At 45.4% G+C, this 144,179-nt stretch overlaps 1 protein-coding gene and 1 pseudogene across 7 annotated transcripts; both read right to left on the bottom strand.

Annotated features, from left to right (window-relative positions):
* Window positions 1-1,308: 1,308 nt before the first annotated feature.
* On the bottom strand, window positions 1,309-118,067 carry NMNAT3 (nicotinamide nucleotide adenylyltransferase 3). Of its 7 annotated transcripts, none has more exons than XM_081827073.1 (5): window positions 117,851-118,064; window positions 67,062-67,210; window positions 15,762-15,945; window positions 10,854-10,936; window positions 1,309-2,404 (listed from the first exon to the last, which is right to left on the bottom strand). In XM_081827073.1, exons 2-5 carry the CDS (start codon window positions 67,168-67,170, stop codon window positions 2,391-2,393), a joined length of 390 nt encoding a protein of 129 aa, XP_081683199.1. In that variant the 5' UTR covers window positions 67,171-67,210; window positions 117,851-118,064; the 3' UTR covers window positions 1,309-2,390. The 7 variants fall into 7 exon arrangements, with proteins under 7 accessions (XP_081683199.1, XP_081683183.1, XP_081683173.1 ...); XM_081827057.1 differs by having other exon boundaries at window positions 2,023-4,341; window positions 67,062-67,207; window positions 117,852-118,056; XM_081827047.1 differs by having other exon boundaries at window positions 2,023-4,341; window positions 117,851-118,056.
* Window positions 59,986-60,891, bottom strand: LOC115936487 (isopentenyl-diphosphate Delta-isomerase 1 pseudogene; annotated as a pseudogene).
* Window positions 118,068-144,179: the final 26,112 nt, after the last annotated feature.

A 144,179-nucleotide genomic window follows, 5' to 3' on the forward strand; every position in this document is an offset into this window, starting at 1 on the left:
TCGTGTATTAACCCAATTACCAAACGTGCCTTACAAGTCTGGAGCACTACTGGTTTAAAATGGGATTTTACATCATTCTGTCCCAAGTGATAGACAGTATCATAAGTGAAAAATTCTTTCCTCAGACTGGGATGCAGAGCTCCTCTTATTTGGCCAGCATCTGCTAGCACGGGAGAACCTTTATTTAAGGCTGGAAATTCTATTTACCCAGGAGGCCAAAACACTGTTTTTCTGTTCTTGCAAAATAAACAAAACACCTTGGCACACTAGATGCAAAGAAGGCCTGAGGGAATGGAAAGGAATGTGAGATCAGGTATGCGGGGCAGTGTCAATGCAATAAATCAGGAGCACAGCCGTGATACATGTTTTCCCTTCTGATACTAAAAAAAGAAGGCTACATGAATCAATGAGACAAAGTAAGAGTCCAGAAATTGAGAGAGATGTGTGTGTGTGCGTGTGTGTATGTGCTTACTTTATTATAAAGTAGGTTGTGTTGTGTTATTTTAGAAGGAGACAATGTAAAGGCTCAGCACTGGTGGGAGCCACATGATACAGCCACGAATCAGAAAGATGAGGGCATCTCCTGCAAGCCTAGTTGGGCCTGGTGTCCTGAACCTATGGGGCGGGGGGACAGGGAGATGCTGGTGTGCCAGGATGCCTACTGTGAGGGGCACACTGCAATAGTGAACCCCTTCCTTAAGGAGTTGATGACGAATCCAGCTCATCATGCTGCTCCTTTTGCCCTCTTCTGCCTCAGGGCCTTTGCATATGTTGTTTATTCTGCCCAAAAGCCCAGCTGCCTCCATCCATCCCCATGTCTTGTGAATTCATCTTTCAGGTCTCAAATCCATCCTCTCTTCCCTGCTCTCTATATTCTGTCATCAGGGAGAATCCCTGGTGTTTTATGGAGTCTATGCTTTGTACAATTTTGAAGTCGACTTTTCAGAAAAGGACTAAAAATCATGAATGTGAAATTAGATACCCACATGATTAGGCGCCCTCCCCCACCCCAAGGTGTTGGAAAGGGCCCAGGCAAGTGAAGGTCTAGGGCTTCAGTTTCATTAACTTGATGGTGAACCTGGGCCTCTGGCTACAGGGCACGCTGTGTGTTGGCCTTCAGAACTCTCATCCTGGTCTGTAATCAGTTGTTTGGTCATGGGAATATTTGATTCCCCTCCGCCTTCCCACCAGACTGTAAGCTTCACGAGAGGAGAGACAGTCTATTTTATTCATCATTATATTCCTAGTGTCGTCTAGTGATTGGTACATGAGAAGTGCACAAAAAATGATTCAAATAGATGAACCCTGAATTTTGAATCACAAAAATTATAATCACAAGACTTCTAGCTTCCACTCCTTGAGTCTCCACTTGTCAGGCTGTGGATGTCAGTATGGAGGGCACAGGACATGCTGAAGCCTCAGCCTGTAAACACACGGGAGAGAAGGCCACTCTGGAGACTGGAGTTGGGGGTGCCTCTGAGTCAAGGGCGTGGCTTCTAATTCCCACCATCAGTAGCGCTGTGTCCCCCAGAATAAACACGACTTCCTGAGTGGTGGGAACACCTCTCAAACTAGTCCTTTGTAAGAGGGTAGTATTCTAAAGCTGCTGTCTGCTCAGTTGCCCTGTTGAGAAATGCAGGAACCCCTCCTCACGTACATACCCCCACCCCCAGCCATATCCTTAAACCAGTGGGTCTCAACCAGGGTGACTATTTTGTGCCCCAGGGGGCATTTGGCAAGGTCCAGGGGGCATTTTTGTTGTTATATTTAGTGGTGGGTACTCCTAGCACCTAATGGAGAGAGGCTGGGGATGCTGTTCAGCATCCTAATTGCACAGGGAAACCCCTCACAGGAAGGGATGATCTGGCCCAGAATGTCAGTATCACTCAAGTTGAGAAACCCTGCTTCAAACCCATAGGATCCCTCACTACCCCCTTTTTCTGGACACTACAGCTGTGTTCTTTCTATACTCCATATAGAACAGTGGGAAAATGTTGCTCAGAGGGTAAGGTGGAAGATATTCACCAGAGTAAACGTGATGCAATCATATATTTCAATCATATAGTCAGCCTATTGAAAGTAAAGCTAATATTTATTGTTAACAGGTACTGTTCTAGGCCTGTACATTGAATGGCTTGGGAATTTTATTAAATTGCAGATTCTGAGTCAGTAGGTCTGGGGTGGAGCCTGAGAGTCTGCATTTCTCTCCAGCTCCTGGGGGACGAAAACACTGCATCCCGCGACCGCGTTTGGGACAGCAAATTTCTTGGCACTTCGGATACATCAGCAAACAAAACAGAGACCCTCTGCCCTTGGAGAATTTCCAGTGTGGCCGGAAGTGAATTGGACCCAAAGAAGGGTGGGCAGACTGAAGGAAGGCATTCAGAGTCTCAGGTGATCAGAGCTAGAAGCGAATTGAGAGACTATCTAGTCAAACCGCTGCATTTCAGAGTTTGAGAAACCGAGACTCGCAGTAGGGAAGGGAGCTGGTCCAAATCACACAGCTTGCTGTGGACAAGGCTGTTTGATTCCTATTCCCCTGCATTATCAAGGTTCTTAGAGACCCCTTGGGGTGCAGAGCGCAGTCAGGGTGGGGAATGGCTAGCAGCATTAGAGGTTGCAGGGGTGGGGGCCTAGGGACCCCCAGTACTCTAGCCCCAGGAAATCCTGATTGCCTACTTTACTCCTGGCTATCAGGGCACCCACAGGAACGCTGGGATATGTTTGGGGAGATAGTAGATTCTTCTGGCTGGCCCTTTGTTTTTCTGCATGACTACATCTGCAGCAAGGACGTACCAGGGTAAAAGTATGGAGAAGTACATTCTGAATGCATTCGGTCATTTGGTGAGCAGGTGTAAAGAGTAAACTCAAACAGAATTAGGCCAATTAAAACCTCTTCTTGAGGAGGAGTGGAATGACAGATCCTGAACACATGTGAAGCTCCTCTTCTCATCCTTTAGGGCCCACCTGAACAGAGCCCTTTGCCCAGAGCTTCAGATTAGAGCACTCTTTGCAGGGTGTTGAAAAGCAGCTGCTTCCTCCACTGCTAGTACCTGGAAATAGAAACTTAAATTCCTGTCAGTTGGATTGGAACAGTAGCCAGTTTCACGGGGTAGCTAAAAAGAAGAGCAACAACTATACATCAGGCATTAAAAATATAACAAAAGGAGAAAAAAGAGACCTTTCATTAGTATTTTTTGATGTCAATTTATTATTTATCCCTTTGCCAATATTCAAACAGGCAGGCGGTCATAAAACATTCAAAAAGATCCTCTAAAACAGCCAAGGCATCTGTTTTACCTCAGTTCCTTTTTAGAAACCTGGAAATCAGGAGCCCTGGCGTTTATAAAAGAAGTGGTGTTAAAGATATCTGCCATATCAAAAATATTGTTTGAGGGGTCACTCCTTAGAAAGATTTTAGTTTAAATGGTATCTACAGCTTAGGCAGGCAGACGGTGGTTCTTGAGGGAAGATTCGATGTAAATCGGCAAAGAGCGGCTTCCAAATTTCTGACTCCTCAATTAGTATTATTTTGTTGGAACAAGGCGTTGACAAAGCCCACTGTTTGGTAATTAGCGTCCTGTCAAGTCTCTCTAATCAAGACCAGCATGCTGCACCTGGTCCTAGTTAGAAAACGCGTGTGGGCAGTTCTGAGCTGACCCTCAGGGGCCCTGCCTGGTGCAGAACTGCCTTCAGTGCGCATGCCCGAGTCACCGGTGACCGAATAAGGAGGGCTCTGCAGCGACAGGTTCTGAAAGCTGTCGTCCAGTTCTAGTGATCTGCCACGCCCTCTTAACTGCTTTGAGATGCAGGCACTTGCTCCTTCTCCCAAAAGAAGCTCTCTCTTCCTGGGACAGAAGACTCCTCTGAAATAAACTCATTGCCTAAAAAAAAAAAGCCTAAGACCTTAACTGCCCTTTGGTCAGGAGGAGCTCTGTGGCGGAGTGGCTGGCTCTCCCTAGTCTGTCTTCCCTTCATTTCTCTGGGAGCTGCTGTCTTTCCAGGAGCTGTCCCTGGTGTAGAGGTTGTGGTCCTTGATGTAGCTGATGACAGCATCTGGGAGCAGGTACTTCACGCTGTGCCCCTGGCTCAGGGCCCGCCTGATGTACGTGGAGCTGAGCTCATTCTGCACGGGCTCCCTGGCCAGGTGAATGTTGTGCCGATACCTCTGCAGGATGGGCGAGCCCGAGATGTATTCCTTTGGGTTGTGACCTGTCCGGCTCACACACACCATGCCAAACTTCTCCACTATCTCCTGGATGTGCGCGTCTTTCCAGAGGTTGGGGGTCTGGAAAGTCTTCAGGACATCTGCCCCGCAGAGGAGCTTCAGCTCGGGCACAGCTGGAAAAACAAGGGTGGAGCCCGACAAGGTTACAGAAGGGTCACGGCCAGTAAAGATAACATCATATTCCGTTATAAAATTGCACAAGATGCTTTTCTGGGAATGTACTGGGAACTCAATGTCTGTGTGTTCATGACTGCAAAAGAAAAAGCATGTAAGCGAATCTGAAGCTACTTCAGGGACATACAGTGGTAAGTAAAAATTTAATCAAGAAATCTTTTGTTTAATATTGGCAAAGTGCCAAGAAACACACAACAGCTTGGGGTTTTTTTGTTTGTTTTTCTCCAGTATTATACCAAAGTCTGTCTGCGGTGGCTGGACCCCCTGGCGGAGTGGTCCAAAGGCGGCTGTGAACCCCGTCTTCTGATAGAAGGTAAAGTTGTAAAATCCCTAGTACCAGCAAGCTGTGGGCCTCAGGCAAGTCACCGCCTTTCTCACAATCTATTTCAGCCCTAACACCTGGTTCTTCTATAAGTAAAATCTCAGCATAAAGGTTCTTTGGATAATCAACAGCTAGTGACCTTTTCATCCGTTTTCAATATAACAAAGCTCTAGAACAACTGATCAATGTGGATAATCCTTTGGCATTTGTTCTAACAGGATGATGGTTGTGATGATAAAAGGATGCCTAACGTTTACTGGGAGCTCAGTGTGAGCAACATCGCTAAGCGCTTTATGGGTTTAATCTCATTTGATCCTCAGAACAATTTCATGAGGTAGGCGTTACTGTTGTGCGGGGTCTGCGGAGCGGTGTGCGGAGCGGGAAATCTGCCTAAGGTCACTGTCGAAGAGGCAGGATTCAAGCCGGCCAGCCAGCCACCGGGTGGGGTATTTGTAACTGCTGGGCTCTGCCGCCTCCTGCTGGCGGGGAATTGTATATGCATCAGAGCCCAGAAGCCCTTCCTGGATTTTCCTGGCACTCTTCAAGGTCCTGTCCCTTTGGAATGGGCTAATCCGGAAAGGAGAAAAAGCAAGTCCATGCTAGAAGCAGCCACTAGGATCTCCGGTCCTTCTGGATGCTGAGTCTAGTTCCAGTAAATGGCAAAGGCTGTGTTCCTACAGCGCTGGCAGCTCTTAGTCACCTTGAAACCTCAGCTGGGAGGGGTTTCAGGGATACCAGCTGCTGGGGAAAGAGCTGATGTAAATGGTCAGTGGAGGCTCCTCTTCTGTGGAAACTTGGAAGGAATCTGGACATGGATCAGAGAGATGAGTTTATAAAGGAGCACCAGACCGGCTGTGGAATGGAAAGTGAGAAACTGGAGGGGTCATGGGGAGGTCTGAATTCAGCCTCAGTCTGGCATGGGCTGCTGTGGGCTGATCCATCCTTCTCTGGGCCTCAGTTTCCCCATCCATTAAACAGTGGGCACTGGACTTGTTTACTGATTTTTGAAGCAGCAGATAAAATTACAGAAACAGACTTTTCAAACACTCTAGCAGCATAATATTGGTATAATGAAATGATATCCAAACATTGATGCATGTATTCATTCATGAATTGTCCATGGTTAAGAACTAGGACTTTAAAGCCAAACACCTTAGATTCAAATCCTGGCTCTGCCATTCAACAGCTGTGTGACCTCAACTTTAAAATGAGCATATTAACCATACTTATCTCCTAGGATTTATTTTATAATTGAATGAGCTTAGGGCGCCTGGGTGGCTCAGTTGGTTAAGTGACTGCCTTCGGCTCAGGTCATGATCCTGGAGTCCTGGGATCGAGTCCCACATCGGGCTCCCTGCTGAGCAGGGAGTCTGCTTCTCCCCCTGACCCTCACCACTCCCATGCTCTCTCTATCTCATTCTCTCTCTCAAATAAATAAATAAAATCTTTTAAAAAAAATAAATAATTGAATGAGCTTATAAGTATAAAGTACTTAGATCAGTGCTCGGAACAGAGTAAGTGTGATAGGTGTTAACTACCATCCATCCATCCATCCACCCATCCACTAACCCATTCATTGACACATCTATTCAACACTTAGGGAGTATTTTTTTTTTTTAAAGATTTTATTTATTTATTTGACAGAGAAAGACACAGCGAGAGAGGGAACACAAACGGGGAGTAGGAGAGGGAGACGCAGACTCCCCGCCGAGCAGGGAGCCCGATGCGGGACTCGATCCAGGGACTCCAGGATCATGACCTGAGCCGAAGGCAGTCGCTTAACCAACTGAGCCACCCAGGCGCCCACACTTAGGGAGTATTTTTAAAGTCAATAAAACTGCGTTTAAAAATTATTCAATAACTCACACTTTTTACTACTTTGGGCTGGTCCCATTGCTCACAACGTATGTGGATTTGGACTGTTTTGCATCTGTAAGGTTCTACTCCAGTATCTTATTTATTCAACCATTGTAATATAGCAAGAAACCAGCTTTTGACCTTTTAAACTAATGGATGATTTTTATGTGCTCTTCCTATGGGGGAGGTTAAACAATGGGCATTTAATTGTAGGGTCTCCTGAGGCCTGGAGCACACCCTCCTCCCATGCCCATGGTCAAAGAACAGAAGATACCCTCTTCCTCTCTCAGTTGATTTTTGTGCAGGCAGTTTCCACACAACGGCTTCAATGTTAGACACTGTTTGATTTATTAACAGTGACAGGAATATAATTCACCGTGAGCTCTTGCCTACAGGGGACAAGTGCTCACACCTTCCCATCCCCCAAATCAAAGGCATGTCTGTGGGGTAATGACTTCTGGCAACACGTGCCTTAGACTCCCACTCTGGGCAGTCCTCAGAGACCATTACATAGCTCTTTCAAATCCATTCACATCACTGCTACAAACTCTTCACACTGGGTACTGACTGTCCAAGTACGTAAGTCTGAGGTGTTGAATAAAGGCTGCCGATCTGATTCGTCTTAACCACGATGTAGTGACATACATCAGATATCCGTGGGCATTTTGGGGGACAGTGTGCTTTCTTGGAATAGCCACAGGCTTTAAAAGCAGAGATTTACATGGCAAGTGAGGGAAGTGCCACTGGGACCTTTTTCTTTGGATGTCCAGTTACCCTAACTCTTTATATCAAGAACACCCAGCCCTGTGGTCAGTCAGCCCTGGGTTCCAGTTTCAGAGCTGCTGGAAGCCTGGCAGGGTTCTAGCAGCCGGGCTGGCTTCCTCTGCTATAAAATGGGGATGACCTCCTGTAGAAGTTCTGGAAATTGAGTGACAGACTGAATGCAATGTGAATTTGTGGCCATGAAGACACACTCAGGAGTGTGAGACTTCTGGGTGAACAGGACACCAGAGCTGAAGCCAGGTATTAAAGGGAGGCCCCCAATTTAACCAGACAAGGCTACCGTGGAACAGATCAGTGCAAGATGGAATCGGGCGGTCGGGGGGGGCTGTGCTTGCTCTGGTTGTGTGGAAAGGGAATCCTCGGAAGGCTGCTGAGCCATGCTCAGCCTCATCAGCTAAGGGCAGGGACCACCTGCACAAAAGACACACACTGTCGAGCTGTTAGAGGACCGACCGAGGCAACATCCATCCCAAAGTGTCACACCCAAGCAGCCTAGAACTGGGCTGTCTGCATGACTGGGTCAGTCCAAGGAGGACCGAAAATCACAGGAGTGATGGGCAAAGCCGGGCTCTGACTGCCAGAACATGCTGAGCTCAGCCCGTAATCTGCAGTCCCAGAGGAGACGAGCGCGCAATGAAATACACAGCACACAAAAAGGTCCTTTACAAATACGTCACTGTAACATACAAGCCACCTGGTCAGAAGCCAGATTTATGCTGAGGAAGAACTCCACCTTCCTCTTAATTGCTCTAGTGTTATTTTTTTCTCTGATTACAAACGTGAAATCTGTGTCAATTATAAAATGTATGGAAAATACATATTTAAGGTAGAAAACAATTCTGCTTTCTACAAAAACTCAATATTTTCATGTATTTTGTTTTCTATTGATTTAGACATGCAAATAGATGTGCAAGTATATTTACATTTTTTTAATATACTTTACATTATATACACAGGATCATATCCTGATTTTCTTCTACTTACCTCATAAGGCTTTCTCCAAAAACCTTTTGTCTCAATTATTCATACTATGTATACAGAATAATTTACTTAAACATTCCCTTATACTTAAACATGGAGGTTGCTTTTATTTTCTGCTTAAAAACTGCTGTGATAGGGGAGCCTGGGTGGCTCAGTCGTTAGGCGTCTGCCTTCGGCTCAGGTCATGATCCCGGGGTCCTGGGATCGAGCCCCGCGTCGGGCTCTCCGCTCGGCGAGAGGCCTGCTTCTCCCTCTCCCACTCCCCCTGCTTGTGTTCCCTCTCTCGCTGTGTCTCTCTCTGTCAAATGAATAAATAAAATCTTTAAAAAAAAAAAAAACTGCTGTGATAAGCATCTTTCTACATAAATCTTTGTCCCAATTTCTAATTATTTCCACAGTCTGATTCCTAGAAGGGAAATATATCAAGCAAAGGACATGAGCATTTTTAAAGCCCCTAATGTATTTTGGTAAATTGAAAAGCCCACTTTTCATTCAACATAAACTCTATTTTAACAGCGACTTTAGGAGAGAACAAGATGAGCAGGACTCAGGGTCTGAATAGCAAGAAAGGGGATAAAGAACAAACTCCCAACATTATAGGGCCAAGCAGAGTAGCCCCTAGAAAGATAAATTTGAAAAGAATGTGGGTGAGCTTTGGCCAAGGGAGGGGAAGAGCCCATCTCCGTGAAAGTAGCTGGTACTAGTTTCACAGGAAGATGGGTCCAACGTGGGCCTAATAGGACAGATAGGTTTTCAAAAGGGGAGTCAAAGGGAAGGGGGAGGAGGGACATCTAGGCAGAGCTGAGGCAGGGATTCTGGAAGCAGGTGCAGAGAGGGGAAGTATGAGAGGCTGGAAGCCTCTGTGTGGCATCCCTCCCACATCACTAGAGGCTCCCTGCCTGTCACTGGAATCTCCAGCATTCCCCAGCAGCAAGGAATGCCCAGTACCTATGTGGTTTCCTGCCTTTGTGCCTTGCCCAGCTGCCCCTCTGCCCAGAAATTGCCCCTAATCCCAGATAAGGTACTCTGATCCTATGAGTCTTGGTAATAGTGTCTCCTCCTCCAGGCAGCCTTTCTAATCCATGCCTGGACTCCCCACCATTCACAGCCTGCCTCTAGCCTTAGGTCGGGGGCCGGGGGAGGGGGGGTGGGGGCAGGCTATCTTTGTTTTCCGCCTGAGTCCAGAGCCCGGCCTGGGAAGGTGATCATCGGTGTCTCTTAACTCTGTAGGAGTAGTTGCTGAGCCAGAGATGCTCCAGAAAGAAGGCAGAGGCTGAGAATGAACGCTGCCTGTGCTCATGACTGGGAGACGGGGGAAGAGAGGCAGACAGACCAGAGGAATACAGTGAACATTGTAAAGCTGATTATATAGGAGATGCTGTAACTCCTCCTTTCTTAGATTCCTACTCTAGTGCAGTCCCCGCAACTGGCTAGAAAGCAAATCCCAGCGTGCCTGTTAAATATCCAGAGTCCCAGGCCCCATTCCCACTTAGAAGGTGTGGGGTGTTGCCTGGGAATTATTATACACCTTACAGGTGATTCTGCCATGAGTGATCCTTTGACCAGCATTTGGGGACTGCTGCATGAAACCTTTAGGGCCTGGTAGCATTTTCGAGTTCTTTCAGAAGAGCGTCTGTGTTCTGGGGGGGGGGGGGGAGACTGTGTTCTAGGGGGCACCAATATGTGTTGAAAAGGGTCCCATGATTAAAAAGTGATAATGGCCACAAGCTAGTTCCCTTTCTTGGAGAGTCACAATGTACATGATCATAGTAAAGGCTCTGAAAAGTCCTGTAGGAAAGGAACCATTTTAGGTTGGTTTACCTGTGACATTCCTGAGCCCTTCTGATCTGGAACTGGTATCCCATCACCCACAGTTGGGAGACCGGCAGTAGGAAACCCCACAGATGGGCCTGCTGGATTTCAGCCAGGCGGGACCAGTGATTCTCAGACCATGTCACATCCTGCCCTTGCATCACCAGGGGCTCCTGTTTATTGGCATGAGGGACCTGTGCACTTGACCCCTAGTACCAGGGCTGCCATTAGAGACGGAAGATACTTCGAAGCCACAACTTATAAGATTCTACCAATACCAGGAGTTGACAACAGGGTAGAAACCCAGGGTTACAAATTGAAAGGACATTCCATATGGAATGAAATTCCCCTAAAAAGAGGTTTCTGTTTGAGGCTCAGAGTGGCATATTTGTACTCAGAAAGGCTCAGGCTTTTAAAAGAACCCAGCATCACTCACCGGTTTATCCTTGTGTAGCCCTGACTGTAATCCCCGTCACAAGCACAAGTCACAAGGGTAGGTAAACCCCTTTGGAGCAGAAAATCCTAAATTAGCAACCAGATTTACAAGGGATGGTGGCGGATTGTTGAATTTGACCTTTCAACCTGGTAAGTGCCACCACCCCCAGGCAGGCCTCAGAATCCTTATCCGTGCTTGGGAGTGGGTCCGGTGAATCCTTGACCTTTCCCCCTCCCAGGGACAAAAGGGTCCGCACCCACCTGTGGGGGCCACGGAGCGAGCCCTGCCGTGGTCCTGGCCTTCCGTCTGGGGCAGAGATCTGAGCAGTTCATTGTGATGATGCCTGCATTGCAAACACACGGGCTCAGGGTGTGTCCGTCCCCCCCAAAGCCACCCGGGGTTCTCAGTTTTCAACTCTCCACCTGCTTTTGTCCATTTTAGGTAGGTAGCTTGTTCCACAAATGTTTGTGGGGGGCCCACTATGTGCTGGGGGCTGGGATGGAAAGCGGATGCGATAGGGTCCTCTTGGCCACCCACTGCCTTCTGTGAGCCTGGGTGGAAGGGGGAAATGAGCATAGTTTTACTTTTTTAACATTTGTCTTTTAATACCTCACTTAAAAAAAAGTTGAGTAGAGATTAAGGACATGGGCTATGAGAATCAGACAGACCTGAGTTCAAAATAAAACCTTTCTTTTGTAAAGCCAGGATAACGCCTACCTTAGGTGAGTGAGCTACTACACAGTGCGTGGCCCACAGCTCACTAGTATTTCAGGACTCCACGGGGTGAGAACCAAGAGTCTGGCTTGGAGCCAGGCTGCCTGGGCTGAATCCTGGCTCCCCCACAGGCCAGCTGGGTGACCCCGGGGTGGGGGGGAGGGGGGCAGTCAACAGGTCTCTGTGCAGATGGTTCAGCACCTGCATCATGAGGAATAGTGATCGTGCGTGCCTCTCAGAGAGGTCACGAGGCCTGAAGGAGTTTGTATGCAAAGTGCACTGAACAGTGGGCAGGACGGAGCAAGTCTCATTTGGTGTTAGCATTTCAGATCTGGTTAGACTTACACCATCTCCGCCTAGCTCTTTTAGCAATCAGTGTGCAAATCAAGACATACCTGATCCAACACAGGTAGTCACGTCTTGTATCAATGCAATCTTCCACCTTCCACCTACTGAACTGTACATTTACAAGAGCTGTGTTTGGGAGGAGGCAGTGCCTGGTAGGAAAAGCAGGTGCTTTGCAGCTAGACTCGGTGGGTTTGAGTTTAGGTTTTCTTGGCTGTATGACCTTGGATGAGTCACTGACACTTTCAGAGCTTCACTGACCTCATCTGTTTATCGGTCATCGTGGAAGCTAATGCCGACCTCCCTGCCGAGCATCGCCAGACCGTGAAAGCGCTTCTATCCTGCCAAATGCTGTGGCCCAGTGCTGATTATCACCGGGCAAAGGCACAGTGTAAAGGTTAAGCTTTAGAATTAGACTGCATGGTTGGAATTCTGCTTCAACTAGTAGCTGTGGAATCTTGGTGGGCTCCTTAAGTAATCTGCCTCCAGTTTCCTCATCTGTAGAATGGGGGATGATGACTGCACCCACCCCTTGAGCACTGAGGATTCATGGAGAGGCTTAGCACTGGCCCATCCACAGAAAGGGCCCAATCAATATTAGCTGTTCTTCTGTGAACTGTGAGCTCGTTTAATTCATCCTTATATTCTTAGTCCTCAGGAACTGCTTACCTTAAGTCAGCTGAATTCAGGAACAATGGAAGGAGTGGACGGATAAATACATTTAAGTCTGGTCCAAAGTCCTTCCTGATGATCTCAGAGACTCAGTCGAGTCTTCTTAGGACCTAGCTGGACTCTGTGTTTCCATTATTGTCTGCTTTGGTTTTGGTAAGCTTCAAGTCTGAGGATTCGCTCCTGAGTTAGTCTGGAATCTCGCATCAGACTGAAGTAGGTGTGAGTCTCACCTCTTACTTTCTAACTGTAGGACTCTGCAGATGTTACTGACCCTTGCAGAGCCTCCATTTCCCCATCTGTAAAATGGGACTAAACCCACCTACTTCTCAGAGTTGCTGAGGTAACTAGATGTTACCTACCTGAAAAAGCCTGGCACAAATAGGTGATCAGTAAAGGTGGTGACTGTCATTTTATTTTACTTACCTTGAAGCTCCTACTTCAAGTTGACCCTACTTTGAATATTAGCTGGCTCTCTGAACTCTGATGTATGAATAATTATTTTCCTCACTGACCTCCACTCGGCCTCTGTGGGGCAGTGGCCATGGCTTCCTCTTGTTGTCTGCCTGAGTGGTGCCCCGGTGTGCCTAGTAGCCCTGGGCCTGAGGGCTGACCCTGGGAATGAGTTCTCTCGTCCTCCGCAGCCCCACAGGTCTCCAGGGATGCCTGGTCAAAGGGTCACTGTGGCAGGAACAAAGTCAGCCCCACTGTGCCCGCCCCCCCGTAGATCACTGGTTTGAAAAGGACCATAAACATGGCTTCAGAGTCAGACCTGGCTCTACCACTCACTTATTTGTTTTGTGACTTTGATGAACTTAGCCTCTCCGAACCTGTTTCTTCATCTGTAAAAGGAGGACAGCATAAGATCATGCTTGCAAAGGGGTACGTGACACGACAGTAGGGATGGTGATGATGATGGACCACATCAAATGGCGTTGTGACTAATGACCTCCCCCCACAGCGTGGGGAGAAGGTGAGCAAAATAAGTTATCAAATGTCCTAAAAGCATGAAGCTGGCCTAGATTTAAAAAAAAAAAAATTAGAGTAAAAATAAGCAACTAATAAGGAGAAAAAGAATCCTCAATGAGCCCTACTGTGAATTTACTTCATAGTGACATTTATCATAGTGACACTGTCTCTATCAGGAAGATATTAAATGGAGCAAAGGGTGGGGTGGATTACTCCCATGCTTCTAAAATCACCTAACTTTACAATTATCAGATTCTCAATCTTAAATGCTTTTGGCAATTTTAGGAAAACATTAGCAATCAAATTTTCTAATTTTTTCTAAATACTGAAAAAATGGAATCACTTATCTGGCAAAACTGTGTTGTCTATTTGTATAATCAGTGGATTTTCAACCTTGGCTGCACAAAATAAATCATTTGGAAACCTTTAAAAAAATACCCATGCCTAGACCCCACCCGCAAATCATAATCTCTGAGGGCAGGTGGCGGGGATGGCGGGGGAGGGAGATGAGCATTTTAAAAGAGCTTCCCATGTGATTCCTACAGCCAGGGCCCACTGGTTTGGATGCATCTTGGTACTAATCATAAACCTGATTCACATACTTTGTGACTGAGGCTGTGGCCTCAATCCCGGCCACGCATTAGAATCACCAGGAGGCCCTTAAAAATTCTGATGCCCCACTCCAGACCAATGACATCCCAGTCTCTGGGATGAGACTCAGGCTTCGGTACTTTTGAAAGCTCCCTAGGTGATTCAGGGTGCAGCCAGGGCTGAGAAGCACTGAACTAAAGCATAGAGGAAAAAAAGAAAAAGAAAGTGTTCAGTAAAATCTTAGCTCACACCTTCATTTTGCAACAGAAGCAGTGACAATATTATGTAGTTCTGTGGTCGGTTCCTTTTTATCCAGGAATGGCTTATCTGTTTTGAGGATAAATTACGGGCCAGTGTTAGGGATGAAGGGAAGGTAGCTAAGGTTATGAAGCCCCTACCATAAACCAGGTATTTTGCCCACATCATCCCATTTAATTCAGGCAGTACCTCAGATTAGTAGGTGGTGTCATCCTCGTTTTATTAGGTGAGGAACTGAGGCTCAGAGAGGCTAACTCACTTACATCAAGTCACTGAGCTAGTAAACTGGGTTCCAAAATCTGGGCCCTAGGCCACACTGCCTCTCACAGGGTGGAGGAGGAAAACGTCTTTGTGACTACATATTAAAGCTAAATGATTTGCTGGATTTGTGTGTCTTCCCCTCTGCTATCCTTGATAGATGAGGGCTGGCTATATTGCTTGTTCTGAAGGGATGATCTAGGTGTAAATTTATTCTTTATATTTAAAAAAAGTGCAAGTATTCTAACAATCATTTCATATTTGCTCTTCTTAATTTGGCGAGAGGCTCTGAAGTAGCACTGAATTGCTGAATGCTTCTAGCTGGTTCTTTCCCAAGAAAAAGGCAAATAATCAGAGCCAAGATATGTAACTAAATGTTTACCTTTACTATGAGAAAAAGGTAAATAGTTTTCAACCAAGTGACTGTGAAGATGAGTAAAAAATGAAAACCTAAATCAATTTATGATGAACAGGCCTGCCAATTATTGGACCTTGTCCCTTGGGTTTCCTGTGCCCTGACAGTCCTACTGCTTCCAAATAGATAAAAGACACAAGCCCCAAGTTTGCAATCCCTTCAGCGGAATAGGCCCCAAGTTAGTGACAGGCAGCCCCACCTCCCCGTCCCCTCTGACCTCCAGGCTGGGCGGGGCTTCCTGCTTCTCCAGCAAACTCCCAGGACCCTTTCCCAGACACAAGTCAGTGACCCACTGCCCCAACATGCAGGGCTCCCAGGGCTTTTAAAAGCCAATTACTTCTCCTGGGTGCTAACAGCAGTTCCAAAAGAAAAAGATCCTGAGCAACTTTCTAGATGTATAGCCTTTTTTTTTTTTCAATTTTACATAAAAGTTGAGATTTATAGAGCCCAGGATTTGTACAATTAGAAAAGATGGCTTATGATGTAGATGCAGTTTTCAACCTAGTCAATGATGTCAATGATAGAAGGTCCCACTTAGTGAATGTCTTAGGAGTTCTAGGACAGGAAAGTTCTTTACATTTAAAAAGTCCTCATTAGGTTTTATTGTCCCCATTTTGCAAGTGAGAAATGTGTCTCAGAGAAGTACATGCCTAGTCTCACAGCTACTAGGTGGTCGCCCTGGAGCCCAAGGAGACAGCCCTCTGAAACAAGATGGGCGTTTCCAGAAAGTGCTTCCCGAAGGGCAGTGGGTTGTGATTGTTTTCACTTAGGCCCTCTTTGAGAGTAGGTCTGTGGGTCTCTCTCCGTCTGAGAGGAAGCACTTCTGGGATTTTGGCTGAGAAAGCCTGGCTGAAGCCCCACTTCATACCTGGTCCCTACTTTCACCCACTGGGCTCTGCAGATGTGTCCCGTGGGCCCTGGTCATCACACAAAAGCATGCCCACTGTACCTCAGCACCTTCACTGTCTCCATCCACTGCACCTGCTCACTCTCCCAGGGGTCCACCCGGACCCAGTCGGACGTCTGCAGGGCCAGCCGGGCCATGGCCACCCGGTGGTGGGCAGCCACGAGGTCTTGCTTCCTGTAGTTGTCGTTGACAGGAGAGATGATACCCCCGATCACCTGGTACATTCCTAGGCAAGGGAGAGCAGTGGTGTGTGGTATGTGCCAACGCTGAGTACCTGGCCGCCTGAATTCAGGCAGGTGCGAAACTCTCTGGGCCTCATCCTGAGTGGGAGCCGACTTGGGCATTCTCTCCTGCTGGGCCAGCTCCCTCAGGCAAGGGTAAATGCTGCCCCAGGGACCACGTGCTTCTCCAGTTGACCCCGAGTCATACTTCTCCTGAGAGCAAAGCTGTGAGGATGTGGCCAGACAAGGTGCCCAGATAGCAGTGTGGACAGTTAGGGTCAGAATATGGTGGAGGCACATCATGACCTCCTCCTGCACAGGACTTAACAGTGGCACTATCATCCTCTAGTCATGTATGGGACAACAGTGACGTGCAGTTTCTTATGCCCAAATAGGGGGTCTTGTGAATCAAAGATGAAGGGATGGGATAGAGCATGGACCAGGTAGGTGGGAGGTGGGAAGGAGATGGGAAGTGGTGGGTCTAGGAGGAATGGGAAGGCCAACGTTGGGAAAGATGTGGGTTGTGCTGGTAAGTGATGCGGTATGGCTCAGGGACTGGAGAATGGAATACTTTAATTCAGAGCTATAGTGACACCGTGGAAGCTACAGAGAAACAACATGGAAAGAGTCTGAACAGGACCCCAAAAGCCTTGGGTAGGGGGCTCCAGCTCCATCACTCCCTAGTGCACCCTCAGCAATTACCAACCTATCTGGAAAAATAAAATATTTAGTCATTTGCACTTCAGTTTTCCTGTATGTGAAATGGGATCATACCTGCTTGGCAGGACCTTGTGCTAAGGAGAGAGATTAGGGAATCCTTATGTAGTGGGATGATATTTTATTTAGGATGTGATATATTTTTTAAAATTGTATTATAAATATAACATGCACATAAAAGAACCCAAAACACATATGGGTTGACAGAGTTATAAAGTATATCCTGCTTTCATCATCACCTAGCTTAAGATACAAGCACTTCGGGCACACCAGATGTTCCTACCACAAGCCTCACTCGGACTTTTATAATATTCATTCTCTTTCCTTTATAGCTTTACCATGTATTTATGTAGCCTTAAAAAAGATTCATTTGCCTTCTGAAACTTTTATAAACGGAATCAGACTGAATATATTCTTTTGTTCAGCCTTTTTCACTTTACATAAATAAAATTCATGTAATCCAACCAGTTTTATTGCTGCATAACCTTCCATTGCAAGATTATATACTAAATAATTGATCTCTTTTACTGTTGATGGACTTGGTTTGAGTCTGGTTTTGGACAATTACAAACTGCGCTGCTATGGACAGCCTTCCGTAAGTCTCCTGTGCACGCACACGCCGGCATGCATTTCTTAGGACACACATCCAAGACTGGACCTGCTGAGTCATAGGGCAGGTGTGTCTGCACCTTTACTAGATAATGCCGGACCGTTTTCCAAAATGGTTGCAGCTCTTTACCCTCCAACCAGCCGTGTAGGAGAGTTTTATTTGCTCTAGGCCATGCCACACGAGGTTATGGTCAGGGTCTTCTCAATCTGAGAGATGTGAAATTATATCTCATTGTTGTTTTAAAGTTCATTTTCCTGCCTACTAGTGAGGCTGAGCATTTATTCACATATATTATTAAGCATTCAGGCTTAAATTTTTTGTGAAGTGCCTGTTCAAATCTTTTCCCCATATTTTGGGTTGTCTGCTTTTTTATCATTGATTCGTAGAGTTCCTTACATATTCTACATGCTAGCCTTTTGTTGGTTGGTTCTATGAGTCATAAATACCCTCTTGTTTTATGGCTTGCCTTATTCTTTTTTTATGGAATCCTTTGAAAATGGAAAAAAAAAAGGAAAACGAAACTTCTTAATTTTAATGTAGTTGGGTTGGGTTGTTAGTTTTTTCCTTTACGGCCAGTGAATTTGTGTTATGAAGACATCTTCCTACATTATCTCATAAAAGGTTTATAGTTTTGTTTTTTCACATTTGGGTCTTTGTGCACGATGTGAATCCTATTAAGTTATTTTTCATTTGGATAGTCAATTATTCCAGCAATGTTTGCCAAAAAGCCCCCGTCCACCCTGCTGCTGTGCTCTGCCACCCGTGTGTTGAACGTCAAGTGTTCACCTGTTTAAGGGGCCTGCTTCTCTGCTGTTCTGTTCTTTGCTCTATTTGCCTGGCCCTGTGCAACATCACACTGCTTGGCTCAATATAGCTTTATTACACATCTTGATATCTGGTTAAGCAAATCCTCCCACCGGGCTCTTCTTCAAGAGTGTCTTGGCAATTCTTGACTTTTTGTATTTTCCATATAAATTTTATTTATTTATTTTATTTTTTATTTATTTATTTTTTTTAAAGATTTTATTTATTTATTCATGAGAGACAGAGAGAGAGACAGAGGCAGAGGGAGAAGCAGGCTCCCCGCGGAGCAGGGAGCCCGATGCGGGACTCGATCCCAGGACCCTGGGATCATGACCTGAGCCGAAGGCAGACGCTTAACCGACTGAGCCACCCAAGCGTCCCTCCATATAAATTTTGGAATGAGCTTGTCAAATTCCACAAATGAAACACCTCTCCTTGCCCCTGCCCCACCCCCCAAAAAACCTGCTGAAATTCGGATAGGAATTGAACTGAATTTGTAATTTAATTTACGGAGAACTCATGTCTTTACAATTTTTAGCCTTCCAATCCACAAGCATGGTATATCTTTCCATTTGTTTAGATCTTCTTAAATATTCCTAAATAAAGTTTTACAGTTTTCTTATAGAGAGCCTAAACATCTTTTCTAAGACTTATTCCCATTCCTCCTATAAGTGGCATTTAAAAAATACTTTTTATCCTGTTTGTTGCTAATATATAGAGATATGATTTAGGCACCCTGGATGCATATCTAGTAACCTTGCTAAACTCTCTTATTCTAGTATCTGTAGTCTTTTGAATCTTCTGTGTCCAAAATATACCATCTGAAAATACTGACAAATTTGCTGTATTTTCAGTCCCTCTGCCTTTTATTTGTTTTTCTTGTTGCACCATTGAAGACCTCTAGCATGATGCCGAATAGAGGTGGTGTTAGCAGGCCTCCTGGCCTTATTGCAACTATCAGAGGAAAAGCTCTTGAGTGTCACTAGTACATACGATGTCTGCTGCAAGTTTTCTGTAGCTAGCCTTTGGCAGTTGTGGCAGAGACTATGCCCTGTGTCCATTAAAACTCCTCCCCCACCCCCGCTTTCTGGGCACACTGGAAGCTAATATATCTGTTCTTCTTGAAATTAGGTTTATGTGATCTCACTGAGCTGTAGTCAACGGGATGTGGGTGAAAGTGATGTACGGCCCATCTAGACTTGGCCATAAAAACTCTCGCTGACCCTCCTACTCTTCTATAGTGAGTCTGAAAGCTATAATTAAGGAGGCAAAGCCATGGGTGGGGCCTACTAGGATTCCTGAGACACAGCTGGGCAGGGAATTGCCCTGTAGCTCTTCAGGATCTACATGGGGTTTATCTGATGAGAGAGAAATGTTCTTTAATGTGCTAAGCTCTTAAAATTGGGGCATTTGTTATGGTAGACTAACCTGGTCTATCCTGACAAATAGGTTACTTTAAGACACATTCCTGGCTATTCCCCGTTTAAGAGCTTTTGTCATAAAGGAATTCAAACGTTTTCTCTGCCAACTCTTGAAATGACGGTGTGATTTTTATGTGATTTTTGACTACTTGCGGGTCAAGGCCCCTGACTAATCATTTGTTGGGGGGCTCCCCCGGGCATCAGATAGATATGTCCTCCTCCAGAGAAGCTTCATGTTTCTGTTTCCCAGGTCCCTGGAGTTATTAAAAGTCATGGATGACCTTAAATGAAGTTGTCGACTTAAGCTTCTTTGACTAATTCAGGCAAGGGGCTGCAAATCTGAGCAAAGGCTGATGTGTGGCCATTTCTTCCTATTGGTATTTCATCCTTGCCTTTTTCTTCTTCGGCTTGCCATAGTACCAAGCCTTTGACTTGTTTCTTTGTTGGCTTGTATGGCCACTGATTCAAAGCTTAAGTGAGCAGTACTGGCAAGTGCCCACGGGGCCATCAGTGGTTCTGATGTTCTAAGAGCCTGCTTACTTACCTCCCTAGTTACAGATGTTTGTCTCTCAGCTGGCCTGAGACATCCCCACTTTTTGGCTTTAACAGTGAGATCTGAAAAATGTTCTACCTACCATTTATTTTTGTTTTTAGTGGGAGAGTTGATCCCAGGAAGGCAGCCTGACACCACCCCCCTCCCCAACATACCCACACCTGCCCGGAAGCTGAGAGTTCTCTGATGCATTTTTCCAGTCCTGGTAAACCTGGCTGCCTTGGGCCCCTCCTTCCTGGAGGTGGAGTCATCCACTGTACCAGGGGGATGACAGAACTAGCTGAGAGTAAGGAAAGAACATTCATCTTTCAACTTCCAGAAACTGGTTCCTAAAACTCATTTCAGAGGAATACTGGTGAAGGTTAGAATCAGGGTTTGTTCAGAAAGATTTATCTAAGTTTTAAAAGTCACCCTAACAAATACCAAGAATCAGAGTCTAGGGAGTGAGAGCACACAGTTTTACTAAAATCCACAGAGTAGTAAGGAGAGAATATGAAAGTGGAAAGGAAAAGCCCCTCTGGGAGCTGGGCTGGGGTGGGTGGAGGAATGAGCAGCAGGCATCAGGAAGAACCTGGTAGGAAAGGTTTGTGGTGACCAAGCGTTTAGACCCAAGTCGAGACCTGCTCCCTACACCCTCTTACCCTTTGGAGACAAAGCCTCGTGTTGTGTTGGGTGAGGGAGGGCAGAGTTAAGAGGCTTAGTTAGTTTTGGGAACCGCAGAGTAGGCGGCTGGTATTTTGCTTCCCACTTGGAATTCTAGGAGGAGACCATCTTGCTCTGGGCCCGCAGAGCATCAGTGCAGTAGAAATGGCAGTGTGGCGTGCACGGGCAGAGAGGCCTTCAGGAAACATCCCCTCCCCTGCCTTAAGCGGGGCATGGTGGACATCCATAGAAATCCCCAAGGCTCTTTGAGAGGAGGAGTGAAAGAGGCTGAGGATGAACAGTCAGCTGGGCTACTTTGGGGGTGGGGTGGGGTGGTGGTCGGTAGGGGGTACAGGGTGTCCAGGGCAAAGCCAGGGACCATGCCGGTGTTAGAACCAGGGAGAGCCCAGGCATGGGCCCAGACAGCAGTGGTGGTGCCTTAGCCAGGAGAGGCTGGGGGCACTTCGGTAGTGGAGGCAGAGAGGATAGAGGCCAGGGCCCAAGACCCAGGGCACGTCTCTCAGCTGGAGGGCATTCAGGGCCAGGTGCCCCCTTTCAGATGCTAGGATAATAGACCACTTATGATGCTTAATTCACTTTTGGGGAAGTAGGCAGCAAAAGATTAACTTGATTAAAAATTGACCTGTAACAGAATGAGTTTAAAATCAGAAGACAGTTACCTTGAAGTGGCAAATTTTTTCACCATTCGTGGAAATGGTGGCTTAAGAGCAAGGTGAGTGTTACAGAAAGCAAAGTAAGTTCTAGTTCTGCATATCTGAGTCCCATATTATGCACGGGATATGATCCTTTTCTTTTCCACTTTAAAAAGAGGGGAGGCTAACTTCTGTGGAGTGCCCACTTTCTTGGGCAATTGACATACATTTAACTTGCACATTAATCTCTGTTTGGAGGGACAGGGTGGGGCACCAGGCAGCCCTCCAGGCAGCTCTGCTAGGCACCTTGGAGACTCAGGTGTCGCCTTTGATGGTTTGGCTCATCTGGACAGGGCAGGTGGTACAAGGAGAAATCAATGCTTTGTTATAGCACCCAGGAGAGGAGAGTCCATAAAAAGAACAATTTGGGCTAAAATTCCTTCTTGCCCTCCAAATGGTCATGAGCTCAAGCCTCTTCCCTTTCGCACAATCCCTGTGTTACCTCTCACATGCCCCCCTTTCTCCCTAGGTAGATGCAGGTCCTTCTCCGGCGGCCCCACTGCTGCCCAGACACACCTCCATTACAGCCATTTATATAGTAAAGATCTGTTTGTCTTTCCCATGAGACTGATAGCTCTCGAAGGACGTGAACCTGACTTTTAATTCTGAGTAACATGACCAGCACGTCTCTTAGTACGAGGCTCTAGTGTCCTTGCTTTGGGGTTACCATAGCAATAGATGACTGTGATTTTAACATAGTGGAGAGAATTCCTTGTTTATCTCCACCCCTGTTCTAATAAAATGGCAATGAAGGAATAAAATACATACGAAATCACAAGGGCAAAAAGAGTGGGAAAGAGACAACAATGGATGGGAAAGGTTAACATAATTTTGGAAGCTGGAGAGCTGATGCACAACGGTTAACAATCAGAGTCTGCAGGCAGCCAAGGAGGTAAGAGGCAAGGTGCCTTGCGTGGCAGAAGCATGGAGTGGGTCAGGAACAGGAGAATGGGGTGCCACAGGGCCCGAACACAGGAGGACCAGTTCAGAGTTTGCCTAAGGAGCCCTGAGATCCAATCACTAACCCATTTTCCCATCCTGGCAGGAGGCTGAATGTCTGCTTTCTGCCGAGGTTGGACCAGAGAGACCTTTGCCTTCCAGATACAGGCACAGGGCAGAGGAGGGAGAAATACCATCCTTACGACAGGAAGATAAAGTCTGGCTTCCAGAAGAGCAGTCCCACTCAGGAGGAGACATCTACAGATCCTCACATTTAGGGGTCTTGGACCCAGGGCCTGATCATATGGCCACAAGGCCCGCCAGCTTCACCCATATACTCAGAGCTTCCTGCCAGCATTTAGGGCCTGATCTGCGAATATGAGCAGACAGTCTAAGAGACAAATTTTAGAAAAGTGCTGACTATGAAAGAGAGACCAAAACCATCAACAGGAGGAAAGGAACTTGGAGGACACAAAGGCAATCGATGCAGACAGCAAAAGGAAATTTCAAAAATCTCCAAATAGTATTGTCAGGAGGATAAGAGATGAGTGGGATGCTCTCAAAGGGGCAGTCAGAAATCAGGAAGAAACTTTTAGAAATTGAAAAATATCCACTCATTCAACAATATTCACCCACTGCCCGTTCCATGTCGGGTACTGTGCTAGGTTCTGGGGACATCCAGGGTGACGAAGCAGACCAATTCCTGTCTTTGTGGAACATTCTGGTGGGTGACGGCGGCAATAAAGTCAGTGGAAGAATTGGAAGATGACTTTGAGGAAATTATACGCCAGTAAGATACAATTAGAGGATTGACCCTGGAGGTCCAACAACTAGGTAACAGAACTCTCTGCAAGAGAACAGAGGGAGAAAAACATCAAAGAAATAATATATTTTCCCAGACTAGAAGGGCATAAGTTTTCAGGACTGAATACCCTCTGAGTGTACTTTGAAGGAAAGAAAGCACACACACTAGCAGACCATCAGAAAACTTCAGACCATCAGATTTAATGAGAAGATTCCAAAAGTTTCTAGAGAGAAAACCAGAGGTCGAACACACAGGACTGGGACGCAGGACAGACCTGGATTTCTCAACAGCAATTCTGGGATCCAGAAGGCAGTGGGGCAAAGCCTTTAAAATGTGAAAGGAAAATTATTTCCAACCTCGAATTCTCTATTCAGCCAAACAACCAAACAGTTAGAACAGGGGTCAGCAAGATTTTCCTATTAAGGGACAGGTAGCAAAGAGTTTAGGCTTTGTGAGTCATGTACAGTCTTTGTCGCATATTCCTTTTTTTTTTTTTTTTTAAACAACCCTTTTAAAACGTAAAACAAGGGAAAAAAAAAAAACCCTACTGTTAGCTCACAGAAAAAAGGAAAACAGACTATGGACCAGAGTTGGCCCATGGGCTGTGGTTTACTGACCTCTGAATTGGAGCGTGCAATAAAGCTGTGTTCATATATGCAAGGTCTCAAAAACTTACCTCCCATAGGTCCTTTCTCAGAAAGATGCAGCAGGATGCGCTCCCCCAAAACAGGAGTAGACCAAGAAAAGTGAAGGCCCAGGATCCAAGAAATCCAAGATCCTGCCACACCAGGAAACAGGCAAAGGGAATCCCCAGGGAAACAGTGAAGGGAAATCTCAGATGAGAGCGCTGCAGCGGCACAGAGAGCTCGCCGTCCAGAAGGAGCCGGAGGACCCCGGCAAGGGTACGAGCAGAATCAAAATGGGACAGATTACATGATGAGTCTATGTATACGAAGATGAGTTTTGAAGATCTTTTGGAAAATTTGGGACTGAATTAGTGATAGGTCTAAGGAACATAAGGAAACAAATAAATGAAGTAATAATTACCTCCAGGAAGAACCAAAGTTTGCACGGGATGCAATGCAATCATAGTGTGCCACACGGCTTAGTTAATGACATTTACGCAGACATAAATGTAAACAATATTACTTCAGCCCAGAGTCAAGAGCCATTCAATTTGGGAGCATGTGGTGGAGGTGAAGTGTGAGGGTAGGGGTGTGAGAGAGCTAAATCTTCCTTTTTCATAATTGGAAGCCAACAGATAATATCTAAATCCGAAAAACCAAGAAACACAGTATAAGCTTATATAAAAATAGACAAATACTAGAGAAAACGGCTGAAAAAGTCAAACACAACTGCTCTAGAACCAGGAATCAGGGGTAGGGAGTTACCATAAGCCTTACAGCAACCTAACTTCTATCGTATATATATCTATAAATACAGAAAATTAGTTTAAAATGAATGCACTTTGTAGAAACATTTCAGTATACTGAAAAGTATAAAGAAATCAAAAATCAACAAAACATATCCAAGAAGTTAATATTGTTTATATTTTGGTTAATTGCCTTTTTCTTCTGTGTTTTTCTTCATATAATGTAAATTCAATTTTTGTATCTTCTTTATTTAGATTCTATCATTAGCATTCTTCTTGGCCATGAGCACTCTTGAAAACACCATTTTTAATGGCTGTATAATAAGATCATATATATATATGTATGTATATATGTGATGTGCTTGAATCAATATATTGTGACCATCTTTGTAGATCTTAGTTGCAATTTTTAGATACACTTTTAAGATAAATTACTAGAAAGGAAAATTACTGGCTTGAACATTTTGGGGGCTTTTGCTACATCTTGCTGAACTGCTTTTCAGAAATTGTGAACAAGGGGAGAGGGCCACCCACATGGAATGAGAGAACCCACCTCACCCCATACTGGCTAGTGCTGGGATTACTCATTTAAAAACATCTTTGCCAATCTGCAGGAACTTTTTGTGGTTTAAAATTTGCCTTTAGGATGATTTGTGTGATTTTAATGACTTATTAGACATTTGTGCTTCTCTGGTTGTGAACCACCTGTTGTTCATAGTCATTGTTCCTTTGTCTTTTTATGTGTATGGACTCTTTTTAACAAATGGTTTGCTGCACTCAGCTGGTGCTCAGCAAGTGTTGCCCTGGTGGGTCTGCTGGCACCGCATAGAGAGGATTCTCCTCCACATCCTGGACCTCGTCCCCAACTCCGGGAATTCGGTCTGGGTCTTCAGTCAACTAAGACTCTCCACATCCTTGTGAAGTAAAGCCTCAACAGGTCCTCTCCGGGATGCTTCCATCATTTCTCTGAGTACTGTGCCTCTGCCCCCCCTTGCTTGCATCAGTTCCTTATCTCCTCTTATAATTTTCGGATCCTTATCTTTTTCTTGAGTTCTGGAAGAATCCCTCGGACTGGTGTTCTCATTCTCTATTCGGTTGCCAGAAATCGCCTCCCTGCAGCTTCGGCTCCACTGAGTGCTAATTTGCCAAAAATGTCTTTCATCCCAAATGCCCTTCCTTCACTGTCCTCAGACTGCTGCTTCTCCTGACACGCTGCTCTTCTGCTGTGCTTGCATTTTTCTCGTGAAGCTCATGGAGGACCAGAAATTCAGTAATTTTATCTTCCTACGTAGAGGGTGTCCCCTTGGCCAGAATCTGTAGGCTGGGATCATCTTTCGAAGGGCAGTTCTTTTCATATGACCTGTTCCTTTTCACGGACTGGTTTGCTGCCTCTGGAAAGGTCTATCTGTCCTATATGGGCTGCTGGGCAGCCCTGTCAGAGTCTGGGTAGGTTCCTGCTTCATTATTTTATTCACAGCAAAAGGATAAAGGCAACATTTAGGTTTACTGTGATTTTTCTTTGCCTCTCAGAAATGCACTTGCTTGTGTAGTGCAAGGAGGGAACTAGAGGTCAAAGGAAACATTGGTGGGGAATTCCCCCCCTTCTAAGGTTTATCTTTAGTATTTTTTTTTTTTTTTAGATTTTATTTATTTATTTGAGAGGGAGAGAGAAAGAGCTATCAAGAGTGCAAGGGCACGGGGAGGGAGAAGCAGACTCCCCGCTGAGCAGGAAGCCTGAGGCGGGGCTCAATCCCAGGACCCTGGGATCATGACCTGAGCTGAAGGCAGACGCTTAACCAACTGAGCATCCGGGCGCTCCTATCTTTAGTATTTTAAGAATACTAAATATATAAGGCAGGCAATTGAAGTGACTTTTTTCTTTAAATACTTAAGGGAAAAAAAATACTTAAAAAGGGACTGTCCCATTTCCTTTTTTAAATACTGTGTCTCCCCCACCACTGATTTTGTGTTTTACTGTATATTACCTTTTTACATAGACTTTGTGTTCCATTGTGCTGTCTAGAGTCAGCATCACTCTCTGTAATCACTTTTGAAAAAATTGTATTTTAATGTCTCATGGAGCTTTCTGAGCACTTGGTTAGTCTTCTAGGTGAACCTTGGGATACTTTTTTTCAAGTTAAATAAAGAAAAATAGCCATGGATATTTTCACTGGAAAGCCCATCAATAACTGACCATTCCCTTGAGGAGCTGCTCATATTTGCATTTAGTGAAGTCTCTCCGCAGAGGGGCAGAGCCGCTCCCTCAGTGTCCTTTACGTTTCTAGTTCAGGTTAGTCCTGGGGACAGGTGTCCTTGGCGGTTTCTCTGGTGGGTGATTTTTTTTCCTCAAATTTTATATAAGATACAGGTTATATGTATTTTTATATGTTATATATTATGTTTTATATAGTATAAACAGTTCATGACATTGTATTACAACTGTTACGTAGAAAACTCTGTATTTTGGTTTGTTTATTTTTAATCTGGACTACCTTACTGAATGGTATTCGTTCTGCCAGGTTTTCAGATGCTTCCCCTGGATTTTCTAGGGACACAGTAATACCACCTGCAAATAATGACAACTGAGTCTCCTATCTATAAGTCTATTTCTTATTTTTGACTGATGCCATTAGAAAGTAATGGTGGTGAGTAGGCATTCTTTTCTATTTCCTTGCTTCTGTGGGAATGCTTCTGAAGTGTTATGCCATTATTATGTCATGCTAGATAAGTATCCTTATAGTTCTAATTTACTAAGAGCTTAAAAAAAAAAATCCCTAAGTAGGTGTTGGATTTTACTGAATGACTTTTAAGTATGTATTGAGATGATGATTTAGGTTCCATAAAAATATATTGTCTTAGTAATGCGATATATTAATAGATATCTTTATGGTATATTGTCCTTGAATACCTGGGATAAATGCTGCCTGGTCATGTTGAATTATTCTTTTATTAGCAATCTGATAACCTACTACTTTATATGGGTATTTTGCATCCCAGATTATATTGTTAAACACCAGCTGTAATGCCACAATATCCTTACCCAATTTTCTTTGTTCTAGAAAACGGCTATGGTAGATTGAATTATTGGTCCTAATTCCTCACTCTGTCATTATAGTATTACACACACCCCTGCCACAGCCTCACAAAGGCAGGATGGACTTCCCCAGCCCTTGACTTTGGGCTTGGCCGTGAGACTTCCTTCGGCCAGTGGCGTATTAGCCTATGTGAAATGAACAAAAACTCAAAACTTGCTTAGTAGGACTTGCAATCCCGTGCCTTTGCCATCTTCAGGAGAAGAATATGTGAGGTAGTCACTCCCCCTTCTATTTCCTAGACCCGGAATTATTTAAATCAACGAGTGAGAATTTGGTAACACGGAAATGGTTTGCCGCACTCAGCTGGTGCTCAGCAACTGTCACCCCCGCCACCCTCTTGCCTGGGGCATCAGCAGAGCCGGGGACTGTGGCAAGGTCGTGTTTTCCCAAGATGGCCACAACATCATCTCCCGGCACGCATGCTCTCTAGAACCCAGCCGCTCCTCCATCGAAAATCTGTGCTCCTCCCCCTTGGACCTGGGTGAGCACTGGTGAATGTTTAACCCAGGGGTAGAAGTGATACTATGTCACTGCTGAGGTGAGGTCCTAAAAATGCCACGCACGCCCACCTTAAGGTCTGGGGACACTTGGTTTGGGAACCCAGGTGCCAGGCTGTGAAAGCCCAAGCTAGCCCATGCAGAGACACTCCCCAGTGAAGCAGTGAAGCCACCTGTCCATGCTACGGTCAACATCCCTGCCAATACCCAGCATCCACTGCCAGATGTGTGCGTGAAGAAGTCTCCAGGTGACTCCTGATCCCAGCTGTCTAGTCACTCCTGGTCTTTGAGGTCTTCCCAACTGAGTCCCCAAATATTGTGAGGGCAGAGACAAACCATTCCCACTGTGCTATGTCCAAATGCCTGAACCACTGAATCTGTGAGTGTAACAAAATGGTCACTTCTACATCACTGAGTTTGGGGTGGTTTGTTATGTAGTAGTAACTGGAACAGGAATGGAGATGCAGGAAAGTGATATCATTTTCCTATAGTTACACTACTAGGAAATGGCAGGATTGGGATCCTGTACTTTTCCTGTTGTACTATACCAGTGACTGACATTGAGGTTCAGAGAGCCCTAAGCCAGCCAGAACTCAGGAGGGTACCACTCGGTAGCTCTACCTCTGTGTGTATGTGGCCCCAGACCAGATCACTCTGGGGTATGACAGAGATCCTACCCCCTCTAGAGCGGACCGTGTCCCCCAGCAGCACTGGGCGTCCATAAAATATTACTGCTACCTAAGATGCCAGCAGCCTCACAAAGCGTGAAGCAAGACTTAATAGCATTCCAAAGTGTAAAAACTTCGTTTATTATCACAGAGAACGCTTTGGCACATTTATCAGCATTTTATTAAGAATTACCATATGTATTTAAAACAAAACTATGCTGGTCCAAACAACTGAGAGAAGCTAGAGGTAATGCTCAGGCCTGGCCGGCTCCTACTGCACCCCTTCCCCTGGCACACTCCACCCCTGCTCAGAGAAGCTCAGTGTCCCTGTGTGCACAGGCACAGTCCAACCCTTACCCCCTTCATGGACCCTTCTGTCCCTTTCCTTCTTTCTTTGGTTGTGCTGGCTGAAAAGCACTCTGGGAAACAGGGCCTTGAAAGGCAAAAGTCTTTTAAGAAATATCAGGAGCAAGTGTTGCAAGGTAAACAAGGAAAGGAAGCCAGAGTGATGATAAGCAGGTTGGAAAAAAAGACCAGGATCCCAACCAAATGGATCTGCATGCTTTTACAAAGAGCTTACTGTGATTAAACTTGGCCTCCAAGCGAAGTCTGGAAAACATGAGGCTGTTGAGGCTTTGAGGCCATTTTGGCCTGCTCTTCTTTATTTTCTTCATCAAGTTCTGTTCTTTGGTTTGTTTCTTCAGCCAGATTGCTCTTAGCTCTCATGGTCCAGATGAACTTGAAACTGCCTCTTTATTGCTCTGCTCTGTGCACTGTTGACCAGAAGCACCCCCCACCTTCAAGGGCCACTAAATGCCCGGATGGAGGCATCCTGGGACAGGGAGACCAGATCCAGGAATTCCGGTTATCCCCGTAGAGCTGCGGTCCTCTGGCGGCGCAGTGGGTGGGCTGCACCAGGGTGGCTCCTGGAAGTGTGACCATCTTCCGTCCCCTTTCGGTGCCTGTGGAGTCTGCGGCTCTCCTGTCTGCCCTCCGTTTCCCTCACTGCTTTCCATGCGAAGTTTTTCTTTACACCAGCACGCTCTTCCTGCACACTGCAAAGCCCCCTCTGGTCTCCAGAAGCCTTCAATGCCTGAGCTTGTCAGCGGGAGCGTTCTCTTTCTTTCGTTCTCAGCGGGAGCGTTCTCTTTCTTTCGTTTCCAAATGTCCTGCCTTCTTTATGTGCAACTTCTTAAAAAACAGGCAAAGTAAACAACAAAGCAGCAATATTTCACAGGGCTTCAACTTCCTTCCTGGTCCTGGAGAGTGGGGCCTTTTTCTTTCCTCTCTCCTGCTCCCTTCATTCTCTACAACTGTTTTCCCCGAGTCCCAGGCGCTCGGTGCCGGTCACCTGCCAGTGCCTTCCATTTATCAGAGCGCTGACAAAGCCTCTGATGGGGTGGCTGGCTCCTTGGGGTCCTCTGTGCTTTCAGAGTATTAGAACCTCTTTTTTTTTTATTATGTTAATCACCATACATTACATTAGTTTTTGATGTAAGGTTCCATGATTCATTATTTGCGTATAACACCCAGTGCTCCATGCAATACGTGCCCTCCTTAATACCCATCACCAGGCTAACCCATCCCCCCAACCCCTCCCCTCTAGAACCCTCAGTTTGTTTCTCAGGGTCCACAGTCTCTCATGGTTCGTCTCCCCCTCCGATTTCCACCCCCTTCATTTTCCCCTTCCTACTTTTTTTTTTTTTTAACATATAATGTATTGTTTCAGAGGTGCAGGTCTGTGATTTATCAGTCTTACACAATTCACAGCGCTCACCATAGCACACACCCTCCTCAGTGTCCGTCACCCAGCCACCCCATCCCTCCCACCCCCCACCACTCCAGGAACCCTCAGTTTGTTTCCTGAGATTAAGAGTCTCTTACGGTTTGCCTCCCTCTCTGTAGAACCTTTTTCTTACATGTGCCTGTTTTCCAACATTTAACTCCTGCCTGTTGATCAGAATGAGTCTTTCAGAGTAGGTACGTTTTTTAAAAAAAGAACTTGCCAGAACTCCCAAATGCTAGCGTCTCAAGGCTCCTCAGAAACTCATTGCTTTCTCTTTGGGGGCCTCGAACAGTATACAGGGGAAAAGAGGCAGTGGGGGGCAGGTTGCAATCAGGCACTTCTGGCTTATTGTGTAGTCTGCTGAAGGAGTCATTGGAAAACTGCACAAAACACTGCTGTGGGCAACCTCCGTATGTGGAATCTCTGTGTGTGCAAAGCAGCCTCATTTCCCATTAATGAATTACTTGTCCTGGGCCATATGCCACAACTGTGCTCTTTTTTTTAAAGATTTCATTTATTTATTTTTGAGAGAGAGAGACAGAGAGAGGGAGAGAGGGAGAAGTGCGAGAGAGAGCATGAGCTGGGGGGGAGGCAGATAGAGAGGGAGAGGCAGACTCCCCACTGAGCAGGGAGCCCGATGCGGGGCTCAATCCCAGAACCTCTGGGCTCATGACCTGAGCCGAAGGCAGACGCTTAACTGACTGAGCCACCCAGACGCCCCTCACACAACAGTGCTCTTAGGACAGGTTTTGTAGTGGCAGGAACTTGAGGGCGAGTAGGCAGAGGCATACCTGAGTGATGAAGACTGCTCTGCTGCTTATGAGCTGTGTGACCTGGGGCAAATTACTTCACCTCTCTTGTTTTCAGTCTCTTTACCTGAATCACATGAGCTTATGTAGGAGACAAAGATCAGTTCAGGGCAAATGTGTGGTGGGAGGGCACACTAGAAATATCCGTCGAGTCTGAATTTCCCCTACCTATCCCCTGTTTTCACTACAAACACCATTTCTCTTCTTCTAAAGGCAAGAGGGAGCCTCGTGCATTTATTTAGCTGGCAGGCTGGCATGCACTTTAAGCCAGGTGGTGCACCAGCCCTGTAAATTCTGAAATAAATACTGTGGGAGCCCTGTCCTCATGGGGGGGTTCAGTCCTGGGGGAGACAGCCAGCCACCATGAGGTGGTCAGGGGAGAGCAGAGGTACACGAGGAGCCCAGAAGAGGCTCTGAACAGGTGGAGCAGATGTTTTGGAGGAAGGGACCTCTAAACTGAGTTATGTATGATGCAGAAGGTATATGGTGACCTAAGAAAGGTAAAATCTTATTAATCAAATCAATTCTTTCTACTCTAACTACACCGAAGAGACTTTTTTAAAAAGTCTTCAGAACAACTGAAGCTGGATGACTCCTTGATTCTGCACTAATATCCTTGCCCATTTCTTGTTACGTTTTAAATTTACCTTCATGGTAATTTATACTCAAGGGAACTGTCCAAGATCTGCTAAGGGATTCAATAAAATAGGTCACGGAGTTAAATGCTGTGGTGAAACACAGGGCTTAATTTTATGGATAAAATATAAATTGCTTGGCTGCCTTTTTGCATTATTCGTGTTAAGACTAACGATTGTTCAGTGAATGGGAAGGGATCGCTGTAAGAGTGAGGAAGCCGTTTTCCTTATTCTATAAGCATACCTGGTGGGGTTGCAGGCTTTGCCCTTGAGGTTAACAGGCACTGCATTAGGGAAGAGACCTGAGTAGCCTGTCAGCCCACCTCCACCAGCAGGGCTGCCCCTCCAGTTGCTACAGGAACAAGGAGCATTTTTCCTAAGATTGACATTAGGGGGAATAGGAGGAAAACAGCATGTTAACACCAGCACTTTTCCTGATATTTCTCAGAGTGAGTCTGCACTGATTGATATCTTTGTTAAAAATGCATCTTCCGGGCTGTACCTGGATCTGCTCTCTGGCAGGGAGGCTTAGGAATTTAGATTCTTCCCAAGCATCCCGGGTGATTGTGATACGCCCCTGGAGATCTGAGGGGCAGCACTGAGCGTAGAGGGACCACTGCCCTTCAGTTACACAGGATCTTTTATTAACCCAGCACTGGGCTCTAAAGAAGGACCGCTTTGCTGTCATGACCAAATGACCTATGAATATGGAATAAAAGGATAAAAGTCAATTGTATCTCAATAAAAAATATCTAGTGACAAAAAGAAGGATTGGGTTTCCTAGGCTGTAAATGTTTTATGGAGTTTAATGCAATTTCATTTTTGAGGTTTGTTTCTAATAATACCCTTCACTTACTTGTTTAATGTATTCATCAGTCAATTCTGATTATGTAAATTGTAGATGATCTTCTTCCATTTGCCATCTAAGACATGATTTAGAGTTGCAAAACTAACCGAAAGCTAACCATTCTCACCAAGCACTAAAAAAATTAGTCCCTCTGGGGGAACATTTTTCCAAAAGTTTTATTTTTCTTTTCATTCCAAGGGTTGTTTAGATTAGTGTTTCTCTAGTTGTTCTGTGTAATGATTTATATGCACCTACCAGCAACCCGCCCCCCCAGAAAAGGGGTTCAGTGGTCAAATAAGCTTTGGAAATACCAGGGTAGACAAAGTGAAAGGTCTTATTGCAGACTGCAGATCCTCTGAGAGCCCCTAACATGTGGATGTGCATAGTCACTCTCCAAGAAAGGCACAGAAATCTCAGGGTTTACCAAGCTCATTTAGGTTTCATGGAACATTCTGCTGGATGAGAGTTCAGAGGACCAACCTTGGGAGATACGCAGTTAACTCCATTGGCAAGTTATGGCAGGGGGATCAGCTGCATTGATTCAGATGAACTGCTCATAAAACTCAGGCCTAGGAAGTGTTTTACAAGTGGAGGTATATGTTACATCACTTGGGGGGGGGAGCTTCCTCAAATACAGACCTCCCCACCTTGACATCCAGGGTCTAAGCGCTGGTGTCAATTATGTAATCACAATCTACTTGGTCACCACCACCACTGCTGCTGGTGGACCATCCCTCCGTCCCTCCAGTGTTTGACCTGGACAGGAGAGAAACAACAGTGTCCTTATTTCAGGTTGCACTCAAAGGTCGGAAGGCTAGGTATCATTGCACATGCTCATCCTGGGTTACTGTGGCATCCCAATAATCATCAAGTGGAACCAGACATGGCGTCGCAGCGGAACCTTGGGCTTCACCGTCTGGAGTCTAAACCGGATCTCCAATCCAAGGCAGGAGTACCTCAATTACCTCTGTGACTAGAGTAAAACATGTCACATAGGTCTGCCATGTCAGCCTCTCTGATGGGAAGATTCAGCCCCAATCTGACTTCAGAAACGTGGAAGCTGGACTTGAGCTAATTCAGGAGCAGTGCTAGCCATGTGCTGACCACAGAGGGACTTTAAAACTGGCACAAAATGAGACTTGTTGGGACGCCTGGGTGGCTCAGTTGGTTAAGCGTCTGCCTTTGGCTCAGGTCATGATCCTGGAGTCCCGGGATCGAGTCCCGCATCGGGCTCCCTGCTCAGCGGGGGGTCTGCTTCTCCCTCTGACCCTCTTCCCTCTCTTGCTCTCTGTCTCTCATTCTCTCTCTCAAATAAATAAAATCTTAAAAAAAAAAAAATGAGACTTGTTACTGCTTGAGGACCCAGTCTGGGGGCGAGGGGGAGAGGGGTCACAGCAGAAAAAAACTATATGTTACAGTTTATGTAATTAAGTTACTTTAAAGTGGTATTTTATGTATGCACTGTTGTATATATTATACATATATAAATGTAGAATGATGATGATGGTGGACGGCACGTATTGAGTGTTAACAAAGTGTTGGGAACTGTGCTAATGGCTTTACACATATGAAAGAAGTGTGACTGTTAGTCGCATTTTCCTGATGAACAAACTGTGAAGTAGAGGAGTTACGTAACTGGCCCAAGGTCCTAAAGTGAATTAATTGTAGCAGTGCCATATGAACCGAGGGAGTCTGGTTCCAGGGCCCATGATCTTAACCAAAATCGTACACTGGTAACACACTGTCTGCACATTGTCTACACATATATGCAGTATAATAACATCACCGGTACACAGCTCAGCCTGCATGGAGTGATTTGCGGGAATGTTCAAGGATATTGATTATGTGTGATTTGTCTCATGTGCTAATTTTTTTTTCTTTAAAGATTTTATTTATGTATTTGAGAGAGAGAGAGTGAGAGAGAGCATGAGAGGGGAGAGGGTCAGAGGGAGGAGCAGACTCCCCACTGAGCGGGGAGCCCGATGTGGGACTCGATCCTGGGACTCCAGGATCACGACCTGAGCTGAAGGCAGTTGCTTAACCAACTGAGCCACCCAGGCGCCCTCATGTGCTAATTTTTGAGAGGAGATTTAAGTCAACTGAATTCAACACGGTAAAAAGAGACACAAAAGACCACCAAGTGCAAAGCAATTTGGTGCAAAATATGATGGAGATGATGACTACTCTCTAGGCAAAGGTCCCATCATACATATGCAATGAGCGGCTGCGGCGTGCAGGACACTGGAAAAGCAATGCCATTCCTCCCGCCCCTTAGTCCATAGCTTATCATGCGTGCTGACGTCCTGAATGGACCTCTGGGAAAGATAAGCTAGCTTCAAATAGCTGAAGTTTCCAAGCACTTCACAGACAGCAAGAGCACTGGACACAGACTGGGGATGATTCGGAGGGTGGTGCAGAGGGTGCCTGCAAAGGGGCTGGCCCCCCGTCGTCCTCACCCGAGCTCATTCCTTAGACATACCCATATTAGAAATGATCCCTTTGTGAATGTACCTATTGTTAACTCTTAAAGATATATAAATATATGCACACTTACATGGATATTCTACACAATACAGACATTCACTTTGTTTTTTTACAAAAAGAGATGGATTTCCTCAGATAGCTTTAAGCTGTACCCCACTCCCAGTGTCCAAAGTGGGGCCAGAACCATAGTTGGGGCTACTCTGACTCCTGTACTGGGTGGGCAAGGTTGCTGGGCTGGAGGCGAAGGTGCTCCCAGCTCTAAAATACCATCATAAATCATCATCATCATCATGCTTATTATCTGCTGCTTAGTAAGCACCAAGGGTGTGCCAGGCTCTGTGTGGAGTGTTTATAGGGTTTCGATCCTCCCAACAGTCTCGAAAGGCAGCTGCCGTCACTCCCCCGAGGCTGCCTTGCTGGCCTGGCCAAGGTTGCACAGGCTGGAAATGGCAGTGCTGAGATATGGAAGCAGGTTTATTTGTCTGGCTTTGAAGTTTTGCTTGTCCATGTGCTCTGTGCTTGTTTTAACTCTAAGAAGTACTTCTTAGGGGGCGCCTGAGTGGCTCAGTCGGTTAAGCGACTGCCTTCGGCTCAGGTCATGATCCTGGAGTCCCTGGATCGAGTCCCGCATCGGGCTCCCTGCTCGGCGGGGAGTCTGCTTCTCCCTCTGACTCTCCCCCCTCTCATGTGCTCTCTCTCTCTCTCATTCTGTCTCAAATAAATAAATAAAATCTTTAAAAAAAAAAAAAAAAGAAGTACTTCTTAGATTAAGATTCTTTGTCTCTAAAATGGTTGTGGGCAGAAATAATGCTACCTCGTGGGCTTGCATGTAAAGACATTTTGTAAAATGTAAGGAGCCATTCAAAGGTACTATTATTACTATTATTTTGGTTTCATGTGATAAAATTAAACGTAACAAATTTATTTCGCTGGTTGGAAAATTTCAATATAACCTTTGTAGTCTGACGTATTTTAACTTTTTATTTTGAAATAATTTGTGACTTGACAAAGTCGCAAAGTTCTTAGCAAGGACAGTAGAAGGACTTCCCATATCCTTCACTCGGCTCCTGCTAATGTTAACATCTCTGATGACCGTGGCACAACCATCTAAACCAGGAAGTTACCATTGACACGACTCACGAATCTCGAGACCGTATTCCTAATTCCCCTGGATCACCTTGTTCTGGTCTAGAGTCCAATCCAGGATCCCAAATTGCACGTAACTGTCCTGTATCCTATTCTCCTCTAACTGGGGACAGCTCCTCAGTGTCTCATGACCTGGACCCTTGAGAAAAGTACTGGCCAGTTTTTTTTGGTGGAACATCTGTCGGTTTGGTTCGTCTGAGGTTTTCTCTCCGTTGGATGGAATTTATGGCCCTCGGCAAGAATACCTCGGAGACGATGTTGCGCCCCTTCTCAGTGCATCGTGTCCAGGGTGCCCGCCATCTCTTTGTCTTGATTCTGGTGATACTAATGTTGATACTTGGTTGAGGTGGTGTCTGTCAGAGTTCTCTACTGTTAAGTTACTATCTTCTCCTGTGTTATCTGTAAATACTAAGCATCTTGTGGGAAAATACTTTGAGACTATGCAAATATCCTGTGTCCCATCATACTTTTGCCCATTAATTTTATCATACATTGATGATGCTGGTCTGCAACAACCATTAATGTGATGTTCACCAAATGGTGATTTTTTTTTTTTATTTCCAACATTCCTTCCCCAGAATTCATTAGAATTCTACCGTAAGGAGGAACTGTCCTTTCTGCTGTGTTTATTCATTTATTCATTCAATCATTTATTTATATCCTTATGGACTCATGGATATTTATTTTATTCTGTGGAGTGTAATCCATCATCATTATTTATATTGTTGCTCAAATTATCCCAGATTTGCCCAATGGAACATCCTTTAAATTGGCTCTGGTGTCTTTTTGACATGATCCCATCATTTATTCAGCACTTCCTTGTTTTCTGGCACCATAAGATATTCAGGTTTATCTTGTTTGTTCTCTGCCCCAGCTCAGGAATCCAACATTTCTCCAAAAAGCCCTGGCTTTTTTTTTTTTTTTTTTTAATTGAACAGCATTTAGAAACCAAGAAGGCTAGTTGTGCTCAGTGCTACTGGGGTTTTGTGGTTTCTAGGAATCTCTTAGAAGACAGGGACTAGGAAATTATATGGTAGACATAATTATATATCATATAATTATGTAACATACACACATCCACACCCCCCTCCGTATTTCCTTCTTTAACAATCCCTCCATGTACACATTAAAAACCCTGTGTTCATACTGAAACCTCCAGTTCCAATCCAACATTACAGGGTTCATTCCTGCCTCCCTTCCTTCCCTTATTGTACCTTCTTTCTTCAACAGTGAGAAACCAGGCTCTACCATCCACAAGAATTTATGCATTTGCTTGCTCTCAGTATTTACATAAAGTAGGTTCAAAATTGCTCACTTCTACCCCTGTGGAAAATAAATGTTCTGACTAGAGAACAGTACTTATGTATACTTCTTTTTGGCTTCAGCCTCCCAGTATCCAGTCAGACTGCTGCTTTCCAAGTTCCTGAGGCTGGTTCTTTGCTTTCCCACTGCCTCCAGTGGGGCTGTCTATTCCTTCGTTAAAGTAAAGCTGTTTGTTACCATTTGTATTTCATCATGGGTTCCTCTCTCATCCAGGTTGACTTTAATCACCTATTTAGTTACTTTGGTATGTGATTCCGAGTCAGACTAGAAAAAGAGGTACACAAAGAGAAGGGTCTCTCCTCCTCTGTCCTAACTTCTACCCTGTTCCCATCCCCCCATTCTTTACACTCTTTTCCTATCCACCTGCTGGAAGGAACCAGTCTCATTAGTTTACAAAATCTATTCTTAAATGATTTTGTCTTCCTAAGATTTATTTTCCCTATAATTATCAGTAACTTATAAATCTCCCCAAGGTCTAACTCTTTCTCGACAAGCTTGTCTTCAAAAATATTTATACAGACACATCTTTTCAATTTATTTTAATTAATGCCCTTTGTACTATTGGGAGTGTTGCTTAACTATTTTATCTGATGTTGGCCTGGGTTTTCTGAATGCTCTTTGCATGAGTTCTCTTTATGATCTGCTTAGCAAAGAAGGCAAATGCTCGTGTCTGATTCTGAGTAATCTTTGCTTCCCGCTGGAAGACAAAGATGGTTGCAGGTCCTGGCATATTAACCCTGGAGCCGTCTCCTGGGGGAGCTGAAGGTTAGGCCTGACTGGTTGGCGCAGCAGCAGTGGGAAGAGACGATAAGGGTCTGCTACAGAGCTGGGGCCCCCCCCACAGCGAGATGGTGAGAGCACTGCATTCTAAGAGACTGCGCCTTTGTCCTTTACTTGCTGGGGAGGTCTTATGCAAAATGTGTTACCTCTCCAGGTCTCAAGTTTCCTTATTCTGTAAATGGGAATATTAATACTTAGTCACAGGAACATTTTGAGGATGATGTGACGCTATCTGAATCCCCCAGCCCTGCACATGGAAGAGGTCCACAGAATGACCGTGTCCCTTCCTCACTTAACCACCTCCCCATCCTTATAAGGACATATGTTGTTCCCATTCTTTTTTGACATTTTTAATTAAACTTTTTATTTTGAGATAAGTGTAGATTTAAATTTTTTTATTTATTTGAGAGAGAGAGAGTGTACACAAGCAAGCCGGAGAGGCAGGGAGAGAGAGAAAGAGAACCTCAAGCAGACTCCACGCTGAGCTTAGAGCCTGATGCGGGGCTCGATCTCACGACCCGGAGATCATGACCTGAGCCGAAACCAAGAGTCGGACGCTTAACTGACTGTGCCACCGAGGTGCCCCAAGATCTGTAGATTTATATGTAGTTTAAGAAATAATACAGAGCGATCCCATCTGCTCTTCATCCGGTTTCCCCCAGTGGTAACATCTTGCACTATTATAGTACAATATCACAACCAGGACCTCGGGATTGAGAGAATGCATCCGTCTTAGCCACATTTCATCAGTTTTACATGCATTCGTTTGAGCATGTGCCTTTAGCTCTCTGAAATTTCATCACACCTATAGGTTGCATTTATCCACAGCCACCACAGTTGAGCTACGTACCTGTTCCCTCACCACAACGAGCCCTCAGTTGTCCCTTTATAACCACACCCACTTTCCTCCTCTCAAGCCCCATCCCGAATCCCTGGCAACCACTAATATAGTCTCATTCATATAATTTAGTAATTTCAAGAATGTTATATAAATGGAGTCATATAATATGTAACCTTTTAGGACTGGCTTTTTTCCCTTGGCATTACTCCCTGGAGATTCATCGAAGTTGTTGCGTGTATAGTTTCTTTTTATTACTGGATAATATTCTCTGGTACGGATGTATCAGTTTAACTATTCACCCCTTGAAGGACATCTGGATTTTTTCCAGTGTTTAGCTATTGTCAAGGAAGCTGTAGTGAACATTTGTGTACAGGTTTTTGTGTGAAAATAAGTTTTCCTTTCTCTGGGATAAATGTCCGTGAGTGCAGTTGCTGGGTATATGGTAGTTGCATGTTTGGTTTTACAGAAATCGCTACACTGGTTTCTAGAGTGGTTGTGGCATTTTACATTCCTACCAGCAAGTAAGAGTGGTCCTGTTTCTCTGCAACCTTTCTAGCATTCAGTGTCATTATTTTTTCTTTTAGCCGTTGCATGGGTGTGTAGTAATACCTTACTGTGGCTTTAAAGTTGCATTCTCTAATGGCGAACGTTTTAAATATCTTTTTGTGTGCTTATTTGCCATCTGAATATTCTCTTCAGTGAAAGGTCTCTTTGGTGTCTTTTGCCCATTTCCTAACTGGGCTGTTTTGTTTTTATTGTTAAATTTTGAGAATTCTTTATATAGTTTAAATAGTAGTCCTTTCTTGGATACGTGATTTGCAACTTCAACTCTTTGAGGAATAAGACTAAATAAGAGTAACACTAAATAAGCAAAAACCATCGATTTGTTTTCATTTTGTATTTGGTTGGGAGAAAGGGGGGAGGAGATGGAAAAATGGGAAGAGGCGTCTTGTAGTTTATGAAGACACGAATAACGGTTCCTATTTTTTCATAGCACTCTGTATGTGCACAGTAGTAAGGCAGAATGGAAACCAGAAAAATGTCTGAGAGCCTCGATACAAAGCACATTCACTGGTGAAGTGCTGTTCATCTCTAACCTGGTGCAGCCAAGTCTGATAGGAGAGCACCTGCCATGGAGACTGCCCTCTCAGAGACCCTTCCGGGATCTTTTTCACTGAAGCCACGTTTCCAGGCAGACATATAAAGAAAATGCTGATGTGTTACTCAATCAGAAAAGTACCTCCTTTTGAAAGACTTTGGAATGTAACACTTGTGTGGCCTCAAGCCCCTGAAGCCTCACATGAGAAAGAGAAAATTATCTTGGCTCAAAACAATTGCTGGAGTAATTCAACATTCTTAAATCTATCTCCTCCAGAAAAATCTTTTAAATTAGAAATGTGAAAATAAACAGTTTTTCAGGCCAGGCTGGAGAATTGCCCGTGAATATATATTAAAATCACTCTATTTGATTAATAAACGTCTGTGTGAGCCCAAGATTAAAGCAACATGCTGAGCTTATATAATATTTACTCCTGCTCTCATGGTATCTCCTAAAGCCCAGAAGACCCGGAACTGGGGCTGTCACTGCCTTAAACAGAATTATTAGAGCTTAATTTCCCCCCTTATCTAAGATTGTCCTGCACCACCTTATCATGATGCATTTAATTCTCTCTCTATTCACTGTGTAATAGAGAATCAAAATTAAAGTCACAGGGGTAGCAAAAGTGATGTGCATCACACTGGACACTGATCAGATATTTTTACTTAACACAGAAAACTGCTGGTGTAAATGATATTGCAATAAATATGCTTCAATTTAAAATGCAAGTCGCTGAGAGGAAAACCTGAGAGCCATAAAATACTCTACCCCTCCTCAAGGTTGTCCAAAGGGAAAAAAAGGACAAGGCTTTCAACTGGGTTGTTATCTTTACGATGCAATTTAATCTGGGATGCCACAAACATGTGGGGCAGGATCGTTAGGAAATAACATCATAAAGTATCGAGAAAGGGCTAAAGAAAACAGGAGAAACCGTTTTTGTGGTTTTCTCACCCCTATGCATAGATAGGAGAATATGATGCTAACCTGTCCAGTCGTGGCCAGAGAAATAGGAACTGCTTTCAGCCAGCCCTGGGTTGAGGCCTGCTCAGATGCTACTGGGGAGACCAAAGGCGTTCTGCATGTGTTGTGTGGGCTAGATGCTCCATGTACATCATTTCATTGAAGCCTTATCATAAATAACCTTGCACAAGTTAGGAGATGTTATTCCCCTGTTGCAGTTGAGGACACACAGGTTGGAAGGGTGAAATAAGCTGCTCAAGGTCATGCATGAGTGAGTGGGTTTGCTACCAAGGCTGACTTCAAAGCCAGTGCTCTTTCTGTGACCCTGTGGTCCCAGGGAAGGGAGCAATGTCCCCTCTATGGCTCACTACTCTGCAGTGCTTTCTCTGGTGGGTTGTGGCATCCGAGGGAAAGCAGAAATAGAAATGAGAATCCCAGGACCCAGAACCAGCTCAGGGCTGAGTGTGGCTGGGTGGCAGGCGGGGCTGGGAGGAGTCTGTGTGCTGGGCAGGCTGCCAGGCCCAGGCGCGGCTTCCTGGATCCTGCCTAGGCTGGGGCAGAGATTTGGCTGAGAGCAGATATGCGTCCATTTCTGCTGCACGTGTCTAGAAAACTAGTGTTCTTCCTTCTGGAGGCATCCATTTGGTCAATTATAGGAGAAGCACAAAGGATCAACTCTGGACTGTAATTTGGGACCCTGAATTCAAATCAGAGCAAAATTGGGGAACAGAGCCTACCATTTACAGTTTCTGAGCACTCAGAAAAAGAGATGAGTGCTCAGAGCCAGCAAGAGTTCACTGAGAAGTCATTTCCCTATTTGGTAGTTTCCAGATGAGCAGGCAGGTAACAGCCAATGAGGGAGAACCTTATCCGGGCATCTGACAGGGTCTCATGGCGAGGAGAAATGCACCCTGGGCCAGCTTGCTGCCAGGAGTTGTACAGGGCTGTGCACCTGCCCCCGGGGCTGAGTCCTCCTGGCCCTGCTGATGGGGGCCTGAACGCTCAGTCAGCAGTCCTGGCACCAGATGGCGGTCCGAGGGAGAGCAGGGAGCTGAGGGCATTCTAGCAGTCGCTTTACCAGAGGCTCTCTGGTGGGAATCCCTGTGCCAAGGCTCCCTCCGTGGCTGAGACTTCAGCTACTAGACATCCGCTGGCCACCTGGTTAAGACTTTGAATGAGTCCCTTCACCTTAAAGTCCACATTCCTTACCTGGCATTTCAGACTCCAAGGTCAAGCCCCGACCACTTCCCCACTTCCAGCGGGGCCACCCAGACTGTCTGCTCTCCCCGAATCTGGGTTTGACACCTGTCATTCCTGAGGCCTTGCAAAAGCCTGCCGTTGCATCCCTGCAGCACAGGGAGGAGAGAACACTAGCCTTGGGGGCCATCAGGCTCCAGCTCCTCATGTAGTTAGCTGTGGCACTGACAACCTCCCCAGGCCTCAGTTTCCCTGTCTCCACAGGGAGGGATAACACCACCCGCTGCGTTCCAGTCCTTGTACTCCCACCGCCCCCTTTCATCCTGACCCGCAATACTCCCTGTTACTCTTGTGCTTAAAGCAACCCTTCTCATCCCAACCTCCCCGGCTTGTCCCATCGAATTCACAGGTTCTCAGGAGCAGGACTCGAAGTACCTTCATCTCTGTAAAATCCTTCTGTACTCGGAGGTTTGCACATTATAAGGCTTCTCTACCTTGTGGTCATTTTCACAAGCTTCTTTACTTCGCTGCCCTGACTCAGCTCCCCACTTGCCCAGACTCTTCCACTCTGCGTTCCGTAATGGCACATTGCCCAGCATCTCCTTCTTCACTGAGGGTTCATGCCCCCATCCCCGCCGCCTCCACCTCGCTTAGCTTCTGTCGACCAATCTGTAAAACCATGGTCATACTGACATATTGATATCCTCTCCATCTACAATCTGGCCATTACTGGGGTGCAATTTCCAAGTCCACACAATCTAACACATTGGCTCTCTGTCCCCTCATTAGCATAATGTTCTCCTCTGTGCCCTGAAGCCACTCGTGGGTTCCTTTATGCACTGGACGCTGTTACCCCAAGACTGCTACAGTCACTAATCCATTCCTTCAGTTCTTGGTAGCTACGTATTCCACCCTCTCTGATCAAACTGTGCATCCACCTTGCATCCACAGAGTCACTCTTCTTTTTTTTCACAGAGTCACTCTTGATCGTGCCCTGCCCACCTCCCCTCTCCTGCACTTCACTTTTGATCACCTGAGATCCCAGGTCAGTCCTTTCAAGGATGCTCATGGCAATACCTGAAGCCCCATGCCCCGGCACACCTCCATTGCATCCAGCTAGCAAATTCCTTCCCTGGTTGAACCCAGCTACCTTCTTTCTCTGTGATTGTCACAGAGCAACCAAAACTGCTGGGAGAAGCCCTCCCTGGGGCCTCTTGCAGTGCTGAGTCCAGATGGACTAGCCACATGCCCTGCACGAAGGTGAGGTTCTGGCCCATGTGGTCTCCTACCGCACACCCACCGTCTTCCCTCCCCAAGCCTCTGAACTCCCAGAAGCCCTCACTTTCAGCTGAGGACCGTGCCACCTATGTTGGAAGGCAAGAGAAGCCACACGGGAGAGTGTCCCCATGTCCACCTTTGTCCTGCCCGTTTGACCCCCAGTTACAACAGCCACAGCCTAGGGCCAGTCCATCCACTTGGGCTTGGGTTTCTTGTCCCTCTTTATCCCACAGGACCACCACCACAGAGGCTGAAAATCAGTCATCTGCAGCCTGAGTCTGCAGGCCTGTCTTGCCTGGTCCACAGAGTGTAATTATTTTTTATATTTGATGAGCCAATATTTAATATTTTAGAGCTTTGTTTAAAAAAAACTTTTAATTTTGATATAATTTCAGGCTTAAGGAAAAACAGCAAGAATACTACAAGGAATTTTCATATACATTTCACCCAGATTCCCCAGTGGTAATATTTACCACAGGTGCTTTATCCTACTTTCTTTCACCACATACACACATACATTTTTTTAATGAACCAGATGAGTAAATTACAGACATAATGTCCCTGCATTCCTAAATATTTTAGCATGTTTTCTTTAAACAAAAACATTCTTTTACATAACTACAATAAAATAATACGAATCAAGGAGTTAACGTTGACACAATACCGTTCGCTAACTTCCAGATCCAATTCATATTTTCACCAAATTGCCACTGATGCTTTTTTTACAGTAATAATCAACCCATGAGCAGTAGACTGCATTCAGTTGTCACGTCTCTTTAGCTCTTCCTTCAGCTAGAATAGCCCTTCAGTCTGCTCTTCAAGACACTGACATTTTATACAGGCCAATTATTTGGTAGCCTGTCTCCCGCCTTAGCTTTGTGTGATGTTTCCTCGGGAGTGTGCACTCCTGGTGGGCACGACGCAGCAGCAATGGGGCGCCCTTCCCAGTGCATCAGGTCAGGAAACACCCTGTGTCATTACGTTCCATCCTGCCGAAGTCAGCTTTGATCATTTCGTTAAGGCGCTGTCTTTTGGGTTTCTCTGCCATAAAATTAGGATTTTCTCCTTTCTGATTAGTAAGTCTATTGTCAGGAGTTACTTTGTGAGTATGTAAGTATCTTATGTCTAGTTTTAGAACCCATTAACGGTTCTTGCTTCAATCAATTATCATGTGGCTGCCAAATGGTGATTTTCTAGCTCTATCATTCCTTCTACGTTTATTAGTTGGCATTCAACTGTAAGAAAGAGCTATCTTGTCTCTACCTTTGTCTGTTTGTTTAACTAACTTAGTTGATTTATATCAGTTTAGATTAATGGCTGTTACTTTATTCAATGAGTTATAATCCTTTACTTATTTTTATGCTCAAATTGTCCTAGATTTTATCAGTGGTACCTCCTTCAAGCTGGCTGCTATGTGTTTCTGCTGTGTCCCCATTATGTGAGCACTTTCTTATTTTTTGGGTCCACAAGATATTCCAAGTTCAGCTTATACTTTCCCTGCCCCGACCCCAGAATCAACCATTTTTTCCAAAGAGCCCTTTAGCAGATGGAATCATATTTAGAAACCAAGATTAGAATGCTAGGTTGTACTATTGCTACTGGGGTATTATTATTTCTAGACCCTCTCAGCAGATAGGGATAAGATAAAATGTATGTGTGTCTGCATACATACTGACAGTCACGTCTGTTTGTCTGTCCAACTATCTTTTCTCTCCATGAACTCCTCACACGAATACCTTCGATTCCAATCTCACATCACTAGGGTATTTCTATGTTCCCTCTGTCTATATCTGTAACTCCTTTGTCTTGCAACAGCGAGAAGCCAGATTTTGATTATCCACAAGATATTTATTTACTTATCACTTAGTCCTAGTACACAAAGAAAGTAGTTTCAGAATTGATAGTCTAAGAATCTGGGAAAAAGAAACCTATTTATTAGAGATGAATATTCACTTACACTTGAATATTTAGTTTCCCATGTTTTGCAATCACAGACAATGCAGCAATCAATAATCTTTTCCACATGAACATTCGTATTTGCAGCTTCCCTTATGAATTCAGAAGGTATGGCTATTCCCCCTCTTTGGACAGGGTACACGTGTTCCCCCCAGGGCTGCTAGTCTGCTTACTCTCTCTCTGATTTTATTTTATTTTTTTTAAAGATTTTTTTTTATTTATTTGACAGAGAGAGACACAGCAAGAGAGGCAACACAAGCAGGGGGAGTGGGAGAGGGAGAAGCGGGCTTCCCTCGGAGCAGGGAGCCCGATGTGGGGCTGGATCCCAGGACCCTGGGATCATGACCTGAGCCAAAGGCAGACGCTTAACGCCTGAGCCACCCAGGCGCCCCGCTCTCTCTGCTTTTAACTATAAGTACTCCCTCCTTGTTCTTGTAGATTTAAACCCCACTTCACCTGGAGCTGGCCATTCCTGCAAGGACTGTCTCTACTAGCTTCTCCAGTTCTCTTCTCTCATTCTCTCCAATCTGGTTGTCAATGCTACTGTTGCAGTAAAAAGCATTCTCAGAGAGAATTCACCCCACACTGCTGAACCCCATAGATGTGATCATTCACTCTTCATCCAACATGACCTCTTAGTAGCATTAAGTGTGGAGACCCCTCATCTTCCCTGTCTTCTGTGACAGAGACTGCTCTGGTTCCTTCCCACCTCTCAGCCTCCTTGGGCTCCCTTGCAAGCTCATCATCCTCCTTTGTGGGGCTGCAAAATGCTGCAGCCCCTCAGGGCTTACCTCCCTTTGTACCTCTCCCCCGCTCTTGGATCTCAGTTACCCCTATGGATATCTGCCTGTTTTATCTACAAGTGATTTGCAAATGCCCATCTCCAGGCCTGTCTTCTCTAATCACCACCTTCCCACAGATGTTCACCCGTCTCTCCCCCCAACATGTCTGAAGCTGAACTTGTCCCTTGCCCAGGTCTGGCCCACATCCAGGACTCTCTCCTTCTCAGTAAGTGGTGCACTTTCCCCATCAGATCCAACCCATTATCAGGTTAGCTTCACCTTCTAGTTACCTTCCACATCTGTCACCTTCTCTTCGTGGCCTTCATGTCACCCTCTTATCAAAAGTATTGCTTCAGCTGTCACTTAACAGGCTTCCCTCCATCCCCTCCTTGGTGTGCACGTTGGGGGAAGGTAAGGTAGAGAGGGAAATGCAGATCTTCTCACAGCACTTAGGATGAAAAACACATTCCTTAACAATGACCTGCAAGGCCCTCATAGTTTGCCCCTTCTCCTTCTCTCCCTTGTCTCGCCTCCCACAACTTTCCCCTTTGCTCCCTGCTTCACAGTCATCACAACCTGTTCAGTTCTTGGTAACCATGTTCTCTTCTGCTGCAGGGCCTTTGCACGTGCAACTTTCCTATGCCGAGAATGCCGTGCATCCTCTGAGCCCCGGCTAACCTCACTTTTAACTTAAAAAAAGCCTCATTATTCTTTTCCAGCTCAGCCCTTCCTTCCATTCCCAGAAACACTTTCCCTGGATTCTGACTACGTTGATTTGCCTCACTGTTCACACTGAGAGCATCAGAGCTTCCCCTCACTCATCTAAGTAATTTTATGTCTGTGGGATTTGATTAATGTCTGCCTCTCTGTTAGGGACTGAATGCTTGTGACTCCTCTTCCCCAGTTCATGTGTTGAGACCAGAACTCCTGATGTGATGATATTAGGAGGCGGAGCCTTTGGGAGGTGATGGGGGTTAGATAAGGTCATGGGGGCAGAGCTCTCATGAATGGAATTAGTGCTCTTCTAAGAATCACAGGAGAGCTTGCTTCCTCTCTCTGCTGTCCACCCTGGAAGAGGCTCTTACCAGAACCTGACCCTGCTGACACCCTGATCTCAGACTTCCAGCTTTTAGAACTATAGAAATAAATGTATTTGCTTTGCTTGCAAACCACCCCACCTACGATGTTTTTGCTCATAGCAGTCTGAATGACTAAGGCACATCCCAGGAACACAGGGACCACTTCTGCTCCCATGCGGTCTCTGCATCTAGCACAGTTCCTAGCACAGGCAGGGGCTTGATAAAAAATGAGTGGAATGAATGAGGCAGCATGGTGTGGTGGTTACGGGCACAGACTGTGGGGCAGACTGGCTCTATAGATTACTGGCTGTGTGACCTTGGGAAAGTGACTCAATCTCTCCGAGCCTCAGCTTCCTCATCTGTAAAACAGGAAGAGTAACAGTACCCACCTTGTAAGGTTGTAATGAAGGTTAAATAAGTTCATGTAATGTACTTACTACCTGGCAAATAGTAAGGAAGACATACGTTTGTTAAATATGTAAAACAAACAGGTGAACAGTTGCTAAATGAATAAGTATTAATTAAACTGAAAGAAACTTTGATTTGAAAAAAAGATATATAAGTGACTGTTGCTGAAATATAGGCCAACGGCCAAATCATATTGCCTAGAAATAAACTCTCTAAGTAACAGAAAACAGGATTTAAATTTAATTCAACCTCCATTAGTAAGTTTGTGACTACGTGTTGGGAAAACAACAACTTACAACTGGGAATACATTCAACAACTCGAAATGCAGGCTCGAATTCTTAATATATTCAATGAATGCTGTAGGTATGTCTGATGCTGTTGATTGGTCATATGTTGGGCTGAATCATTTCTATCAAAAATCAGCACACTAAGAATAAAAATCCCAAATGAACTTTTTAAAACCACCCACATCCACTACACAAATTCATCCATCAAGCCTTCGAGAACCTTCTCGGTGAGAGCCCCGCACAGCATGCAGTACAAAGCAAGAAGAGCCTATCATTAAGGACAACACTATAAAGTACGAACATTCGCAAGCCTCATACATTCACACTAGTCTTTATCTTATTCCCAAACATTCTCTCAAGTGAAGGAGTGTGAAAGAAATAGCTGGTTCAACATTTTCTCCTCTTGAGCTCATATGTCTGTCGTGTATTAACAATGAAAATCTACAGAGCTAAGTTTCATCTCGTGTATAATTTTTTCATTGTAAAGGGGATGTTATCACAGGGCCAGAAATCATTAAAATTTTGATATATTGGCCTCTGTCAGCTTGTAAGGTTTTGTTTGGGGATAAACGGGAAGAAGGAAACAAAGGAAGGACAGTTGCAGCTTGGAGAAAGGATGCTTGTGAAAAGGGAAAGAGCTCCTGCGGCAAACTAGGGAGACACTGTTCATTTCTCCGTAAAGATATTCAACAAATGCTTCAGTTGGTTTAATTCAGTTTATATGCACGTAGGATCGAATTACAATCCTTGAGTTGTCTTAGGGAAAATACACCAACAGAAGGAAGATTCGTTGTTTTTGTGTGTGTGAAAAAACAAAGTCAGCGGTGGGGCCAGATTTTCATCCAGTTTTGTGAGCTGATTCTGATTGGCAGAAAAGGCACTGCTTAAATATTTGTCCCTGGAGAGATGAAGGGGGGTCGGGTTATGGCTTAGTGCATACATCTGCTGGCTTTTGGGGGCTGCTGCCGGGGACTGGGGCTGTGGGGAGGAGGAGATGATGCCTGACCAAACGGAGAAAGGAAATTCACACCACACAGCTCTCACGATGGCAAGAAAGTTCCCTTCTCCATGACCTGGGTCCTCCCTACTCTACCAGCCTCATCTCCCTCCCACATGCTGGGATGTGTGGCTCTTCCACCTCCGTGCTTACCCATGCTGCTTTCTCTACCCTCTTCCACCTCCGTGCTTACCCATGCTGCTTTCTCTACCCATCACGCACCCTCAACTGTGCCCGGCTAGGTCTCTCACATTCCTCAAACCTTGGGTGTCACCTCCCCAAGAAGCTTCCCCCCACCTGTCAAGTGGAAAACGCCCCTCCTTGGTACCCACTACCAAAGTCACCTGCTACCATGCATCTCTCACTGTCTAAGGGAGGCAGACAGTCAAATCCCACAGAGGTAAAATTCCTCAGGTGACCTATGCTACTCATGCATTCCTGTTGGGCAGGGGATGCAATTTAATCAACTCTATTTCCAGCAACAGTGCCTGGCTGGGGGAAGATGCAGTAAATATCTGCGGGATGTTGAAAGGTGTCAACCCAGTGTGTAACATTCAAAGACACAGGCAGGGGAATCCATTCTGGACCTCCCAAAATGACCAAGTACTTTGCACAGAAGAATGACTGAGAATAAAGGCAAGAGAGTGCCTGAGGTCATTCATGACCAAGGGCCTTACACCTACTAATACCCCAACTGATGGAAATCATATGTAATATAAATATATGATGCATCGATGATTGATTATCCATGCATTCTGTGGTTACCATGACCTCTGGAGATCAGGAACACTCTCTGACACCTCACAGGGCCATGCCAGAGCCTTCCCATGCAGCAAAAAGGGCATCTGCAACTACATCAAGGGATGCGTATGTCCCCCAAACAGTACAGATGTAGTTAGCTGTCTGTGAAGTGGCACATTCTACAATGCAGAGTACATACTCTATCCTGACAAACCTCACAGCAAAGACAATGCCATGAAGCCCGGGCATTTCTGATGAGTCAAGGTTGGCAGGAAAAGCCACTTAGTGGCTAAGAGGCAAGCAGATGTTTCTATCAAATCCAGTAGAGGGTATATATCCTGAAAAGAACATTATTCCACATACTGTTTTAAGATTTATAGGGAAATAAATTTTGTCTTTCTCCCAAATAGAAATGTTCTTTGTTCCCTCCACATACTTGCTTTAGGATAAATTTTGTGAAGCAGAATTGCTAGACCAAGAGTATATACTTTTTCCTAAGAGATAAGGACACTTTTTGTTTTAACACAATAGCAATTACTGTTGAATTAACAATTCTTTAATACATCTACTATCCTGTCAGTCGGTCTTCGGATTTTCCCAACTCCGGCATGAATATAATTTTATAGTTGATTTGAATCAGGATTCAAATAAGGTCCATACATGGTATTGTTTTATATGTCTTAAATCTCTTGAATTATATGGTTTCCAATTCTTTCTTTCTCACTGTTTATTTGTTAAAGAAATTGGGTATGTCCTACAGAATTTATCACATTTTATATATAACTGAAGAAAGCTTGTGGAATTTTTTGTGTTTGGTATTTTTTAATTGAGGTATAATTGACATACAATAAACCAAACACATTTAAAGGGTATAATTTAGGAAGTTTTGAAATGTATACACCAATGAAACCAACACCACAATCAAGATAATGAACATAGCATCAGTCCCCCAATGTTTCCTTGTGCCATTTTGTAAACCTTCCCTCCCGCCCCATGCCAGTCCCCTAACCGCAAATACTGATCTGTTTGCTGTCACCATGGATGAGCTTGTAACTTCTAGAATTTAGAATACATAAAGTATGTACTCTTTTTAGGTCTGGCTTCTTTCACTCAGCATAATTATTTTGAGATTCATCTGTTTTGGATTCATTCTTTTTTGTTGCTGAGTACTATTCCACCATGTGGATAAACCACCATCTGTTTATTCACATGTTGACGGAAGCCTGGGTTGTCTGCAGTTTGGGGCTATCATAACTAAAGCTGCTCTGAACATTTGTGCATGAGTTTTTGCATGAGTGTACGCTTTAATTTCTTTTAGGTAAATACCTAGGAATAGAACAGCTGAATCACATGGTAGGTACACATTTAACTTGTAAGAAATTGTCAAGCTGTCTTCCACAGCCATTGCATATTCACATTCCTACCAGTAGTGTCTGAGACTTCCAATTGCTCCACGTCTTTGACCATAGTTCTAGGCTGGTCTTTTCAAGTTTAGCTGTTCTAATATGGGTGCCGAGTAGCTCACTGTGGTCTTAATCTACACTTCCTTTATTCAACTGAGCATCTCTCCATGTGCTTATTTGCCATCCCTATATCTTCTTTGGTGAAGAGTCTGGTTGAATATTTTGCCCATTTTTTAATTGTTTTTTAAATTACTGAATTAAGAGGTCCTTATATATGTGGACGCAATCCTTTTATCAGGTATAGGCTTTGCAAATCTTTTCTCCCAGTCCATGGCTTGTCTTTTCATTCTTGTAATGTTTTCTGAAGAACAGAAGCTTTTAGCTTTAATGAAGTCTAATTTGTCCATTTTCTTTTCTATTTTGGATTATGCTTTTTTTGGTGTCTTATCTGAGAATTCTTAACCTAAGATCACAAGACTTGCTCCTATGTTTTCTTCTAGAAATTTTATAGTTTTACGCTTAAGTTTATGATACATTTTGAGTTAGTTTTTGCAGGTGTGAGCTATGAATTGAAGTGCCCCTTCCTTTTTTTTTTTTGCTTATTATGGATATCCAATTGTTTCAGCACTGTTTTTTGGAAAGGCTATCCTTTCTCTTAGGCATTGCCTTTAGTTTCTCTTATTTCTTTTTCCTGCCTTATTGTTTTGGCTAAAACCTCCAGTACAATGTTGAATAGAAGTGGCAAGAATGGAGATCCTTATCTTATTCCTGTTCTTAAGGGTAAAACATTTAGCCTTTCACCACTAAGATGTTGATTGTAGGTTTTTCACAGATACTTTTTTTATTGGGGTGAGGAAATTCCTTTCCATTCCTAATATGCTGCTTTGTATTTTCTCTTTTTTAGTATCAGGGATGGATGTTGGCTTTTGACAATTGTCTTTACTGGGATAATCATATATTTTTTCCTTTATAGTTAATGCGATGAATTACATTAACTGATTTTTGGGTGTTAAACTAAGTGCACATCTCTGGGACAACCAAGAGATGGGTTTGATATATTATCCTGTATATGTATTGTTTGATTTTTTGGGAAATATTTTGTTTAGGATTTTGATCTATCATCATGAGGGATATTAGCACATAGTTTTTCTTATAATGTCTTTGCTTGGTTTTGATATCAGGGTAGTGCTAGCCTTACAGATTGGAACTGTGAAACAGTCTCTCCTCTGATTTTCTGGAAGACATTGTACAACTATTATTTCGTCCTTAAATGTTTGGTAGAATTCACCAATGAATTTATTAATTTATGTAGGTAAGGTGGGGGATAGTTTTTTAAGATTGTGGTAAAATATACATAACAAAATTTGCCATCTTAACTATTTTTAACAGTCCAGTGATATTAAATACATTCATTATGTTGTACAGCTAGCACCACCATCCAACTCCATAGCTCTTTTCATCTTGTAAAACTGAAACTCTATATCCATTAAATAATACTTCCTCATTTCCCCGTCCTCCAGCCTCTGGCAACCACCATTCTACTTTCTATCTCTATGAATTTGACTACTCTAAGTATCTCCTATAAATGTAATCATACAGTATTTGTCTTTTTCTGATTGGCTTATTTCACTAAGCATGTAATGTCCTCAGGATTCACCCAAGTTATAGCATTTTACAGAATTTCCTTTCTTTTGAGGGCCAAATAATAGTCCATTGTAGGTCTATACCACATTTTGCTTATCTATTCATCAATCAGTGGACACTTGGGTTGCTTCCACAGTTCAGCTATTGTCAATAATGCTGCTATGAACAAGGGTGTACAAATGTCTCTTTGAGACCCTGCCTTCAATTATTTTGGGCATATAGCCTAAAGTGGAACTGCTGGATCGTATGGAAATTCTACTTTAACTTTCTGAGGAAGTGCATACTGTTTTCCACAATGGCTGTCCATTTTTACATTCCCATCAACAGTGCAAAAGGTTTCCAATCTCTTCACATCCTCACCAACAACTGCTGTTTTCTGGGGCTTTTTTGTTTGTTTTCTTATTAGATACATAATTTGCAAATATTTTCTCCCATTCTGTGTGTTGCTTTTTTACTCTGTCGATAGTGTCTTTTGATGCACACAATTTTAAAATTTTTACAACGCCCAACTGGTCTGTTTTTTCTTTGGTTTCTTTTGCCTTTGTTGTCCTAGCCAAGAAATCACTGCCAAATCCAATGCTGTGAAGCTTTTATCCTATGTTTTCTTCTAAGAGTTTTATTCTTTTTCTTATATTTAGGTCTTTGATCCATTTGGAGTTAATTTTTATATCTGGTATTAGGCAAGGGGGTCCAACTTCATTCTTTTGCATGTGGATGTCTAGTTTTCCCAGTACCATTTGTTGAAATGATTGTCCTGTCACTATGGCATGATCTTGGCATGGTTATCAAAAATCATTTGATCCTGGGGGCGCCTGGGTGGCTCAGTCGTTAAGCGTCTGCCTTCAGCTCAGGTCATGATCCCAGGGTCCTGGGATCGAGCCCTGCATCGGGCTCCCTGCTCAGCAGGAAGCCTGCTTCTCCCTCTCCCACTCCCTCTGCTTGTGTTCCCTCTCTCGCTGTGTCTCTCTCTGTCAAATCAATCAATCAATCAATCAATCAATCATTTGATCCTGTATGCCAGGGTTTGTTTCTGGGCTCTTTATTTTATACATGTCTGTCTTTATGCCAGGACCACACTGTTTTGATTATTGTAGCATTGTAGTATGGTATAGTTAAGTTTGAAATCAGTCCTCCACTTTGGTTCTTAAAGGCTGTTTTGGTTATTTAGGGTCTCTCGAGATTTCTTAAGACTTTTAGGATGGGATTTTCTATTTCTCCAAAACATGCCAGTAGGATGGCGGTAGGGATTGCATTCAATCTGTAGATTTCTTTGTGTAGCATTGACTTTTTAACAGTAAGTTAAAAACTTAAACTTAAGTTATTTTTTTTTTTAAGATTTTATTTATTTATTTGACAGAGAGAGACACAGCGAGAGAGGGAACACAAGCAGGGGGAGTGGGAGAGGGAGAAGCAGGCTTCCGCAGAGGGGAGAGCCCGATGCGGGGCTCGATCCCAGGACCCCGGGATCATGACCTGAGCCGAAGGCAGACGCTTAACGACTGAGCCACCCAGGCGCCCCAACTTAAGTTATTTTTAATAATAACTTTTTCTCAATCCATAAGCATGGGATGTGTTTCCACTTATTCCTAATTTCTTTCAGCAATTGTTTTGTAGTTTTCATTGTATAAGTCTTTCACCTCCTTGGTTAAGGTAATTCCAAAGTATCTTAATTTTTTGATGCTATTATAAATGGAATTGTTTTTGTAATTTACTTTTCAGACTGTTCATTGTTACTGTAAAGATGTAACTGAATTTTGTGTTGTTGACTTTGTATCCTGCTATGTTGCTGAATTCATTAATAGTTTTGTGTGTGTGTGTGTAATTTTTAGGGTTTTCTACATAATAAGATCATTTCATTTGCAAACAGATAATTTTACTTTTTCCTTTTCAATTTGGATGTGTTTTGTTTCTTTTTCTTGCCTAATTGCTCTGGCTCTAACTTCTAGTACCTTGCTGTAGGAGACATATGTAGAAAAATGTTGCTATGGCCAATGTCAGAGAAATTATTGCCTGTGTTCTCTTCTAGGATTTTTATGGTTTCAGGTCTCACATTTAGGTCTTTAATCCATTTTTAATTTATTTTTGTGTATGGTGTAAGAAAGTGGTCTGGTTTTATTCTTTTGCATGTAGCTATCCAGTTCTTCCAACATTTGTTGAAAACTTTTTCCCATTGCATATTTTTGCCTCCTTTGTTGAAGATTAATTGACCATATAATTGTGGGTTTCTTTTCTTTTCTTTCTTTTTTTTTTTTTTCAAAAGATTTTATTTATTTATTTGACACAGAGAGAGAGAAACAGCGAGAGAGGGAACACAAGCATGGGGGAGTGGGAGAGGGAGAAGCAGACTTCCTGCTGAGCAGGGAGCCTGATACGGGGCTCAATCCCAGTCCCCTGGGATCATGACCTGAGCCGAAGGCAGATGCCTAATGACTGAGCCACCCAGGAGCCCCTGTGGGTTTATTTCTTGGCGCATATCTATACTGTTCCATTGACCTTCATGTCTATTTTTGTGCCAGTACCATACTATTTTGATCACTACAGCTTTGTAGTATGTCTTGAAATCTGGGATTTAGATACCTCCAGTTTTGTTCTTTTTCAAGATTGCTTTGGCTGTTCGGGATCTTCTGTAGTTTCATACAAATTTTAGGTTTGTTCGTTCTAGTTCTGTAAAAAATGCTACTGGTATTTTGATAGGGATTGCATTAAATGTGTAGATTGCTTTGGGTAATATGGACATTTTTAACAATATTTGTTTTCCTAAACCTGAGCATGGAATATCTTTTGTGTCATCTTCAATTTCTTTTACGAAATGTTTTATAATTTTCAGAGTGTACAGGTCTTTCACATCCTTGGCTAAGTTTATTCCTACGTATTTTATTATTTTTGGTGCAACTGTAAATAGGACTGTTTTCTTAATATCTCTTTCTGCTGCTTCATTATTGGCGTATAGAAATGCAACAGATTTCTGTATATTGATCTTGTATCCTGCAAACTTACTGAATTCATTTATCAGTTCTAGTAGTTTTTTGGAGGAGTCTTTAAGGTTTTCTATATATGGTATCATCTTATCTGCCAATAGTGAAAGTTCTCCTTCTTCCTTACCAATCTGGATGCCTTTTATTTCTTTTTGTTGTCTGATTGCTGTGGCTAAGACTTATAGTACCATGCTGAATAAAAGTGGTGACAGTGGACATTCCTGTCTTGTTCTTGATCCTAGGGGAAAAGCTCTCAGTTTTTCACCATTGAGTATGATGTTAACTGTGGGTTTTTCACATATGGCCTTTATTATGCTGAGGTATGTTCCCTCTAAACCTCTTCTGTTGAGGGTTTTTATCATGAATGGATATTGTGATGCTTTTTCTGCATCCAATGAAATATGGTTTTTATCCTTTCTCTTGTTGATGTGACATATCACACTGATTGATTTGTGAATATTGAACTAGTTTTGCAACCCAGGAATAAATTCCACTTAATCACAGTGAATGATTTTTTTAAATGTATTGTTGAATTTGGTTTGCCAGTATTTTGTGGAGGATTTTTGCATCTATGCTCATCAGAAATACTGACCTGTAATTTCCTTTTTTGGTAGTACCTTTATCTGGTTTTGGGATCAGGGTAATGCTGGCCTCATAGAATGAATTTGGAAGTTTTCCTTCCTCTTCTATTTTTTTGGAATAGTTTGAGAAAAGTAGTTATTAACTCTTCTTTAAATGTTTGGTGGAATTCACCTGTGAAGCCATCTGGTCCTGGACTTGTTGCACTTTTTTGATTACTGATTCAATTTCATTGCTAGTAAATTGGTCTGTGCAAATTTTCTATTTTTTCCTGATTCAGTTTTTGGAGGTTGTTTCTAGAAATTTATCCATTTCTTCTAGGTTGTCCAATTTGTTGGCATATAATTTTTCATAATATTTTCTTATAAGAGACAAACACTTTTGTATTTCTGTGCTGTTGTTATTTCTCTTTCATTTCTAATTTTGTTTGAGTCCTTTTTTTTTTAGTTTCTATTTTACTTATTTCTGCTCTAATCTATATTTTCCTTTCTTCCACTGATTTCGGGTACCTTTTTGTTCTTTTTCTAGATGCTTTAGGTATAAGGTTAGGTTATTTGATATTTTTCTTGCTTCTTGTTTGATATATTTCTTACTTCTTGAGGTAGGCCTGTATTGCTGTAATCTTCTCTGTTAGACAGCTTTTCTGCATTCCAAGATTTTGGACCATGTGTTTTCATTTTTTTTAAAGATTTTATTTATTTATTTGACAGAGAGAGAGCGAGTGAGCACCAGCAGGGGTAGCAGCAGGCAGAGGGAGAGGGAGAAGTAGGCTCCCCACCAAGCAGGGACCCCAACGTGGGCATCAATCCCAGAACCCTGGGATCATGACCTGAGCCAAAGGCAAATGCTTAACTGACTGAGCCACCCAGGTGGCCCTGTGTTTTCATTTTCATTTGTCTTCATGTATTTATTGATTTCCTCTTTGATTTCTTGGTTGACCCATTCATTGTTTAGTAGCAGGTTATTCCACCTCTATGTATTTGTGTTCTTTCCAGATTTTTCCTTGTGGTTGATTTCTAGTTTCATAGTGTTGTGGTCAGAAGAGATGCATGATATGCTTTCAGTTTTTTTGAATTTGTTGAGACTTGTTTTGTGGCCTAATATGTGATCTCCTCTAGAGAATGTTCCATGTGCACTTGAAAAGAATGTGTATTCATTCCATTGTTTTAGGATGGAATTTTCTAAATATATGTTAGATCCATCTGGTCCAATGTGTCATTCACAGCCACTGTTTCATCGCTGATTTTCTGTTTGAATGATCTATCCATTGATTTAAGTGGGGGTGTTAAAGTCCCCTACTATTATTGTATTACTGTCAATTTCTTCCTTTAAGTTTGCTTTATGTATTTTGGTGCATAAATATTTTCAATTGTTACATTTTCCTATTGGACTGTTATCCCTTTATTATTATATAGTGTCCTTCTTTTTCTCTTGTAACTCTTTTTAAGTCTATTTTGTCTGATATTAGTATACCACCCCTGCTATCTTTTGGTTATTATTTGCATGGAGTATCTTTTTCCATCCTTTCATTTTCAATCTGTTTTTCTCTATGGATCTAAAGTGTCTTTTGTACATAGCATATAGTTGGATCATGTGTTTTTTTTCCATCTGCCAATCTCTGTTGTTTGACTGGAGAGTTTAATCCATTTACAGTTAAGGTAATTCTTGACAAGGAGGAATTTCTATGGTAGTGCTATTTGTTTCCTATATGCCTTTATAGCTCCCCCACCTTTATTTCTTTCATTATTGTCTTCTTTTGTGTTCAGTTGCTCTTTTTGTAGTGGAATGTTTAAATTCCTTCTCATTTCCTTTTGTGTATATTCTATAGCTATTTTCTTTGTGGTTACCTTGGGACTTATATTTAACACCCAAAAGTTGAAACACTTTAATTTGAATTTACACCAGTGTACCTTCAATGGCATACAAGATCTCTGCTCTTTAAACCTCTGTCCCCACCACTTTTGTTGTTGATGCCACAAAATAACATCTTCATACACTGTGTGCTCAAAAACAAACTTGTAATTCTTTTTTTTTAAGATTTTATGTATTTATTTGAGAGACAAAGAGAGCACATGAGCAGGGAGAGGTATAGAGGGAGAAGCAGTCTCCCTGCTCAGCAGGGAACCCAATGCAAAGCCCGATCCCAGGACCCCTGGATCATGACCTGAGCCAAAGGCAGATGCTTAACTGACTGAGCCACCCAAGCGTCCCTTATAATTCTTTTAAATCCATTAGTCTCTTAAATTATGCAGAAAACAAGACTTGGAATTACAAACCAGTTACAATAATACTAGCTTTTAGACAAAATTTTTTCTTCAAACTTACAAATTTACAATCTCTTAAAATGTGTAGGAACCAAAAAGTGCAACTACAAACCACTGTTAAAATAATACTAGATTTTATAATTTCCCATGTATTTAGCTTTACTGAGATCTTCCATTCCCCATACAGATTCAAGTTACTGTCTAGTTTCCTTTCATTTCACCTTACAGAACTCCCTGACCATTTCTTGCAAGGTAGGTCTAGTGGTAACAAACTCCTTCACAGCTTTTGTTTACCTGGGAATGTCTTAATTTCTCCCTCACTTTTTTTTTTTCTGGACTATGATAAAGATTTAATGATTTATAAATCATTTGGCAAAGAGCAAACTGCTCTACAGTGTGTTTACAATGTTTATCATAATGTATCAAAAATGAAGAGCTTCACTTGTGTGAGTTTGTTAGGACCATGTGCTTAGGTCAAATTAAGTTAATCTGCTCTCTCTCTCTCTCTCTTTTTTAAAGATTTTATTTATTTGACAGAGAGAGACACAGCAGCGAGAGAGGGAACACAAGCAGGGGGAGTGGGAGAGGGAGAAGCAGGCTTCCCACTGAGCCAGGAGCCTGAGGCGGGGCTCCATCCCAGGATCCTGGGATCATGACCTGAGCTGAAGGCAGACGCTTAACAACTGAGTCACCCAGGTGCCCCCTCTCTCTCTTTTTTTACAATAACCTCTCATAAATGTCTTTTACAAATAGCAATGCACACATATGAGGTGTGTGATAGAAAATTAAGAAGTTGGTTGTATTTTCCACACAAATACTGGTTGTAAAGTATCAATGTTTTAAAAATCATGTTAAGTTTACTAAGTAGAGAAATTTTTCAGTATTTTACTAACCATTCATCTCCACATTCACATTCTATGTATTTTCTCATGGTCAACAAAACTGATTCAAATGATTTAAGTTATCCCACCATTTAAAGAGGAAAGACTCCACAATAATTTGAAACCATGGAATTATCTTAATTTCACCACTTCCTGCCTTTACCATAAGTTCTTTTAGCTCTTCCTTGGACACATAACAATAGCTCTTAATCCCACTGGGCTCTGGAATCAAAAATACATTCTTCCTCACAAACAAAACGAATCAATTTCATGTTCCGCCCAGATACCATCTGATTGAGCCTTGTGAATTTGTGTTAGATAATTTCTTCTGGAGGAACCTCTTTCATGGGAATTTCTAATTCAGCCTTTAAATGTCTGTGTGCTGCTCTTCTTACTCCAATTGGCATCATTTTCTTCTAGCTCTCCTGTATTACTTAATGGATGACTACAACAAGTATTGGTAAAACCACCTGGAAAGATAATTTTAGCATTTGAGCATCTGATCTCTGTTGTAGCATGAGCTCATTTTCAGTGTTGAATGAGAAGATCATAAAAACTCAATGCAATAATCCTTTCATTCCGGTGACAATTCTTTTTGGTCTCAGCCCCAATTGTATTGTCATTTTCATCAGTAAGGATACACATCTCTGCCAGGAGTTGAACCTACTGCTCCTTATAGAGGCTGTTGGTGTCTAGCTCAGTTATTGTTATGACCCATCTGATCTGTCCCACAATACTCAACCTTCTCCCTGACTTTTGACGGGCAGTTTTGCCAGATATAGAATTCTTGGTTGTCAAATTTTTTCTTTTAGCACTGAATATATCAGTCCACTGCCTTTTGGCCTCCACAGTTTCTGATGAGAAATCTGCTGAAAATCTTATTAAGAATCCCTTGTATGTGATGATTTGCTCATTGCTCTCAAGATTCTCTGTTTATCCTTTGCAAGTTTGATTATAGTGTGTCTCAGTGTGCATCTCTTTGATTTCTTTTTACTTGGCATTCACTGAGCTTCTTAGATGTTTATATTTACATCTTTCATCAAATTTGAAAGGTTTTCAGCCATTATTTCTTCAAATATTCTCTCTACTTCTTTATTCCTGTTCTCCTTGATTTCCACAATGCCTATGTTGGTGTACTGGATGGTGTCCCATTGGCTTCTTATGCTCTGTTTGGTTTTCTTTAACCTCGTTTCTTTCCTCAGAATTGGTAATTTCTATTATCCTACCTTTAAGTTTGCTGATTCTTTGTTCTGTCTGCTCAAATCTTTTAATCTTTCTTGTGAATTTTTAATTTCAGTTATTGTCATTTTCAGCTCCAGCTTATCTTTTTAGTCCCTTTTAGGTCTTCTCTTTGTTGATATTTCCATTTTGTTCAGACATGGTTTCTTGACTTTCCTCTACATCTTCCTTCAATTCTCTGAGCATCTTTAAGGCAGTTGCTTTAAAGTCTTTGTCTAGTATATCTGCCCTCAGGTCTCTTTCATGGACAGTTTCTGTTTTATCTTTTTCCTTTGAGGGGGCCATACTTTCCTGTTTCTTTGTATGTCTTGTGATCGTTTTGTAGACAACTGGGCATTTGAATCTAATCATGTGGTAACTCTGGAAGTCAGATTCTCTTCCATCTCCAGGGTTTGTTCTTTTTGTTACTGTTATTGTTTATTGTTTTGTTTTTTAATTGTTTTAAGTTGTCTCTGTGCTGAGGATCAGCCTGAGACATAAACTTGGCCTGAGGTGTCATCTCTCAGTCTTTCCCTGGGCATGTGTGGTCATTTTCTAAATATTTTTCCTGTACATGCAGTTGTTTTTAATGTCTGGTTCCCAAAGGGAAAAAGAAAAATGAGGGGAAAGGGAGAAGGCACTGGTCCCTTAAATCCCCTGGAAATCTGTAATCTCTTCAATCAGAGGGGGAGAGGTTTGCAACAACTACTAGGGGCTGGGGAAGTACAACAAGAGATCAGAGCACAGATCCCTGATATTTGGGGGACAGGGTCCTATTTGCTAACCTTGGCTCCCACAGGCTGTGTGCAGGCTGTTTCAGGAATATGTGCATAGCTGCCTGCTATGTGGGGGCGGAGGATGGGTAGCTGTTATTGTGCTGAGCACTGAAACTGATTGAAGTTAGCTGCAATTTACCTGTCCAAGTCCTCCCCTAGAAGTTGCAAGCCTTCAACAGACTCCAGAGTTCCAAAATAGTTACATCAGACAGATTCTGCCAGTGCAATTGCTGTTTAGGTGGGGAGACAGATTGCTGGTGTTTCCTAGTCTGCCATCTTCCCAGAATCCTCTATGGGATGGTTTTTAAGCTACAAATGAAATTTCTTTAATTGATATTGAGCTATTCAGGTTACTTTTTTTAAAAAAAATCTATTCTTGAATGAGCTTGAATGAGCCTTTCAAGGAATTTGTCTATTCTAATTAGGTTGTCAAATTTATAGGCATAAAGTTATTTATAATATTCCCTTATCTTTTTCATATCAGAATCTATAGTTGTATCACCTCTCTCATTCCTGATGATGGTAGTTTGTGTCTTTCCTCTTCCCCCCCCTTGATAATTTGTCTAGAGGTGTCTCAATTTTGTTGATATTCTCAAAGAAACAGGTATTGGTTTATTAATTTTCTCTAATACCTTTGTTTTCTATTTCATTGATATCTGCTCTGATCTTGTTTCCTTCCTTATGCTTGCTTTGTGTTTGCTCCTCTATCCCTAATTTCTTAAGGTAGGAGCTGAAGTCATTGATTTGAGACCTTTCTTTCTTTCTTTTTTCCCTAATATGGTATTTAGTGCTATAAAATTCCCCTAAGTACTGCTTTAGTGACATCCCAAAATTTTTGATATATTGTTTTCATCTCCATTCAGCTCAAAATGTTTTCTAGTTTCCATTTGGATTTCTTTTGTGACCCATGGGTTTTTAGAAGTGTGTTATTTCATTTTCATATTTGGGGATCTTCCAGAGATCTTTCTGTTAGTGATTTGTCATTTAATTCTATTGTGGTTGCAGAATGTACTTTGTAGGATTTCAATCCTTTCACTTTTATTGAGATTTCTTTTATGGCCCAGAATATGGTCTATCTTGGTAAATTTCTCTGTGTCCTTGAAAGGAACATGTGTTCTGCTGATGTTTGGTTGAGTGTTATCTTTAAATGTCAACTAGGTCGAATTGGTTGATAGTGTCGTTTAAGTTTTCTACATCCTTAATTATTTTCTGTGTACTTATTCTATCAATTAGTGAGAATTGAAATATCTGACTGTAATTGCAGATTTATCAATTTTTCTTGCAGTTCTCTGTTATTAAGTAAAAAAAATATTAGGATTATTATTTCCTCTTAGAGAATTGGCTTCTTTATAATTATGAAATGACTTCCTTTATCCCTGGTAATATTCTTTCATCTGAAATCTCTTTTCTCTGATATTACTATAACCATTTCAGTTTTCTTTTAATTAGTGTTAGAATGGAGTAGTTTTCCATTCTTTTACTTTGAACCTATTTGTGTCTTTATATTTTACTGTGTTTCTTGTAGGCATCATATAATTGTAGTTGGGTGTTGCTTAGTTTATCCAATCTGACGGTGTCTGCCCTTTAGTAGGAGTTGTTAGACTACAACTGACCCTTAGGGGCGCCAACCTCCCACGCAGTTGAAAATCCACGTGTAACTTTTGACTTCCCCCAAACTTAACTAATACTCTACTGCTGACCAGAAGCCTTACTGATAACATAAAAAGTTCATCAACACATATGTTGTATGTATTATATACCATATTTACAACAAAGCAAGCTAGAGAAAAGAAAATGTTATGAAGAAAATCATAAGGAAGAGAAAATACATTTACAGAATTGTACTGTATTCATCAAAAAAAAAAAATCTGTGTATAAGGGGCCCTGTATGGTTCAAATCTGTGTTGTTCAAGGGTCAACTGTACTTATATTTTGTGATTATTGATATGGTTAGATTTATGTCTGTCATCTTGTTATTTGCTTTCTATTTGCCCCATCTATCCTTCGGTCCCCTTTCCTCTTTTCCTTTCTTCTTTTAAATTAACTGAGTATATTCTGATTCTATTTTATCTTCTTCGCATGCTTATTAGCTGGTTTTTTTTTTGTTTTTAGTGGCTGTATTAGGGTTTATATATATATATATATAAAATCTTTAACTTGTCACAATCTACCTTTAGGTGATATTATACTACTTCATGTATAAGAATCTTACAATAGTCTTCTTCCATTTTTCCCCTCCCTGTCTTTATGATATTGTCATATGTTTTATGTCTTATATACTTGTCATATATTTTACTTCTACATGTTATAAACTCCACAGTATATTCCTATTATTTTTGTTTAAACAGTCAATTATCTTTTAAAGAAGTTTAAATAATAAGAAAAAAACTTATGTAATTGCCCATGTGGTTATCAGTGCCCTGTATTCCTTTGTGTAGATCCATATTTCCATTTGGCATCATTTCCTTCTGCCTGAGGGAATGCCTTTAGCATTCCAGTAGTGAAAGTCTGATGGTGAAATCTTTTAGCTTTTGTATAGTTGAAAATTTCTTTTTTTTTTTTTTTTGGCCTTTGTTTCTGAAAGATATATTTTTGCTAGATATAGAATCCTAGGTTGACAGTTTTTTTTCTTTCAGTACTTTAAAGATGTTGTTCCACTAAATTCCCCTTTGTTGAATTCAATAATGGGAAATCTGCTGTCCTCTTTATTTTTGTTCTTCTGTGGCTGCTTCTAAGATTTTTTTATTATTGGTTTTGAGAAATTTTATTATCACATACCCTGGTGGTGTTTCCTTCATGTTTCTTGTGTTTGGAATTTGTTGAGCTACTTGATAAAATCTGTTTTCATCAAATTTGGAAATTTTTCTATTATTTCTTCAAATATTTTTTCCTGTTCTTCCTCTGTTTTTTCCTTCTAGGATTACAAGTATATCAAGATTCTTTTAAGTTACCCGAAATCTCATTGATATTCTTTCTTTTTAGAATTCCATTTTTTCCCTCTGTGTTTCATTTTAGATCATTTCCACTGTTCTATCTTTAAGTTCACTAACCTTTTCTTCTGCAACATCTAATCTGTTAATCCTTTCCGGTGTATTTTTCCTCCCACGAATTGTAGTTTTCATCTCTTAATATTTGTTTTGAGCCCTTTTTATATTTTCCAGGTCTCTACTTCTGAGCGTATGGCATATAATTATAGTAACTGTTTTAATGTCGTCTGCTAATTCTCACATCTGTGTGAATTGTTTCAGTTTCAATCGATTGATTTTTCTTCTCATTATGGGTATGAATACAGACTTTAAATTTTTTGCCACAGAACACCAAATTGCCCTCCAAAAATGTTTCATCATTTATCCTATCACTACCAATAGATGAGAGTGTCTGTTTCCCTCCCTATCCTGTCGCCACCAAATTTTGTCAGTCTTTAATCTTTGCCAATTGCACAGGCTAAAGCTATCTTCTACTATAACAGGTATTTATTGAGCACTGACTTCAAGCCTGGTGATGGATGGTAGCAATTCTGTGTTCAAGCAGCCGCAGTAGCTGCCCTCATGGTGCTTATAACCTTGTGGTGTTGACCATGTTTTTATTTGTATTTTCACTGATTATCAGTGACATTGAGCATCTTTTTTTTTTTTTTTTTTTAAGATTTTACTTATTTGACAGAGAGAGAAATAGTGAGAGAGGGAACACAAGCAGGGGGAGTGAGACAGGGGGAGAAGCAGGCTTCCCGCCAAGCAGAGAGCCTGATTTGGGGCTCGATCCCAGGGCCCTGGGATCATGACCTGAGCTGAAGGCAGACACTTAACAACTGAACCACCCAGGCGCCCCTACATTGAGCATCTTTTCCCAAGTTTATTGGTCACTTATATTTCTCCTTTGGTATACTGCTACTAATGTTCACTGGATTGTTTGGATTTTTCATTCCTTTGTAAAAGCTATATATTTACTAAGGATAGATACCCACTTTCACCTTTTTTTTTTTTTAAGACATTTATTTGAGAGAGAGCATGCGCAGAAGTGAGGGGAGAAGCAGAGGGAGAGAGAGAATCCCAAGCAGACTTCCCACCACTAAGCGTAGAGCCCTATGTGGGGCTTGATCCCACAACCCATGAGAACATGACCTGAGCCTAAATCAAGGGTCAGATGCTTAACTGACCGAGCCACCCAGGCCCCCTCACTTTCATCTTTCAAATAAAAAAAGTTTGTGGTACAAAGACATTTCCTTTAAAATAAACTAACATTTGTACATAATTTCTTCGAAGAAATTATTTGCATGTTACTCGAATACTCTTTCTCTACATTAAAAATAAATAGGAATTGGTTCTGGTTTAAAAACAATGCCCTTAAAGGCAAATATTTTTGAATACAAAAATACGAAATACATTTATGAATACTTTAGGTATACATAAATACATAAATACTTTCATATATATCTGACATCAACATATAAATGACTTACATTCTTTAGAAATAATTATGCAGATTCCGAATGCCATTTTACTCTCTAATAATGAAAGAGAAAGTCAAAGAGATGGAACATTTCCAGATTAAATATTCCCAGCTGATTAAATATTTCCGGCAAAGCCATGCCATCTGTACTGGAAATGCCCTATATGCAAGATTGTTAATTTGTAATTGTCTAAGATCTATTCAAAGGAGAAAATGTCCAAATTCCCATTATAGCATGTTTGCTTACCCACTGAAGAGCAGCAAGAACTCTCATGCACATGCACAAGAGTAACAAGGCACATGCTACCTATTCATCTGGCTGTGCAGGTAAATGCTTCCTGGGAGCATCAGGAAGAATGCCCTGAGACACAGTTTCTAGAAAGTGCCCAGGGTCTTTTTAACCTTCATGGGCAACATGTGGCAGGGGATGGTGGAGCCTGAGAAATCTTCGACTTTATGGCCAGGGATAGGACTTGTCCACATGTCACAGGGCTAAGGGGTGTTAGCTCTCCGAACATGATGGAGGAATGCATGCCACCAGTTACGCTGTGAATTCGTAAACTGAGCAGTTTTAATAATGGTGATGATGACAACAACCAGGAGAACCCCACAAGGCCCAATCCATCCATCTGTCCATTGCGCCTGGCACCCCTGACTGACCTGTTTGATGTAGGTGGTCTCTGGCCACCTCAAACAAGCGCAGGTGCATGTTGGTGATCGGATTGAAGGAGCCACAGGCCAGGAGCACCACTGGGATTTGGCTCTTCATCTTGTCAGGCACATCCACACCCGCGGCAGTGGCCACCCTGCTTTCGTGGGGACAAAAACTGATGTTAGAGAGTTGGCACAAGACAAACAGTCCAGATCAGTGTCCCTAAAGCATACAGAGGCTATTACTTCTCATTTGTAAGGTGACTGAGGGGGCAGTAATAACATTTTTGGAGGGTTTACCATGGGCCAGGACCTGTGCTCAACACTATGTCACGGTATACCCCTTGTCTCCTCAAATCCTTTCCACAACCCTGCGTGGTCACCTATCCAGCTCAGGGACCTTAGAAGCTGCACGACTGGAACCCAGACAGCCTGATTCAGAGACCATGTTCTTCTTGTAAGCTCTATACCCTCCCTGGGCTCTGATGGGTCACCTTGGAATCAAAAGGGGGTTAAGACCCCTATATGTCATCTCTGATAGTCCAAGTGAAGCTCACTAGGTCCCAGAGTAGACCGGTACTTCTTAAAAAACTTATTTAAAAATACTTTCAGATTTTCAAGTAGAGTTGCAAAATTTGAACAAACAATGCCTATATACCCTTTACCCACATTCCCCAAATGTTAACATCTTACCACATTTGCTTTAACACTCATTCTCTCTTTCTCTACACAACACACACAGGTTTGTACCTATAATTTTTTTTCTAAAATGTTTAAGGGTAAGTTGTAGAGGTAATACCTCTTTACCTCTAAATACTTCAGTATGTTTTCTAAGAACAAAAGCATTTTCTTATATAACTGCAGAGCAATGATTAAAATCAGGAAATTAAAATTGTTACAGGATGAGTAATCTACAGATCTTTTTTTTTTTTTTTAAGATTTTATTTATTTATTTGACAGGGAGAGAGAGACAATGAGAGAGGGAACACAAGCAGGGAGTGGGAGAGGGAGAGGGAGAAGAAGGCTTCCCGCGGAGCAGGGAGCCCGATGCGGGGCTGGATCCCAGGACCCTGGGATCATGACCTGAGCCAAGGGCAGACACTTAATGGCTGAGCCACCCAGGTACCCCAGATCTTTTCTGCTTTTACCTATTGTCCTTTATCTAGGCCTGAAGCATTTTGAGGGTTCCGCCCACCCTCCTGTCTCCACCATCTGGGGATTTCAGGGCCAGGGTGAGGTTGAAGGAAAGCAGAACACAGCCTGGGCTCCAGGGCACACTGGCAGACATGGCTCTCCTGCCTCCAAGATGCTGTCTCCTGGAGTGTCGGGCTCCACTGGAGTTAGGCTTTGGTTTGACTCCTAGTTTTACCTTTCACTGGCTGTGTGATATAGGGCAAATCACAGTTCCTCTCTGAGCTGCAATTTCCTCATATGCAAGATGGGGATAATATTACTTCCTCTTACTGGGTTGTTGAGAAGCTAAATGAGCTATGTATGAGCAGTCTGATGTACAAGAAGCATTTAATGAACTGCTGTGGCTGTGGTGATGATCATGCCAATAATGAAATGGGTGCTGCAGCTGCTGACCAGGACAAGGGAGGAGGAGAGAGGAGGTGGTTCCCAGTGATCCTCACCTCCTAGTACTCACCTGCAGTCCCTCCCCTTGAGTGAGGGCTGGGCCTAGTAACTTGCTTCTACTAAACAGAATACAGCAAAAGAGTGGGATTTCACTTCAGAGAGGTTACGAAAAGTCTCTGGCTTCCCTCTTGCTCTCACGCTTTCTCACTCTGATGAAGCCAGCTGTCCTGTTGTGAGTTGCCTCACAGGGAGACCCCTGGGGCAAGGAACTGAAGGGGACCTCTGGAGCCAAGAGCCCATGAAGAATTAAATCCTGTCAGCAAGCACGTTAGTGAATGTGGAAGTGGGTCATTCCCCAGTCAAGTCTTCAGATGAGACTGCAGGCCCGTGAACATCTTGACTGCGGCCTTGTGAGAGACTCTAAGCCAGAAGACCCACTTAAGCTACTTCTATATTCCCACCCCACCTGCTAAATTTTGGGTTAATTTGTTAAGTAGCAAGAGGTAACTAATACAGTGACCAACAGGAAAAATGCATTCACTTCTTTCCTTTCATTCTTGCTACGGTGGCTTTGGCTGTAATTCTGCAGTTGCCGGGGTAACATGGAGAGTTCTTGGTCACTGGAACCTGGAACTCTCTTTGTATCCAAGGAAACTATTGTAATCTGGTCTTTGTTGTCTGCTTCTCCAGATCCAACGTAGCTGCCTACTTACAGACTTTGTCACGCAAGAAACAAATACCCTCTATTTGTTGAAGCCACCGAAGTTAGGCTGCTGGGACTCGTACTCAATTGCTGCAAATGCTGCGACTTATATCCAACCACTGCCTGACTCAAACTTCAGCAACAGTGGAGTTCTTGTCTGTGGCTTCTTTGTGAGCTCCTCATGGCTTCTGGCTTCAAGCTTTTGTATATGTTATTTCAGTTTCCTCCAACTGGAGTACCCCCGGCATGCCCCAATCTGTTAAGATTTAACTCAGGTGATCACATTATTTGTGACTTCAATCATTATTTCTTGACTGAATCAGTTAGAGATGCCTTTGGCTACAAGTCCCAGAAGCCTAAAACTTTAGTGGCTTAAATATACAGAGGTTATTTGTTTCTCACATGACAAGAAGTCTAAGGAGGCAGCTGGTAGGTCACTGGCTCAACAAGGACCTGCAAATCTCTCAGCTTTTCCCTCATGGCACAAGATTGCTGCTGTGGCTATAGCCATCATGAATTATGATCAAGGCAAAAAGGAGCAAAGAGCTACACTAGACTGGTTGTCCCTCTTAATCAAAAACAGAAGAGCTTTTTCAGAACCACCCTGTAGATTTCGCTTCTTATTGGCCAGAACTAGATCACATGGCCCCTCTAGCTGCCAGAGAGGCTGGAAAAGCAAGTATTTAGCTGTACAGCCTCCCCAGTGGGAAGCAGCAAGGAAAAGGGAATTGGAAATAGGATTAGTGAATGCACAGCACCTGCCACAGAGTTGGGGATACAACTGCCACGGAACTGGCTGCCGGGCTGGCTTTTCTGACAGCTAGCTTGGGTCAGCTGATCTATGACCTACCTTCAGTAAACCACAGACAACATTCTATTGGAAAAACCTGCTCTTGTGCCTTTCCCACCCACCAGACGACAGGACAGGAGTGGTGTTTCCCTCATCTCTGGCTCCCAGCTTTAAGCACAGTGCCTGGCCCAGAATGGGGCTCAGTGAAGATTGAAAAGGGTGGCGGCTAGCTGCAGAGGGGACCTGTGTCCTGGCAGCGGGAAGGCCTAATGCACTTCCTAAGGTCGAGAAGTTGTTCTGGATGTATTCCGAGGTATAGCATGCAGATAAAAAAAAAAAAAAAACAACTCTCAATCTAGGCGGGCTACGGTTTCTTCAAGCTTCCTTTAAGGCAGCAGGAACACCCCCGACTGCGAGAGAAGAAAGCGGTCTGCAAGCTACTGCTGCTAGCTTTTTCCCGGGGAGGCTGGCTGGTTTAATGAGATATTATCTGCAGAGTGTGCTTAGCTACTCACAAGAGCAGCCTTGTGATGAGTTATCTGATGAGGCCGGCTGTTGTTAGAACTTTGAAAGGCTCCTTAATAGTTGTGATTTCATTTTGACAAAATACAGTTTTTTTTTTTGAGCTGTTAAGACATGTAACTGCAGCATCTCAGGTAACCTGGGGTTTTGATTCTTTTTTTCTAAAGTTCCCCAGAAACTGTAAATTAGATCATTTGTTTGAATGGAGGCATCAACAGCAATGAAGGGTGATGTCGGGGAGAAGCATAACTGACATTTAATGTGTCTGTCTTTTCGTTCCCTGCCAGGAGCCCACTGAGCCACCCTGCTCCAGAGTGACTGAGCCTGTCGCGGCCGCAGCTGGGGCAGGAAGAGGCAGTGAGTGCCCGTTCCCAGGCTCAGGAACGAAGCTGGTGCTCCTGCCTCACTTGTATACCCTAACTTGCCTCAACTAAACACCCCCCACCCAAGCCCAAACCCAGAGAAATACAGTGACAGCCTTAGAATGGACTCACTCCAGGGGCCACCGGGTGAATAAACCAGGCTCTGATTTGAGTGCAGGTCTCATCAGACACGAGGGCAGATGCATGCCATAAAAGTGACTCATCTGCCCTGCCATCTAGTCCTATCTAGTGAGACGAAGCAAGTGCGGGAGACTGTGGCTGTTGGGAAAGGCTTCTCATCAACAAGCATTTAATGGGGGGGCCACAGAGCAATAATTGCGGCTGAAGGACTTAACAAGCTGAGAAGGAGGCATACGTGACCTTCTTGGAATTTCTCATTAAACTGGAGAGACAAGGCAAACAGATTCCACCTGGGGCCCCAGCCCCTCTCCAGATATATACCGCCTCCCGCTTCACAGCCACCCCGACAGCATGTCACCCCGCTCTTCAAAGGCAACGCACCGCTTCCCTTCTCCTGGCTTCTGCAAATGCGGTTCCGGCTACCCAAAACACCCTCCTCACCCCCGCCTTCAAGGTTTTCTCCTTGGTGTTTACCCAATGCCCCCTCCCCCACCGAGCTCCATGTCCCCGGGACCCGTTTTATCACTTTCTACTTCAGCTGCCACAGAGCTGCCACTGCTTCGCTCCCATGATGCTCTTCCCCAAGCAGAAGGTGAACTCCTATGGGGTGGTTTCTCATTCACGTCGGTGCCCTCAGCTCCTGCACTGTGCCGGGCAAGGAAATGTGGAGGACGAATGAAAGAATGAGTGACGGTCTCCAGCCGAGCATCGTCCTTTCCAGATAGCCACCTCATCTCTTTGGTTCTGTCCCAAACAGTCATGGACTGGGCCTTCCACAGATATAAACTGACCTTTCTGGCTTCCAAGAGGCACTTCAGACCCCTTGCCAAGACCCCACGCCACTTCAGACTGACATCAAACAAGACAGCCCTGCCCCGGTGCGCCATCGTCCGTGGCAGGATCCCATCAGCAGGGAAACGCCGACTTCCTGCCCACTGACGCCAAGGGCATCCCTCTGCTCTGGAGAGCTGGAGGTTACCAGCTGCCTGCTCTGACAGGCAGAGGCTCTGCAGATGTGAATAAATTCGGGATCCTGACGTGGGGAGGTCAGCCTGGATTATCCAGGTGGACCCAGTTTTATCGTGAGGGTCCAAAAAAGGAGAAGAAAGGGGGGGGGGTCAGATACGGAAAGATGGAAGGGCCCAAGTGACCATCAGGAGGGAAGATGCCATGCTGCTGACTTTGACAGAGGATGGGGCTGTGAGCCAAGCTGGGCAAGTGGCCTCCAGGAGCTGGAAGTGGCAAGAGGAAACAGATTCTCCCCTAGAGCCTTCAGAGGGAATGCGGCCCTGCTGACTCCTTGGTTTTAGACTTCTGACTACTAGAACGGTAGAAAATAAAATAATGTTGTTTTCAACTAGTAATTCATGGCAATTTGTCCTAGCAGCCATAGGAAACAAGTACACTCACCTATGTGGGGGCAGGCTCTCTACAGTGACCTCAAGCCAGGGCAGGAAAGGTGAAGGAACTGAGCCAGTGATGAGGGTACTGAAGGGTGTGTCGGACAGAGGGAGCAGTGTGGTAAAGGCCCAGAAACCACCACAAGGGGGGGTGATAGGCTAAAAGCACATCGATGTGGCTGTGTGTGGGTGACTCAGGATCCCGGCTGCAGAGGGTGTAAGGATCCTGCAGCCCCTAGGGGGTCTCTGGAGACTTGATTTTATTCCACGGCCAATGAGGAACCTCTGAAGGATTTTACACGGGGTGTAACTTACTCATATTTCTGTTTCAGAAATAGCACCCAAGGCGGCTACTGCCAGGATCCCACTGGCTGGGGAAGGGCAGGCATTTCCCCAACTTCCCCGAGGATGGCATTTCCTGCTGCCTACATTTCACTTCAATCACTGGGTAATGTGATGCTGGCCAATGCCCCACATGCACCAGATTCTAACTAAGTGTGCACCCTTTGGCCCATTTGTCACAGGCCGTCGCAGAGACACAGAAAGGAAAGGCGAGCCAGGAAGGTTAAGTGCCGTCACTGCAGATGTAATGTGCTAATGCTCATCGCTTGGGAGGCAGTCAATTTACCTTTCCCTGCGGTGAGCGCCTCTAACAGGACCTGGCCCAGGAAAGTGGCTGAAAACATCCTTGTTTATTATAGACATAAAGCAGATGGCTTCAGGCAGAATGGAAATGGATTCTCTAAACATCTTTCACTACATAGACCTCTTGACCGGACTCCTCATCTCAAAGAAAACAAGAGATGTGGTTTGTATTTCTGGGGTTGATGAGCACATTTTTCAGGACCTAGGGAAATCATTTCCATCTGCACGAGTATGTCAACTTCTCCAGGGCAATCAACCTTCACGCGAACTCTGGGCACTTTTTCTTTTCAACTTTGTTGGATTCACCCGCTGTTGCTATGGGCACACGGTGCTGCTAGGAACAAAAGCAGAGCGAGCCTTCTTTGTCAGTGTGAGGATCCTCTGCCAGCCACCTCTCCACGGAAACAAACATGCCAATTAAGCACTCATCCTAATTATGAGACTCCCAGGAAAGCAGGCAGCCTGGCTCTTCAGTTTTGCAAACTTTCAAAAGATTTGAAGGAGGAACGAGGAGTGGAATGAGGTCCCTTGCAGGCACACACTCAGGAGTTGGAATGCATTCCGATTGGTGCAGGAAAGTGCAAGGGAGTCACAGCTCCTGGGTTTGCTGAGTGCAAGGCTAGGCCCTACTTTACACACATCAGTGCTGATTCTTTAAAGCTGCCTGGAAGGAAAGGGTCTGTGCCTGTATTCTGGTCAAGAGCCCAATCAACTTCTCTGAGCCTCAGTGAGCCACATGGAAGATGGAGATACATCACAAACCTCCTAGGGCTGTCATGAGGGTTACCGGAGTTGACCCACCTAGCACGGTACTTGGCCCATAGGGGGTTCTCCAGAAATATTAGCTCCTCTTTCCTTTCATTATGCTTAAAGCAGAACTCACCATCCCCACCTCCACCTGCTTGTTCACTGTTTTTGCAGTCCCCCATGATCAAAACCTGACAGCCCTTAGGGCCATTTCAGCACCCAGCTGCCTGGTAGGCATCTCCTTGCAGACCAGCCTGGCCTGGGAGATGTTCCCACAGCAGGGCGCTCCCAAGGGAAGGCCACACCCACCCACCACCGCTCTAGTCTTCCACCTCGCTCCACCTCTAACAACTCAGCTCTGAGCATCACTTGTCCCTGCAGTTAAGACTTGATCGCGAGAAACAGGTAGTGTAATGTCATGCTGGTAGAAATAACATCTGATGCCAAATAAATATGCTCCAGATCACAGCTGACTTGCCACTGTGGAACAAAGAAGGTAGAAGAGGCGGGGGAGACGGTGAGAAGTGCCTGGCGTCTCCTGTGAGGAGTGCCGAGTAGCAGATAATTAAAATCACAACCTACCAGCAACTGCGCTAGTGCCTTAGACGTACAGGGCTAAAGAAAACCTGGCCCCTGTGCTCCAGAAGGGTACAGTCTGGCAGCAAGAAACAAACCACTAGGACCCCAGGTGGGACTGAGTGCTGGGAACCTCCCAATATCCATTTCTGCCTTTCTCTGTAGTAACAGAGTCTCTGTCTTTCGCTGGCAGGTTACTACATTCCCCAGTCTCTGCAGCAGGGGAAGGCCATCCACGTGCCTAAGGTCTGGCCAAAGATCTTTGAAAAGAAGTGCTGCGTGATACTTCCAGAACCTTCTTGAAATGGGAAAGGCCTGCCCTTCTCTGCTGCACTCCTGTCTAGAATGTGATGGCTGGAGTATGGTAGCTATACTGGACCAACTCCCAGTTTGACAGAGAATAAGCCAAGAAAAAGCCAGGATCTTAATGACCCTGAAGCTGCCATATCAGCCCCAGACTGCCTAGTTCAGGCTTCTTTTTCCTGGGGGAGAAATAATCTAAGTCACCATTATTTTCTATTTTTCTGTTATATGCAGTCCAACCTAATTCTAACTGATACCTAATGAATGTTTATTGAACTAGAGTATAAAGAAATGAAAAAGTGTGTAAACTTTTACAAGTTTCTACTGCCCCAGTTAAACCTATTTTATATGCAGAAACTCAAATGGATATTGTTTGGAAGGGAAAATACACCTAAGGAAAAAAAAATCTATTATAACTTAATTTTTTATATGAATTTTTCATGGGAGGAAAAATCCTTACTCAGGACTCTAGAAGGCTGAAATGTGTAGCAGTGAATCTGCTTTTCTGTAGATCACAAAAACCAGACTCTGCCCTATCTCCTTCCCCCCAAAACGGATTCATTATGGTGTGCTGTGGCACTCGGCTTTGAGTGGGCATTTGCCATATGGCTTGGCAGTTTACTGGTTTTCTGATACTTGACAAAAACGAAGTACAATCATTTTGTAAGGAGTTTGCGTTCCTAGATGGGTCTTTTCCAAATAACAGCTGTGCCTCAAAACTGAGTTACTCAAATTGCAATTTGTGGACACAATACTCAAACATTTACAAGTGAGCAAAACCTCAAATCACTTGGGCTATTTCCAGGCTTCAGAGTTTATGAAGTTTTTAGCGATGTTATGAGTGTGCAGCTGTCAACAAACTCAAGCCAAAGTCTCCAAACCACCAGACCTGGCAGGCAGGAGAGATGTCCTACTTAGCAGCAGGACATGTGCAGCCGACCGCAAACCCTCCGGAGAGAAAGAACACAAGGGAAGTAAGCCTCACACTAAAGCCCGCAGACCAAATCCCTGTGCCTCTCTCTCTCCGCCCTACCACACTGTACCAATGACACCAAATCTACGGCTCGAGCCCTGACCTTGCTTATGGGCCCCTATAGGTCCAGGGACGTCCACCTGGCATTGGCTCGGTAACAAGCCACATAAACATGGATTCAAAGCCGACTGGCAAGACTTCCAAACTGAGTGACCTTGAGTTTTATCAGTCGGGAGAGTCCAGATGAGGTACATTACAATCCCCAAATCTCAAGAGCTTAAAACAATAAAGGTTTGTTTCATGTTCCTATTACATGTGCACCCCATGCTGGTTAGGGCTCTGTCCTGTATCATGTTTTTCCCTCAATCGAGGACTCAAGCCGGTGGAGCAGTCACTACCTGGAATATGGTCAGTCTGTAGCAGAGGGGAAAAAAAGGGCTCTAGAAGGTCCCTCACCAGCAACTGTATTGTATGGTTGGCTCACACGGGCACGTGTCACTTCCAACAACCCCACCCAACTTCAGCGAGTTAGAAAATACAATCCGACTCTAGCTCTCCACCTTCAGGACACAGAAATATTTGGTCAGTAGTCTTGTGTCTACTATGGTCAATCAACCACTCGAGCCTCAGTGACCCATCTGGAAAATGGAGGTAACTACACCTCCTCAGATTGTTATAAAGGTCAATCAGAATGGACCCATGCAGAGTACTTAGAACGGTGCCTGGTCCACAGGAGGTTCTCCAGAAATACCAGCTCTTTTCCTTGCCTTCAAAACAGAAATCTCAATCTCCCACATCTTCTTCCGGCTGCCCAAACCCCTTGTCTTAAAAAGATTCCACTGTTTTTCTAGTCCCTTTCAATCAAAACATGCCCGTTAGCTATGACCTCTCTTCATCCCTCATCATGTCCTCCCAATACAATGAACCTCCAAGCACGGCCAATATTCCCCACATGAGGTCTTCACTTTCCATCACTACTGAGACCCATCCTACTATCGGATTTTATTATCTGCTGGTATAAGTTAGGATTTTTAAAAAATTGCAGGCAAGAGAAATGAGCTCTGGTCATCCTAGTTCCCCTCCCCACTAAAGGTACAGCAGCACAGGAGCATGGCATCATGGGAAGGCCACCATTATGCCATCACATAGAGTAAAGGAAGAGCTGAATATGAGGTCTCAGGGTGGACAAGGGACAGGGCAGTGCCAGTCTCAGCCTGGACAGAGTCCCATGGTACAGACATGGTCAGCGGGGCTCACACCAATGCACAATGTTGTTCCGAGAGAGGGGCCGTTGATGTGGGCTGGACAGACCCCATCCCAGCCCCACTGATAGCTTCCACACTTGGTGAGAGAAACTCTGGAACCCTCTCCCTCCCACCACTTCGGCCCCAATCCAATCTCTTCTCGATATGCTAAACAGATGAACAGTCCTAAAGTTTGGGTTAAGTCACTGAAACTACTGTGATAAACTACTCAGTGTCTGCCACGCACCAAGCACTGTTTAAAACCTGGGCCTTTATGCCAAGCCAGTGATAAAATCTTCAGCAATCTGTTCTCCACTGGCATTTAGTTGCTCAGCCATGCCCTTCATCTGGCATTAGAACTTTGGAGATTTTAGCCCCACTCTACCTCTCCTAATTGTCTCCCGACCTCCCTTCTCTATTCCCTACATATGCTCTGTATCCTCCCCAAGCTCAGACCACTTGCTGTTCTGGACGGGTCTTCTGAGTGGTCCTGCTTCTTGGGCTTCTGTTTATGCCACTTCCTAGAGCCAGGTGGTCTCTTTCATGTCAGCTGTCCCACATAGCTTCCCCCGGTAGCCCACCGAGAAGTCACTGTTCCATCCTCTGACCTCTTAAAGGTGACACTCTGGGTACTATTGAGTCCCTACTCTTTGCTTGCCTAACAGATTATGAATCCCTGAGGGCAGGGATCCCATGGGGTCTAACGTAGAGTGGAACGCAAATAAGGACTATACACCTTACTCGCTGGGGGACAAGGTAAAAGTGAAAAGTAGATCAAAATGAGAGCCAGAAAGCACTGGTCACCCCCTGGCATGGTCTAGGCCGTAGTACCTCTATTCTTGTGTCCAATGCCCAACACTTCCTGGCTTTTCCTGATGCAAATTTCTGTCTCCCAATCTGGGGCGTCAGCTCTCTTCTGGACTTGAATTTTGCTCTCACCTCATCAATTCCGTCTGCTGCCTTGGCTGGGCTGCACCCAGGGTCCTGATTTGCACCTTAGAGGCATCATTTGATTCCTCTGTCCATTCCCTGCCTCTGCCCCTGCCGAATCCAGAGTACATGTCCGGGGCCCTGCTCCAGTCCAGCAGCGGGCAATGAGCCACGGCGACTGTTGGGAAAAGCAGTCCCACACCCTCTACAGACCTGGGAGATTCCCTGTATGGCAGAGAAACGCAGAGCTGTCCATAATGATGGCAGGGGATGGCACCATGGCCCTTCTAGTGCTCAAAGAACAAAGCTGGCAGCCATCTGGGCTCTTCTCCCTCTCTCTCCTTGACAGCCTGTCAGTTCCACCTTTGCAGTATCTTTATTATCCATCCGTCTCTCAAACACTGGAGTCCCTGGCTTGGATTGGGGTTCATTATTTCTCAGGTGGACCCGAGTGAACTCTTACCTGTCCCCCGTGTCACCTCCTTGGCCCATCTCTGGTAGCTACCCAAGGCATCTTTTAGCACGCACATATGGTTTCCTGCTTCCCCTGTCACCCACATGCATTGTGGGTAATGAAACTCCTCAGTGTGGCATCCATGCGCTTTACAGTCTGGCCATGGCCTGTTTCATCAGCCTCGTCACTTCCTTCCAACCCCCTCCCCGGGTCGGCTCCATCTAACTGCTTTCCATTCCATCCTAAGTCCCCTTGGATGCAATTTTAGGACCAGCCCTGAAATCAAATACAAAAATCCTAACAAAGAAGGCAACTTTGTTTAGCCTGCTTGTTCATTCACTAAAAAAGAAAATAAGCTGCCACTGCCATCAAGTTTGTCATGGCAACAGGAGCTGACAGGAAGATACCAAAATGCCTGGAAAGGTGGGAAGCTGGCCAGGCTCTCCATGAAGGCAGAAGAGACCAGTGGAGGCCCAGTGAGCCACAGCAGGGGACATATAGGCAGGAGCCTTGCTGCTCAAGCATAGGCATTCACTTGGGAATTTCACTGGGTACAACACAACCAAGTCCAGAGCAATCCTTTCCCGTTTCATGTAATAGAATTTCCTCCAGAAATCATAAGCCAAGCAGCTCATCTTCCCTTCTTTATTGAGCTACAAGCAGACTGCCATAGTCATGAACAGATAACTGCAAATCTGGGCAGTGATCTATGAAATCAGAACAGACCTGGGTTTGGGGATGTGATTAATTAAAATTTTTAACCAGGTTCATCCCACATATATTTAATGTCATGCATAAGTGCTTTTGTGCTGGCTGGAAATTAGGCCCAAAGAGTGGGCAGTTCATAGAAACACCTGCAGTCCCTGTGATTCTTAAACAAACCTTATTTTGTTTCTTCTCTCAGTTACTGCTTCAGAATCCATTAGCAGGAGTGGCAGATCATTCCCAGCCTATGTCCCCAATAAAGCCCACGCATTTCCCCTGCGCACAAGAATATGTGCACTGAGACCATGAAGGGCATGGGGCACTTCTTCTGGCCTTGAACTGAGGTTGCCTGTGCTTGCAATGGGGGGGACCTCTGCAATGGAAAAGGCTTGGCATTTACAAGCTCTGTAACCTTGAACAAGCCCTTCAGTCTTCTATAAAATGAGGATAATCCAAGCTTATCCATGGAGGCTGTGAAGATGAACTAAAGAGACACATTAGGACTACATCTCCTACACTGCATTCAGAGGAGGGGGAAACTTCCATCAAAGAGTTAGGGAACAGGATTCATATGTGCCAAACCTGTGTAAAGACACCAATGTCCATGATAGACTCTACCTGTTCCTCCCGCAAGAAGGGGATAAATGAAGCCACTATTTCTCTGAGCACATCCACCCCTGCATAGTATAGAATCAGGGATTTCTGGCCAACTCAGGCCTGGGTTGGAGCAGTTGAAAAAGCCCACCAGGTCACACACAACACTCCAGTGGTGCATCAGGCTCCCTCCCACAAAGTCAGGACTTGTTGATTTACTTTACTATATATGAACTTAAAAACCAGCAAAGAGGTTAATTTGCTTCTATGATTTCTGAAAAAGTAATGTATTTATCTGGCACACACTTTGGCTGATGTTTCTTTTTATAGACTCCTGTGACACGAGGTGATCCATGAGTGTGCACACCACAGCATGGGGCTGGAGCAGAGAGGTGCAAGCAAGGAGGGTCCTGGCCCCACGGGACAAGGCAAATGGGCAGAGCTAGAATCCAATCAGGCCAGGAGAACTAAAGAGCACTAGACGCCCAGAGGTGTGGGTGAAGCCAGATGCAGACATTTGGAGGTATCAACTCTAAAACGGTGAAGCTTCTTCCCACAGGCCTCTAGCTCATGTAAATTCTCTTACATGTGCTGGCCTCACTAAATCAATAAAATAATAATTTAAGTGTGAAATAAAATATAGCCAAAATGAAATGATTTAAGCTCACTGTCTTCCATGAGCAGATGTTCCAGGGGAAGTGTGATGTGGCAGAGAATCTGCAGCACCGCAACTCCCTTTTCTCCTTGCTAAGAAACCTGATTTGGGGGGCACCTGCATGGCTCAGTCCCCTAAGCCTCGGACTCTTGATTTCCGCTCAGGTCATGCCCTCAGGGTGCTGAGATCAAGCCCCGGGTGGGGCTCCGCGCTCAGCGGGGAGTCTGCTTCTCTCCCTTTCTCTTTCCCTCTGCCATTCCCCCTACTCACGCGCACTCTGTTTCTAAAATAAATAAATCTTAAGCACAACAAAACAAAACCTGATTTTGTTCAGCTTCAGGGACAACGGGCACAGATCCACACAGAGCCACCAGGGCAGGCCTCTGCCTTCACCCGTGATTGGTCAGGCACGAGCACGTGACCTAGTCCTGACCCGTGAGACGCAGGAGGAAGTGCCCGGAGGCCCACGGGAAAGATTTTGGAAGCGCAATGACAGCAGGTCTTTTTGCCGCCCCTTCTTGCCCTGGACGCTGTGGTGTGGGGGTGTGACGCTTGGGGCTGCCACAGCCCTCCTGTGACCACGAAGGGAAGGCCTAGAGAACTGCAGCAGTCAAGGGCAACCCAGAGACGTGGTCTCATTAAGTCGCTGCAATAACCTAGGACTGCCTCTCTCTAGACTTTATTATGGGAACTGCTAAAATATCTTTATTGCCTCAGCTACTGCTGGTCATTTATTCAACTGCTTGTGTCCTCACGCATCCAAACAGATACATCTCAGGAGGCTTCAGTTCTTGCCTTCCCCTCACAGCGTGTGCACTTTTGTGTGATTCCAGTGTGTAAAGACAGGTACTTCTACATCACGTGGCCCCTGAAGTCAAGGCAGCTGCCTCACCTGGGCTGCAGTTGACCCGAGACTGCATCTGTGTTGGAAGACATCCTGCTCTGCGGGACCTGCAGAGGGATGGTATGTTGAACTCCAGTGTGGAGCTGTACTGGGAATCTTCCAGGGACTGTTTTGAACAAATATGATTTTTGGTTGACACTGTGACCTCAGGGGAAGCTGCCACCTGGGCCTCTGGGACCTTTCTGAGGGTAGCTATGTATCTCGTGGGACTTTTATACCCTCAGTGGCGCCTCAGGGGGACTGCCTTTGGTGTAGCCTCCTCCCTCCTCTCCACAGGTGGGGACAGCTGTGCCTTTCCAGCTTCAGTGCTGGGCGCTCGCCCACGCTGCCTGTGGTCCAACACTGCCTGGTGACTCGAGGAAGCCTGCTGAACACACCCACAATGCCATCCCTGTTTTGTTCCTGCTGGTCTCTCTGCCTAGAATGCCCTCTCTACCCATTTCTACCTATTAAACTTTGTTTCCCCAGCACTCAGCACACATTAGGCCAACCACGGAAGGTCTCCTTATCGTGATAATGACAAAAAACAACCCAATTAAAAAACAGGCAAAGGACTTGAATAGACACTTCTCCAAAGAAGATACACAAATGACCAATATACACATGAAAAGACGCGCAACATCACTAATCACTATGGAAATGCGAATCAAAACTACCATGAGATACCACCTTAGATACATTATGATGACTATTATCAAAAAAAAAAAAAAAGAAAGAAAAGAAAAGAAGTGTTGGTGAGGATGTGGAGAAACTGGAACTTGGGTGCACTGCTGGTGGGAATGCAAACTGGTACAGCCACTGTGGATAACAGTATGGAGGTTCCTCCAAAGATTACAAATAGAACTACCCTATGATCCAGCAATCCCACCTCTGAGTATACACCCAAAAGAACTGAAAGCAGCCACATGAACAGATACTTGTACATCCATGTTCATAGCAGCATTATTCACAGTAGCCAAAAGGTGTAAGCAACCCAAGTGTCCACAGATGAACAAAATGTTTATATATATAATATATATATTATCTATTTTTGGTATATATAATATATATTATATATATTTTTGATATATATATAATACACATACAATGGGATATAATTCAGTCTTCAAAAGGAAAAAATCTGATATATGTTACAACATGAGGACATTATGTTCCATGAAATAAGTCAGTCACAAAAAGATAACTACTGTATGATCCCATATATATTTCACTACCATCTAGAGTAATCAAATTCATAGAGACAGTATAATGGTGGATACCAGGGGCTGGAGGGAAGAGGGAATGGGGAGTTCTGTAGTGGGTATAGTTTTAGTTTCGCCACCGTGAAAGAGTTTTGGAGATGGTTGCACAACGGTGTGAATATACTTAACATTACTGAACTATATACTTAAAAGTTGTTAAGATGATAAATTCTTTGTTATACGTACTTTACCACAGCTACAAGTTTAAAATAAAAGGTCTCCTTTGTGAAGCCTTCTCCAGGCTCTGATTGCACTGCATTGTTCATCAATCTGCCTTGACTTCTTGTTTTCTGTTCTTTCAGGATTGTTTTGAGACCTACCCAGTTGCCTAAACCAAAAGAATCACAGAGTAAAGAGCCAGGGCCCTGACTGAACTGCTCCTGAAGTCTATACTTCCCAGAGCATTTCAATTGTATGAACCAATAAATCCCCTTTTTGACATTAAGCTAGTTTGAGTTGGTGTCCTGTGACTTGCAACCACAATCAACTGAATTGAGACTACACCTGATATATCAGAATGCTAAGAATTTTAAAAAAAGACATTAAAGATTTCTAGGGAATAAACAAAAGAAAGTTCATAGACAAAAAGCTGAAGATATGACTGGCATCTAACCCCTCATCTGCAACAGTTGATGCAACAGACAACCAGTGATGCCTGAATCCTTCTAAGAAAAGAGGACTTTGAACCTGGAATTCTCTATTTGGCCAGATAATTAAGTATGGGGATAGAAGAAATACATTTTTATATACGAACAGACTCAAAGTTTACCTCTCAGGTACTCTTAAGTAGTTTCTTTGAGGGTGTGTTCCAGCAAAACAAGGAAGGAAACCCAACAAAGTAGAAGACAGGGATCTAACCTAGGAGGATGGTGAAGCTAGGATGAGAGCTGTACAGGCTGGAGAGCACTGGGCAGGACAGCAAAGTGTGGGGCTCTAAGAAAAAAGAAAGAGAGGAGAGGCCAGAAAGGCTGCGTCAAATGGGGTTATGGTGAAAGCATTTCTCTCAACCAAAAAAATCCATGTAAAACAAAAAGCAACATAACATGGTCCAAAAATAATGTGAATTAAAATGTGATGTAATTTTAAGCTCTTTATGAAATATGAGAAAATACATTTGACCCTCATATTAGGAGCCCTGTGAGTGGTCCAGGGCTACTTGACCCTGGAGTGAGCATTTATGGGGTCATAATGATTTAAATCCTATTTAATGGTGTTCAACTTTTAGAGTCAATCTAGTGAAAAGGCATAGAAAGCTTAACTGTGACTACAGAATATCAAGATAATGTTGAACCTTTGGCAGTGTAAGAATACAGCTACCAACGGGAAGTGGCTGGGGAAAGAAAGAGGGGAAGAGGGAGAAGCTACCAATGTTTTCCTCTTACCACACGGAGAGTCTAGGCACTGATTACTTTACCAAGAAGAAACGGAGATTTGGTTCTGAGCATCAGATAAGGGGACTTTAAACAAGCCAGGGCATAAACTTCTCTCCTAGAAAAGCTGGGAAGGTAGGCAGGTCAGGGAATAGTACAGTAGCTCTGATGTCATCAACATCCCAGAATCCTTTTAGATTTCTCTGTCATTCTTTGAACATGCCTTCCATCTACCCTCAAGATTGTCTCATGATCACCTAATGGCTGCTGCAGCTCCAGCCATTATATCTGTGTCCAAGAAAGAAGAGAGAAGGGCAAAAGAGGCCTACCTGCTGAGTCAGTGCCCTCATAAAGAACTTTTCTAAAGCACCACTCAACAACTTCTGCTTATATCTTACTGGCCAGAACCCAGGGACATGACCGCCCCTATCCAAAGGATAAAACTGACTAAATCCTAAACTGAAAAGTATAGTTTTTTTAGATGGCACACTGATGCTCTCAACAAAACTGGGTTTGTTTGTAAAGAAGGGAGGAATGGATATTGGGTAAGCAATTTACCATCTGTGACTCAAGAGATAGAAAGTATATATATACATATTTTTCAAAGATTTTACTTACTTGAGAGAGCGTGCGCACATGCAAAAAGGGGGAAGGGCAGGGGGGGAGGGAGAGAATCTCAAGCAGACTCCCTGCTGAGTGCGGAGTCCACTTGGGCTGGATCTCAGGACCCTGACACCATGACCTGAGCCAAAACCAAGAGTGGGATGCTAAACGGACTGAGCCACTCAGGCGCCCTGAAAGCATATTTTTTAAAGTAAAAGTAAAAAGGTAACCAACAAAAGAGTAAAAAAGTAACAGAACCATCAAAAATGAGAGGAAGGAGGAAGGGTGCAGAGTATAAATGAGTTAAGTCAATCTTTTGTAAGGGGACTCAATGGCCATCTTTCCTGGATACAATTTAGAGTTGTGCATGTAATCCCCAAAATAATTTTAAAAAACCAAAGAGGCTACCTTTGGGAGGTATGCAAGGAGGCAGGGGTGGAGCTGTAACTTTTTATTAAAAGCACTTCTGAATTAGTTGACTTTTTTAAAAAGCCATGTGCACTTATTATTTGATTACAAATAATTTAGCGTTTAGTCTATTCTTTTGGGCAGCTGAGCATCACTATATTTCCTTTACACTTGGCAACCTGGGTCAGTGGTGGGCATTTTGGTACATTTTTAAACTCCCCTCACTGACTTAGAAAGCGACAAAAATCAGCCGTATTCAGGGCTCTCTTTATTTCACTTCTTTCAATTGATTTGTGATTTTTTAAACTCTAGTCATTCACATTCAAGATTTTTTTTAAGATTTTATTTATTTATTTGAGAAAGGGAGAGAAAATGAGCAGGGGGGAAGGGCAGAGGGAGAGGGGAAGCAGACTCCCTGCTGAGCCGGGAGCCCGGGCTCCATCCCAGGACCCTGGGATCATGACTTGAGCAGAAGGCAGACGCTTCACCGACTGAGCCACCCAGGCGCCCCTCAAGATTCTTTATGAGAAGCTGGACTGGACTGGCAGCCACATCACCTCTTCTGTTTCTGGTGGGGAAAGTCCACCTATGCCCCACCTTTTGTCTGAACGGAGGCAGCGACGGCTCCCCATGCTCATTCCCCCGGGCCACTCCCGTCTGCTCCGGGACCTCTGTGCAGGGCCGTGTGTGCTCTACCTGCCTGGTGTGCACTCAAATCGCTGTCCTAATGTCTCTATAATATATTAACAGGTGGTGGCCAAAGGGAGTTCTGCTGAAATAGGCAGTAGTTTGGGCCATTTTGGACAAAATCCTGGAATGCACACGATAATGCTGAGCGATGCAGTTTAATTTATGAGCATGCAGGTCTGCTGTGAAATTGGGAAATGGAAGTATGAGGCATTAGCATTCACATGGCAAGGGCAGGGCCAAGTCCAAAACTGTAATACGCCTTTCCCAGGGAGGACTGGAGAGTTTGAAAGAGCAGCCACACGGTCAGTTAAATGTGTGCTCACGAACCTCATCTGTGTATTTTAATGCCACCAACCACCTGAGAGGAATGTGCTTCTCCAAGCCCTATGCCTTTAATTTTGCCCAACACCCTCCACTGCCTTTAACAACAGTCCCACACTCATATGCACCTCTTCTGGGCAGATTTAAAAGATGAATTTCATGGTCTGGATATGGTTTGATCTGCAGGTGGGGAGGGAGAACAGACGGCTTCTCAACTTCCTTCTAGCTAGGGCATACAAACTATTACGCAGTGAAATATTTCCAAATTAAAACGGAAAGACAGGCACATTTGTAATTTAATTCATAGCAGTTGTACATGCGGTTCATGCTATGTATTCTCCAGTTAAAGGAGCTCGTCAGAGATTTCGTCTGACCTTGACCTTCTAGCCCATTTTTCAATGCACAGAATAAAAGAACATCTATTTCCGCCTTCCTTATACATGAAAATACACCCTTCTAAAGAGTCCAGAGGAAACACCAAGCATGCTCCAGAGGTTAAAATATGTTGGAAAACAGGTTGGAAATCCCACTGCAATAGACTGAATAATGTCCCCCAAAGATACCACCTCCTCATCCCTGGTTCCTGCAGATGTTACCTTATTTGGGAAAGGGTCTTTGCAGATGTGATTAAGTTAAGGACCCTGAGATGGGGAGATTATCCTGGATCATCTAGAGGGCCCTGAATGCAATCACCTGGATCCTTCTCAGGGAGGGAAAGGGAGGTCTGAACACACACAAGAGAAGGCCATGTGAAGACGGGGCAGAGAGGAATCTGGAGATGCCGGCCCTGAAGACTGGAGTGATGCAGGCCCAGGCCACAGAGTGCCAGCAACCACCAGAAGCTGGAAGAGGCAAGGACCAGCTCGCCCCTGAACGGATCCCCTCTGAAGGGAATGCTTGATTTGAGCCTTGAAACGGATTTCTGATTTCGGCCTCCAGAACGGTGAGAGAATATGTTTCTGCCATTTTAAAGCACCAAGTTGGTGGTAATTTGTGATAGCAGCCCTGGAAAATTAACGCACCCACAGAGGGGCCAGAGGGGAGAGTTTCAGTTTTGACAAAAACCATCCCAAACACTCTGTGCTTCTTTTAATGGTATCGAGCAGAATTCCACTTCCCGCCTCCAGCATGTGGGCCAGTCAGGTCCCCGGAGCACGGGCGAAGAGAAGCGGTAGCCTTGCGCCTGGGCCCCTGGGGGCAGCTCTAGGCAACGTCCCTTCCTGCAGCAGGGTGCTAAGTCCATGACGGAAACATGTCTCGTTCTTAAAGCAAAACTGTGACGAGGTGAGTGTGAAGGGGGTACCGAGGATTTAAGAGACTTCCAATAAATTACCCTCACAGCTCAGACAGGGCTGCGTTGGTATCTGTACGTACCAGGGGGGCACATCTTTAAATAAATGCAGTGGAATTATTAATAAGCATGGCCAGATGCCTGCAAGCATATGTTACACGGCTGTTCTCTGAGGGTTTATCTGTAATCGTGAAAAATTAGAGACCCAAATGTCTAGGAACAGGGGAATGGTTAAGTCTCCGATGATGCTATGCAGCTATTAAAGAGTCACATAATTCTACACATGCTGACATTAGAGGTTATGAATGAGTAAACGTTGCATGAGAAAAAAGGGCAAGTTGCAGATGGGATGATAGTGTTCTCATTTTGGTTACACAAAGCGATCTCTGTGGCCGTAGGATACAGAAATACTACAGAATAAGAACGCCTCTCTATGTGTGTACATCGCTGGATGGGTGCACTGCAGACAGCAAGTTATTACCTCTGAGAAAGGGGAGGCTTGCTGCAGGGACAGCGAGAGGAATGGCCAGACTTGGACTCCTTTATGCGAGTGAGCTTTTTCCCTAAGCGTGTACTCCCTTTGTATTTTTAAGAAAGCAAAGACGGACGCGAAGTAAAGAGGCGCCCTGAGAACATTGTTGAGCGTGTGTCAGGTAAACAGTGGAGGCCCTCGGGAACTGTGTGCCCAAGACGCACTGTGTTGCAGGTGGTCTTCAGAGATCGGGCTGGGGCTTCTGGAGGCTGCCTGGAAGCCAGCTAATAGTGCAGGGCTGGAGGCAAGAACCTTGGTTTTTATACCAGGCTCCCCAGTGGGGCTGCCATGTTGTTATGGAAAGAAAGAAAGGCACAGTAAGTAGACCAAAGTCCCAGGCAAGTGTGTCTTCTGTCTTTTCCACAGGAGTGGGGCCAAGCCGCTGTTCACCAACTCAGTGGTCTACACCAAAGCCAAGGGAAATCTGTCTTTTGAACACTTTCTCTGAGAAATTCTGCATGATGTTTCTAAAGCTTTTCCTGCCTCCTGGAAGGGTGGTTTTCTCACCAGATGAGCACACAATCCCTCTGCTTGTTATTGAGCACAGCTCTCTTTGTGTGGGTGAGCCACCTAGCAAGACGGGAGGCCCTATGCCATGAAAAAGGGCCCTCTTAGCCCCCCAAAGTACACCCCAGCCATGTTCCAGCACATATGAAGGCAGAGCTCTTGGATCTCCCAGTTACCTGTGTCCTGGAAATGTGGTTTTGGATTAATATACAATCAGGTTGATCAATTTGCACCAAAAAGGCATTAATACAGCTGAGGGAGGGGCGCCTGGGTGGCTCAGTTGGTTAAGCGACTGCCTGCGGCTCAGGTCATGATCCTGGAGTCCCGGGATCGAGTCCCGCATCGGGCTCCCTGCTCCGCAGGGAGTCTGCTTCTCCCTCTGACCCTCCTCCCTCTCATGCTCTCTGTCTCTCATTCTCTCTCTCTCAAATAAATAAATAAAATCTTAAAAAAAAAAAAAATACAGCTGAGGGAAGTATGCACTGGTCTCACACTGTTCAAATCAAGGGTACTGAAGAGATGAATGGGAGTGTGTCTCCGAACCTCAAAGCAAAGATGAAGTTTCCTGACAAGAAATGACAAGCACTATTCTCTTTCGGATAAAAGCAGGGGTATGGGTGACTTCTCTCTCAAACACATGCTATGGGGAGCACAGGGCCTTGAAAGCGACAGGTCTCTACAAACACTTGCTAAGTGACGGCTCTTAGTGAAATTACTGCTTTTGCTGGAATGAAAGGAACCAATCCTCTTTCTCCCCCACATAACATGAAGTGTTTATTTTTCAAGGTATGTTTCTCCAAGATCTGCTGCAAATCTTTAAAAGTCATGACATTTTATGATTCCTTATTACAAATTTCAAGAAAGACTTTCATCTCCTGCATTTTAAAGAAATTGTCACAAAAACAAAGATTGGAAGCCAGATTTTTCCCTAAGCAGAGGGAATGCTGTATCTGACGACCAATGCTTAATCAAAGTATTGAACGCTGCTGGTTTTGTGCTTCCATTTGCAGAATGTTAACACCTGGTCAAACCCCCCATTTTATAATTGAGAAAACAGAGGACCAGAGAGGTGAAGTTGCTTATTCAAGGTCACACATGAAGGTAACAGAGCTAGAATTGGAGCTTGGGCTGAGACTTCTATCACACTGTGACACTGCCTTCTAAATCAAGCTCTTTGGTTATGGAGATTTTTAAGTTTTACCCAAGGAATGCCTCATGACACATAAGCCGTATCCCTAGGCCTCATGAGACTGGCACTGTGGGACAAATGCAGGGGATGCAGAAGATAATAAATTCAGAGAAATAAGGCTGGAAAGGACCTGGAGCGATTCTCTTACTCCCATTTCCCTACCTTGAGGCAGAAGTCACTGACATCATTCCAGGGGAGAAGTACCTTATTTCTAAAAGCCTTCAGGGAAGATTTCATAACTTCAACTTAAAAAAAGGAGTTATCTAATTTCCTCTCAATAGCAGGATCCAAGAAGTAACCATAAAAAACCACTGCACAGTTTGTTGCATAAAAAAACATAAAACGCTCCTCACCCCTATACCTCAGAAGTGATTATTTAAAATCACCTTCCAGGGCTGCCTGGGTGGCTCAGTCGGTTAAGCGTCTAACTGTTGGTTTCGACTCAGGGCAGGATCTCAGGGTCGTGCGACTGAGCCCCGTGTCGGGGCTTAAGACTCTCTCTCCCTCTCCCTCTGCTCCTCCTCCCTGCTCTCTCTTTCTAAAATAAATAAATAAAATCTTCTAAAAAATAAATAATAAAGATAAATAAAATCACCTTCCAATTTAGTCCTACTTGAACATTTTTACTGTGAAAGGAAAACATTTTGGAAAATAAGAAGAGCTTGGAGATGTCATGAAACCCTCCCTACGATCTTTGTAAAAATTCGTAAGAACGTCAGAGACTCAGTCGGGCCTGGTTGTGTGTTTAACTTTGACAGAAATGATAATAGAGAGAGGCCTGCAGAGCACAAAACATTTGTGACATGAGAGTGACTGAGGGAGAAACCATGTAACGGATCTTACTGTATGACTGGCACCTCTAAGTTTTGTAAAAAGTCCCATTTTTTTTTTTTTTTGCAAAGCAGTTTTTACAGCAAGCCTTAGATCAAGAAAGTACATTTTTTGAGTAATGTGAAGGGGGAAAAAAAAAATAAAAACAAAATAGATTAAAAACTCCATCAATGATTCCACATATATTCCTGCCAAATGATCCAGAAGCCAGAGGTTATTCAGAGAGGAGGAAGCCTGCCTACCATCCATGATATTAAGAGAGGGAAAGCTAATCACGTGTGGCAGTTCATCTGAAGACGAAGCTGCTGATCCACTGCCAATGGCTTTGGACTGCTTTTGGATGGCTGATGATGGGATTCGGGGCTCCTGAGAATCATAGGGTGCACCTCCGAGGCAGCTGCTGGAAGTAAGGTGGCCCACGTCTGTGGCCCAGGGCAGGCTGGCTGTGTCCAGAGCTGGCAGGTCTGGGGACAGTGAACACCAGAGTCCTGGCCTCAGGGTCTCAGGCTCTGGGCAAGGGTGCAAAATGGCCTTCCTTAATTTCACCCCTCCCCTGGCCCTGCCAACCCCTCCCCCTAATGGTCTGTTAAAGTTTCTCACAGCCACGCCTCAGTGCTCCTGTTCCAGGCATTTCTCCTCTGCTGTTCCAAAGCAAGTGTTTCTCTGAATGCCCCCAGCAACCCCCCTCCTCCCCTGGTGTTCAGGAATCACCCATCCACTGACTGATGGTCTGGGGGCCCACATTCTCTGCTCCTCACAGAACACTGTATCTGGAGCCCAATCCTGGATCTATGTCCAGCCCTCACCTTCCACCCAGCTCCAGGTCAAAGGGAGAAAGGTCAAGGTCCTCAGCTAGGGCCTCGAAACCCCAGGCTGGAGGCAATACTGGGAGGAACCGTGCCTGGGAAAGAAGGGCACCATGGGCTCTACCCCAGCCAGCCAGTGCCTAGCCCAGGTGTGGGGCCCTGGGAGATTCAGCAGCATCTCAGCCCAGAGGTGGCCCACGGCTGCTGGAAGAGCCACATGAGCCAGCAGCCGTAACCCAGTGCAGTATGAGTACCCACAGAATGCAGGGGGACCCAGAAGGGAGGCTAAATGGCTCTAAGTGCAGGAACCAAGGAAGCACTTAAGCAGGACGATATCATTACTAACCATTTATGGGAGCACGGCTGCTAGCTGCTTTACACATATTATTTCAATTCGATGCTGTTATTCCCCCTTTGCAGATGAGGAGGAGACGGGGCTGGAAAAGTGACCTAATTCATTCAAGGTTACCTAGCAAGGAGGAGAGAGCAGGAATCTGCCCTCACACCGCAGGCTCTCAAGCTGTCTGTCTTGGGTGTGCACAAGGAGACAACAGCACTTCTCATTTCTACAAGGGGCTGGGAGCACGTGCTTGGGGGGACGGGGGGACGGGACAGCTCCGATTCCCAGGTCCCCAACAGCACAGTGTTTAAGTGGGACTGCAAAATTCTCAAAACCAAATTAAATTCACTTTAATTTTGAAAGCAAAAGCGAACAGATGCCCAGCAGCCTCTTTTCCTAGGAGAGGGGATGGAGATCCAATAAATCGCCAACCCTCCCCACCCTGGAGAGAGGCTGGCCATCACTGCAGATGCAAATGCAGCTGTGCCTCTCCAAGAGCAAACACACAGCGTTGGTGGCAGCTCGAGAAGTCCGCAAGCAAATGCAATGAAAAACCGGAGCTCGATGCGCTTCACCAGTGAGATCCACATTCACTCAAGAGACGATTAAAAAGAATTCAAAGTGCAAAATGAGTTTCGTGATAAGCTGTTTCCCCCTATTTTATGGAAACAATGGAGATGTTAAAGGAACGCATGTCTGGGGGGGGGCGGGGGGAGATATGCCACACATGCCAATGTAAGGAATCACCGCTTCAGAAATGTCACCTTACTAGTGTTTTCCTATCATTTCCCATGTCTATTCCACTTCATAAAATACTTAGGCATGGATTAAGAGGCTAAGAGGTGATCCTGTAAATAAAATGAGACTTAGAATGGTTTAAAAAAATGTCATTGCAAAAAACCTCACACCTTCCAATGAGTCATGGAATAATGCAAAAGCGACAAAAGTGATATTGTTAAAAACCTCATAATAAAAAAAAACTTAATTCAAAAATAATAGAAAACCATAAAATGCTCAGAAACTATAAAATGCTCATTGGAGTCGAAGCCATTATTTTCTGAGCAATCAAACAGATCATTTATCAGCGGCTCTCTGGTTCCCGTTTTCCTCAGAATCCTGTGTGCAATAAAGGCTGCATTTGAGACCCTAAAACCCTTTCTCCTCCTGCGTCCGCACCCCTGAGAGAGTCCTCTTTTCAGCCTGACCTCTCCCTCCACTCCCTACCTCGCCTCCACTTCCTAAGGTGAATTTCTGGCCTCTGTCTGGGGCCTGGCACCCTAGGACCCCCATGTACCATCTCCTGAAACTCGGCCTGCCATGATGCCCTGTTTCTCCACAAGTGTGGCTCCTCACCCCATATGATCAGCCCTGTCTACGGCGGTGTCAGGTGGAAGAGCCTCCTGGATAGGCTCTTCCTCCTCTATGCCTGAGACCAACATGCTTGTTCTTCGCATTCCTGGCCTTCAACCCAGGGTCCTGGGATCGAGCCCTGCATCAGGCTCCTTGCTCAGTGGGAAGCCTGCTTCTCCCTCTCCCTGCCCCTCCCCACCACTCGTATGCTCTCTCTTTCTAATAAATAAAATCTTTAAAAAAAAAAGAGAAAGAAGGAAAGGGAGCCCTACAATTCATGCATCATTGAATCCTATACACTCTGCTTCCTCACTCTTTCTCTGACCTCCCTTCTCCATCCCTCTGTTAATGCAGGACCCTGGCCTTCCTCCCATCCATGGGGCTACCTCCTCACAGAGATGTCCCGCTCCTCACTCCCTTGTCCAGCCTGTCCCAAATGCACGCCGGAACTCGTCCCTCCCCTGCTCCCCTCTGTCCTTGGCTGGATGCCAAGCTGTTGACAAGGCAGAGAGGTAGCCCCATAAACCTCAGCTCCTAGCAGGCAGGCCCCAGCCCAGCAGGAACCTGGCACCCAGGTGCCACAGAAGCCCTCCTGCCCAACGCCAGCTGGCTGGTAGAGCAGAAACCGATGTCAAAGCAGGGAGTCAAGCAAAAACTGTCTAAGCGAGTTTTGCTTGAAAGTAAACCTATACAAGTAAGTGATTTGATGCAGGGCCTAGGCTTTGTTTTTGGAGCAGGGACTGAGCTTTCACAAACCCATTGGGCAGTGACAATTCCCCATTCCAGGTTCTTTAAGGTGGAGAGGGCAGCTGAAGATGCACAGGAAGAACACGAGGATGGAATCAGGCTTGACTTTCGGATTCCCCTGCCTCTGCCACCACCAATCTGACAGTCCAGTTCTTTCCACAACACCCCACGGAACGAGGACGGGGGATTGGGGGGGAGGGGAAGCCACTCTCACCTTTTCAAGTCTCTTCAAAGCATTCATTACTCAAAAAACCCTACTCTTTCCTTTTATACTCACAATCCATCAGGTTATATAATACTTAATGTTTAATAAAGTTATGTGTACTTACGAAGCACACAGGGCACGGACACATTTGGGAAGAAACACTGCCTGGTCCGTGGAGCCCACCCGCCTGGGGCCTGCAGCGCTAGGGCTCGTGTGCAGGTGAGCGAGGGACCGCACCTGCGCGCCGCCCCCACTGGATTACCAACTCCAGGCCCCGAGAGCCCAGCTCAGCCCACTGCTTTTATAACCTCTGTCTAGCACAGGACCAGAGCATAATCTGGCCTTGGGAAACACTGGCGGAATGGAGAAATGAGCCTACTTGCAGACCAGCCCTTCCTCAGCTCCAGAGACGACTCTGGCAAATCCAGGCTGCCAGATACCTCCCCTCCCTACTTGGACTCACTCACCACCCATCACACAGTCAAGCAATGTGTCCTAACTCAGACCCAGACACAGGGGACCCAGACAAAGTGACAGAAGTGAAACCATGATGTCTCTCAGGCCAGTTTTACTTTTGACTTGAAACCTGGGCAGGCTGACCTCATTATCCACCCAGTCCAGCCGCACGGTTCTCAGGTCAGGGAGATGGAGACAAACGAAGAGATCTGGTCAGTGGCAAGTGTGACCGGCACCTCTCCCCCCGACCTCCCAGCTCGGGTTCCTCTCCTCTCTTTTCCCTGGGTCCCTGGAGCTGGCAGAACATGCGGCACACCACAGAGTCCCATGATGGCATAGCCTGAGGCCAGGGATGGCTCTGGAACATCCCCACTCTGCCTGAGTGGCTTACAGGTGAGGCCCTTAGGGCAGGAACCACACCTACCCCCTCCTTCCCCAGGGCTTCGGGCATGAGAGGTACCTGATTACCTTAAAAGCAAGCCTCCAGCAAGTTAACCTGCAGATAAAAATTAAGTCAACTGGAAACCAGGGGCCTAATTTAAATGTAAACTTGCACTCCTACTGACCCGTGAGTCCGGAGCTGACTCAGAATAAGTGCGGTGATGAGAAACCCAGCAGCTGGCAGATGTGCCCACTCACTAGGCAGAGAGCTGGACCCCGGCTTACAGAGCGAGGGCATAAATGGACAAAATCTTGCTACCTGGGCTCACAGACATTTCATTAGAGACTGACCTCCTTTTCATGCTGAAAGCATTTGAAATGCGGCCTTTAATCCTTCCAATTTCATCACAGAAATAAGATGCAAAGCAGTGAACACTCTGCTGTCCTGATTGTGATACAGAGGCACGCAGAATGTAAGACAGAAGTGAAACCATGAGGTCTCTCAGGCCAGTTTTACTTCTGACTTGAAACCCGGGCAGGCTGACCTCATGATCCACCCCTTAGCTCATCACCAAAAGAAACATGGACAGAGAGGATCCAAACATTCCAGCTGGCTGTGGAATGCATTATGGGATTTATTTTATCCATGACTATGTGATAACTGTGCTTTTTAAAGACAAACTTGAAAATTGTTCCAAACTCCACTGCCATTAATAATTCCGTCATTCTGTAAACATCAGTCCGTACCTACTATGTGTCAGACAGTACGCCAGGAACCAGGGAGACAGCCGGAGAAGCTACCCTCTGCCTAGCCGGTTCAGCTGTCTTTGGTAAGGGGGCAGACGAGCTGACCAATGTTCACAACCCTGTGTGGTAAGAACTGGCATAAACAAACACAGAGGGAGCCTGTGTGCACAGAGGAGTACCTCCAGCCCAGCCAGGATGAGGGAAGGACACAAAAGGAGCATGAAAGGCTGCCGGGGGAAGCAACAGGTGTTTTGGGTTTTGAAGGATGAACAGGAGTTAGGCAGGTAAATGAGTTGGGAAGAGGTACCAGCATCTGCAAAGCCTGAGCCTGTGGAAGGCCACGGGGCGTGTGTGGGCTGCAAGAGGGTCAACAGAGTAGCCAAGGTGGATGGGGGGCAGGGGGTGGGTATGACAAGGTTCTTCACCGCCAGGTTGCCAAAGGCCTTGTATTCTCCATTGACAAGATCAAACTTGATCCTGATGGTGGTGGCTGGGGAGCCCCTACAAGATTTTACACAGGGGAGTGATCAATCCACAAGCGATCACCTGAGGGTCCCCCCAACAGCTGAGCAGCGCCCAGGGCCCAGGGACGGACGTCTTCCTTTATGCGCTGCTCTTGAGACAAAAGAACTTAAAAGCCTCATTAGCAGGCAGGTCTCTAACGAACAATGGAGTCTCTTTCCCTTCCACAAGGCCCTCTTAGAGGCCACAGCTACTTTCAACTGCATTCTAATTTCAAGAAGTGATAAACATATGCTCATGTTTCCATTTACAAGTTTTTGATTATCAGCCTGGCATTGTAGCTGCAAATTACCCATTTTCTATTATAATTTTTACTTCTCTAGATGAAGGAAAAGAAGCACTTTTAAATGACTGAAGTGCCTGAGCCACAGAGGGAGGGAAGAATTAAGCACTGCAGCTTTTGCCAACGGCAATATAATAGCAAGAGTTTGAAAAATGAAATGCAAGCTTGTGGGCTGTCAGACCAGGCCTTCTGGAGAGGTACATTTGCTTGCCATGAACGGTTTACCTAAAACAGGGCCCAGCCTGCAGCAAACCAGGGGAGAGCCCCTCTGGGGCCAAACCACTGCCGCAAGGGCTCTCGGCAATGACTTCTTGAAGACGGGATGCTTTAGGGACAGACATGTCCCCTGCACTCCTGGGCACTAACACTTGCTTTTCCTGCTTCCAGGAGGAATTTATTAAAGATGGGGTTGTCACTAGTCAGATGCATTCCAGTAACTATGGTCATACTATGGTTGGGATTCACCAGGATGCACCCACACTCACTGTCATCACTGACCCCGCTCCTAAACCAGACACAGCGCAGAGCCATGTCTGGCTGGCTGGCTGTCTGTCCTGGCTGGGGCTGGCTGGGGCTGGCTGGGGTGGGTGTGAGGAAGAGCCTTGGCAAGGGATGGGAGGCAATGAATTCAGGTCACTAACTGAAGTGAAGAGGATGCTAGCCTGCAGAGTTGCATGCCTACTAGCAGCTTAATGTCCCATTTCATTGGCATGTAACATTAATTGACAGGGCAGCATGTAAATGAGAACACGACTGTGGCTTTGTAGCTTTGAAGGTGCTGCTGGTGACTTTGTTTTAAAAGCACAGCTCGGACTAGCCAAACAGTTTTAATATTGGGATGACTTGCTCATCAAGAAACCGTGCCAATCATCCAAATTCCTAACATCTTCCATGAGCAACTGTGCTCAGTCCTGGGGACAAGGGTATGGACAGTGCCTGCTTTCAAGGCCCTCACTCTAGTGGGGGGTCAGGCATGGGGGAAAAAAAAAACCCAAGCAGATACTTAAATGTTCAGAATGACATTTGTGGTCAAAGCAAAAACTCTTAGCATTGTAGCTGTGGAAGTTCCAAATATTGCTCTCTGTTCACATTTTAAACCCTCGCGGATGACAATAATAAATCACTATCACAGTAAATCAATAATAATAGTTAACAGTGAAAAGAGCTAACAGTTACCATACCAGGCACTTTCTATGCACTAGGCACTTTTTAGGTCTACTAAGTCCTATTTTGGCAGCCCATCTACTGTGCCTGTTACTATACTGTCTTTTGCGTTATCTTTCATCTTTGCAAACACTGTGGGGAGAAGTATTATCATTTTGTTTCTGACGGGGACACTGAAGCTTGGGGCTCTGAAGCTCAGGGCTTGGCTTGAGATGCGGCACTGGGACAAATAGAGCAAGGACCAGCTCCTGTCTGATCACAAAGGCCAGGGCATTTCACTCCCTACTGCCTTTGAAGTAGCAGAAACCTAGAAGGGCTCATTCACTTTTGCAGGAAACAATAGATGTAATCAGCATATTAACCATCCTTTAGACATCAATCATAAATTCTTCCCTCAAGAGTAAATTGCTCTCCTTTCTGTGTCTCTCAAAATCCTTGCTTGAGTGAGGAGAGGCAAGAGCAGATTAACGTGCAGGTGCTCTTCCCTCCACAGCAAAGGCAAGGGGGCGTCCACTCGAAGCTGAGCAGGGGCCCATCACAGGGGTGTGTGCGCAGTGGGGAGTCTGCTGTGGCTGTTGGGGGGGTGTTGCAGGGGTGCCATACAGGAGCATGTGCTAGAGAGGGTGCTATGGGGGCTTCTGTGGGGGGAGTCTGCCACGGGGATGGGTCTGTAGTGTGTCTTGGGGAGGTGTGCTGTGGGGGGAGGGTCAAGTGTAGGTGATAGAGGGGCTGTACTGCACGGTGGGTGGTGGAAATCATGTTGTGGGGGGGATGCTTCAGGGGGGTTATGCTGTGGGGGTATATCGTGGGATGGGCTGTGAGGGTCTACCGTGAGGGTGTGACCTGAGGGTGTGACCTGAGGGTGGTGTTGGGGATTACAGTGGGAGCGGGGGGTGTTGTGGAGCTGTGTTGTGGGTGTGCCGTGGTGTATCGTGGGAGTTTGCTGAGGGTGGGGAGGACCCAACAGGTCCCTGGTCAGTGGGGCCCTCTGGAGAGCCCAGTCCCAGGCCTGAGAAGGCTGCTCCTGCCACTGCACCGGCCTGAGCCCCATGATGGTAAGTAAGCTCATGCCCCAGCACCCCACTTTCCCCCCAGCCACGTCTGGGCTCAGGATATCCAGTGAGACACTGGGGCAACATGTTCGGGAGTGCTGCTGGTTGGGGGAGCTGGGGAAGGCCCCTCTCTTCCTCATTCGTACCAACCTTTCTGTGGCAGGGTCCAGCCCAGGTGGTGGTTGCGGATCACATGTAACACAGCCGCTGCACGGCCCCTCCCAGGGCTCCCTGCCAAGGCAATGCCCTAGGGACTCTCCAGGCCACGGCACAGGTGAAGGAAGGGCCCTCTGCTTTCTCCTCTTGCAGCGGGCCCAGCACAGCGGCCTCTCTTAAGGACCCCATCCTTCCCTCCTGGCTCATCCCTCTGATCCTCCAGCCTATCTGTCTTCCGCAGGAGCCTCCTTGGCAAGACCCACCAGAGTGGCAATGGCTGGAGAGCTCAGGCATGCGGGTGGAACACTTGTTTGTTCTTCTGAAGGTCTATGTCCATTTCCCCCCAATCTTTAATGCGAAAGATTTTCAAACATACTGCAAAGTCGAGAGAATTTTAAATGAACACCTGGATACCCCCCACCTAGATTCCACCACAAATGTTTTATTATGCTTGCTCGGTCACATACCTACCCCTCTATCCATTCCTCAATCCACTTTTTTTTTTTTGATGCCTTTCAAAGTGAGATGCAGATAGCAGCGCACTTCTCCCCTAAACACTCTGGCATGCATATCATGAGCTAGAGTTTGTTACTTGCTCAGTGTTCTTTTTTCTTTTTGAACATATAATCAAACACACACATCTTGAGAGTAACCATTCAACACGTTTTGACAAATGCACACACCCACGTAACTTCAAGCCTTTTGAAGATACAGAACATCCTATCACCCTAGAAAGCCCTCCTCTCCTGTCCCTTCCCAATCTCCCTGTCCCCCAAACAACCCCAATTCTGAATTTTTTCCACCACAGATTAGTTTTGCTTGTTTTAGAACTCTAAATATAAATGGAATCATACCGTGTCTAGTCCCGTCTGGCTTTGGCTCAGTGTAATGTCTGAGATTCACCCAGGTCGCTGTGTCCAATAGCAATTCGTTCCTTCTCCTTGCTGAGCAGTATTCCATTCCTCGGCTATACCAGGGTTTATGTATTCTCCTATTGACGGATTCTTTTCTTAAAGGGAAAGTGATCACCTAATTGAGGTTATTCTGTTGTGAAGTCACTCACACTTGTATTCTGATCTTTTTCTCTCGTGGCCAGAGGATCAGATTTATTTATTTCAGAGAGCATGCAAGCAGAGGGAAGGGCAGAGGGAGAGAGAGAATCCTCAAGCAGACTCCCTGCTGATCAGTGGAGCCTGATCCCAGGACCCTCAGATCATGACCTGAGCCAAACCAAGAGCTGGCTGCTCAACTGACTGAGCCACCCAGGCGACCCTATAGTTTGCTTTTTAAATGAATGTATTTACATGACAAAACTTCATTTAAAGCAGTATTACATATACAAGGAGTTAAGATATGGAAAAAATCATGGCCCTTGTATGCAGATGACTGAGGTAGGGGAACAGTCCCGAGAGGCAGTGTAGTCAATCCTGGATGCACATTAAAATCACCTGGGAGTTTTAAGAGTTTAAAAAAACACCCAAACCTGGGTCCCACCTCCAGAGCCAAAGCGTATCCAGGCATCAGTAGGTTTAAAAAGATCCGCGGACAATGCGCACGCGCAGCTGGGATGGAAAGAATGGTTTGGAAAGCCGCAGGTCTCCAAGTGCGGTCCCTGGGCTGGCCGTATCAACATCACCCGGGCACCTATTAGACATTCAAATTCTTAGGCCCCACTCCACACCTACCGATTCAGAAACTGGGGCTGGGGCCCAGCAGTCTGGGTCTTGGTAGGTGTGATGATACCGCTCAAGTTTGAGAACCACAGCTCAGCAGGCAGGTGGGACAAGCCCCAAAAGCAGCCCTCACTTAGGTCCTGAGACCGCTATCTGTGCTGTCACGGTACCAATCCAGCCAAGGTTAGCCAGCTCTGCCTGATCTAGCCCCCAGGAAGCCCTTCTCCTCCCTGGGACAGACGGGGTGGGGTGGGTGGAGGCCAGGTGGTGAGCACCTGTTGACCGATTACCAAGGTGATAACATCCTAGGGTCCACTGTGTCTTAACCTCAATGAATCCACAAGCCAGTTACTCAGCCCCCAGAAAATCCAATGTTGACTATAATTTTATTTTCACCATGATTTTTGATTATCACTGACCTCCTCCACTCCATTACCCTTGTTAATTGAGAATTGACTATGCAGTTAAAATGAATGTTTCCTCCACTAACAGAGCTGTACTGGATTCATCTTAAAGTCCCTCGCAGCTCAAAAAGTGTGATGAGTCCACGGATATATTGATCTGATACAATTCATTTCACCAAGAATTTATGAAATTACCACTCAGAGGTCACCTATTATGCATTCACATGTCCAAGGGCTTACAGGAAAGAAATCGAGTTTTCGTTGAAGAATAACACTGTAGTTAGAGAGCCAAACCAGAACTTGGCCAAGACTGGCCTAGGGGTTAGCCGTGAGGTCTGTATTAAAAGATGCCCAACACAGTTCCACAGATTTGGCAAAGTCACTGGAAATACAGAGAAGATAAGGTGAGAACAGACCTTCTGGGGGCTGCTCCTCTTCACCAGCTGGCTATTTTGATAAGGACAAAAAAGAGGAGGCTAACAGGAGATCAGGGAACCTGATTATCTCTTCCAACGCTAAGTTTGAAAAATGAACTTTCATGTAAAACCCAAATGATTCAAAAGATTATTACAGAATTTGCCAAAGAAAATGTGTAGGGAATCCGCAGCAACAATGGAATTCCTATTAAGCAGTATGTGCCAGGAGATGTTTGACGAAACACCACAGTCCCTTTCTGTATGATAACGTGGTGAAGGAATAATGCCACTATGAAGGAAAAATCATCCTGCCTGTGGAAGGACAGTCGCACACGGTGGGGAGTCCTTCAGTGATCGCGCATTAAAGAAGACTCAGCCAGCTGTCTCTTAGTTCCTTGCCTCAGGACTAACTATCAACAGCTCGACAAAAGCAACTGCACAACTGGGAGGCCAGAATCAGGTCCCCCACAGGACTTCCTCTCCAAGCCAGCTCCTCCCCCGAGGACTGTCCCCAGCAGGCCCTGCCACACCCCTCCACCTCTGCGCCAGGCTTGTCCCTACCATGGTGGCCACTCGTCGGTGGGTCTCCAGAGTGTACAGCTGTGTCTCATTTAGCTTAAGATGGAGTACATCCTAAGGGCTCTGTGAAGGAGTATTAAAAAGCCCAACTTTTTATACAAAATTACCACATACAGAGAAGCAGAGGAAACAGCATAATGAACTGCCACACAGAGGTCTCCAAATGGTCATTAACACATTTCCAGGTTGACTTCGTCTTTTTTCCCAGGAAGCATATTAAAGTACATTATAAAAACCATGACATTTCATCTCTAAATACTTCAAAAATAAAGGACACTTTCTAAAAATAGGAGAGTTTCTCTTTTATCCATAATATCATGATCACTCCTGACAAAATTAACAATAATTAACAAAAAATTGCTCAATATCCTCTAACACCAGTCCGGGTGTTGGTGTATGCCTTCTGAGGAAAGAAAAGATGGATGCAGCTGCAGCGATCCTGAGGGACAGAGCAGATGCCAAGGCCCCCACAGGGCCCAGGAAGCCCACGTGCGCCACTCCTGTCCCACCCGGGGGCTCCACCATTCCCGGAGGTGCAGGAGGGCATAGAGGGCATTCCCTCGAGTGGGGCCTCCTTCCGGAGACCCTGGGGACCTTGCTCCCACAGGCCACTGCATCCAAACACAGCACTCCCCACGCTCTGTCCAGTCAGCCCGTGGGTGGGCCATCTCTCTTCTCCCACTCAGTGACCAGTTTTGCCCAGGAGGCTGGATCTGGAGTCAACTGAACCTTGCTTGTAGTCCCAGCTCTGTCCCTGACAAGCTCTTTGACCTTGAGCAAGTGGCCTAAGCTCCCGGAGCCTCTGTTTCCTCCTCGGTACTATGGGAAATAAGGCCTGCCTCAGGGGGCTGCCATGAAGACTGGATGAGACCGTAGCCCAGGCTCTGTCAGGAAGCGCCTAGCATACCGCCTGGGCCGGAACAAGCTCACCCCAGTTCAGCTGCTGACACTTGGCAGTAATTATCTTTAAGGCCACAGGGCAGCCAAAGGCATTAGGGTGAGCGAGTGAGTGTCACACCAAGAGAGGCCCACATCCTAGCAGTTCTCTGAGGCAGGGCTCCCTCCACCTAACGGAAGAGGCCGTAGAGTCAGGCCTTTCCTAGCTCCCGCTCCCTCAGTGTAGGATGGTGCTGCCGGAAGACGTGCTGGAGAACTGGAGGAGGAAGGCCTGTGGACTCTCAGAGTAGAAGGGCTCTCTGTCAGGGGGCTTTTGGTCACCTACCTGGGTCATCTGGTGTCCCCTACTGACCTCACCTCGGAGGCACCAACCTTGGCTCCTCAAGACGCCTGCCGTCAGCTACTCCCCCTTTTCTCTCTGTATTAATGACCACCACTGCCCAGCCCCACCACCACCATCAACATGACTGTTTATCAAGCATCTGCTATGTTCCGGGAGCTTTGCTGGGTAATTCTCTAACATTATCTTCCTGACCCCATGCTGCAATTTTTTTGAGGCGGGCATGCCTTTATTGATGCAGTTCTCTGTTGCTGCTGTAACAAATTACCCCAAACTTAGTGGCTTAAAGCAACACACGTTGTATTATTTTACAGTTCCAGAGGTCAAAAGTAAAAAAGGGGTCTCACTAATTAAAATCCAGGTGTCAGAAGGGCCACACTCCTTTCTGGAGCTCCGGAGGAAAATTTGCTTCTTGACTTTTCCAGCTGTCATAGGCTGTCACATTCCTCAGCTCATGCCCCCTTCCCTCTTCCAAGCCAGGCATGGCTGGCCCAGTCCTCACACTGCATCAGTCTAACGCACTCTCCTGCCTTCCACTTTTTTTTTTTGAAAGATTTTATTTATCTGAGAGAGAGCGAGCAAGCATGAGCAAGGTGGGGGGGAGGGTAGAGGGAGCAGCAGACTCCCAGCTAAGCAGGGAGCCTGATGCGGGACTTGATCCCAAGACCCTGGAATCATGACCTGAGCCGAAGGCAGACGCTTAACTGAATGAGCCACCCAGGTGGCCCTGCCTTCTGCTTGCACTTATAAAAATGTTTGTGACTACATCGACCCCATCTGGATAATCCAAGATAATTGTAAGGTCAGCTGATTAGCAACCTTAATTTCATCTGCAACCCAATTTCCCCATGCCATGTAACCTAACATATTCACAGGTTCCAGAGATTTCTGGAAGGCCATTATTCTGTCCATCATCACAGCTGAGGAGACTGAAGCTCAGAGAGGTAATGGGGCTTACTTAAGGTCACACAGCTAGTAACGGATACCAGACTCAGGAGTCAGATTATGGGGACTCCATTCTAGCTCTGCTCTTTCTACTTTGCTGTGTGACCTTGGGCAAGTCACTTAACCCCTCTGGCCTGTTTTCTTACCTATAAACTGAAAAGTCTATCTAAATGCCAAGATTTCTTCTAGCAGCCAGTCTATGACCACCTGAGGATCTGGGCCTTCCCCTGACAATGTACATGGATCATAAAGTTAAGGACCCCATGAAACCCTCACCTGGTCTGCCCACAATGACCAAGACCCAAGTACTGACCATGAGAGGAAGAGATGCTGACTTGGTCATGGCATGTACATCCTTCTCTCCCCTGACTGGAATTTTCTAAGGCTTTTATCCCGCGAACCATGGAGACATGGACTTAAGGGCACCTACTGACTAACACCAAACCCCCTCTCCTAGAATACCACACAAACCTTCAGTGAACTATTGTGTTTTCCTCCCAATTCCCAGCTCGGAGGGGAATAAAGATTAAGGTTTCTTTGTACAATGAAAAGAAAAACAGCCAGGAAATCATATAGCAAACACACAGGGATATAGAAGATTGTTGAAGGTTCCCAAACCAAGGCAGAAAGAAAAGTTCTTTTTTTTTTTTTGGTATGGTTTTAAAGATTTATTTATTTATTTTAGAGAAAGTGAGAGAGAGAGTGTGTGTGCGTGCGCATGTGAGAGTGGGGGAAGGGGCAGAGGGAAAGGGAGAATCTCAAGCAGATTCCCTGATGAGCTCAGAGCCCAATTCGGGGCTCGATCCCAGGACCCTGAGATCATGACCTGAGCCGAAATCAAGAGTTGGACGTTCAACCTACTGAGGCACTCAGTTTTTATTACAGAAATTTTCGAACATACACAAAAGTAGAGAGATTGGCACAATAAACCTTTTCTTGAAGGTTCTTGACTCCTAGACATCACCTCCAATTCAGGTATTCTTTATAAGCTGAAATTCAAATTTTGAGTCATCATCTGCAGTGGGCAGCTCCACGTGTTGGTCCTGCATCCCTTTGTTTTGAAAGCTGCTCTACCACTCCTCCTTATGATTCTGGAAGATCTATCAGGATGTTCAGAAAACTAACTTCCTGGCAAAGTGACAGTACAGGAGACAAATGGACAAATCAGAGCTCATTTGCATACAGACATCAGAGAAAAGAGTGACTTCTTCTGAAATGTGGAGCTATAAACTTCATATAAACCTGGAGTTGCCATCATCCCTAATTTAGAAAGTGAAACCAACACAGTAATAGGAAGAGTTGAAAGAGAGAGAAGTTGAGGGGGTGGCTCAATCAGTTAAGCATCCGACTCTTGGTTTCAGCTCAGGTCGTGATCTCAGAGTCGTGGGATCGAGCCCTGGGTCAGGCTCTGCACTCAGTGAAGAGTCTGCTTAAGAATTTCTCTCCCTCTCCCTCTGCCCCTCCCATCCCCTGCTTGTGGGTATGCTCTCTCTCTCTCTCTCTCTCAAATAAATAAATAAATAAATCTATCTTTAAAAAAGAGAGTGTGGGTGAGAGTCCTAGTGCCGTTATCTGAGCACCCAGATCCAGCTGTGCTTGATACCCTGAACCTTTTCTATTATCATCATATTCCTAGTTTTGCTCAACCTAGTTAGAATGAAGTCTCTATTCCTTACAACAGAAAAAATCCTGAGCATACACCATCACAGAGAGCTTTCTTTAAAACAACAAGCACAACTGTCCATCTTTTTTGTGGAGGGTCGAGTCTGGCCTTCTTAATTTAACAAAAACCATGTGTATTCCTCAAGGAATACAGAAAAAGTACGTGATTTAAGAATATTTCCTCAATAAGAGAAGAATTCTATTTTGCTCGATTTTTTAGGAATAGCAACTCATTGATATCTTAGTACTCTATGAGGACTACCACCCCCAATGACCCCTGATGGTGCTACTTTTGGATAAGACAAGTCATCAGAGAGTGGTTCCTGGCAGACCAGGGGAACTACAAAAAAACTGGGCTTGAGCCTGAACCCACAAGACCAGGCAGAACAGGGTGGGACCCAATTCCAGTTTCGGTGACAGGCTAAAGTGGTAACTCGAATTAGATGTGGCCACAAATAAAATCAGAGGAAGGGGAACCCAGGGCACCCAGAAAACAAAAACAAACAAAAAAGGCAAGGCACAGAACCGAATATAAAAATACCTATAAACTCTGGAAAGATATAAAGAAACAAAACAGTGGTTGTCTATGAGGAGGCATGTGTAAGGGATGAGAAAGAACATCTTCACAGTATACATTTATACTTATTTTTTTCTTAACTTTCCAATCATGTAAATATGTCACCTACTCAAAAAACAAAAATTTAAAACAAAACAGAAAGCTGTGACTTTCCAGGTGTTCTCAAAGGAATAGTTAGACATTATGTGCAGACTATGACTGGATGTGTTTTCCAGCATAACCACAATGTGACAGGCCTTCTATCCAGAGGTGTGTCTATGTCTCATCCCCTTGAAGCTGGGCAGGATGGTAAATGGGGCAAAAGTGACACTAGGAGACTCCTGAGGGTGGCCCCTGAGGACACCCATTCTGAGAATCCAGCTGCCAATGCTGTGGGGAACCCAGGCTACGTGACAATGCATTCCTGGCCCAGGTCCTGGCCACCAGGCCTTGAGATGGCCCCAGCCATCTAACTGCCACTAAATGAGAGACCCAGAGCAAGACCTGCCCAGCTGAGTCCAGTCAACCCCTGGAACTGTGAGAGATGCTTATTAAATGACTGTTTGCTTTTAAGCCCCTAAGTTCTGAGGAGTAGCTCCTGGTTTGTGCCCTTGTCCTACACTTCATTTTCCAAGATGGAAGTTTTCTGACAAACTTACAACAGTTTACCTATGACCCCAAGGAGGTAGCAGAAACAAGGTGAGAGGGGCAAGTATTTGGTTGGCCCTGTGAAAACGAATCATCTAGAACAAGGTGAAAGATGCTGACTCTGGGTGCCTATGGGAACCACAAGAGGCACCATTTAGCAGGCTACCAGATACAAAGTTCGGGCGAGAGGGGGTGTATGGAGATGGGGATGCAGGAGGCATCTATGTAAAGGTGATAGTTAAAAACCAGGGGCATGGATGAAATCATCCAGGAGGGGTATATGGGCGAGAGGAGGCCAAGGGAAGAACTCTGGGGCTGCCCGCCCCCGAAAATGCCAGCAGAAGAAAGGCAGTAGGGAGAGATATCAAATCAAGGAGGAAAATCCAAGAAAGAAGGGTTCAAGAGCAGAGCACGGTCAGTCATCCCATGTTGTACAGAAGATACGTCCAAGGAAGGCCCAGAAGACTTGGCAATGTGGAGGTCACTGGTAACCTACAGCAGAGCAGCCTTCCTGAGGTGGGAGGGGAAAAATTAACATTTCAATGCCTATGAGATTGGGGCTCCCTGCTTTATCTTTTTTTTTTTTTTTTAAAGATTTTATTCATTTATTTGACAGAGACACAGCAAGAGAGGGAACACAAGCAGGGGGAGTGGGAGAGGGAGAAGCAGGCTTCCCGCGGAGCAGGGAGCCCGATGCGGGGCTCGATCCCAGGACCTGGAATCATGACCTGAGCCGAAGGCAGACACTTAACGACAGAGCCACCCAGGCACCCCCCTGCTTTATCTTCTGAGAAACACTAAAGGGAAAAGGGAAGAAAGGAAAAACATCAAATGCGCGTGGTAGAAGGAAAACAGGAAGGGAGACAAACACTGACAAAGGGAATAACCACCATCTGCATGGCAGAGACAGGAATGAAAAGGCACAAGGTGATCAAACCAACTACCTCCTCTTGCATTTACCTTTTTTTTTTTTTTTTTTTGGTAGAGAGACTAGGAAAGATTCCTTTGCTGATGGTTCACGGCAATGGCAGGGATGAGTAAAAAGGTGTGCAAGAGCGTGGCGAGTGCACAGGCCTCACGCAGTGAGCCGGTACCGATGAAGGGCAGTGGCCGCAGGGGCACTTCGCAGCGGGGGGCGCAGGAGGACACACCGAGCAGTGTCTGCCACGCACACAGGACACGGGGACAGGGCATTAACACCAGCTACTCACTGTCTCATTCTTTGCAGAACTGCATGTTGAACCGTGGCTTGAAGGAAAATGGCCACATTTCTCTAAACACTGGGATCTTGAATCTTTTCTATACAAATTCTAAAAAGCCCCTAACTCACAGCCAAAGGGTTTAGCCACTCAACTCTACTGAGCTCGCTACATGAGCAATTTTAAATCATCTCTTAGAGTAAGGCCTTCATTTGTGGTGACAAATATGCCAACAGAGTTAGTAAGAATAAGTACATGGAAAATGTTTCCAGAATCTGCATTACCCCCCCATTTCTGCCACTATTCCTCCCCCATGCATAGAAAAAACAAACCAACAAAAACCAAGCATATAAAATGGATTGAGACCCACAAAACTATAGCGCGAATTAAGTGGAAATGTCAACACAAACATTTTGTACGTCTCAACTGTGAACAGATATTTTGATGAAGAGCTTAGTAAATCTTTAATTGGAGATGGAGTGTTTCTACATAAAGGCAATGACTATAAAAACATTTATCATAGTGCCTAAAGCCATAACTACAGAAATTCTCTCCCATCTTTTGGTATTAGTGTCAGTATGTTGAATCCAGTATTAACATTAAAACATGGCACTGGGGATATAATCATGGGTTGACAAATGAGTTTAAATGTTGTCTCCCAATGAATTTTTCTTTTAAGATCATCTTAATGTACTTGAGAAATAACAGAAAAAAGTCAATGTACAACAGAGGAAGAAACACTGCCACGATAAAGATCAATTTTTTTTTTTTTTAAAGATTTTATTTATTTATTTGACAGAGAGAGACCGCGAGAGAGGGAACACAAGCAGGGGGAGTGGGAGAGGGAGAAGCAGGCTTCCCGCGGAGCAGGGAGCCCGATGCGGGGCTCGATCCCAGGACCCTGGAATCATGACCTGAGCCGAAGGCAGACGCTTAACCGACTGAGCCACCCAGGCGCCCCGATAAAGATCAATCTTATTACACACTCAGGCCCTCTTCTGAAGTGGTGGGTCTCAAACCGTACAGCTGTGAACACTAGTGTTCTGCCACTTAAGTCAAATATTAATACGCCATACCAGTTCACAGGGGAAAATATGGTAATATTTTTCTTAAAGATTTCTTCCCACAATTTTTTCATAAACTTCTGGGGTTGGTTACTACTTAACGCAGTCTTCAATTTAAAACAAAAGGGTCTCTGATTCAGCACAGAATTGCGGATTTGGTTATTTTCAGTTTAGTACATTGATAATGTTCATGGTGCTTAGGGAAGAATGTCACAGCAGATGCTGTTAGTGCTGTGCCCCGAGCATTTGGGCCTCCATGTTTTCTGTTTTGTTGTTGTTCTAAGATTTTACTTATTTATTTGTGAGAGAGCGAACGAGCATGAGCAGTGGGGAGGGGCAGAGGGACAAGCAGACACCCCGCTGAGTGGGGAGCCTGACCCCAGGACCCTGGGATCATGACCTGAGCTGAAGGCAGATGCTTAACCAACTGAGCCACCCAGGCGCCCCTCAGGCCTCAGTTTCAAGGAAAGCCAGCTTGACTCCCACATGCTAGCATCTGCATCCCTTTGCCCTGATGCTTCACCTGGGAAATGGAAGCTGCCAGAAGTCCCAGAGAATTAACTCCACATGAGGAGCAATACTCAACCAATGACGGACAGCAATGGTGGTTATATATTCAGCTCCCACTCCCCATGAGAGGCTAACTCTGGGATGGGTGTTCTACACTGGCTGCCAGAGATTCCCAACAGATTTAAACTCCAGGGGTCCACACTGGTGACCTGCTCATTGATGTGCTTGTCTGGCTTGTTTCCCTATTTTCTGCTAATGCTTCACGGGATCTCCTCCCAAATAAATCACCAGACTCAATTCTTGTCTCAAATAAAGATGTGTGTTAATGATGTCCCAATGTGTGGCCAATTGAGTGAGCTCAAGAACTGCTGCTTTAGGATATACCACTGGCCACGCACTAGGCCCTTGCCAGTGCCAGGCAGAGAGGATGCATGGGTTTAGGGACAACTCAGGGACAGTTGGTATTAAGAATACAAAACCCAGTACCAGAAGTACTGGAGTACCAAGGCCTGAGCAGGATAAGACACCAGAGCAAGGCAGGGCTGCCGAGACAATTGCTGACCTAGGAAGAGAGAGAGAGAGAGAGTGTGTGTGTGTGTGTGTGTGTTGAGGGCAGAGGCTGCTGAAACTTGACCAACAAGGCCCTCAAAGATTGTAAACCCAAATCCCCTGTCCCCATCCCACCAGTGAGGAACAAGGATGAGAAAGGCTAGCAGAAGGATATGAAGCTGCAAGGCAGGGAGGAGCTATAGCATCTGAGCACCTGAACCTACGAGCCAGAGTGAGCACATCTACTGGGCACTTAGCTCATGGACCCAGAGAATGTCCTTTGCCCAGAGACATGGAGGCAGAGGCCAACCCTGGCGTTAGAAATTACTGATTGAAAGATTTAATCAGGAGAAGGCCATAAATGTAGTGCCCTTAAAACTGCAAACAACATAAACGTATTATTTAACTTAGCTTGTTTTAGGATTTTTTTTTTCTTTAAAGGAGAGTCGAAATAAAATAAAGTTGGAAATGTGAAAAAAAATTATCCCTAGTTCCTCTAGAACGAGCAATTCTTGTTCCCTTGGAGGCATTCCTTGCAGACTGTTTTCCTGAATATGTACTTAATGTAATCGCATTCTGTTCACTGAGCATGTAATGACTTCCCAAGTTACTAATCTCCATAGTTTTAAGTACTGCATAATATTCCATCAACCTAATTTTCTGTAGCTTGACTATACTCTCCTATGCTATATATTCAGGTCACCTGTAAGTTTTCACCATTATAAATAATGATGCATCTTTATACAGTGGCTTTTTTCACTTTTCAAATTATTTTCTTAAGACAGAATCCCAGAAGCCAAAGGCTTGGTAGCATTCCAGGGACCCCTGAAACAGGCAGCCTTCCTAACTTGTACCATCTGCAGTCCTCTGATTACTCATAAAATATAAAGTGGGTACAACACTGGCCTCCTCCTTCTCTCTCTCTCTCTCTCTCTCACACACACACACACACACACACACACACACACAAAGACAAGACTGATCAACGGCATTATAAAAATTACATAGAAGAACAACAGATGGGAGAAATAAAAAGCAAAGCAGTCTTTGATACTAACCATAGGGTCTGTGCAATAAACACCCATTTCTGATCCCTCAAGTGAACATCTGAAAGTGGATAATAATTTCAAGTTAGACTCCTCCACACTAATTCACATAACAGGCATTCTGCCCTAATGATCACCTGCTCAAAGAGAGACTTCTAGCCTTTCAAAGACTGCTCTTGATCTGGACTGGTGTGACCCCCTTGCTGACACTGCCATTCACACTCTCCCACAGGCCACTTACTGGGCCCAAATCCAGGTTAGTTCCATCACTTGTTTCCATCATTCTTTTCCCTCCTCAACTGCAAAGGCTTTTCAGTGGGCAGACTGAGAGCAGGGCTGCTGGTGGCTGGGGCTAGCATGGAATTAGGCTGAACTGTGTGGGTCAGCCTTGCTCCACGCTCCCTCCTCTGTCAAACACTGACCAGGTGGGAAGGACCACAATCAAGGCACTAAAGCCTTCGCGTCTGCCTTCAACCATGTTCACTCTGCCGCTGCAAGTCAGTTCCAACACTCGTCCCTGGGCTGAGTCCTGCCCTGACAGTTCCCTTGTAGAAGAGGAAGCCAGGGAGGGGGACAGATGGGCGGGGGGGAAGGCAGGAAGACTGGCTCTAATTTAAAGCCGTCTTAGGAGCTCTGAAAAGTTCCAGGTTGACTGATGGACACATTTACTCCCCAGAACCTTTTTTCTTTTTTTTAAAGATTTTATTTATTTGACAGAGAGAGAGACACAGCGAGAGAGAGAACACAAGCAGGGGGAGTGGGAGAGGGAGAAGCAGGCTTCCCGCAGAGCAGGGAGCCCGATGCGGGGCTCGATCCCAGGACTCTGGGATCATGACCTGAGCCGAAGGCAGACGCTTAACGACTGAGCCACCCAGGCGCCACCCCCAGAACCTTTTTTCATAAGTACCTACCACTGAACTTATTCCCAGGGGGAATAAATACCGTCCCTGTGTGTCAGCCTTATGGGAGGGAGATTTCCAGAGCCCCTTCTTTCCTCCATGGCTCAGGGCCCCACCATGACAGTCCTGTGAAAGCTGTGTCCTGAGAACATGGCAGTCACACCCACCCCACCGAGACTGGCCTTCTCAATCTCTGCCCTGCAATGTTACTTGCCTTCCTTTGCTTCGGGGAAGGTGGTAGCTCATTTCTTGTAATAGGGTCCACGGCTGAGACTGGGGGGCAATTGAAGACATATTTTGTCATCCGCTCGGGCCAAATAAAATAACTCTCTAATAAATACTCAGTCCTGAAGACAGAATGGTTCCTGGGGTTGTTGGGATCATGTCTTATTTAAAACCTGCCTTTTTGCGTTATTTTCTCCTTGCTCTCATTGGAACTGCAGGGGCCTGAAGGCAGGCATGGCGTCCCTCTGGAGGAGGGACAGCGGGCTCTGCAGGGGTCGGGCCCTGCCGCAGGTGCCTGCAGTCAGGTAGCCCCGCCCTCCTGGACAAGAGCAGTCAGCTTGACACTTCTTTCCTCCCGGATGGCAGGTCACTAGCCCCAACGTGAGAAAATCTATGCTGGAACCTCACTTGGCCTGTGTGCGCAGGGCTATCAAAGAAAGAGAAAACAGGCTTTCAGACGGAGCCTGTCACTCAGAAGGGGAGAGCTCCAGGGCCCACCCCCCAGATTTACCCTCAGTGAGCCAGGCAACCGTTGGCTGCCACTACCCGGCACACGTGTGAGGCTGAGGAAGGGAGCACCCAACGAGACAATCCAAAGAGGGGCTCTGCAATCTTCCAAGGGTTAGTAAACTGACCATTAGCATTCTTCTCCCATTTCGAAGCTAAAGCACGACTACTTTTTTAAAAATACCCTTCTTACAAGATTACCTTGGCAGCATAAACCACAGTCTACCAGAATTTATAGAAAAATGCCATCCACCGGTCTTCAAGGTATATAAATAAATGAGTATAAGCCTCCAACCAACATTTATGGACATACTTTATACTGATACTGACTAGATTTCTGTAACTGTCCCACCTTTTCACATCCTCATGGCATGCCAGGCCTCTCCTTCCTACAGTTAACCCAGTTTATAACATGACATTTTGTGTGTTGATGTGCTTAATTCTGCCTTTCATAATAACCTGTCTCATGATGTCTATGGGCCCCAGGAGGGTTGAGACTGTCACTTTGACTCAGCATTCTAATCCCCACGACCCTGCCTGAAGAAGTTGGAAAAGGAAGAAAGGAAAGGGAGGCAGGGAGGGAGGGAGGGAGGGAGGACAAGGAGCCAGGCACAGTGCTGGGGACCAGGAACGCTTAGTCCAACAGCTGTGCAAGTGCTCACAGCCCAGCAAGGGGCAAGCCCGGGTCCGCTGGAAAAGGGCGAGCCCGGCAGAGGTGCCCACTGCGACTGTGGGAAGGCAGGGACAATTCAGAAAAGCTTCCCTGCAACAGACTGGGTCTCTATAGCTGCTCCAGGGACTCTGGCTTTAAGGGCAGTTCTGGTCAAGGGCAGGGACAGCAGGGAGGCACGGAGATACAGACCAGACCTACACTGGACAGGAGGCCAGGCCCAGAGGTGGCACTCCTAGGGAGAAAGAAGAGACAACTCTCACTTCCAGAAGACTCCGCTACCCTCATCCAAGGCACTTTCACCCAAAAACCCATCACTGTGTACCTTAGATTTCCCCAGATTCATACTAGCAACAGAACAAATGCCTTTCTATTCCTATTTCCCGGCTGGGGCTGTGGGTCTGTGTGCACGTGAGAGAGACAACGATGAGGGGGCCATCAGTCCACCACGCAGCAGCGCGTGGCTAAAACAGTGGGGTAGAAGCTGCCACCCCGAGGCCTGCCCTGCAAAATGGGATCCGTCTGTCTTCACCAGAGAACCATGATAAACGAGCAAAGACAGACACTGGTCAGGACAAGCCACTTTATTTAAGAGCTTCGACAGCCCAAAGTGGTTTTACATAGAGGCACGGAAGATTTATCTAGATGATAAAATACCTGAACTTGAAAGGCACATAAATTATCATTTTGCAGGGTTTTTTCCTTTTAAGATTTCACATAGTCAAGTGCTTTAAGTAATGAATGAAATGCACATAAAGTTGACTTAATTTTCACAAGAGTTGTCTGGTTAGTGACTGCAGAGAGTCTTTGCTTCTCCATGGGGCTGAGCTCAGAATCAACGCCACCCGTTTGTGTCTGCTGCCTTCTGTATCCACATCACAGTGGAGATCATTTGGAGGACTGATAAATATGATGATAATAACAGCAACTATTACTGCCTGAGCACTCACCATACCACAGTCTGCACACCCAGGATAGGTGCATTATGTAATCCTCCTAACAGCCCTGGGAGTTCATACTATTGAAAGAGGACTTCATCTACTTCCCCTTCCACCTCAAGCTTCCTAATTAAGTTCTTCCCAGCTCATCTCTTAACTAGGCAAGAGACCCTACAGGAAAGCATCCCCCATGGGAACCGAAACTACCCCGTCAAGCCATAGGACTGCCCTGAGCCAGCAAGGCCCCCAGGACTGACCCCAACACACTGATCGACTTGACCTTCACTGCCCACCTGCCTGTACCCACTGACCTTTGTCCCACCGTTTCCTTATATAAAGGAAATTTGGCACTTTGGCAACAATCTTTAAGATGTTAGTCTGCTGGTGCTGGCCTCACTGAAATAAACTCCTTTCTTGGTTCACCACCACTAGTCCTTCTGCGTTTGCATTTTGTCAGCGGTGAGTGGCCAAACCTGGTCTATTAGAAATCCTCCAGAGCCAGGTACTCTTGCATCCCTGCATCCCAGCTACACAATGATTCCCATTTTCCAGATGCAAAAACTGACCTTTTGAGAGTTCCTACGATGCATGTGAGGTCACATAAAGCAATTTTATCGGACTCCAAAGCTGCAGTGTTCACCACAATGCTGCAACATACATGAAAATACCTGGCCATGAGCAAGTACTTGAAAACACTAGCTATTTCCTATCTTCATACTCCTTTATTTTATTTTATTTTTTAGATTTTATTTATTTGAGAGAGAGAGAGTATGCATGAGTGGGGCGGGGGGGGGGGGGGGAGGGCAGGGCCTGCGGGGAGTAAAGGAAGAGAGAGAGGGACCAGCAGGCTCCCTGCTGCACGTAGAGTCAGACATGGGACTCCATCCCAGGACCTGAGATCATGACCTGAGCCGAAGTCGGGTGCTCAACGAACTGAGCCACCCAGGTGCCCCATACTCCTTTCTTTTAATCAGCACACTTTAACACAGAGAAGTCTGCCTCTCAGGTTTATATTCATTCATTCATCCATTCACCATTCATTCTGGGCCCAGTACTCTGCTGGATGCAGGATTTACAGGACTGCATTCCCCAGCTCCCTGACCAGTCTTAGGCAATTACCAAACCCCTATGAAGATCAGCATGGGGCAGGGGCAGCCCCTCACAGGGGACCCACACCGAGCTGTGGGTTACAGATACAAACCAAACAAGACAATTTTAGATCTTTTTCACCCTAGTCCCCACCCCCTCCCTTACCCCTTAGCTTTTGCTCTGTTTCTCTGGCTAGAGTCTTCCAAGACCTCAAAGTCCAGGCCTTCTGACATGTGGCTCCCCAGGAGGCCTTTTATCAGCAGAACAGTCCTTTCTCTTGTCTGGTCTGGGCTGAAGCTTTCCGGTAAAACCAGTGCCACAGATAACCCAGCTCCTCAGCTAATCGCCCTGCACAGACCCTCAGAGCCACCCCCTCACCCCCACCTCCCACCCTCCCCCTGCCTGGTTTCACAAATTTTTGCCCAAAGTAAGGAATAAGAACAATAACATCAGCAGTAGCAACTTCCTACATGTTAGGCACTGCTCGATATATTTTAGGTACACTAACTCATTAAATCCCGTAATAATCCTCTGACCTAGGCATTATTATTATTCCTATTTTAGTTCATTTAGGGGAAGGGGGGGTTAGTATTTCTTCAGGGCCAACTATATGACAAGCATTGTTAAGCTTGCACAATCAGAGGATAAGTGATCTGCTAGGGTCCATCACAGAGCTGGGAAGTAAGGAATAAGAATCTGGACCCAGGGGCGCCTGGGTGGCTCAGTCAGTTAAGCGTCTGCCTTCGGCTTGGGTCACAATCCCAGGGTCCTAGGATCGAGTCCCACATCGGGCTCCCTGCTCAGCGGGGAGCCTACTTCTCCCTCTCCCGCTCCCCCTGCTTGTGCTCTCTCTGTCAAACAGATAAATAAAATCTTAAAAAAAAGAATCTGGATCCAGGTCTGCAATGGCCTGGCCTATGGTTCCCCTTCCCCACAGTCTGCAAGGGGGAACAGAGTGGCTGCACAAAGACAGCCCTCTCTCCCTCTTCCTCCAGCATCCTTCTGTTAACGTCTGTCCTCTGTTTTTATTACCACTATCCACAAACGGTGCCAGATTCCTCTCTCAACTGTGCTCCCTCACTCTCTGGGCCTGCCAGCCAGTTTTCATGGAGGAAATCCTAAAGCCTACAGCAACAGTGTAAACAAAGCCAAAGAAGAAATTGGGACCCTTCAAGCCAATAAAATACACGAAGAGGCTGACAGGTGTTCCCTGAAGTGCCCAACCCCCTTCTAAATCCCTGGGGTTTCAAGATCTGAGGGGTCCTCAGCTAGGGACCAGAGGGTTACTGCCTCTGGGGAGGTTTTTTGGCCAGCTGTAGGGGGTGACGCCACCAATGAAAGTGAGCAAGTAACTGAGGGTCAGAATGTGAGCCCTATGTTCTGGGGGCTCATGGAACTGGCAATAACAGATGAGGCCTTTCTGGGAAATGGATTCGTGGCCAGGGAAGCAGAGGGGCACTCCCAGCAAGGCCAGAGGGTCAGAAGCCCTCCACTGAGCTCCCAGAGCACTGAGCCCACAAGCTGAAACTCCGCTTACTTCACCTGGCCCACCCTACACAAGCTCCAGGAGGGCAGGCCTGCGTCAGATTTCTCTCTGAACCCTCAGGGCCAGTCAAAAGTGAGTTCTAGTTAAATGTTTCCGGAATAAATGATCAAACCAGGCATCATTTTAGAGACCAGACTGTTTGAGAGATCCTACTCAGACAAGGGAAGAGGACTCCAGGAGAGGGGAAGTGAGTTTGCTCAGAGGCAGGCACACACTTTAGAGTCCAGATCAACATCCTAATCCATCCAGAAACGTTTTCACCTGTACTTCATTTACTGACCCCTGGAACACCGCTAAGTCATGTAAATTCAACAGCTCAATCTTCAGTAGGCACGGTCCTATTTTACAGAGCAGGAAGTTCAGCAACTGGTTTCCCCACGGGTCCCTGCAGGCAGGCCCCGCATACCTTCTTTCCTCAAACAAGCCACATTCTCTAACAAAATGTGTTTACTCTGTTGTTCTCCACCCTGGAACTGTTGGACTCATGTTGAAGTTTGCGCTCCAGCATCCTTCACAGATGGGGACCGCCGGTTAAATGCTCGCCCGACTCCCTGCACTTTGTATCTACACGGCTCTTACCACAGTTCTACCGTTTACTCTATGTGTGTAGATTATCTACTGGCTGTGGGGGGTCTTTCCCACCACACTGTGAGCTCCAGCGCGGCGGGCACCATGTTCGCTCGCCCACCTCTATATGCCCAGCACTTGGCCCAGTGGCAGGCACTCGGTGGCACACGGTAAGTATCTGCTGGATACGTCTTTGTATCTGCAGGCTGCCGGTGTAGGGGAAGGTGGGATCCGAACTCTTGTCTGCCGGCCTCGGGTCGGAGCGATAGGGGTACTGGGACTTAGGCTGACCACGCTGCGGCGAGAATGGGCGGCGCGAGGGGTACAGAGGAGGCGTTCTGGCGTCCATCCTACCCTGGACTGCTGCCGGGCTCCGCACCCCACCGCCACCTGTCGCCCCTCCGCGCCCAGGTGTGGGCCCGCGAGGGCTAAGGCGGGCTGGCGGCACTTACCTGCGCGTGGCGGGGCTCCGCAGAGGCTCTCTGTGAGCCTCGGGGGACTGCCAGGGACTGGGGTATCCGCCACACCGAACCCGGGATCCTGGCCAGCACTCGGCCCCGCACGGGAGGACCGCGCCGGACAGCGCCTGCTCTCGCGACGCAAGGCCCTCTCCGCCCGGCTACCCTGGGAGGAGCCCGCCCCGCCCCCGAGCGCCGAGGGGGACGGGCCTAAGGTGAACTTGACCCCACGCTCCCCGGGCGCCCCGCCGTGGGCGGAGCCAGAGGAAAACTCAGCTCTGCGCCCCGCCCCCTCGGTAGGGGCTGTCCCTAAGGGGGACGGGGCCCTGCGCCCCGCCTCTTCGAAGCCCCGCCCACCCGCCCCACCCCCAACCCCACCTCTGCTCTCCCCCAGTGGTCTTACTGTGTTGTGTGCCTCTCTGCTTTTAATTTTCCTGTTTTTTTATTCCCGTTTTATTTCTTATTTTTATTTCTTATAATTATTTTCTTATAATTATTTAATCTTATTTTATTTCTTATAATTATTTATTTTTATAAGATTGAATTAAAAGATATAGCAAAGTAATGCATGAACACTCTTTACAAAATAAAGTTATCTAAATGTTCTTATAATGAAAGCAACAGGCCCTTCTCCCTTGCTCCCTACACACAGCCCTTTATATCAGTTCCTCCATTTAGTTCTTCTGGTGGTCACCCCCTTATCGCTAAAAAAATAAGCTTACATAGCGATTTCTTGATTTATCTATTGACTTTCTGCCATGTTAGATGAGGATTTACTCTTTCTGTGCCCCTGCTTCCCTTCTCCTAACAAATTTACACCTCTGTTCTTAAGTCCTGCCCTGGTGAGCTCTGAGACCTCAAGGCAGGAGTAGAGGAAGGTTTTCTGGGACCTGCAGCTAATACAATTGTGGCGGCAGGGAGAAAGGAAGGTTATTTTAGAATGGCCTACGGAATTAAGGCTTGCAAATGAACATTTATTTGGAATGAGCAAAATCCTGAGACCTAGGAAATTCAGGTCTCTGTCCCCTGATGATGAGGGAACAGAAGGCTCACAGAAGACAAAGCACAAGCTGACACCCTGCAACCTCCCCCCCCACCCCCCATTCCTGGATGGGACATGTGTGACATTCTTCCAGGAATCTCCCAATTATCTTAATGTTAATGCTTTGCCAAAGGGAAAAACAACCTTATCTTGATAATAGCCAGGCCTCCAGTATCCTGAGGGTCTTCTTTAACATATGAAAATCCTTTTGAAACCTCCCTTTTCCTTACTTCCCCCAACTCCTGAGTATATAATCAGCCACTCCTCAAGACCTCGGTGCAGCAACTGTTTCTGCCCATGGGTGTTGTCCCTGTGCTTTAATAAAACCACCTTTTTGCACCAAAGACATTGGTCCTCGGCTCCAGACCTCAACCCACCAAACCTCACCTATATTCCAAAACCCTATCACTGGGACCTTCTTAGATAATTTACTTCCTGAATTTGCTTCTCCAGTGTGGGCGATCTTCCTCTGCCCATGCAGAATCCTCCACAACTCCCAACACTCTCAGGGGTCATGAGGTGAAGGTCAAGATTCACCTGTTTCTGCCAATAGGATTTCTTAATGAAGTGAACTAGAGTGTGCAAGAAAGAGAGGAGTCAAGAATGATGTCAAGGTTTTGTGATTGCTGCACAGCTTTTCCTAGCATCAGTGACAAGTTCTTACTTAACCTTAGTAGGAAGAGAGTTGTTTTTTTTTTTAAAGATTTTATTTGTTTATTTGACAAAGACAGAGACAGCGAGAGCAGGAACACAAGCAGGGGGAGTGGGGAGGGAGAAGCAGGCTTGCCGCTGAGCCGGGAGCCCGATGTGGGGCTCGATCCCAGGACCCTGGGATCATGACCTGAGCCGAAGGCAGTCGCTTAACGAACTGAGCCACCCAGGTGCCCCGGAAGAGAGTTTTATAAAGCTGGCTCTGGGCCCCTGCCTGGTCACAGTGCTCCAATGAGGTTGGCTGGACCTGCTCACTGTCCCCACTTTAGGAGGGCTCGTACTTATCCCTCTTGTATCAGTGCACACAGCTAGTCCCCAGTAAGTGCCCAGGTGAAAGGGCTTGGTCTCCCCTCCTCACTCAGATGGAAGAAACAGTGTCCCCACCCTCCCTGACACCCCTTCTCTCTTCAGGGTTCAGCCGTTTCCCCTTCCTCTGCTCTGCCTTCTCTTCTGCTCACTCTCTTTCCCTTGCCCAGCTCCTGAGGGTAGAGGACTTGGGAGTAACTCCAACTGAGGATGTGAAATGTGGTTCTACAAGGTGACTTTGGGCAAAGTTACTTTCCCAATCCAAGCCTGTTTCTTTCTCTGAAACTGGAGATAACAATCTCTACCACATTCAGTTTAGGGGAGGATTAAGTGGCTTAACAGCCATGTATACAAGGATTTTTTTCATTTTTAAAAATTTTGTTTCTCTAACTCACAAATTTTAAATATTAAAATTAAACTTATCGAATATGAAAATTAATTGCGCTTTTCTTTTTTATTGCCCCTGGATTTTGTGTCATACTTAGAAAGGCCATTCATTCCCACTCTAAGATTTTTTTTTTTTAATTCAAGTATAATTACCTTTGGATGTTCTTTTATTCATAACTCAGTTTGTCTCCTAGCAGAGTAGAGGGAGGCACATGAGAAAGGTTAGGGACTTCTAAGAATCTGTGTAGCGTGTTGGTACCATAGGTTGGATTAAAATGAAGGGCTAAATTGGGGTGCTTGGCTGGCTCAGTCAGTGGAGTGTGTGACTCTTGATCTTGGGGTCTTGAGTTTGAGCTCTACTTTGGGTGTAGAGATTACTTAAAAAAAAAAAATCAAAGGCTAAGTCATGCTGAGTCAGAGTCTTGACCCTGGACACAAAGAACAAGAGGGATACTGGGCAGTGACTTCCCCACGCAAGGGACTCTTCTTTTCCTGGGGTAGAGAAGACTAAGGCTCCTCTAGAAGGATGCCTGTCTTCTGGGCACGAAATAGTGTCTCCTAGTGGTAGGAGGTAAGACCCTCACACAACAGCCATGCTTACTCTAACCTAAGTGGGAGAGGAGCTGAACTCTTCAGAGAGACTGGAGAGACAGCTCCTAATATTTTAGAAGGGGAATACATATCTAGATCAGAGTCATGTCCTTTGCTTGAGGGCAGGAAGGGCAGCTACTGGATTTTGGGTTTAATGGGGATAAAACTTTTGGTAACTTTCATTTCTCCTGAATCCTATCATCATGATGGCTCAGGAAGGAGGAGAATTTCACATAGAGGGTGTCTCAGTTTGGGTGCCTTGGAAGCAGGTCCTGAAACAAGGATTCAAGTACGATTGGTTTATTTGGGAGATACAGGGAACACCAGCAGAAGAATGGAGAAGGATGAAGAATGGAGGGAAGAAAAGGCAGTCCAGTAAAGGATGAATTGTTAAGCCAGCTACTAGATTGGAGCTTACTCCTGTGAGAAAACTCTAAAAGTTGTAAAGCACATGCCTCAGAATTATTCTACCCAAGAAAAGGCTGTAGGTGGGAGGTCTCTAAAGAGAAAAAACTGGAATGGACAGATTAGCTCATTTTTGAACATTTTTCAAATTATTTCTAGGCATAAAAATGTGGTCACCCAGTGAGATCAAGCTGTAACATGTGTTTACTTTCCTCCTATCACCTAACAACGGTGTTATGACAAAGTTTCAGTAGGAGCATCTGGGGCAGTAACCAATGTGCAGATAGCTGAGAGTCAGTGTCTCAGGCCTAGAAGTGTGTCCTGAGGACATTCTGGAAAACCCGCTCTCAGACAGATTGTGATGGGACTTCAGCTGGATCAGCCTCTGCATTTGGATGAGCCCATAATCTTGACCTCTGAGCTCTCACAAGAAAGGGCATGCTTTGGCTGAGTAAAAGTAACACATAAAAAAATGTGACTGGTGGACTTTTAAGATGACCAACGAGGGCAAACTTTTCAATCACTGTAAGTACTTCAGAAGATGGGTGTTTTCTCACAAGCAGTGAACAGATAATGCCAATGCCAAGTTTTTCTTATATGGCCTCTCAAGCAGGCTTCCACGAGAAAGTTGTCATTTTGTCAACCTGGCTTCATCAGCCATACTTGCTATTGAACTAAAGTGATCCTTTTAAAACATGAGACCATTCCCAATATGCCCCTGATTATAAGCCCCCCATGGCTTCTACCACAATTAGGGTCAAATCCCAGGTCCTTCTCAATTGCCTCCAAGGCCCTCATGAGATCTTCCCCGACAAGCTCTTCCTGACATTGTCTTCTGACAATGACCCCTGGGCATTCCTTGCCTCCAGTCTCCTTGGCTTTGCTGTGTCCCTGTTGTCCCTGGAACACACTGGGTCTGTTTGCACCCCAGAGTTACTGCACGCCTGTTCTCGCTGATTAAAATGCTACACTCCCCCGACTCATAAGGGAACTTGCTCAATTCACCAACTTTCTAATAGACCACTAACTGACAAACAAACACTCTCATACTATCCCATTCATAGCACTTATTATCTGTCATTGGGATAGATGTTTAGTTATTATTTGTGTAATAAATAAGTATAAGGTCCAAAAAGGGCTGACTCTCTATGTATTTTTTTCCCTGACATATCCCCACACTTAGAACAAACAGTGCCTGATGCCCAGTAGGTACTTAATAAATATTCGTTGAATGAATCAATCAATTGAATTGATTGAACAAAAAATATAAGCAAAATCAGTAAATACATAGTTCAAAAATATTCTAGAATGAGGACTTCCAATGACTCCAGATTGGATTCCTGTCAAAGAATTTTTGGAGCAGAGTGAGAAAAAATAAAATAAAATGAAGTGGTTGAGATGCATTATATAATCAGATTCACAATTACAGATGAGTACTGGAGTGAGGACCTTTGCTATTTTGTCTTTGACCCCATGTCTGTGTTAAATATTTAAGAAAAGGCTAGCTTAAAAGGCTTCATACTCATTTAAAAGTAGTAAGAAGAAAAAAGTTTCCCCCAGTCATTTTAATAATTCAGAATGGTGTTCTGTGGCTTCTGTTGGCATTTGAGGGCCCAAGATGGTAACCACTTACCCGAAAATAGAGGCCTTGATCAAATATTTAAGATTTCACTTATTTTCATTTTCTGCGTATTTTTTTTATTCCTGTGTCCCACTTCTTTTTACCCATTCTGCAGCTGCACAACTCACACACTAAAGCAAATAGAAATGTTTCATGGATTATTAAATGCGGCTAAACAATGAGCTTTTGCTAGAACATAAGGCCAAACTGGGGCCACTTTGTCGTTCTAACAAACTAATTTTTCCTTGAAGGTGCAGGCTATGAATTTACAGAGGCCTCTCCCCTGTATTCCAAAGTTTCTTAAGGCAGATGCTTGTCTGCTGCAAAGAGATTTTGAGGTGGAAAACAAAGACTCCCTAAAAACAGATTTTCACAAGTGGTGCGGTTAAGCAGTCTTAGAATCAAGAACAGTTGAAGTCACAGAATAATAAATGCACCCTTGAAATTGTGGCAAGATGACATGAAATGGTACCTGCTTGGCTAATGAAAACATTGTGCTCTGGTACCAGCAGCAGTGGAAGGGGTTTTGGTTAGTGCCTACCTAGGCTTAGTTGCCTAAAGAATGTTCGAGCACCAGCACCCCAGTGCTGTAAATTACCTTTCCTAATGGAGCTTTTATATTCTACCACTGTAGCTAAAACTCTCATTCAGGCTTTGATGTCTGTCTGGGCCCACTTGGTACAAAGAAGCCCTCTGAAGGAGGTCAAAGTCATATAATACATTGTTCACAATGGAAAGCACTTTAGGAATAACCCATCATTTTTCCGTGAGGAGAGAGTACCCAAAGAGGTGAGGTGATTTTCTCAAGATCACACACAGCTGGTCAGAGATGGGGTTGGAGTATCAGTTAGGACTTTTTGTTGTTGTTATAAGCAACAGAAACAGTCTCTACTAACTGAGTAGAAGGAGTTTATTGGGAGGGTTGGCCCTTCAGAATGTACAGGAAGGTTGGGGACCCAGGCTTAGAAAGGGATGGGAAGAAAGCAGTTCTGAGAAGCTTGAAAGTGAAAACTGTAGGAATTATCTCTTAGCAGAAACTGCTGGGCTCGTCAGAATGCCATGCAGGGATAGGGAATTCAATTCTGGCCACTCATGCGTGGCTCAAAGTCCTGGGAGAGACTGTCTGATTGGCCACGGCGAGGATATGCTCCTCTGGCTATCCTGGAGAAGGTGTCCGCAAACGCCTTTGACTCTGGATATTGAGATGAGGTGCCTGACTTTACTCTCTCACTAAGATTCTCGTAGTGGAAAAAGGCAAATCCCCCAAAAGAACCCTGAAGATGCTTTTAGGAGGAATTCAGGGATGCCAGGAGCCAGGATACAATGAAACACTGGATGTAGTTTAGAGGGGTAGACTCCTGTGTGGATAGAGGTGCTCATGAGAAGCAAACAGAAGAAGTCTGCTTGGGATTAACAGGAAGGAAGGTTTTGCTTTCCAAACACAGGAGCTCCTCATCCCTTTCCTCTTTCCTTCTTCTGTCTTGGAATGTGGATATGACCCTGGAGGCCAAGCAGCCATCTTGAGTCTATGAGGTGACAAGCATGAATTCAAAAGTTACTTGCTAAGGATGGCTGGGTGGATACATAGGAGTCTGATATACTAAATATACCACAGAGCTGCTGTACCAGCTCTGAACTGCCTACCTGCAGACTTCTTACTTTGTAAGAAAATTAAAAACTGGGGCGCCTGGATGACTCAGTTGGTTAAACGGCTGCCTTTGGCTCAGGTCGTGATCTCAGGGTCCTGGGATGGAGCCCCAGTTGCATCGGGCTCCCTGCTCAGCGGAGAGTCTGCTTCTCCCTCTCCCTCTGCCCCTCCCCCTGATTGTGCTTGCTGGTACATGGGCATACACTCTCTCTCTCAAGTGAATAAAATCTTAAAAAAAAAAAAGAAAGAAAAATAAAAACCAGGCCACTATACTTGGGTATCAGTAACGTGCACATTTGCATGGTCTGATAATACAAATTGGTCCCAGAACTCTGGTCTCTCGGTTCCCTATGCAACACCATTCCTGTTTGGTTTACAAGGACAGGATTCCTGCCTTCAAGGAGCTTATGGCTGAAGTGGGGCTAAAATAATATTCTTAAGCAAGTAAAGAGCAAGAACCTGTGATGTATAATACATTCTGAGCAGTAAGGAACAGATGACAATGGTAAAGACATTGTCTAAGGCCAGCCCTTCTGCCCAGGCCATCGCTCCCTCCTCCATCCCTGGGCTCTGACTGGACTACCACCATTCTCTTCTGCATCTTTACCTGTGCCTGTCCTCTGCTCTTTCCTCTTCGCTCAAGGAGACTCAAGTCTTTCCCATCACAATGGCCTCCCTAATAGCCAATCTCTTGCCTTCTCTTCTTATCCAAACTTCTCAGAGGAGGAATCTGTCCATACCTTCTCTCTTCTCATTTAATCCTCAGCCCAGAGCATCTGGTTCCTGTCCCTGCCTCCACACTGAAATTGCTCTGCTGTTTGCTAACTCTCGTGGGTAAATCTTTGTCCTCATTTGGCTGGCCCTGTGTGCTGCCTTCGATAACCCTGGCCACTGCCTTTGTCGACACGTCCCCTCCCTGGGCTCTGTGACCTCACATTCTCCTAGTTTTCTTCTTACCTCTTGGAGTGTGCATACTGTTTTGCAGGATCTACTAATCAAGGCATCAGAGCACACCCTAGCTTGCGGGAGGACACTGTACCTCCCTCTCCCTAGAAACTGAGTCATGAGCAGAGAAAATCACACTGAAAATGGTGACATTCTTCCATTTTCACGATGTTGTCTTTGCGGAATTGTTGAAGAGCTCCCGCCACCCAGGGTCCCAGAGCTGCCAGGTTCCTGTCTGCCCCTTGCCTGGTTCTTCAGCTCCTCTGTGGCCTACCCACAAATCTTTTCTTTTACGTTAGCCAAAAATTAGTTTCTGTTGCTGGTGCCCAGGGCGGCCTGAGTGATACCTTGGCCTCTGCGCAGATCTCTAAACACACGTGTGCGGAGCAGCGCAAGAGCCTGGTGTGTGCCTGTGTCCTCAGGGAGCTCACTCTTCAAGGCTCAAATCAAATATCCCTCCTCTTCCATACAGTGTCTTTCTGATCCATGTCCTTGCAGTCAAACCATGTCTCTCTTTCTGCTTTACTGCCTGGCAAGGTCTTGACCTCCAGTGGTCCCTTGGGGCCTGGAGCACTCAATGGCCCCTTCATAGTCAACTCCAATGCTCACAGTCAGAGTAACTTGTCCAGGACCAGTCTGCCCAGCTGGGCTACGTGCTGGCCCTGCTCACTAACCTACTATCTCCTAAATGGTGCTGACTCCTCTCAGGTGAGAGCTTTACAGATGATAGGACTCCTTATGACATAGTCAGCTCTTGACTTGGGTCTATCATCTGAGAAGGAGCTGGTAAGAAACACTCAGGCTACAGAGCTCCCAGAATGAGAAGGTCTTGTTCATTCTCTCCTCCTTCCCACATTCCTGCTGCCTATCCATGCTTGTTTGGTTTTCCATGAAGCAGACACTGAGATGGAGTTAAAGGTGCAAAAAATTTACAGGGGAGGGACACCCATGAAAGAGAGGGTCAGAAGCAGGACTGGACCGGGCAGCCAGGAGGACATGAGTCTTCACCGGCTCAAACAGCTCTGGAGCACAGATTGCCCACTAGAGGAGTTCTGTGTTGGGTAGCATTGGCCAGGCATTGGGTGGGGTCTGCCCTGAGAGAGCTCCACCTTGGCTTGGAAACTGGAGCAGACCCTGAAGAAGCTGACAGCCAAAGGCTGCCAGGAAGCCATGCCTCTCCCACTAGGGAAGCACAACTTCCTGAGCATCTCCGGGTCTGCCACACCTTCTACCCCAACCAGTATTTGTCTGTGGGAGCTCATGGAGTGGCCTACCTCCCCACACAGCTCGTGGCTCTGTGCCAAAGTTTTTGGCAAAGTGAGGCAGAGGTTAGGGTTGTATCTGTAGCAAGGGAAAGGTTTTATCCATATCCCAGATAGCTAGAACTGAAACCTCACCACTGAGTTCTTGTTCCCTAGTATCAAAACTTGTTCCCTAGTATTCCCAGCTGGGAATCTTGGCTCTGTGTCTTTCCCTTCCCTGCTGGACCCTGCCCTGTCCCCTTGCCCATAGCTCCTCTTATGCTGTGCAGGCTGGTAATATCTGAACAGTGCTGTGCTCAGAGGCCTCACCAGCTGCATGAGTGAAGGAATGAATGGCATACAGTGAAGGACAGAATGATGGCCCAGAAGAAAGGGTGCAAGAATGATGAAACAGCCTGAGAAAAGAGCAAATTGAGTTAAGATACTTCAGCAACAGAACTACCAATTGAGTCACTTAGGGATGAGATGATCACGTCCAGCCCCCAGGGATTCTTTGAAAAAAATCTCTTGACTATTTCATCCAGGGACAGAGGCAGTGTCTTTGCTCTCTCCTGCCTATTCCCCAGTGATGACAGCTATTCTTTTTACTCTGAGTCTTCGGCTTTTTGGGTAAGTCACCATTCTTCCCTCGAAGGCAGCTTTGCTAAATGCATGGAGAGCGCAGATTGTCTGTGAAGGTGGTGTGACTCCCTGGGTCTCAGACCAAAGGTGGTAATTGACTGCACTACCCCTGAGCCCTTCTGTCCATCTTTATTGCTTCACACGCTGCCCAGATGGCACCTGAGCCTCAAGCCTCCAGTTGGTCGGAGCTCAGTGGCCCTCAAGGGAAGGAGAGTAGGCTGGCTGCTCTCTTCCACATGGTCCTGTAATGACTTAGAGCCATGCACTAATTGGCCTGTCTCTCCTTGGGCAGTTCCAGAGACTATAATTGGGACTGATTCCGACAGTCTGCCCCATTAGGAGGGCATGCTGCAGGAATACACCCTAGAGGAGGAGATCATTTTCCCAAGATCATTTTCAGAAAGGGCAAGTGGAACTTCACACTAATGCTTTGCTCAAGACTCCCCCTATTTTTTCTAAGAGGAAGAAGTATGAAACGCATTAGTAACTACCTATGCATTTGCAGTTCTCATGTCCTGAGTCAGTCAGCTTAGGCTACATTATGCCGTGATAACAAACAACCCCACATCTCACTGGCTTATGAAAATGAAGGCCTCTGTCTTGCTCAAGCTACATGTCCATTATGGGTCAACTACAGCTCTGCTCCACTTCAGGTTTATGCATGGGCCTTCTTGGGGTCATTGCCTCATTGGCAGAGGGGAGAGAGACGTGGAGAACCATTAGCTGGCTCTTCCTGCAGAAGCAACATGGCCTTTCCATCCATCTTTTATTAACCCAAGCAAGTCATGTGCCATTTCCAAGTTCAACAGGCTCTGGATATACAGTTCTCCCATAGGTTACAGACCCCATGTCTGTTCCCCAGGGAAGGCTAATACTGTGACCCATAATGTATAGAACCTCTAGCATTCACAGTGAGGAGTCGGGCGAGGAGTCTAGCTTAGATGATCTAGTAAGCTGTCAGGTGTGCCGAAGACTCTGCACCTGCCGGCGAAGGAGGTGATGCCTCTACAAGCAACATGATTTAGTGACCATGGGCCCAAGGTCTAGTTTGATTTCTACCTCTGCTTGTATGACCTTGAGCAAATTGCCTAACCTTTCTGAACCTCTAAATGGGCTATTAATATCTACCTATTAAGGCTGTTGTGAAGATTGAATAAGGTATTTGGCAGATGCATAATACATCAGAGATTTTATTGTGATAAAGTAGTTCACACTTGCCTTGGGCAATTTGGAAAACTCAGAAAAATAAGAAGAAACAAATAACACGAAAGTATTTCTTGCCACCCAAAAACAGCCAGTGTTAAAATTTTGGCATATTTCCTTCAAAAGATGAAAGCATGCTATTTTTAAAGCTGCAGCTGTTTCTGCATTTGGGCACAAGGACAAGTAATATATTTGTTTGGGAAGACACCTTAATGGGCTTATTGAGCTCCCCTCCCTTGCTTTCCCTGGGTAGTCTGGAAGGGAGATGTTGAAAGAAGTTTTCTGAATTCTCTGCATACTAAGCAAACAGAAGTTTTTTAGTCCTGGGTTGAAAGCAGAGAGGAAGGGAGGTTCCATTTTTGAGGCTCTGGAAATCGGAAAAGGAAGGATGTGAACCCAGCGGGCAGCCCAGGGTTATTTGAGACAGAGATACACAGAGGGAGAAAGTGAGGGATCACCAGAGGGAGATAAGGACAAAGAGGGATGGAATGGAGAGCAGGGGACTGGAAGGATAGAGAGGGACTCACAAATGGGAGCAGGAGAGGAATTGGAGCACACACACAGACAGGGCATGAACCCCAGCGACAGCAGCGTCAGCCTGCCTTTTCAGTGACAAGAAGCCAGGCTGATTTTGCTTGTGGGGGCCAGCATGTTCGAGTGAACTTCAGAGACTGAAGCCCAATTTTTAGCTTTCAGCATTTACCTGCCCTCTGATGCAGCCTGCCCTTACTGTCCTCAAAACTTTAGGACAATAGTCTGTTTCCCGAAACAGCCTGATGTTGCTGGTGCTTTGGGGAAGGCAGGAGAGGGGTCCTTGTCTGGAGAGGGTTAAAGTGGCTTAGGGAGAGGAGCAGGGTACGGTGGGACTGAGCTGAGATCTCTCAAGGGGATTGATAACTGGGCCAAGAGGAGGGTTTGGAATAAGAAGCCAGGGGCAACCCCTAGAAAAATGACATCCCCTTTTCTCAGAGGTTCCTTGAAATCTCAGGGAGGAGGATTTGGATACCTGTTTTTCTAAGATTGAGGTTTGAGTTATACATAGATATTTTATTTTATTTTTTTAAGATTTTATTTATTTATTTGACAGAGATAGAGAAAGAAAGAGAGCACACAGCAGAGGGAGTGGGAGAGGGAGAAGCAGGCTCCCTGCCCAGCAGGGAACCCGATGCAGGGCTTGATCCCAGGACCCTGTGATCATGACCTGAGCCGAAGGCAGATGCTTAACCCACTGAGCCACGCAGGTGCCCATATACATAGATATTTTAAAAATTCTGTTAATTGGTATGTATTAAATACCAAATATAGTCAAATACCACGATGGCTTTATATTGATAAATACATATCTAACATAGTCGAAATACTGTCCACATACTGTATATCCCACTTTTTCTCGTAAGCATTATATTTCAGACATTCTCCCACATCATTAAAAACTCTCCGTAATCATCAGTTTCTGGCATTTACTTTTCAACAGCCATTGTGTGGCTCTCCCTCTGCTGACCCTCCCTGGACCTCCTCCAGGCGCCTCCCGCCCACCAGCTTTGTTTTACGGATTCTTCTCAGCGGAGCTAGAGGAGGGGCCTCTGACACGGTCCCTGTTGGGCTCAATTATGGAAAACATGGCCTGAGTCACGAGATGAGTGATTGCTGTGTCCCTCCCTCCTGTTACAGGAGCCATCACGAAGATGCTTCCAGAGTGCAGGCCCAATTTTGTTATTTGCCATTGTGGTTAATGAAAAGATGAAATTGGAGCCTATGAGCACAACATGTAGGCAGCACCATAATTAGCCCTTTGGAAGGTGAAAGATCCACTTTAAAATAAAAGAAAATAGCTTTACTCCCACAATGAAATGGCTGCAATTTTCCAGCTAATGCAGAACCTGCAGTATTTCTGTAATTATATCCCCTAGGTCTTCTATTCACTGTAATCTCTCCCTTTCTTTTTCTCTCTTTTTCCTCTCACTTTCTTTTTTACTCCTAAGTAAATTCCATTTGGTAGAAAGAAGGCTAAATAGTATTATTTGCAAACAGGAGGAAAAAGCTCTTACCCACATGATGAATGCATTTTATTTTGGAAGGGAAGAAATAAAAGGCCAAATAATTAAGTCCTGATCCTGGCAGAGTCGTGCTTTCCTCAAATTCAGCCAAACCTACACAGGTGACTCCTGGCCTTGTTTCTTCGTGAAAGGACAGACGCCCTGAGGAGGAAAGGTAGTTTCCTGGCAGGGGTGGGTGACTGAGAGCCACAGCAAACCACAGGGAGGAGGAGGCCGCCGAGAGAGTGGGGCCAGACAGCCCGGGCTCTGCCCCAGACCACACCTCCAGACCATCACCTTGCCTCTCCGTGCCTCACTTTTCTTACCGGTGAAATGGCTAAAGCACCCTGCCTTGCAGCCTGTCGCCAGCATGGGAAAGTGCCCAGCACAGTGCCCGAATCCTGGTCAGGGCTCAACAACACTCATTACTCCTTTTACCCTGTGGCCATTGACTGAACGAACCTTTAACACAGACCCAGAGCACCTGAGCCGAGGATGACTCCCTAGCTACAGAAGACTTACGGCTCCAGGAGTCTAGAAGATGGCCAGAGTGAAAAGCTTTTGATTTTCTCAAAGCAGCACATTGAGGAGCTTTGCAGCAAACAATCTTGCAAGACAGGTGCTGTTTCTCTGTTTTACACTGCAGGAGACAGAGATTCAGCAGCTCGCCCGAGGCCACGCATCTTTTAAGTGGCAGAGCCAAGACTTACACCCTGTTCTAGCTGATGCTGGAGCCTCCACTCATTTCTCTGCTCCTTTGCTCCCTGGTTCCACTGTGTACTAATTTTTCATTTGCAAGATGGCCATGTTGCTTGTTGAAGTGGTCAAGTGCATGGCCTTTTGTTATCAGACAGGCCTGAACTCAAGCTCCAGACCTCCCATCTCCCAGCTGTGTGACTTTGGGCAAGGAACCTAACATCCCTGGGCTCCATCTGAGACATGAGGACCTGGATGGAACCTATCTTATAGATGCTGTGGACATAAAAGAAGATAGTGCTTGCAGAGCAAGTGTGCGCTATGGCTGGCATCTTGTAAGCATCTAGTAAAATAATAGCTTTAATGACAGATCTCCTCCTATGCTGTCGGGAAGTTTCCTTGAGGTCACAGACACAAGACTTTCTGACTTGGGAAGCCTAGATCCACATCGGCCCAAATGTCGTTCCACCAACCATGGCCCTCCTGGTAATCATGGCCCTTGTGACTAGGTATGAGAAAACCATCCCCACACCTCTTGAGGCTCTGGGCTCTGAACCATCCCCAGACCTGAGGGGACAGTTACCATATGAAAATGTTTGCATGAGGCTCAGCAGTGAGTGCAGAAGCTTAAGTAGCAATCCCCTTCCTGATTGGTTTCACTGCCGAGCCTAGTCAAACCGAGTCCGTTCCCTCAACACAGGCAGCACGGAGACCTGGCAGGGGCAGCGGGGGTGGGGCTGGGGGGAGCGCCTGATCTGTGATTAAAAATTCACTGCAGATCATCAGCCAACAAATTGTGCCCTTCTGGAAGACTAGAAATTGACTGCAGTGTCAATTTACTGCCCCAGCCTGGGAATCTGTGCCCTGGTCTGGGGATAGAGAGATCAGTGTCATTACCAGCCCCGAGAGTCAGGTGGTAGTGGAGGTCAGACCAGGCAGGGCTGGAAAGGTGGTAGGCAGATCTATGGGGGCCAGGGTTCCTTCCTTCCCACAAATATTTTTTTTTAAGTCTTTATTTAAATTCCATTAGTTAAAGATAGAGTGTAATACTAGTTTCAGGTGTACAACACAGCGGCCCAACACCTCCATTCAATACCCGGTGTTCATCACAACAAGGGTACTCCTTCATCTCTATCACCTATTTCAGCTATGCCCCCACTCACCTCCCCGCTGGCAGCCATCAGTTCCACAAATAATTCTCGAGTCCCAGCTGAGCCACGTTGTGGTCTAGGCTCTGAACTAGGGAATGAATCTGACCCGGTCTGGCCCCAAGGGGTACAGAGAAGTTAAAGGACAATGACGCTCATTAGTCAGCCGTGATAAAAGTAAGCACAGGTGCCATGGGAGCCCAGAGGGGACCTCAGCCTTGGTGGTGCTGGTGGCGGCGGCAGAGGAGATGTCCAGGAGAACCTTCCAGAACAAATGACATCTGAGCTGAGCTGTGAGGAGTGTTGGACAAACAGAGGTGGAATTTAGAAGAGCCTAGGCAATGGCCCACTGACACTCGGGGCATCCAAATAATTTGGCATGAGTGGAAGGAGAAGTGGCACACAGGGAGGGCAAGAATGGAAAAGGTGAAGTCATGAAGCATCCTAGAAGCCAGCCTGCAGTGAGAGGAATGAGTCAGGCCCGTGGCCTGATGGCCTTAAATCCTGATTCTGCTGTTTAGCAGCTGTGTAGCTGTGGGCCAGTTTCTCATGCTCAAGGCTCAGTTTCTCATCTACATAAGTGGGAATTCTAACATCTACCTCATGGGGTAAATCTTTTTTTTTTTTTTAGACACTTTCTTTTTCCCAAGCTTGAGGATTGGGGAGAATGTGGGACAGGAAAACAAGCAGGCCAGTGTCTGGCCAGGGACCCTTTCCTCTCTGGGAGAATCATCTATTGCCAAGCCCTTCGAAACTCACAGTGTAGCTGGAACCACAGAACCCGTAGTCCGCCAGTCTAGCGTCTCCGTTGGGGTGTGAGGTTGCGGAGGCCCCTCTGTGTTTGTACAGCTTGGAGGCAGTCACAGTCATCAGCCAACCTGCTGTGTGGGCCACTTGGTTGAGGCCCTTGCCTTAGGATGAACGGATATTTCCAGGCTGAATGAATGTTTATGGGTTTTATTTATATCCTCTTACCGGAACAAAAGTTCTTCAAAGGGGCAAAAAGGGTGCCCTGAAGCACTCAGCAGGCCCTGGCATGGAGAGCCGTAGGCGCTGGTTGCCTCCCAGCAATGCCTGCCCCACTGAGTACTGGGGAAAGCCCCAGACCACAGGTCCGGGAGCGTATCCTGGGAAGCAGATCTTCCCATTGCCCTCCAGTGTGCTACTCCCATCTGCCCCCAGGGAAGATGGCAGGCTTGGCCAAACATGCGGGGGTTTGCTCCATCTTCTCTGAAGGGCTCCCTTCCTCACTCAGGGTAGCACGGTGCCATCTTGTCATAGTGCCGAGGCCTGGGGCAGACAGGTGGTGGGATAGGGGCCTCCTACAGCCACCGGAGGGGGGCCACCTCATGTAGCTATGGCTTCTGATGTGCTGACGGCCATCCTTGCTCTCATGCTTCCAACCGCTTCAGCTCCTCTTCAGGAAGCCCATCCCGAACTCTCCTGGCCTCCTTCTCACTTTTCATAGTACCGTTAACAGCAGCACCTGCGATGGGACTTTGTCTCCTCTAGAAGCAATATCTCCAAACTGAAGCTATATCAGCACATGCTCCCTGTCCCAAACCTGGGCCCTCCATCGCCCCTCCATAGCCACCTCCGGAGGTGACTGCTCATCTGCATGGTGGCAGGATGCCTTGAGGAGGTGCTTACGGGCTCACGCAGCGGGCAGTCCCTCGCCTCCAAGCCCGCTCTGCACCACTGGGCAGTACTCGCCTTTCCATTCAGTTTGGATTGTGGGAGGGAACGATCATGCTCTGTATTTATATATATTTTTTTTAATTTATTTTTTTTAAGATTTTTTTTATTTATTTGAGAGTGAGAGAGAGAGAACAGAGTGAGAGCACAAGCAGGCAGGAGGGACAGAAGGAGAGGGAGAAGCAGACTCTCCGCTGAGCCGGAAGCTTGATGTGGGGCTTGATCCCAGGACCCTGGGATCATGACCTGAGCCGAAGGCAGACGCTTAATGCCTGAGCCACCCAGGTGCCCCTCTGTATTTATATTTTATTATTCCCTTAAGGTCGATCACAATGCTGAGCACCTACTAGGGACTGAATGAGGGAATTCATGGCAAGAAAAATCAAAAGTCTTAAGTCATTAAGGATACAATCATACATTGCATTCCTACTCCCTGGTTAGATGCACAGAATGTGGCAATGGCTGCCTGTGTTCTGAGCCCAGATCCACCACTGGCTGTGTGACCTTCAGCAAGTTGTTAACCTCTCTGTGCCTCAGTTTCCACATCTGTAATCTTGAGATAGTTACATGATTATTGGATTGAGTATGTTAATAGGTACAAACACAACAGAGACTGCATTTTGGTAAGTGCTACATAAGTTTTTGTTGCTATTATAGCTAAAAATATTGGTTGTTCATTCTCCAGCTTGACTATTCTGGAAAAGAATAATAAAAGGAAAACACTAGCTGGATCCTGTTCATTCAAGAGGCTTTGAGGTCTAGGCAAGTGGTTTTGAGGGTTTTTTAACAACTTCGCTGATTAAAGAAAAAGAGAATTGATCCGCGGGCCAAACTTTTTCCATCTTGACCAATGTGCAGATTTGATTGTGATCATGGCTAAAATTGCAAGCTCTGGGGGCCCCAAGAAGCACTGGTGATCCCCAGTCCCCGACCCTGGGCCCACACTAATTTGCCTGCCCGCATTCAAGTCAGCAAAATGGAACAAGTCAAAGCAATCAGGACGGTAGAGAAAATCAGAAACATTTTTCCTCCCCTGTGCCTAACAGAAGAGTAGGGTCCCTTAATAGAATAAATAAATTTAGTCGTCCATTACTTTAGGACAACCACTAAAATGAAAAAGTTGACCTTACATCCCCAAGCAAGGGAAACTCCATTGACAAATTCAAGTTACAACAGGAAGGCAGTCTTGACATCTGATGCTGTGGCTGGAAATGTTAAGTAAATGGACAAGTTTATGAATCAATATGCCAGCTATCAAATCACATCCTCAGTTTCTACAAAAGACTGAAAGAGGTATTTCCCATGTATCTGCGTTTTCCTCATTCTCAAATACTATTTCATGGCTGGGCAGAGGGAATTGGGCCTTTTTCTGCTGGAGGGCACTTCTATTCCAGCCAGTCGTCTGTTTCTGCTACAAAAATAGCCAAGATCATTGCGATGGGTTAAGAACAGTTTTGGAATAAGTTCTTCCCCACCCCCTTTTAAATTCATGGCATTCATGCCATGCCAAACCTGCTCAGCATATGAGCCCAGACATAGAGATGGTCCTTCCCAGGAGAGCACCCTGCAGGACTGTGTACCCAGTTAATCACAAAATTATGCACCATTTGTGCTGTTTGCAGTGCCGCTCAAATTCATAAATCCAAACCAATAAAGGCAAGGTGGAAATTCTTTAGGAGGGAGTAGGGATTTTCCTTCCAGTATAGAGAAGTTAAGACATATGCATTCGCTTATACCTGCTTCTCCAGCCAACACATCTCAGCCCAATTTCCAACTGGGTAGCTCCGCAGCCTTAATGAGCTGTAAGGGTGTTCATTTTTGTTAATTTTGCAGCCGACAATTTCTTCACTGGTTTAAGCGGCCTGCAGACTGTGATTTGTTAGTTCTCATTAGAAGGGAAAAGGTATAGTCCAGCACTCCGCGCTTTCATAAATCACATTTTCAGGTGGCTTTAGCATGCTAGAACATTTCTGAGCACGGGGCCTGACATGAATAATCCCAAGGATGTGGCTCTGTGCTGGGCAGCAGCTCTTGAAGCCCGTCTACATTCCCATCTGTGATTCACTGAACATTCGCGCTGAGGCACAGACAAAGGTGAATTAGTTCCAGGCAAAAATGCATCGATGCTCTATTGAATAGTCAATTATTAAACACATAATGGAATCCGTGGTTAGCAAGGCGTGCTGAAGATGTGCCATGTTTGCACAATTTCTAGCAGAAAAGGAAGGCTGGCTGGTAGCTTTTGAAAAATGAAACAATTCCGTGGTATTTAAGGCCAACTTGGAAACACACCACTTTCCTTAGGGGTGAGTGTGAGCTTTCTGTTCATTATTCACACTTAATTCCATTTCTCTTCTTAATTAGATCTCATGGAAGTCAACTCTTAAAACTCACCAGTCAACAATCCTGGAGGGGACGAATAAGGTAGGTTGTCCAAAGTGGTACACCATCCAACGATCTTCACATTCTGGGTTTGTTTGGGGCTTTTACTCAGCTTATGTGTAAATATGGATGTGTGTGTTCTGAAATTCATAGGGCTTCAAGCAAAATAGTGCATCATGCAGTGCGCCTTCGTGCAGCTTGCCTCTTCCTGGGCTCAAATGCTCAAATGGATGCAAAGCACCATCTAGGAGGCATTCTCTCCAATCTCAGCTGGCTTCCACACTGCCTCAGGCTACCCTGGAATGTGAGAGGCCATTCAGTAGTTGGGATTCAGAAGGTTGTCCTTTAGCCTGAACTGGATTATGAAGGACAAGTTCTGGTATAGGCGTTTCCTTTAACGCTGTCAGGAGTCAGCGGATGCAAGTAGCTCTAGGTTTGCTATGACCTATGTGTCTTTGAACAAAACACTTGCCCTCTCTGGTTTTACCCATCTGTTAAATGGGTGGGATGATTTAAAAAAAATCTTTGGTTGCTCATATACACATTAAGAATCGGATGCCAAGGTTTGGATGCATGTATGGTCTATTGAATAGTCTTACTTGGGGTAGAAATGAGATGATTTCATTTTTCTCTAATATTGTCCTCAACTGTGATATGTTGACTCTTTTTTGTCCTTAGCAACATCTTGGGCAGATTCTACCACTTTTCTGTCACTTTGAGTTATTAGAAATTGAGTTTCAATCTGAAACTCCATTTAGATCTCCTCTCTTCCGCTATGTAGACTTCAAGCACGTGTTAGGGTCTGAATGTTTGTGTCCCCCCGGAAGTCATGTGTTGAAATCCTAACCCCCAAAGGTGATGGTATTAGTAGGTGGGGTCTTTGGGAGTTTGCTGAAGTCATGAGGGTGGAACCCTCATGAATGGAATTAGTCCCTTATAAGATGCCCCAAGGATCTCCCTCGCCCCTTCAGTCGCATGAGGATACAATGGGCCATCTGCAACCCGGAAGAGGACCCTCACCGGACCATGCTGGCACCATGATCTCAGATTGCCAGCCTCCAGAACCGAGAGAAATAAATGTCTGTTGTATCTAAGTCACCTGGTCTCACTGCAGCCCGATGGACTAAGATACCATGACTGTGGGGACTTGTAGAAGGGAAGGGGGTATGGTTTGCTCTCCTGCCTGGCACGTGAGAGTTGGGGGTATGGAGTTTGCCTTTCAGACACCTGCTGGCCTCCACCCCTTGGGTCCAGGGCTGGAGGCAAGGAGGAGAAAAGGAGAGAGCGAAAGTCTTCCCTCACCCCTGATAATTGGTCGGTGGAGGGAGGGAGGTGCTTCTGGCCTCACTGAAGTTTGGGGCAGGACTGATTCTGGATGGATATCTGCAGGCTAATATGGTGGTCCCCACAGGCTTTGGGGGCAGCATTCAGCTGAAGACTTCTCCAGAAAGGGAAAAAACATTACATTACATTATTTTCCTTTATTTCATCCATAGTCCATGTTCATCCCTTTCTGAGTGGGACAAGGATCACAGTCTCACTTGGGCCATTGGTCACCAGGACGACCCCTAGCTTCTTCAGGCTACCACACTGTGGTAACAAATAAATCCCCAAATCTCAGTGGCTTAGGGCAACAAGAGTTTATTTCTCACTTAGGTCAAGTCTGATATGGGTCAGCAAGGACTAGCCTCCACCTGGTGACTTGGGGTCCCAGACTCCCTCCATCTGGGATGCTGCCACCCTAACACATGTCTTCCAAGATCTTCATGGCAGAGGAAGAGAGGAATGGAGCAGGTCTCTTTCTGAGTCAACCTTGGATGCCCTGGGCTTTAACTTCTTTAATGAATGCTGCATTTCTTCTTTACAGGTACTCTAGACATTTGTCATGTGCAAGGGATATTTCTATCTCCACAATAGATTATTGTAATGTACTTGCCCAATAATGTTACAGTGAGTTAGGACCAGACTTGTCTGAGCCACACTAGATCTGATAATGACACTGTGCATTTATATAGCTCTTTTATTTTTCCAGGAGCTTTCAGATTTATCATGTCAGTTCACTCCTTCAGCATCTTTCTAAGGACTGAAGGCCTGCTTCCTCCCTGCACTGTCCAGCTGGAGAATCCAGGTTCAGCAAGGTTCTGGGCCTCGCTTGTGCCCCACAGGTGTGGCTGACCCATCCAATGGTCCAGTGGCACCATGAAGTTGGGGTGACAACAGGTAGATGGGACCCTCATGTCCCTTGGACCTTCCTTGGACCTTCCTCTCTGTCCTTTCACCCACCTCCTGTTCAGGCTGCTCTTCACCACCTGTCTGGAACCTGACTTTCCATTTTCACTGTTACCACCCTGGGTCTTTCAGGGACCTGAGCGTCCAACTTAATAATGTAGTAATAATCTAGTCAAGTCCCACTGATTACTTGATGATTGCATCCTAAGCAGGGCATACAAAATTTGAGGTGGAGTGAATGTATCCTTCCTTGAAATTTCCAGAAGAGAAGTTTTTTAGGCTCTTGAAAATGTGTTAGAACTGTAAAATGTAAGAAACTTGGCATTTTAAATTGTGAAATACAAATCACAGCTCTGTTTCGTATGAGACAATATAAATTGCCATTTTTGAAACAAAAGAAATAAAAACAGAGCCTTTGAGTTAAATAGGGTAGTTTGCACACATGCATTTATCCCTACTGCCTCCTGAGACATTGAGAAAAAAGCAGAAAAAGGAATAAAAATGGTGTAAATTTGCCAAGACAAAGAGATTAGGAGTAAAGAAGACAGTGGACGGGTGAGATCAAGGAATTTGGGAAGATGGGAGGCTGGTGGTGAGGTAGCTGAGTGCATGTGTCCATAGCCAGGATGCTTGTCAGAGTTCAGGGAGGGAAGGCCCAGTTATCTCTCAACACAAGAGGAAGACTCAAGACAGGCAGACAGAATACAAGTCCATGTAAGGAGCAGGCAGACCCCCAGACCTCCTTTTCTTTGGTTGGCTATGGGAGATGGCTCAGAAGAAACTACCAGGGAGGCCCTGAATTCAGGACATCTGACACAGAGCAGAGGGGACACTGGGGATGGCACTGAACACAGAGGATTCAAGACACAGTCTGTAATTGGTTGGGGAGAGTCCAGCCTCCTTCCTTTGCTCAGCTCCCACAAGCATGCTGACTGCCAAGCTTATAGCACCCATACAGAAATCAGTAAAAGTATTGCAGAATGGAGAACAACAAAAGTAGCAATAGGACAGAAAATAAAGAAAGAAAAGGAAAGGAAAGGAAAAGAAAATTATAGACTCACTCAATCTACAAGGTCTAAATCTAACGGATAGGAGTTCCAGAAAGGAAAAACAGAGAAGATTGGTGGGGGGAAATTATCAAAGACAAAATAAAAGTACATTTCCCAGACTGAAGGACTTGCATTTCAGAGAGAAAGGGCTTGTCACATGCCCAGCACAGTGGATGAAAAATGACCTGTGCCAAGGCCAGAGTCCTAGAGATGAAGCAAAGATCCTAAAATCTTTTGGGGTGGGGGGAGGGAGGGAGACAGAATGCATCACACAAAAATAAGTATGACTCAAAATGGTATCAGAACTCTTAGCAGCAACCCAGGATGCTGGCAGATAAGGAGCAATCCTCCAAAATCCTTAGGACAAATGTTTTCCAGTCTAGAATTCTCTGTGTGGCCAAACTGTCAAGGATGGAACAATGACCTCTCATGCACCCATTTTTTAGAAGGGAGTGCTCTACAAAAATGACGGAGTCACAAAACAAACCAAAACAAGAACCATGGGATCCAGGAGACAGAGGAGCCAACACAGAGAGGTGAAGGGGATTTGCAAGCTAGTGACAAAGGATGTCCCCGGTGACAGATGCGCAGCAACTCTAGAGAGCAGCTTTGCAGACCGGTGCAGGAGGATGGGGGGATCCAGGAAAGATACTACCAGGAAAAAAAGTAGAGATTACCTCATATACTTAACTGAGAATTGTTTTACAACTGAGTCAGTGTGTAGCATGAATTAATGATTGATGCCCAGAAAACAAGCAGACAAAAGGGTAAGGCAATTGCCACTTCACAAAAAATGAAAAAGTGTACAAGAAAATACATGTAATTATAATATGCTATTTGTCTCAGTCATGAACAATATTTATGTGGTTCTAGAAATATACACACTGTAGTAATTCATCCACAAATCATGACGTGATTCACTCAGGAGGATGGGGAGGAAAGGTGGTGGGATGGCAGGGGGCGAGGGAGGGGGTGAGGGAGGGGTGAGAGAGAGCGGGAGAGGGCTCAATTCTCACCCTTCATAGTAGGAGTTGGTGGATGTTCCCTAAAACAGATCAGGGACTGGCCTTATGAGTGGCTTAGCAAGAGGAAGACGAATACCAGAGAAAACATGCAGAAGAGTTGGAATTATTTTTCCTCTGAGGAGCAGGACTGGGGTATGAAGTATGAAGGATAGTGAGGGAGTCAGAGAGGGGCAGATCCAGGTTTTACAGTACCTGAAACTCACACAATTTGGGGGCCCCCTAAGAAAAATAATTGCAAATATAAAATTAGGAGTGAAGATTTAGGAGGGGTGTGTCAAAATGAGGGTCTCTGAAGATGAAGCATCAATCATGGCTTCAAGATGCAGCTGCCTCTTCAGAGGTCAGGAGATACTATTTATCACTGTAAACTTTAGGTCATTATTTGTTGCTTGATATCATGTATGTGTATTATTTTATATACATTTTTATAAAAAGGGAAACAATGAACACATTGCTAAAAACCCAACTGATGATGTCACTTGAGTGAAACCATTTTTACTTGACTTTACATAGTGCTGTTGGGACTGAACTGATCTATGCCCATTCACGCTTGCTCAGCTCTTTGCATTGCTTGGTGCACGAAGTCCTTCCTCTTCCATTTCAGAAGTTTTAAAGTGAAATTTAAAAAAAAATGGATTTATGTATTTGAGAAAGAGGAAGACAGAGTGAGCGCGCAAGCGGGAGGAGGGGCAGAGGGAGAGGGAGACAGAAAATCCTCAAGCAGACTCCCCACTGAGCACAGAGCCCAATGCTGGGCTCAATTTCAGGACCCTGATATCATGACCTGAGCAGAAATCAAGAGTTGAATGCTTAACTGACTGAGCCACCCAGGCGCCCCAACGTGAATTTTCTTACAAAGCATTGTGCTTGCTTGTTTAGCCAAGAGCCCTAGCCCTACTATGTTGAAACAAAATTTGTCCCCCTTCTGTCACCTGCCTTGTACCCAAGGTTCAGGTGTGCAAGGCTCCTTGACACGAGGACAACTCTCCTTAGCCCTAACAGCTGTCACCTCTGTCGGGCTAATTCCCCTGAGGAACAGAAATCCTTGTTCGAGGTGAAAGCTCAATTTGTACCTCAGATGCTCTGTTTCAGTTGGCAGGGGTCAGATCAGAAGTCAGGGGAGCAGGCAGGAAGGAGGCATCAGATGGCTGAAAATATGGGTGGGACAGAGACTCCCCCTGACCACTCTTGCTAGCTCATTTCCAATAACTTGCCCGAAGTCATCCAAAAAGAAGGCCGCCATTCTATAAAAATTGTTCAGTTGTATTTGATATTTCAAAATGTTTTAGCCACATTCAACAGCCATGCATTGAACATCAGCTGTATACAGTGCACCCTGCAAGGCTCTGTGCTGGAGGGACCCCAAAATAAGAACTCAGGGACCCCCACATGAACAATACCTGGCCTACCCCTTAGAGAGTCTGTGACCCAAGACCCAGGGTTGCCCAGTGCAGCTCAGCTTTGAGGCTGCCCTCCACCTTCCAATATCCATAGGACCCTTGCTGTGGGTCAGACTCTGTTCTCAGAGCAGGGGAGTCACATGCAGAGAGAAAAGATGCAGTTTCTGACCTCTGGGCGGTCACTGTCTTGTCCTTGCTAAGTTGTCCCTGCTTCTGAGAAAGCTACAGGCCAAAGGTGAACATAAAGCACCCCTGGTTAAATCTGGAGCTGGGTGAAACGGAATTCAGAGAAGGTGAATGAAGTGCCTGTAACAGAGGAATTTCTTGTAGACAAGGGTTTTGTCCTTTCTCTTTGACCAAGATTTATGAAATTTACAAATGAAGAAAAGATATCAAGTACCGAGGTATTACGAGCATTACTGATCAAATAAACTTGAACATGTAAGTCGCTGTAGTTTCCCCTGCTCCTGGGGTAGGTATTGACTGTGTTCTGAGCCAGGGATGCCTGAATGAATGACTTCTGTTAAATCATTCAGAGCCAGCCTGGGGTCCTTCTTCCAGGAAGCCTTCCAGGACTTCCAGGTTGAGCCAAGCTCTCCCACTGTGCCCCCAAACCTCTTAGGAGACCCTCTATAAAAGCACGGATCACCTGTTTCCCCACCAGACTGTGAGTAACGAAGGTCAGGGGATGGTTGGAATACTGGGGTGTCCAGTCCAGAACTTGGCACATGGTAGATGCTCAGAGGATGCTTCTTACACCGAACAGGGCACAGTCTAGTCCCCTGCTCTTGCATACATAACTGACCTCCTTCAAACTGGCTGGTGACTCCCTGAGGGTGAGGGACTAGGCAGGTGGGTGGAGGATGGAGTGGGGTATAGAATCTCCTTCCAGGTGTGAGTCATTTCCAATTTTGTTGCCTCTAGACCAAGTTGGGCCTCTGTCCCACAGGCAGGTGCTGCTTCTCCTTGCTCTAAGATTGGTTTCCCACTTTGCTTGAAGGGCTGTAAGAAAGATGGCCAGCACTGACCCCCCTCACATGTCTGGCGAGAAATGGGCATTCAGAAACTCTGGTTTGCAGGATTGAAGCCTACACTTGTCTTCCTAACAGTTCATGTCTGTCCCTTTGGCTGTCTGATGATCTGTTGTTTTCCAACCAAACTTTGGAATAATGTGAAAAATGTGATAAAATTTGGGGCATGGGAGTCAAACACGTTTTAAAATGTATATTTCTAGATTTGATGGATTAAACTATTTACTAATCCTAACAGAACTGAAAGTCAAGTCTATTTAATAGACAAAGGGTTAAAATTGAAGCAGGTGAATAACCTAATTTAAAAATGAGGCAAAGAGGGCAAAAAGAATCTGAATAGACAGTTTCCCAAAGAAAATACACAAATGGCCAATAAACACATGAAAAGAGATGTTCAACGTAACTAGTCTTTAGGAAAATGCAAATCAAAACCACATTGAGATATCACTTCCCATCCACTAGGAGAGCTGTAATCACAAACGCAGATAAATGTTGGCAAGGATGTGGAGAAGCTGGAACTCTCCTATATCACTGCTAAAAATATAAACTTCTATGGCCCCTTTGGAAACAGTCTGGCAGTTCCTCAAAATGTTAAACAGAGTTACCGTATGACCGGCAATTCCACTCCTAAGTATATACCCAATGCAAATGAAAACACGTCGCTACGATGACTTGCATCCAAAGGTTCACAGCAGCATTATTCATAACAGCCCCAAAGTGGAAACAACCCAAGTGTTCATCAGCTGATGAATGGGTACAGAACATGTGGTATATCCATATGATGGCATGTTATTTGGCCATATCTGGGAATGAAGTACTGAGAGATGCTATCACATGGAACATCATGCTAAGTGAAAGAAGACAGTCACCAAAGATCACACACCGTATG

The sequence above is a fragment of the Leptonychotes weddellii genome, chromosome 1 (assembly GCF_054177405.1).
Source record: "Leptonychotes weddellii isolate Sample4059 chromosome 1, ASM5417740v2, whole genome shotgun sequence".
Classification (NCBI taxonomy): domain Eukaryota; kingdom Metazoa; phylum Chordata; class Mammalia; order Carnivora; family Phocidae; genus Leptonychotes; species Leptonychotes weddellii.

Coding starts and splice junctions, on each gene's coding strand:
- NMNAT3 (XM_081827057.1), bottom strand. CDS start 67,170: ATGAAGAGCCAAATCCCAGTGGTGCTCCTGGCCTGTGGCTCCTTCAAT. Junction 15,946..67,061: donor AGACCACCTACATCAAACAG/GTCAGTCAGGGG, acceptor TCCCTTGCCTAG/GAATGTACCAGGTGATCGGG. Junction 4,342..10,853: donor TCGCTCCGTGGCCCCCACAG/GTGGGTGCGGAC, acceptor TTGTTTTTCCAG/CTGTGCCCGAGCTGAAGCTC.